At 44.6% G+C, this 143,402-nt stretch overlaps 1 protein-coding gene and 1 long non-coding RNA gene across 3 annotated transcripts; one reads left to right on the top strand and one right to left on the bottom strand.

Annotated features, from left to right (window-relative positions):
* Positions 1-36,438: 36,438 nt before the first annotated feature.
* On the bottom strand, positions 36,439-48,894 carry LOC119698008. 2 transcript variants are annotated; one of them, XR_005256026.1, is made up of 4 exons: positions 43,276-48,894; positions 39,440-39,572; positions 37,648-37,710; positions 36,439-37,403 (listed from the first exon to the last, which is right to left on the bottom strand). It is a non-coding gene; the product is annotated as an uncharacterized LOC119698008 (long non-coding RNA). The 2 variants fall into 2 exon arrangements; XR_005256031.1 differs by having other exon boundaries at positions 43,869-48,894.
* Positions 42,250-128,168, top strand: TSPAN7 (tetraspanin 7). The gene is made up of 8 exons (XM_038129450.1): positions 42,250-42,573; positions 109,946-110,134; positions 112,622-112,696; positions 114,187-114,282; positions 116,061-116,216; positions 120,377-120,460; positions 126,613-126,685; positions 127,025-128,168. Exons 1-7 carry the CDS (start codon positions 42,493-42,495, stop codon positions 126,679-126,681), a joined length of 750 nt encoding a protein of 249 aa, XP_037985378.1. The 5' UTR covers positions 42,250-42,492; the 3' UTR covers positions 126,682-126,685; positions 127,025-128,168.
* Positions 128,169-143,402: the final 15,234 nt, after the last annotated feature.

Raw genomic sequence — 143,402 nt, 5'->3', positions numbered from 1 at the left:
GCTAGTACTAAATCTGGCTCTGATCCCAGCTGGGGCCATGGAGACCACAGGGGCCCAGAGGTACTTTAATGTCATTTTAGACAGCTGGGAGTCTTGGAGACTGCACAGATCCAGCAGATGGGACACAGGACCAGTGGGGCACTGAGGGCAGAAACTGGTGGCCAGCAAGGACATCCTACAGCACCTCAGATGGCCCCAAATCCAGTGCTTTGGCAACCACTCCCTCACTATATTCATGGCCTGTAGAGGATTACTCCTATGCTATGCCTAGAAAGAAAAGTACAGGATTGCTTTTTAGCAGTTCACAGACCCAGTAGATACTTGTTCTGCAGCACATTACCAGCAGTGGGGGGATTCTTTGATTATCTGTGTGTGATCTTCCAAAAGTGAGCTGACATTAACTAGAGATTTAGTAGACAGAGGGGCAGAAACCTTTTTGTAATTTTCTCAAGGATGAAGAACAGCATTTTTTCCTGTGTACTACAAGGAAGAAAGCACGGTAACCACAGCAGGTAAGAGACCTGCGGAAAGAATTTGCAAATGATTAGTGTTACTTAGGAAGGACTGAGTGGGGAGCCTGGACAACCAGGAGAGAACAAAGTAAAAATTCTCAAACATAATTAAATATTTTATTTGACCCAGCTTACATCAGGAATGACGCCACGTACAGCAGATTTACTCATTGTCTGGTAGCGGAAGCAGTCGCCTGTGAAAGCCTGAGCTGCTAAAAGGGAAATACAGGAATAACTAAATAGCAAGGAAGCACCAAGGCTTGGTTGCCTGAAATCCTCTGGAGCTCCTGAATTGATGTTTGCCTCTCACAAGACAGGGCTGTAAGTAATCCATAATTATCTTGCTTCCTTTCAAATTTTGTGAGAGAAGGAACAAGAGCTGCATGAAGGTCTGAGCAGTGCACTGAACTGATCATTCAGTCTGGGGAAAGATTTCATGGCTGAGCTGAGATGTATAAAGTGAGCTTAGTTTTGTTTTCCAGGAGTGTGTAATACTGGTGGAAAGTCTGAAAAACAGATTTCACAAAAAGGGAAAGGTTTCTTCTTTCTTCTGTGTCTCCCATTTCTCAGCTAATCACTTGGTTAATTGAGAAAATAAACGGTGCTTTTTTGATTATTTTGCCATGGCTATTTAGCCAGCTGCCTTTCAAATGCAGAGCCCAGAATTTTTGGGTCTTGCCCAAGGTTATGTGTACAGAGACACTTCATAAGCCACAATCAACATTTAATTCAGCCCAGCATTTGTTCTCGTGACTAATGGGATACAGCTATTTGCAAGGTTATTTGATTCTTACACAATCTTGTTACCAGCTTTTTGAAGAAATCCCAAACCTTTGTGGCCTTTGTAAAGGCTGATGATCTCTTCCATGTGTATGTGTGTAGAGAATTTTTCTCTAGGGACAGGAAATCTGAGGTGCCTCCATTCAGACAACAGATCCTTCACAACCACAGTCAAAGCATTGCCTGCTCTTGCCAAATCCCTTGGAAAGTTCCTTGAGGTCGGCATTATATGCTAGAGGATTAATGAACGCTGTTGCTCTTTAATGGGCCTATTTTCAGGGGATTGGCACTCATGCAAAGTAGGCTCCAACACAAGCATAATATATCTAGAAAGAGGGACAAGCACCAAAATCCTCAGTCTTTGCTGATCAAAGTTTACTTAGTTGAGCCAAAACTCAATTCCAACCGTAAGGAACAGCAGCGATGGCTGGAGAAGCATACTGAAGAGTTGGCAGGGCAAATGTAGGTCATGCCTAGTGATTTAAGTGCAAAGTAATTTTAATTGAAGGGAGAAAAATAAACTACCCGCACAGGTTATAGAATCATAGAGTCACAGAATGGTTTGGGTAGGAAGGGACCTTGAAGATCCTCTTGTTCCAGCCATCCTGCCTCAGGCAGGGACACCTTCCACTAGGCCATGCTGTTCAAGGCCTGATCCAACCTGGCCTTGAACTCTTCCAGGGATAGGGCACCCTCAAGTTCCCTGGACAACCTTTTCCAGTGCCCCACCACCCCTGAAGTTGTGAGACTTCACAGGTCCCTCTCCATCTTACCGTCAGCAAGTCCACTTGACTGACTTCTGTCTGTCCAGCAGCATCACCTGATATGCCCACCCACTATCTGCAGGTGAGGTGAATGTTCTCCCTGGTCCCACTCCTGGCCAGTTTGGACTCCTGGAGGAGGAGCGCTCCATGTCTGCCTTGGTGCTCAGGGTGTGTGGGGTGGGTGTGTCGCAGCCCTGGGAGGTGGGAGCCCCCCATGCCCCCAGGTTTGGCCCATGTGATCCAGAACCCTCTGCAGCCCCAGTGTAGGACACCTGTGTCAGAAGGTGAAGACAAGACTCATCACAGTAATGCCAACTCAGTGGTGTTAAAACACCTGTTTTGGGTGACACTAACCAAATTCTGTCTGTGGCCCAAAATGGAGGCAAACTTTCCCATCCTGTTCCCAATTCTGTGCCCGGGTGAACTTGGCCTGGGTGTTGCTGCACCAAAGGCTTGTGTTTGACAGACTGCCAGCCACTGCTGCCCTGGTTCTGTGCCACACACAGTGCTCGTGGCTGGTTGTTGCTCTCGTTTGGGTGACAAAGAAAGAAAACCTTGAGCACCTGAAATAAGAAACACTAGTGCACACACAGAACTGAGTCCCAGAACAGGCAGCTGCACTGAATCCTTGGCTTAGGATAGAAATGAGGGTGTCAGAGTGCCCTCCTGACACGTCCCTGCTGGCAGGGCAGCCTGCTGTGCTCCCTAGTGGTATAAGGATAGGATCTGCACTGCTCTGGTCTCCTGGGAGAGATCTGCATGTCTGGGGTGTGCTCTCCCCATGGATGGGCTTCAGCCACAGCAGAGCCCTTGGGTTTTCTGCAAGGCACTGTCCCACTGATGGGTGATCACATCCTGTGACCTCCTGCCCTGTTGGGCTGCCCCAAGAGCCCCTGCTGTGTGCCATGGGGCTGAACTGCCACCCCAGGGCAGCCTCAGTGGGGCAGGTTTGTCCCTGCAAACCCCAAGAATGGAGCCCCACAGATGGTGCACTGCTCTTGTCCTGAGGCAGACTGAAATGTTTGTAATTGATATCACTTGAAATATATCTGCTTACTTTGGGAATTGAACTAATTGAAAAGAAATGTCTGCCAGCAGCACAGGATCCCTGCATGATTCACCAGCAGGCTTATGAGACCCACTCCACAGCTCAGATTTCTGACTTCGGTCCCAGAGCAGTTTTGGGGGATTCCTGAGGATAAGGTGCTGGAGGGGAAATGGCACAAGCACATCTCCAGGGAATTTCCCTTGTGGCAGAGCAGCCCCGTGGGCTCCTCTGGGGCGCTGCCACCTGTGACAGGACACAGCCACTTCTGAAGGGAGCAGAGGCAGGATGTCTAACACACTTCAAATTCAGACTGACTTCAAGCAATAAAAGGATTTAATCCCAATCCAGCAATTACAGAACACCCCTCATGTGGTGATCTATGCGTATGCCTTATAGGCATATAATCCTATAATGGAGAGCTATTGATAATATGGTCTACAGAGAAAGAAGAGAGAGCTTTCAGATCCCCCTGTCCTAATCCTCTGTGCTGTGACACAGCTGGGTCTTTCCTAAGTCCATTTGTAACCCTGAATTTCCTGTGTTTTGTGTAATTTCAATGCTCCATGTTTTTCTTTAAATTCCTCACACATTCTTGCAATGGGAGGAACTTTAAAAGTGTAGCCAAATAACTTGATTTTGAGAAGCACTGCGGAGGAGATAGGGGAAGATGTATATAATTTGTCTCCTACAAGCTTTATGAATGTCTCTCTCTCAGGAAAGGTAACAATTCCATCCAGAAATAATTCCATTAGACATGAAATATCAGAGCTGTGAATCACTGGGCATTACAGAGCATCTTCCCAGCAGGAGAGGATCTGAGAACTGCACCAGAGAGAGAAGTTTAATTCCTATTGTAACACTAGGGAGGACAGTGCAATCAAAAACAGCTATAGGAAGTTGCAGTACAGCAGAACTATCTACTTTACTAGCTGTCTTCCTGGGAAAAGGAAACCAGGGGATTATAGTTATTCTCCCAGCAATACTGCTGATTTGCTCAGGGTAGTAACTAGAATTCAAAATACTGCAATTAAAGACTCAGGAAAGCATGTTAAATAAATTCCTCTGAAAGTCTATTGTAGTGACTATGCACAAATTGCTTCTAGGTGTCCCTACAGCAGGAATAACTGGGTCTGCCAAGGAAAAGCTTTTCTGATGTTCTGGGAGGGCAGTACATCCAACCTGTATTAGAGGTTTCTAAAGGCAGGATGGATCCTGAATTGTGGGGGCAGTCAGTTATTGCCGTTTGGAGGGGTTCAGCTCTGACTACAGGAAAAAGTCACCAGTTCCTTGTTCCTGTCCCTGCAGCTTGACAGAACTCCACTTTGCACTGTGGATGACTATGGGAGCATCCCTCCCACAGAGGTGGCCCTCTGAGGTCATCATAATTAGGCAGGGCAATCGTTTCGCCTGTAACTTTTAGGATTTGCCCCACTCTGCAAAGGGTCAAAGCTGTTTCCTAGGGCTCACTGCTGATGCTCAGCGCCACAGTGCATTTTCCCACTCTTCCCCATGCTGAGGTGGACAGAAGAAGGATCACAAGCATGTTTATTCTGAACATTGTATATTGCAAGTAACAATAATCAGGGTCCTGCTGACTTGCAAAGTTAGTTTATAGACACGGGACCTAACCTTTGGGAGAAATAAATTCACAGAAATTGCACAGACCTTAAGCACTCAGTATCTCTGAAAGCAAGCTCATACTGCCTTTCTCAAGATTGCTGCTGCCTGTGAGAAACAGGTGTCAAAGGCACAAAAAATGCACAAAAAACCCTTGTAGGATGTTAGCTAGGCAGCTAAAAAGGTAATCTGCAGAGCATTTGCCTTACATAGCTTAACTGGATTAGCCTCTACATACTGAATGTCTGGACTTTCTCCAAAAGAGGTAGCCAGTGCCTTTCCTTGCAGCAGTCCTCTTTTTCAACCAGTTATTGGAGAGCCATTGCTCACAGGTTGCCTGGTTGCTGATAGCAGGATGGAGATGGAGAACTTGCATTACAGGGGCTGCTTTGCAGAAACAAACCCAGGACATGCTTAAGCAAATGCTTAAGCAGGAGAAAATTCTTTGCAGAAAAACTTCTGCAAAAACTGGGGGCAGTGTTTCCAGCTGCAGTTGTGACAGTATCAAAACACTTTGCCATGCCAGTTTTTCACAGTAGAGCTCAGGTTTTCTCAGGAAATTTTACTTGTCTTTGAGTTTTTTTCACCAGGCTACTGAAGAGAATATGTGTCCTTTAACCCAGGTGTTTACCTGGTGAGAGGACAGAGAGCCAAGTGCCTACCAGCTTTAGGGACCCTCCTATCCCAGTCTCTGAGTTCATGGATGCCTGAAAACCTGGGCTCATGGTCTGAACACCCTGGAGCCACTTCCAGTGTTTAGCACCGAGGTGCTTGTCAGATGACTGTCCTGTAGCCAGGATCTTCATTCTGTTTTTCAGAGACTTTCAGCACAGTCAGAATTTTTCATCTGCCCATTCCCTTCTGTCAGTCCTAGAACCCCCAATGCATCTCCCAGCTTACCAGGACCCAGAAACATATGACAGTGAGGAACAAAGGCCTGAAATAAGAATTTTTTTATAAAGAAAACACCCCTATTCTTAAATAATGAATGCAATGTGATGCTCCATTTATGTCATATACTGTCTGTAACCACAAAAATAAGAGTAAAGCAATCCTACATTTTTCTGAGAGGAAAAATTCTGGAACAGGATGAGAGCTGCCAGAGATGTCTGGATCTGTAGAGAAATGCATGCACAGCAAAGGGGTAGATGTCCAGTGTGGCAGAACACCTTGCTGAAATAATTTATGATGTATTTCCTGCACCTGCCTTGAACAGTTAGGAGGCCTTCAATGTGTCCTTCATAATTTCTCATCCTTCTTCTTCTTAAACTTCACTCTCTGCATGCCAATTGGCATTGTGATCTCCTGAGAAATACAAGGGTAATGTCCTTCTGGGCTCTGAATGCCATTTTGCATTAAACTGGGTGCCGGCCGTGAGCAAGTAACGAGCCACTCCAAACATTGATTTAAACATTCCTGTGCACTAATCCACACGAAGTCATCAGCAGAGTGATTTATCATGTGTGTGCATAAGTGTAGGAAAAAAAAAAAAGGACAATCTTGAAAACTGTGCTGAGGTGATCTATGTCCTGGATAGAAATGTGTTAAGTTGGTAAAGGCTGGGCAAAAATATATAGGAGGGGGATGATTCACTGATTCTCACCTGCCTTCTACCAAATAAATCACAAAGGCTGGCTGTGCCTCCCTTGAGATTCTTTCTTTTTCTGCTCTTCCCCCAGCCACAATGAAAGGGGCTTTTCTTCTGCTTGAACTGACCTTTGACAAACATTTCCCTTCCAATTAATATCTGAAATGTCCTTGTGGACTGCTGCTTCTGGAGACAGCAGGGAGGTGGCTCTGAAGCCACTCACACAAGAGTCAGGGCAGAGAATAATTACCTGAATTCATAAGGTTAATTCCAGTCTAGACGAAGGCAGAGAGAAGTTAACTAGAGGTCTTCTTTGGAGAACAATATGTTTGTTTTTCTGGACTCCCTGGTCTCCCTGTGCTGGCTGCTATCTATATACTGTGATTATTTCTCTTATGGACTGTTGAGCAATTATTGTGTCTGAGCACTGGGCTCACTGTCCTCATGTCATTATCAGTTTTATAGCTCAGTGGGAGCCTCCCAGGAATGAGGCTTTGACTGGGGCTTGACCTGGCTCACTGGGCTAAATGGAAAGACAGCAGGCTGGGCGTAGGTGTTTGGCAGTGGGGAAGATGCTGCCTGACTAAACCAAAGAAATTTTATTAAAAACATTCATCAAAATCTTGCTGCATGCAAATTTGCAGGTAAAGCCTAGAATGACTTAATATACAGTCTCATTAAAAAGGATCAGGATAACTAGAAGAGGTAAAAGAAAAACATCAGATTAATGACTGCAGGAAATTCAAGGGTTGCACTGAACATTTTCTTGTCCAGACCAAGTTCTCTGGATTTTGCAGATTCTTGCTAAGGGGACAGTATTGCAGGCAAATTACTGTCTAGAGACTGGCTGTGTGATATGCTGTGAAACACTTGGCTTTTCATGGTACAGTTATCTGGGTTTCATGGCACTGCCATGTCAAGCCAGTGGTGTTACCAGCGGTGTCACTGTCAGGATGGATGAAGGACATGATGCAAGGTTGGTCAGTGAAAAGAGGTATGATCCTCCAAGAAAAAGTTTTTCCCACATGACTAAAGTTCTCTCCTGTGCTCTTGGGCCAGGATAAGTGAAATGCACTGAACAGTGGTCCACTGCTTGTGCAGTTTTTGGTGGGTGGCACATACACCACTGTTGATCCCTTCTTTCCCAGCTAGTCCATAACTTTAGGTTGTAAGCCTCCTCCTGGCTTTGGTGACATCAGTTTTATCCCGTTGCTGAAACCTTTTCTTTCTGTGGCTTTGGCAGTCCTGTGCCTCCCAAGACTCCTTTTTACTTCTCTGTTTATTCCCTTAATGCTTCTCATCAATGGCTTCCTCTGTTCTCCTCCTTGCTTCCTTTGAAACAAGAACCTCACAGTGCATTGTTCATCCTCTCTGCATTCCAGCCACATACTCTGATGAGCTTATAAGAGCCATTCATTAATCTGGAAGTAATCTTTCTAGGCTGAAACATCAACATCCTTTGCATCTTCCTTCCCTTCTCTTCATCATCACCATTCTTTTTGACCTCAGAGGCCTCTCATTGACCATTCTCCCTGTCTTTCAGGTCCATTGTAAGATGAATTTCCACAGCCTGAATTACTTGCTGTGCCAAACGTGGTATTTGTAATAGTCCACTCTGAGGGGAATATATGAATCCTTCCATTCTTGGCTTTCCCAGTATGAAACCCATTAAATCTAATGCATGTGCATTGATAAAGCAATTTCCTTCCCTGCTCTATCCCTTTCTGCTTCTGTCTTCATTATAAATATATCAAGCACAAACCTTCTCTTTTCCCATTCCAGACTTCTGTCCATTTATTTACTTTGATGCCCTCTTGATTTCCATCCTCTGCAATGCCAGAAATCCCAGCCCCACTTGCCTGGATATCCAGGTTCCCACTGAGTGCACACATGCTTTTCCTCCTTATGGAAGGGGGCCCTTCTCATACCAGTCTTTAAAATCTGCATTTTGCAGGCATTCTCATTGTGCTGCCCACACAGCAGTGCCAATTAAGCATGATGGTACAGGCACCAAGGAGATGAAAAGCCTATTCTGTGTGGTGTTTTGCCCCCACATTTACATGTGTGTGGCTGAGCTATTCATAGGCATTACGTGATCTCTCTAAATGGGAGCCGAGCATGCGAGGAGGAGGCAGTGTGAAAGTGGAGGGCTGGCCTGTGACTGCGGTTCTGATGCCAGCTCTGTCACTGCTTTGGCATGCTCTGACAAGTCACCTGCTCATGCCTCTGTTTCCCCACCTTTGAAACAGGGATAATTTTGCTTACCCTGTTTTCCAAGCTTTGAGACCGAGTGATAAAATATGCTCTGCAATAACCATGCACAGTTGTTTTTCCTGTCCCATTCTTCCTCATTATGTGTCACTCCAACTGGTTTCATCTGTGGCTAAATTAGTTTGTGGGCATCTGAAGGAATCCTACAATTTTCGTTTTTCACAGCGTGATGGCAGAGGCGTTGCAGTGCTCTCTGACTTGCAGGTACTAATGCAGCACAAATAAATACTATAATGAAACCAGCTCTCCAGGAGCTGTGGACAGTGCTACAAAAGGGAATGCTAAGTGTCTGCACTCAATAATGGGGATCTGAAGTGACTTCTTGTGACATTTTATAGTCGGACATCGCCTGACAAAGATCCCATCTGGGATGTAAATTGCATGTGTTGCTACCATATGCTTGGGGAAGCAAGATCTGTTTGTTCTGTTAGGAGAGAGGAGCCTTCTGAATTCAAACCAGAAGTCAGGTACACATCCTGTTCATCCCAGCTTGTGTTAGAGCTGTAGCAGCTTTTTATTCTTTTTCTTTTGAGTGCTGTACAGAGCTCAGTTTGGTGAGGCTGAGCTTCTGTTACAGGGAATTTGTTTCTTATTTGTGAAGGGATGTATCACATCCTGGTTGTAAACTGTATTTTCACTCCAAGGGAAAAAAACCCCCATATGAGCTCCCCCATTTAACACAGGAAGCCAAATTCAGGCATAAGCCTGACTCCATGAATTTCCTGACTTCATGGATGTGCCAATCACGTAAATGAGGGCTGAATTTGGCCTGGGATGCACATTAGGATACTGGATTGCTATTTAAAAACTAAGAAGTTTCTCTTTAATCTTTTCAAGAGTCTTACATTCCAGGAAAGATAGGTAGAATGGGTAGGGACTATTGTCTGAATTTTCTCTATCCTCTATTTCTCTGTTCTGACACCTTATAAAGTTTTAGGGGTTCTTGTTTCTTATTTAAGACCTGTAGCAGTTTTATGGCTATGCATGAATTCAAGAAACAATAACTTGGAAGACACAGAAACTGCCAGACTGAACACCTCCATTAGATGCTGATCTTACCTGTCCCTTGCTGTAATTCTACAAACAAGGCAATTTTTGATTAAGGAATTATGTTTTGAAAGGAACAGCACGATGGTTGAGGCCCTTAACAGTGTCTGTGATTTCCTAATAGAACACTTCTCACTTGGTTTTTTTTTTTTTTTTTTGTTTTGTTTTTTTTTTTTTTTTTTTTTTTTAATTTGGCTCTAACATTCAAGAATCTTGAAGCAGCACGATCCTGAGAAGATATTTCCCTTAGGAAAAAAAAATCCAGGCTCTTAGATTTAATTTTTTTTTCCACAAGATCCATGTACAAGGTCACAAGAAAATGGTTTCGCTTCCAAAACACCTGTTGTACAGGTGTCACCTGAGGTTAGGGGGTTTGCAACCACTCAGCAGCTGCATCAAATAAGATGCTGCAGGGCAGGTGCTGCAGCTTCTCACCTGACTCCAGACCCTGCACTGCTAATAGCTGGGCATGGTGAGCCCTGCTGGCTCCCCGTGTAGGCTGGGGGTAGAAACAGGCATTTCTGAGAGCTGCATTTTGTCCTGGTGCGAGCATCCAAAGCAACCCAAGAGGTAAATTTCTTAAGCCCAGCTAGTGCTTTCTCCTGGCTGTAAGTAGGGGATTTGTGACCAGCCCACATATGGACATCTCCAGTGAGAGAAATTCCTCTCTCACTGTTTCAATTTGGTCTCCTGAAGTTGATGGCTGCCTTGAAAATGTGTAAATTGCTTTCCTTGGGTCACAAAGTAAAGTCTGCACCACATCCCTCCGAGAGGCTTCAGATGACTCATTCCTACACTGGTCACATCCCCACCTCTGCCTCTCTCTGCCATGTTCCCATCTCTTCCTCATTGCTTATTTTTTGATAATGTGTCCAAATGAACTCTTTCACTGTGAATGTTTGAAAGAGACACTCACTGTCTTTCATTTACATGCTGATAAAAGTCATAGGCTGTGAAATAGCTTAGTCATAGATCATCCATGTTTCCACCTTCCTGCAGGGAATCAAGTAAGTCTCCCAGGGAGAAATTTTAGGCAGTTTAGCCACCCCTAGGCAAGGGCAAAGCATCTCTCCTCATTCTTTAACCCACATGCCAACAGAGAGCATCACACTGACCAAACCATTTAAGAGAGAAAAAAGAAAAAGCAAGACAAGACTATGAAAAAAGTCCCTGGAAGAGAAAAAGAGGGGAAAAATAAAAGGAAAAAAGCCTCACCAACAGTAAATAAGAAAAGAAAAAGCAACTAAAATGGGTTAAAAAGAAGTTTTCCAAGGATGCTGCTGAATGAAGCTTTTGTGGCACTTGGATGCCGTGGTACAGAGCAGAGAGCTCAGGCCATGTCGTGTGCTGCACTCCTTCAGTCCCATTTCTTTGCCATGATCAGCCCAAAACTAGGGGCAGTCAGAAACCAGAAATCCCATCCTCAGGAAAGCTGCAGGGTTTCAAAATTTGGTTTCATTCTGAATCAGAAATAAAAATGACTTGCACTGATTTTATTTTTTTTCATGGGGGCAAACATTCAAGCACTAAAGTCAGATAGTTTCCTTTGGGCTCATTAAAGTACACTTCATTTTGCATTTATGTAAAATACCAGCGTAATATAAAAGCTGTAGCAAAAAAGTAAGAATGGAATATTTCAACATAGTTTGCAAATAATTAAATGAAAGCCATATGAACCAGTAAAAAAATTCAGTTTTGTCAAACCAGCATTTCCCGCCTGAAGAATAAGAATCCCTCTGATATATCTCTGCCTTGTCTTTCCAGTGCATTCACCTATTGGTTAAAAGTAAGTGTTAAACAATCAAAAATATGTATCTGTCACCCTCCTCTTTCGATTTCCTTTCTGGAAGGAAGAAGGCTGTCCAGTTATTTATGGAGGCCTATGAACACCAGTGGAATTTTTTTTGATGGAGACCAGCCTGAAGATTTTTCATCTCTGTGTCATACCAGGATTTAGGCTTTAGAGGCAAAAAAAGAAAGTTGGTGGGAGAGGAAGAAGGGAGGGACCATAAAAGAGCTGTGCTGGAGGGTTGCAGATGAGTAAAGGTTGACTCCACTATTTAAAACCAGGCCAAGATAAATGTCAGGTATTTATAACATCATTGCTTGTCATCATTCTCTTATCAATATATTGTGGGACTTAGAGGCCAGGCGTCCCTTGCATTCACACGTGACAGAAGCAGCACCACAGGCAGTAAGCAAGTGAAGTGCCAGATAATTCAGGAATGTAAATATTTTTCTGTCCCTCTATGGGTCATTTTCCTTCTCCTTGGTGGTCTCTTCAGGTCAGTATAGTAGAATAATGCACATGACTGAGCATTATGAAACTCCAATAACTTGCTTAGGCCAGAAAATGAGGTTGTGCATTGTTTGATAATCCAGCAATTACTCATGATCCTGCTAGTTTCCTTTGGGAAGAAACAATAATTTCAGGAGAGTCACTGCATGAACAAAGCATTCAAAATGCATTTATGAAGTGGATAATATTTTATAAGTAGTTCTGTAAAGATATCCCTGGGCAAGGAGATTCAAATCAAGACTTAAACTAGGGAACACCTCCTTTGATGAAAAAAATATGTTCCTGAGAACAGCTGGAGCCATTTGCTGAGATAAATCAGATGCTACACTCCACTTTTATGGGTTGCTAAACCCCAGAAATATATGGTATGTCTAGGATCTGTTGGCTGCATTCTTGTGCTATGAACACAGATATTGTAGTCCACTAACAAAGAAAAATGATGGACCCAGCAGGCAACTGCAAATATCTTCTTTTCTCATTCTTACTGATTAGAGCTGAGAGAAAACTGCTCTGGTGAAACCTCTGGAGATTCTGATTTTTCCTATATTAGGCATGAGCTGAAAGCAGCCTGAGTCTCCTACTGCCACTTTTACCTCTAGGAAGGGAAGAAAATATCACAGACCTTTTTTTTTTGTTTTGTTTTTAAGGTAGTGCATTTTTAAGGCTCACTAGCTGTTACAAATACCTGGAAAGAAAAATTAATTGTTAGGAATGCTGTCTCAAGAGACAGTCTTAGAGACCACTAAGTCCCTCATGTCTCCAGCATCTCCAAGTTTATAATAAACACCCTTTCTATTCTGGACACTGCCAACTTATTAAAGAGAAACTAAACTATTTATATTAACAATGATCAATGGGTTGCAAAAGCAACAATAGAGGAAATATATTGCATTGTCTTTCTTCCCTTCTCCCCTCCCATGCAGGATTGGTTTTCTCCACAAAAGCATTTCTGACAAGCAATTGCACCTGAAGACTTTGAGCCAGCCAAACCAGGGAGCCATGGAGACACAACGTGTTTGTAGGTAGAAATGATCAAGGATGAAGGTCATGTGAGCAAAAAACCACAGGTATAAATTAATAAATACACAAAGCAGATCTCAAAATACATGTGATGAATTTCGAGTCTGCAACGAGGAGGCATCACAAAAGGGCAACAACATCATGACAGCAACAGCTTTGCTGCTTCGCAACATCGGTTCAGGAGACAGAGAAAGGTCCACTTCCAAGCAACCCCAGAAAAGATGGGATGTGAATGATCTGCCCAGTTCACCTCTTGTCTCATTTTCCTGAAGCTTGTGTTTGTGTTTCTTGGCTGAGGTGGCTGCAAAGGTAAGGGACAGACTGTTGTACTCCAGACACTTTAACTGGCTGCCAGAGGGATGTGCAGAGTTTTCTTATGGAGAAGTTGTTTTTTCTCCCTCTATTGTTCTGCTTAGTCTGTGCTGCTATTTATGTTACAGTTGTTCTTCTGCTAATCAGTAAATGGCTTTGAAAATCTCCCAGTTGAATTATTAGCCAAAACTTAAAGTGTTGCTTTTGCTGGCAGCTAAGAGAGACATCACAACATTGCATCGCACTGAAGTGTTCAGCTTTCTATTCTCACTCTTTTTCTTTCCCTTCACTTTTCTTTGGCCTGGATAGAAAGCAATGGTAAATATGTTATTAGCACTTATAGGACAATATTTCCAGTGTGAAGTCTCCAGGACATATTCTATTCAATTTTTAATTTCAATTCTGAATTTTCAGACTAATTCTCTTCGCAATTCCTCTGACTCAGCCTCATATGGAAGGGAATTTATCTGCATTTTTTATAAAGCCATTTTAGCCAGTTGAACTATACACATGTTTAAAAAGATCCTTCCCCTCCCATTCTGCTTCAGCAGTGACACTGATGTAGCCTTCTGCTGTGGAAATGTGCAGTTTCCTGGTCATGGAAGGTACCACAGGGAAGCTCCAACACATGTGCAGTGAGAAAATGTCTTCCTCCATTTTTTGCCTGACATGTAAAAATCATATTTTTAATTAATGACATTTTGGGGTGGCTTAGGGGTGCTTTTAAAAGCAGTGCCAATTAAATTAGACAAAAATCCTGCAGTTATAGAACTGTGTTTGGCAGCTTGTGTTGAAGTCATTAGGGTAATTAAAGTTTCAGAGAGTATTCTAGTGCTAATGGCACCATGTAGGGTAAGTGTGGACCTGCCTATTCCTGTGCAGGCCAAGAGACAGGATGGAATGCATACAACAAACAGCACAAAGAAGATAAATTCACACCTCTCTATTCATATAATTTCTTTCCTCCACCCACTTGACCCCACTTTTACAAACCAGCAGAGATGTATCTTCTTCTACTCCTTTTTACATCTTGCACATTGAGTTATGCTGATAGCTAAGAAAAGCATTTCTAAAGGTCAGAGAAGTGGTGGGTTTTTTCCACCTACTGGAACAAGGAAACTTAAAAACACTGTAGTGATCAATACTAACAACAGCAAAGAGTAATAGGAACAAACTGCATGCTCCAAAAAAAGATCAGGGGTGTGCTTTGAAGTATGTATAAAAGAGAAGAAAAAGAGCATTTTGTTGTGGTCATTACAGAAAAGATATTTTTTCAAAATTCTCAGAAGCCAGGAAAGGGAAGATCTCCAAACTCTTCCCACAGTTCCTCCTTCTAGACTGGAAAGAAAGCAGCATTTGACACAACTCTGAGGAGGAGCTGTGCGCAGTTGTTCTCACATGGGTGAGAACCCCCACCAAAAAGCCTGAAGCAGATGGCAGGCACGTGGGATTGCAGAGTTTCCAGGAGTAACAAGGGAGAACACTGGTTATTAGAACCACAAATGGGCAGGGACGTGGCTTCTCTGGTGTTTAGCCCCCTTTGCTGCACAAGCCCATGAGACACCAACACGCTGGAGGGGTGTCAGCCAGTGGGAGGAGTGTGGTGGATCAACAAAACTCTGAGATGATTAACAGCAGCATGGTGAGAGTTGCCATTTATATTTATTCTTCTCCTCTGTGTCATGAATCATCTGACACACCAGAAATTGGGAACAGATTGTGCAGAGTTTGAAGTGCTCATGACAGGGTGTCCCTCAGGGAACACAGGCCATGCTGGCCCTGTGGTGAGCCCTGCAGGCCTGCCCTCTCTCCTCTTCTTTAAAAAAGAAGGACAGGGAAAGTGTGTCACTGCTCCTTCTCTGGGCAGCTCATGCAGGCTTTTGGAATGTGGAGACAGGGGGCTGACAAATATCCAAGTTGTGATTCAGCCTCAGGAATGGAAGTGGGAAGAAGGCACACACACAGATCTAGAAGCTGGGAAATACCCCTGGATCCCACAGAAGAGGCATGACTCTGAATGTGAAATTAGCAGACAGATTGGTGAAACAGTAGTCCAGACAATTTTTGAAAAACCAGGTTCTTCAGGAGCCTTTTCCACCAGTACCTTCATCAGAAACCTGTAGCACAGATGCTCTATAGAGCCTGCTGGAGAATGATGCATTTGGGGGAAAAAAGTGTCCTGCAACCAGTCTAGAAAAAGGAGCATGGAATTACATTACTGTCTCCTTCTACATTCACATTGTTGAGATATTTTAGCATGAGCAATAAAACAGAAGCATCACACAGAGATCAGGAGTTGTTCCAATGGTGGAACAACTGGCAAGGAGATCAAATTGAGAACCTAATTCCATTTTATCTCCTCATTTTTCTACCCTGGATGTCTAAAGTATCCCATATGGGACAGCAGACAGTGTCAGTGCCATTCTCTGTCACTAGAGCCAGCAGGAGGTAGTCAAAGACCCAGAGAATGGGATCACAGCTCTGCATACAACATTCTTGTTGTTGCACACACCCATGCTCAGATATCCACCCCTGAAAATAACACTGAACATGAAGATGAAGGTTAATCCAGGCATGTGCCAGCTCCCAGTGATGTGAGACCACTCAGGGCCTGGCTTTTCAGCACAGTGGGCTCAGGGTAGGCTACTCTTATCCTGGAGCCCAGAGTCATGGTCTGGAACATGAAATATCTTTTTTTTTTTTTTAACTTGCAGCACTTTTGCTAGATGAACTCCCACTTAGTACTGCAAAGTCCTAACACCAGGAATTTGTCTGTTAACAAGTATTGGAGAAAGGCATCTCTGAGCCCCCACAGGCACACTGCTTCTGATGATGCCATTTCAGAAGATCCAGGGATATGTGCAATATGCAGAACTTTATTCCAGGAATGTCAACAGCATCAGGGCCAAGAGGTCTCTTGAAACATCTTAGCAGAAAACAAAGGCAATCACTCATTTTCTCTCAGTGCTCATACCTAGGTTATATAACATATCCTGGTCACTATTATTTTTGTCTTCCCATCCTATCCCTGTGGCAGATGGTTCACCTTGTGTTAATTTGATTCATAAGATTGCTGGGATAGAGAATGTATCTCGCTGTGCTTGCAGTGTGTACATCTGGCATTTCCTGGCTTTCAAGTGCTTGACTATGCAGCCTAAATAAATACAATGTTTGTACAGATATATTTGTAATACATTTGAATTGCTATATTCATATTAATAATGTATCGTTAAACATAGGAGGAAAGTAATTTGAAATGCAAAATGAAGAGAGAGGTGGATACGAAAAAATTATAATGCTGTAAAATGTGGAAAATTGCAATATATTCACAAGGTAACTGAATTAGGTTTTGCAGAATGGCTTCTGCATACAGAACTTTTAATTTTCACGTGTCTGACTTTGCAACTTGTTTCTTAACATAATTTTTTTTGCATGCTTCTGTTTTTAAATGTAATTCTCCATTTCTTCCCCTGGCATGGAAAATTATGAAGAACAAATTATAAGGAACTGTAGCAACCTGCTGTTGTTGTGAGAGGGACCTGAACTCCAGACACAGACACAGAGGATGGGACTTGCCTCCAGACCCAGACCCCAAAATTTGGGTGTTACTGGAATATCTGTCTACACGTGAAACTCTTACCTGTCCTGCCACTGTAGTCATTGGGGCCTATGGGACTTCCCTAAAATGGGATGTCTGGTGAATTCACAGCTCTCCAGGTCCTACTAAATGGCTCTCCAGTGACACTAACAGAGGCTGAGACATTCACTCCACCTGCAGGTACCTGTGGTGAGCATAGGTGTGTTTAGGTGTCTGAAAGTGGAGATAAAGAGGAGCATCTGAATCTGTTCCCTAATCATGGACTTCTGCTGCTGTATTACACACTCCAGGGAACCCCATTTACTCTCCAGCCACCTCTCCAGAAGCTTGTGGGTCTCCTGCTTTTCCTTCAGCCCCAGAGAGACCTGCAGGAGAGAAGAGGGTGTCTGAAATAGCACAAGGTGTCTTTGGACAGCAGAACTGAGCCCTAAGTGTCCCTTCCAGGCTGGGGAATGGATACACCCAGGAGTCCTTGGTCACCTTCTGGAGACAGGAGGGCCCTGCAGTGTGGGGAGGGAGGAGCTGGAGGGAGGAGGGGGAATTCTGCTGTTTAACATGGTGCCCCAGAAAACAAGGCATTCTGCTGCTGTGTCCAGGCGTTGGCAGTAGTGTCTAATCAGTCTCCTTATTATGGAATGGTGGGATTAGTTGTAGCAGCTGTTGCAGGGTGTGGTTGTTTGATGAGTTTGGGGGTTTCTTTTGTGTCTTTGGTGCTGGTTATGGTTTATTTAGGGGGAATGTTGGTGGTATTTATTTATGTGGTGTAGCTGGCAGCAGATCCTTACCCTGAAGCTTGGACTGATTGAGGGGTTGCTGGTTATAAGTGTGATTGTACAGGGAGAGGGAAGGCCCCTGGCCTGTCTCTCTTCTCATCACTGATTGCTTCAGCAGAGATACTGAGGCCTCCCAAGAGGAGTAAGATCAGTGCTTTTGCTACAGCCACAGCCTATCCTCAGAAAGCTGATGGCTGGCAAGGAAGCAAGTCTTTCCCAAAGATTAAAATTAAGGGTGATATTTTGGGGACAACATACTTCTTCACAAAAACTTAGCAAGAATTTCACTCTTTCAGCCAAAAGGCTTTGATGCTGCTGAAAATCCAGCTCCCCTCACCCCACGGCAAAACACTGAATATATGAAAGTTTCTGGTGAAATGTCATGATGGTCTTTTGTAATGGAAAGCACTAAGCAATGTAAAATGACAGGACCCTTATCCTCTCCTCCTGAATTAATCAGAAAGTGGTTTCAGCTTTTTAGAGAGGATAATGAGGAGAGAGTTGCTTATCACGGACACGATGCCATTTGCATGGTGCCTGACAGGCAAATCATTTTGGAAATGGTGAACATTGCTGTGCCAAGCCCCTGTGCTGGTTTGTGTGATGCTGCCCAAGCCTGGAATGCAAAATCAGCTGCTCTGATGGAAACCACAATGCTGTGAACTATTTCCAGAAGACACTAACGAGATTTTGCTTTTTGTTTATCAGTACAAAATGGAAAGCCCAAAGAAGATAGAAGGGACAATTGCTGTCTTGCAAAAATATTGCTGCATCCACATAAACCAGAAGTTTGGGTTTACCAAGAACTAAAAAATTGGTTACAAATTGTTTTAAATGGGGCATCACATGATTTGATACAAGTCTGGCCCTGTCCTGAATTAGAATGTGCCAAATTTGTCTATTGACATCCCTTCTTAGTCATGCTCCAGGCATGTCTACAGCATCACAGGTTGATGTCCTGTCACGTGTCCTCTCGGCTGACTAAGACCTGCTGCCACATTCCCAAAATGTGCACAGCTGACAGGTGGTCACTTCCACAACTGTGCCATCCAGGAACACATTCTGACACAGAGTCTTGCTTGTGTCCTGTCTAACTGCAGATGACACGCTCACCTAGTTATGTTCAGCCTGGAGATGAGACTTCAGTGAGGTGTCACACCCTCTCTATTAATGGCATCCTCAGCCACATGTCACCCCAGCAGCTGAAAGCCTGACTTGTTCTGAAAGGGGATATTAGAGCACAGGCTTTGCTTTCTCCCAGGGTGCTAGGACGTTATCCCAGCTTCCTGCAATCAGAGGTTTTGTGTTTCCCTATGCTGCTTCCCAACTGCTGCGTTTAAGTGCTGCTAATGATAGCTTTGGGTACCCTTGTTGCTGGGCATTTGCATCAGCAGCTGTGCAGGAGCTGGAACAGGCTCGTGGCTCTGCCATGGCAGTGGCAGAGCAGCCAGAGTCAGAGATCTTGTCTTGCAAACTTCCTCAGCATGCCAGCTATGAATGGCTTCATTTTTCTTCATGTGCAGCCTCTACATGCTCAGGGCTAGAAAGCAGTTCAGAGGTGTCTGGGAAGTGGGCTGGACAGTGTGCTCCAGCTGGAATGACCCATGAATCCATCTCTGTGCGATGCTGAACTCAGCTGGGGCTGAGGCCAAACAGTGACTGAGTCCATTCAGGCACCAGTATGAAGATGAAGCAACAACCACTGCACATTTCTGCCTGAGTTACAAATAATTAATGTCTGACCCCTCAAAAAGTCTCTGGGAAAGTCCCTGCTGTTGTCTACCTTTCTACTTCTCAGCTGCCATATTTCAGACTTTGGAGCCAGATTATAATGGACTAACTTGTTATACTGCCTATTAGCAGAGGCCACTGTGACCTCTGCAGAAAACTATTGGAGTGCTATAAAAAATTCAATAAATTTAACCATAAAATATGAATGGGTTAAAAATTCACAGTTCTTTGTTTAAATATTTTGTTTTCAGCAGAGCACAGAGCTGCCCATAGTGTGCTATTAAAATACAGTTAGGCAGAATATTATATACTGATGGAAAACCATAACAGCAATAGAAGAAGAGCTGTGGTATGGAACCAAATCAAACCATGTATTTTGTAACAGCTCAAATGCACCCTGACTCTAACTGATTACTACATTACTGCTGTAGCTGCTGCATGGGCATGCTGGGAATGTATAAAGAGTTGCTTTCGCTGTTACTCAAACCCTTTTCTCTGTGGAATGACAATTTCCCATTTTTCAATCTCCAGCACTCCTTCTTTTCTGTTCAGATGTGCTGAATTATTCAGACCCATTTAACTATTTGTCCTACTGCAGTGTGATTCATACCTCAAGACTCAACACAGTAACTGTCATACCAAGAAAAAAACATGACGCCATCCAAGACACCCTCTTCTCAACTGGTCGTCCTTTCATTTTCTAGTGGAAAACCCTTCTGCTTGGTTTTGTCTTACCAGAAAGACAGAAACATTACTTCTGTTTCAAAGTATTGGGTTTTTTTCCCCTGTAGCTACTGGGTACAGTATATAGCTATTTTTGTCTCCTATTTAGTTCTTGTCTTTTCCATGCATTTCTCCTAACAAGCTTGGAGCCATACTGGCTGCCCTCAGTTCTCTTCATTTTTGCTCCTATATAGTTGAAGACTTTTCCTCTCCCCAGTCTTGCCATTCTCAGCCTGTTCAGAACCACCCCTCTAGTGGAGAGAAGAAAGCCCTTTCTAGGTATTTTGGCTTTTCTAGAACAAAAAATATTGTCCAATTTTTTTTTTTCCATAGAAAAATAACTGACTTTTGGCTCAGTGCATAAAGCAAGACAAGGGTGGAGCAATGGTCATTTGCCTGGGTCTGCCTCTCTGGCTTCTTCCTCAGGGACTAGGCTAGAGGAACTGGTTGATGGCTCTGTGTTGCTCCCTAGCTTTCTACACTTATATTTTCTTCCTACAGCTCCTCTGGAAAAAAGATACTGCCTGAGGCCATGGCTTTATAACATCCTGAATCGTGCCTCCCCTGAGGCAGGGGGATCTCAGTGGCAACAGCTGGGTTAGGAGAGAATCTGAGGAGACTCCTGGTCCTCCCTCCACTCTGGTATAAACACACTGGCCTCCTTTTCCTCGGATTCATTTGCAGCAGCTATGTTATTTGTCTGGCAGAGGGTGCTCACTGAGCCTTTCAGATATTACCCACTGCTCCCTGAACAGTTAATGGCAGTGCACAGATTTGAGAATTTGAGAAATTATGGGCATTTCTTGAGTTAGCCTCTGTGGACTCACCAAAACTGTCTGTAGAAGAGAAATATCCAGTAGAGAAATTTATTACAACCTTTTGCTATCTGAACATTGATCCTATCAGGTTTTAAAGATGAGCAGCTGAGCATGCAACTCTCATCCATTCCCCTAAATCCCCCCTATGACTTTTGGAGTATGAAGGTTTGTTTTTTTTCTTTTAACTAGCTACAAATATTAAGACCCTGTTGTCCCTGTCTGCTGGAGACATGAGGAATGAGGTCCTTCTGAATTCTTCACAGATAAAAGGCTGCTCTTCTCTAGACTGTGGAAACAACCAGCACACATCAGGCAGAGGAGGTATGAGAATGACAGTGGGGAAGACAGCAAATACAGGTCCCCATGGTCCCTGCAGCACAGGCACTGCTTTTTCTCCATGTTTCTCAGGGAGCAGGACAAAACTGGGAGAAGTGCAGCTCTCTGCCTCTTTCCATGAGCACACACACACAAAATCCATGTCATGGGTTGGTGAAGACAGACACAGACCAAGCAACACTCATTCAGTGCAACCATGACTGACATATCTGACAATATATAAACCCTCTATTTGAGCCCTCCACACAGAGTTCAGCCAAATTCCCCAAGGTTTTCACTCATAAATCATTAAAAAAACAGAGTTTGTTTTTCTTAGCTTGAAAAGAAATTAGGAAATGGTCGAGAGTTTAGAAGACAGGAATTGAATGAATTTTGAAGGTAAGATTGGGGTCAGGTTAATCTTAAGACCAAGCTGTTTCCAGATAGGCAGAACCTGCAGGGAGGTTTAATGTAGCAATGTGGGAAAACCACACCATTCAGTGCAAAGAAAGGAAGGGGGGAGACAGGAAGAAAGAAAGTGCAGTAGTGGGTATAGAAGATGGTGCAAACATTACTCTGTTTTCTAGACATCCAGAAAGTCTCATATTTCTGTTACATCCAGCTTCAAGTAATAGATACCTTTTGCCATTAACACAGACTTTTGCAGACTGAAAGAAATAGATATATTTTCTATATAGACTAAGAAACAAGAGTTAAAATTAACCCATAGAGTCACATAATTCTGAAATTCAATAATTACATGACACGTAGTACTTGCACCATACATTAATTTTAGAGCCTGAACAGTAATTAATAGCCATCACAACAGCTGAAAGACTGTATAAATATTATCCTTTGCTTATAAATTTGAGAAAAAGGGGAGGGACAAGAAATGAAATGTCCAAGGCTACCGAGGATTTATAGGAGAAGCAAGATGAGAAAGTGGCAATCTTTGAACACATCTCCACTGGTGAGCAAAATGAGCTGTTCTTCCTTCCATTGGAAGGTGAGCACAGACTACCACCCGTGGGGAATGGGGGAATATTCCACTACTGCTGGCTGCTTTATACAGCTGCAGGAATGATGGGCAATGACACAGTGGATTCTTTGCCCCCAGTCCCAGGGTCAGATAATAACATCCCCATGCATCACCCCTCTGCAAAGGAAGTATGGTTCAGTTACCAGCAACTCAGGGCAGAGCTGGAATCAATTAGCTCTACATTAAAAACTACTTTTTTTAGAAAAAAAAATCTATGTTAAACATTAATACTGGGAAGTAAGTTAACTATTACTCAAAAGCAGAACATAGTACAAAAGGACTTTATACACACGGGCAAGGTTGTGAACATAAAGTAAAATCCAGGCCCCACTGAAGTCAGTAGGATCAAGATTTCATCTGCTTGGCTTTAATGGATTTAGTAATTTGTCCTCAGATTCTTAGGCTGTAGAGGACACCATATGGTTCACCACTCTAGTTATTAAAGCACAGGGACAAGGAAAATGATGGAGGGTTTCCATTTCCTAGGATAGGTTAGTAATAATACAATACTTCCATCACTCTGCAAGGAGGTGACATAAGTGCTTCACTAGCCATCCCTGCTAAACCACATATTTCTCCTTCAGCAGTGCTCTCAGAACTGTTATGGCAGTATTTATACTCTGCCAGAATCACTTCTCTGTGAGTAAAAAATGGTTATACAAGCAGACAGCCCAGCAGCTACATGTAACTCTGTGCTGCTCTTCATGTGCACTCCCAATATTTTGTTTTCAAGGGCTGGCCATGGGGCATCTCTGGCAGCTTTCTGCCCTCATGTGAACAGGCTGGTGGCCCCAGTCAAAGCAGAAGCTGTGCAGACAGAGCCTGGCTGTAATTGGGTTTTCTAATTTTAAAGCCACGCTACATTACCACTGGTCAAATTCTTCAGGGCGCTGAAATCGATCTCTGCAGTAAAGCTGCACCCACGGATGCTGCCCATGTGATCCTGTTGAAATTGGAGCACCACAGAAAAGACAAACTATTGTGATCTCTTTTATTCTGCTCTCTGCAACAGATATTTTCCAGCCTGGTGGGTTAATAGGAGAGAAAAGCAGAATAATCCTTGACTGTCTTAACTGTGTCAGCAGAAGCCTCTGGTGCAGATCCAGCTACTCCGGCAAGAGTTCGTGTTTTCTGAGATAGTTTGGCTCACTCATAAAATACAGCTTTGGTTTCTTTAGGAGCACAAAGAGCAGAAATGGTGATATGACTACACACCCAATAACAAACTGTGTTGCTCAAATCACTCTGCCTGCACTACTGTGCAAAAGTCCTCCCAGGGCCAGCACAGCTTCCGACTGCCAGGCATCAGCTTTGAGAAACTTGAGCAACTGCTTTAATGTGTGACCAGGTCCAGCTGTCACTCACTCCCAGCTGCAAAGGTTATCACCCCCTTAGCAATGTGAGGTGAAGGAAATGTCACCTCCTCTTTGATGGCTCCAAATTTTGATCCACAGCCTTAGTTGAAGGCTTTAATGTGCAGGATTGGGAATGGGAGCAGATGTAGGTGGGGTGCACATCTCCTTCTGCTGGCTCTTAAAAGGTTGTGACTTTGAACAGAGGGACAGAGCACACAGCTGGAGGCAATAACATAAACTGCTACAGCAAGGGTTACCATCGGAGAATACCCTTTGTAATGAGACTGTATACGTTGACTTGGGAAATACAGATGTTAACATCATCTGCTAAAGCACAAAAAATAGGGAGATATGTGGTAAATTTCCTCTGTGGGCCAGCATTGCCCCTGGACTTCTGTGGCTGAAACCAGGACTCAACCCTGGTGCTTTCTCTTTTGTGCTTTCCCTTTTCAGTCAGTCTCTAGCAAGGGAGGGGTGATGTTTTTTCAAGGTTTCCTGTGCTTGCTGTTAAGGAGATCTGCAGACCTGGGATTCTTCTGGTGCTCACCTGTGTGAGCAGGAACAGTACAACCCTGGGACCTGCTCTGATAGACACCTGAACAGAAAAATAATGTCTCTGATTTCCCTGACCAGTCTCTGGTTGGAAGGTGAGAGTGATGGAGCCAGAAGCAGAAGGAGCAAGAGCAAAATTGTTCCAGTTAAGGGCAGTCAGTGCCTTGTCCCAAAACACCCTGAGTCCTGCTCCGTGACTACTTTTGTTATTACTGACATATTGCAAGGGACAGAGCCTCCTGCTGCTTCCCAGATGAGACTCAGACTCCCTCTTGCTAACTTTCCTGCTGAGCCTAGTGAGCTTTGGGAGCTACAACCCCTTTAAGGATTGCAGAGATCCCCTGCCAACAGGAGGGACAGAGGATTCCTCTCATTCCCTCCCTGGCTCCCCTCCATGCTGAGGTTGGCATGCTCTCATATCAGACAAAACCAGATCTTCTTGGGCTGAGGAAAGCACAGAGCCAAAGCTGTTTTCATTCAAGGCACATTTTCCACCCCCTAGTCTTATTATATGGTGAGATGGAAGATGAAGAAAAAGATGAGCTAATGCCACTGCCTTTTCTTTAAAAAGCTGCTGATCCTCCTCAGAAAAGCAGTACCTCTGGTGGAATGAGTCATCCAGCATTTCCTATTCATTTCTTAAATTTTCAATGGAGAGAGAGAGAGATGCTCAATCAAAGATACTGAATTAATATCTAGAAGCTTCTAGGCATGCCTTCTGCCCTCTCTAAAAGGCAGAGAGAATTTTCTTTAGGAAGGCTGCAATAAATGTTTCAATACCATGGGCTAGAGACCTGAGAAGCAGGCTGGTGCTGACCTAAATTAGTTCATAGAATCATAGAATATTCTGAGTTGGAAGAGACCCACAAGGATCATCAAAATCCAGCTCCTGGCCCCACACAGGACAGCTCCAAGAATCCCACCATGTGCCTGACAGCTCTGTCCAAACACTTCTTGACCTCTGTCAGGCTTGGAGCTTTGACCACTAGTCTGGGGAGCCTGTTCCAGTGCCCAACCAGGCTCTGGATGAAGAGCCTGATATCTGGGTGCTTGTTTATGCTTGGACAATGCCCTCTCTGGAAGTCCCAGTGTAGGAGCACATCTGTGGTGCTCCAGACACTGACTGGACCCCAGCTCATGGGACCAGCCCAGGGCAGACTCAATGTCCTGTGCTAAGGGTGAGGAATTCCAGCTGCCAGAAGACCACCCCTCTCTTTCCAGGTTCTGCCTCTGCTACTACTCCTGTGAGGACAGGCTGATGAGAACAAAGCCTAAATGAGGTGGCATTTACCAGGCAGTTTGCTGCCTCCCCTTGTGGCTCATCCTGCTCCTTTTCTCCCTTCTCTCTTACTCTTTTTCCTTCTTGCACTTTCTTCCACTCAGCAAGCTGCTTGCTTTCCAAGGATAGCTTTGCCCTGAAGGTCAGAGCTGCTGCTAGCAGCTGTTTTATTTCTTATTAGTGTTTGAGGAGTTCCCTCCCTGCCTCCCAGGTCTGCCTGCAATCCCTGCAATGACATATTTATAAAATATCTGTACCTCCAGTCTAACGACATAAATTAGATTTCAAGGCTATTGAACTAACAGGGTATCTTAGCAACAAATATTTATTTTAATAACAGTATTCCCAGCCATGTTAAACAAGCACCTACTTCAATAGTCAGAACACCCTAGGACATTTTATTTTGTACCAGAACCCACCTTCTGTTGGCTCATCTTCACTTTAAAGAGTTACTAAAGTCAATGCCATTGTCCCAGAGAGGTTGTCCTCAGTGACTTCCCAACATTTTAGAACAATACCCAAAAGAAGCAGGTCACTGCCCTCCTGCTAACCACCCACACAGATTTGATGTGGGGGCTTTCCTCTCACTATCTGCTGGAAATTTCTTCTTGTTGCTGGTGTTGATCTGCTCAGAGGAGTTGTTGAACTGATTTCTTGCATTGTTTGTTTACTGCAGATCTGAACTGCAACACTGCAGCCACTCCCCCAGCAAGGACCACCAGGCTGATCCCTGCTCTGGTCACAGTTGAACCTTGGCTCACATCCTCTCCTTGAAGCTGTCAGGAAGCAACAAGTGACATCCCAGCAAACTTCCCTGCTACTGCTCCTTCATGCTGCTCACCCAGCTTGCCATGAGAGGCTTTACCATCCATTTCCTCTGGCCCTTATTAGGATTCCAGGAAGGATTTTTCTTTAAAAGAAATTTCCAATTTCCTCTCGAAAATTAGCTGTAGTGGAAACATTCACACATCAGAAATAATGGCTAACATAACCACCTAGCTTTACTGTTTTATTGTCATTGTACATTTTGCAATTACCTTTTCCTCTCCCCTGCTAGCTAAGCCAAGAGACTGACTGTGACATCAAACCATAATTTGTATGGTCATCGTTATAAATTTATGAAAGCAAGTAATAGTTTGTCTTATGGAATAAAATAACACAGCATGAAATTAGAGTAGCTTATCTTCATATTCCTTGGACAGCACATTGTTGCTCCCTGATGGGTTGAAAGCTCTCGCTTTTGATAAACTCACTAGTATCTGCCTTTGTACTCTCCTAGTGAGATATTTTAGTGATAGAAACATCCAGAAACGTTTTCTCAGCATCGTCCTATGGAGGATAAATCCAGCCCTTCTGGGGCTCACTGGGGTTCAGTTCTGTTTCAGGAAGGGAATACTGTGGTCATCAGAAAACACAGCCTCTGGTAGTGCACATTTACCTGGGGGTTGTTGAGCAATACGCTCTCCAGTTCTCTCTACTTTTCCATATCGCCTCCTGTTAATTTGTGTGGCAGCAGCAGGGAATCAAGTGGCATCTGAGCAGTTCTACTCTAGGGATTTAGCATGATCCAGCCTAGGCCAGTGGGCACTTTCCTGGCTCCTGGAGAGCACAGGAAAAGGCTCCTTTTCCAGCAAAGGTCAGAGTGCACTTGCTCAGCTCCTAGACACAGCTGCACGTCCCTCACTGAATTGTTCCACTTCCAGGTTGACTTTAGTCCATGTATTTTCTCTCTTCCCTCTCTCTCCCTCCTCCCCCAGTTACAAATGAATGTTTGTGTACAGCTCAAGGAGAAACACCTTTCACAGCTCCATAAAAATAAATGATGTCAGCCTGACACTGAGTTAGTCAGAAGTTCTGCTGAGGACAAAAGCTGTTCTAAAGCTGCCATCATGCAGTATTTAGCAATCCCACCTGTGCTAGAGGGTGGACCTACTATCCCACAAACTGTGAGCAAGGACAGGGGAACTGGTAATGACACCCATCTCCCCAAAACAGCCACATGGCTTTAAAAAAATGTTATGGCAAGAATCAGTGTTTACTCCTGGACAGCTGAGCACTACTTGTGTTGCGAGAGGAATATTGTTCACCTCTCTCATTCTTGCCTGGTAAGGGTTGAAGTCCAGACCAAACAGGTGGTGTGACCTGTGCTGCTCCCCAGACAAGTGAAAGGAGTGTTTTGGGTTGGATGCCAGACACTCGTGGTCTGAAAACAACTCTTCTTCTGATTCTCTTAGCATAACTTCATTAGTGACAAGGACTGAGAGTGAAAGTGACAGCCTCATCATTTCATTTGATTGCTTATTGTGTTAATTTGGTATGGAAGCACTTTGAAGCTATTAATCTATTGATTCATTTTTACTTGAGAACATGATTTGATTACTGTATTTTTTGCATTTCTATTAGCTTTGTAAATAAACCAAGTAGCATGCTTGCTTTCAATTTATGTTTGCTCTATTATTCAGTTTGATAAATTATACAATAAAGGCCACTGAGCTGGTTAGGTTACACCATTCCAAAGACAAGCCTGCCTAACACGGCAAAGGCAAGTCTATCCATGTAGCTCTTCCATATTACCCATATGTCTATATTTACAGCTTTACCCTGTCCAGCAGCACTCCCCTATTCATAAAGCACAGCTGGCTCCTCCAAATGCATCACAGTTCTATTTTCTGATGCGTGAGCCACATTTTTTGCAGCTGCATTAACCAACCTTTGCCAATGTCCCTCTAAGCCAGTACCAGCCCAAAAACACACTCCAGTTTTTCTGGGTGGAGTTCTTCTCCCATTCACCCACAGTAGCTTCTCATGTATAACCACATACAGCCTTATAAATTAGGGCAACCTGAATCCATAAAAGCAGGCAAGCTGTTGGGGTTTTGGGCTGTTTTTAGCACTGCTGCTCAGCTGAAGCAGGGAAAATGGATGCAGGCTAGGCATTTCACTTCCTGCTCTCCAAACACAAAGCACTTTTCACCATTGCCAAGGTGTTCGCTTCCAATCTCAGATTCTAAGAGAAGCTGACACCTGTTGTAAGGCAACATCTCATGGAATTAATTTGCTTTTTATGGGTGTCAAAAGAGGAGATGCCATGAAAGCTATAGCGTTGAGTGCTGCTTCATAAACTGGCCTAAATTTAGGTTTTGTTATTTACAGCTAGAGCAGCAATGTATTTCAAAGCACTGGTTGGATTGTAGCTAGGAAATTGATGAGAGATCTGACCTTTAAAAATGTGTCTTCTTTGTCTAATGAAAGATAGCCACCTATTCTTCCTCCCTCCTGTGAAGGCCAACCTTCATCCTCTGGGCTTTGCAACATCATCACCCTCAGTGTGGCCTGGGAGAATGAAATAAACTTGCCTCTAGAGACCATCAGTGTTTCTTGATCATGGACGCTGACAGTGAGTCATCAATTAGATAACCAGTTAAGTATAAAGCTGGAAATTAGCTGGGAAAATGATGGAGAAAAATCCCCTCAAATATTAGTGCCTAAGCAGACAGAGATCCTGCTCAGCCAGGCTTAAATTCATTTGTGTTTAAGCAAACATTTGAGTGGTCACTGTTTGTTCACAGGGAAATGTGGAGAGGGGCTGTTCATCAGTGCTTGTACATGGACAAATCCACACTGCAGGAATTGGTACCGACGTGGTTTAACCCTCACTCTGTGGGCAGGGGGTGTTTGGGAGAGTGTGAGGAAGCACAAAGAGATCAGGGAACAAAGCAGGCAACACTTTCAGTCCAGACCCACGTGATGAATGCCTGGCAGTGGTGAGGAAGAGGAGGAATCCTTGAGAAGTGCTGAAGTCCTTGACCTGAATCAAGGTGCTTGTTGTCCTGAGCAGGAGCACAGGATGCGATGCCTGAGCAGGAGCTGGGAGGGTGCAGCTAAGTAAAATTCTTTATGTGCACTGCCCCACACTAGCTTTGACCTTAAAGATCACTGAGATGGAGTTATTTGGTTGGGAGAGGGAGGCACTGATAACTATTTAGTACATGGTTCAAAGCCTGACTCCTGTCTGAATGAAATGGACAGCTACCAGCCCTGCTGTCCAGAGATAAGTGTGGAAAGAGAATTGGGTATCTTGGCAAGATTTCTGCTGGAGCTGAATTCAAACTGCAAAGTAATTCATCACTTGCAACTCTTCAATCCTTATTACCCTCTTTGCTATCTTGAATCAAAGTCCTCTGTCTTCTGGAGTTCAGTTCTTATTTTAACTGAGATATTTTTCCTGAAGAGCAACTCTCCAATTTAGGGGCAGGCAATAAATTAATAAAAAGATAGGTATAAATCATCACTCGTGACTTGGAATAGCTCTGCAATTATTCGGGTCTATAAGGCTTAGCTAATGTTTCTAATGTAATATTCTGCCATGAGATTTAATTTGCCTCATACGAGTCATTTAGTAACCTAAGCATAGATGTAGAACTGACAAATATCTATTTAACCAGTATGTCCAGGTCCAATGAGGTGGATTTGTCCATCACTAGGTATTATGGCAACACTAAGCAGATGATTTTGGATCGATAGTCTCAGCTGTAAACTCTATTTACATGTTTGTTATTCTCTTATTGTTGTCTGTCTTCCATTGAGCCATGTGCATCAAGAGCTCTCTCACCTGAGATTTCTGGGCACAAACAACTAATTTACATTAAGTGGTTTTCTTAGTCTGTTATGTTCCCATCTGGATATAATTCCACACCATGGACTGGGCCTTTTTCTGTGGATTGGAAGTGGCTTGTCACTCTGGGAGCTCATGACTGAGGCATAAGGTACCACTGAGGTCACAAAATTCACAGAAGGTTATAGCAACAATTACCACACCTCCAGTTATTTTAATTGAATTGTCTCTGACATTCCCGACACACCTTCATGTCCTGTTGTTTGAGCGTGCTAGAAATGATACTGCACTTTTCATAAGACAATAGCAATTAGCAGAACTGTGGTTGGTGGTTATTTTAGGCAGCATTGTCTCTGATGTGAGCCCTCAGTTTTCTTCTCAGCAGTTGTCATGGTGGACCTGAACATGATATTCTCCTTGGTCACAAGGTCCTTGCCTATAAAACTGGTTAAAACTGGCTTCAGTCCAAAGTGACTTGTCCTAAAAAAAAACCTCTTTCAAGCAAAATCTGTGGGAAAGCACCTACTGGTTAAAGAAAAAAATGTTAACAGAATTGAAAAGCAAAAGCTGAGAGGGGAGGATATTCAGTCAAGACCTGACTCTCTCTGTGCCTGATCTGTGCTTTTCTTCACCACCTTTCTCTAGATGGGAAAAAGTGATGCACTTCTTGATGCACCTGCATGTTACCCAGGGAGATAAAATTCCTCAATAAAAAAAAAAAAAAGAAACACGAGGCTGTATGCTTTCAGAGCTAAGCCTCATTTTTTAAATTCAAACTCCTCACATCTTCAGGCAAAATAGCATGCAGCATTTAATCTACAGACTTCTTATTCCCGTGTTTTGAATTAATATTAGCCATGAACAATTCTACTGGAAGAAAAGACTGAACAGCAGTGTTGCAGAATACACTCCTGGATGTGTAAAGGTTTCTAGAGAGATTATCAGCATTTCCTTGTTTTATTGTGCCTAACTAGAGGAAACTCCCAAAAAATCAGATAAGCCTGGCACTATACAGCCCTGAAATTCCCTTGAATCTACCTTCCAGACTTAATTTCTCTCTGCCCTCTTTCTACTTCACTTTGGAATAAAACAGGGCTTTAATAAGTGTTGATTACAAAATGCCCTGATCCCATCCTGCTTACATTGCATGAATGGCCTATTGCTAGACTGTTCCCAACTTGACCCTCATTCTGCATCCAAATTCAATGATACAGCCATTCATCAGCTTGATTTTGGCAGTGTTATACATGCCCTCTGAAACATTATTTTTGGCAGGCTCTCAAAGCACGAGTGACTTCCAGCATACAAATCTCATTTGCTGCATCGTCTCCTTCGTGATCCTTGATCAGCAGGAGCTCAGGACCTCTGCTGACTAGCACAGAGCCAAAAATAGTGTGTTTGTCAGAGCAAGTCTGAGTAACCATGAATATGTAACCTCAGTGACAACAGTTGGGGTGTGCATCTGTGCTGCTGGTTGTTGGTATGTGCTCTGGGACTGCTTTTCTCCACCTGTGCTCATGTGAGCTGGTCAGCAGGAGGAAGGTGCCCTAAAAGCTCTTGCATCTGGTCCCTAAATTAAGCAAACGTTGCAGTAAGTTGATTTGTCCCACCAAGGCCTGTCTGGAGATGGTAACTACAAAGAGCAGGCCCTTAAATCAGGGCCTTTTTTGTGGTTAGAAAAGCAGTTGTAATGACTGTGGGGAAATTTTAGAAGCATTTATATTGTTTTTGATGGCCTGGAGTTCAACATTAGTTACCCCTGTGCTACCAATGGGGAAATGGCAGCACAGGACAAGCCTGGGGATCTCCCTGCCACTCAGATTTTCTTCTTGGAGGGCCAGTTCTCAGGCTTTTTTCTGAGATTGCTGGATCTCACCTCTTTAAGTTCTCAAAGGCTCCCGCAGAAAGCACAAGGTGCCCTGAGATCCCTGTGTGCAAGGTGTGAGTGTCCCTGCAGCAGCTCTTTGGGAAAGCACTAGGAAGGATTGGATTGCTGCAGTGCCTTATATAACCCAGCAATACCCACACCCTGATCCCCCTGAAACTGCAGAAATGTTGTGGCACTCTGCTCAAGTCCACTATGGCACAAGAGACACCACTGCACCCCAAACACCCCTCTTCAGACACTCTTGCAGGGAAAAAGCTGGAGGAGCTGCCTGGACACTGGCACTGTCCTTTACTCCCTCGGAGGGAAACCTCAGGACAAGAAGTGATTCAGCAGAAGATGATGCAGTGCAGGAGTGATTTGCTTGGCAGAGACCCCACTGCAGGTCTAAAGCTGCTGCTCTACAGCACCTCTTTCACTGGAAATGAGTAAAACCAAAACCTTTGCCTCCCACAGAAGGCAGATACTAAACATGAAGCCGCTTTAGGTGCTATCCCAAGCAATATCCTAGTGATATCCTAGCAAGTAGGAGTCAGCCTCCCTGGCTGTAGCCCACAGCTTTGTTCTTTCAGCCAGGCTGGCTGGAGTCCTTGTGCTCCTCAGTGCTCTGAGAGCTGAACCCAGCCCTCGCCAGAGCAGGTCTTTGTGCCCTTTTAATGGCAGAAAAAACAAGCACTCAGACTGCAAGTGTGATTCTTCACTGATTTGTGCATATTTCCTGCCAGTAAATAACCGCAGTAAAACCTGTGTTGTAAGCCAGTAAAATCTATTTTGTGATGATGAGGGATCAGGCTCAGTAAAACGTATCCAGAAATTAAACAAGTAAAACAGAGCAAACAGCTCTGCCATATCAAGGTAATTTATATCCTGTTAACCACGAGGAAAAAAAAAACAACCCATCACAAGAGACATCTGGAAATGAAAATTAACTAAAACCAGACTGATGACATAAACAAGAGAGAAATACAGCCTCCAGATCTGTGTAGCTGAGCCTGATGTATATCACAAACTAGATTGCTTGGGGTTTTTGTTTTTAAAAGAACACAACAAATCAGGGAGGAAATTTTCCATTTAAAGCCATAACTTCTCAATTCAGACATTTGTGAGGGCATAAAAGACAGAAGCACAGAGGAAAAAATCATCTGCTAGGAGTTCTGCATGTATGTTGGTCCCAGAACTGATTGAATAGCAATAACCCTTATTTGAGAATCATTTGTGTTGCCAAAATTCACAAAAATATCATTTACAATCTGGTGTATGACCACCTTCAGATTTAATTGAATTTAAAAACTACATATTAGCACATGCACATCAAAATTTTGAAAAAAGAATTTTAATTTTAATTTAAGAAAGGAGCATTGAGCAAGCACATGGTTTCCCTGTTGCAATATTGTCTTGCACTAAGGGCATTTGCTCCTCATTGTGAAAAAAATTCTGGTTTGGTGCATTTCCTCTAAATGTATGAGAAGGATGTGATGTACATGCCACATAGCTGAAAAAATCTGGGCATGGTTTTCACCTCATCACTGATCTTGACTATTCTCTTGCCTATCTAGCTATGAAATCTTCATCCAAACTGCAGTGGGATCTGCCATCTGTTTGATTCCCCTGCAGATCTGGGCAGAGCAGTTTTATGATCTGTTTCCATGTCTGTAATAGAATTTTTATAAAGGTGGCAAGTGCTACTACTTAAAACACTGAGGAGATGTTGGCTTATTTTTTATTTTCAGTTTTGGAAAAAATATAATTATGGAGCTTTCATTTGCTCATATTACCCCCATGACCCCCCAAAACAAACATTTGCTAAAATAATGGTAAGCTCAGCAAAGCAGAAAGGTTTAGGTTTTGAATTATATACCATTAGATCTTAAACAGTACTGCCTGCCAAATCCAGAGTCCACATCATTTTCAAGCACACACAAGTAATTTTCAAATACCAGGCTAGTTTTGCAGTGCTGACAGACTAAAATGATCTCCTGCTTCACTTAGAAGTTGACCCAATTTGACAGAAAAATCTTCAGGAGAAAGCAAATGCAGAACTTTGTATTTTATTTGATACTACTTTAATGGCTACAGCAAAGCTCTGAAGGTCAGTAACATTATCCAGACACTACACACCAAATCCTGCATCGAAACGCATCCCAGAAAGGTGTGCCTGGTTCTTTTACTCCTTCTTGGAAATGGTGAAGTCTTTCCTTATGGTACCCCTTCCGTGGTGCACCAGCCCTGTGTCTTTATTGTCCTGCTCCTGCACAGAAATGACACCGTGTCAGTGATTCACAAGATCATAGAGGCCCTTGCCGTGCTTGTGAAGTCACCAGAACCCAGTAAAAGGCAGTTCACAATCTAGTTTGGGGTTGTGTGACTGGTGCAGCCCTTGTAGCTCCTTTACTTATGTACATCATGGAACTGCCACACGGCAACCTCCCTAAAGGGGTCTGAGGGATGAAAGATCCTGTGCAGGTCTGCAGGCTGGGTTGGGCTCAGGGAGCACTGTAAAATGCAAGGTGGAAGGAAAACACTGAAATGGAAAAAGAGGACAGTCAGAGGGACTTCATTTCCTAAAGCCTGCAGGTTCTCAGGCACCAAAGTGATGAGTGAGAGACTCACTGAGTTCTTCCCCACAGGGGACATTCCACACAAGTGTCACTGGGATGTCTGCAGTGACCCCCAGAGACTGAGGGCACGCTTTTTGTCCCTCATCCATGAGGCCAGCACGCCAGCAAGGAGTTATGGGATGTTCTGGTACTGCCCTGGGGTTCTTGGGTCAGAAGCTCCAGGGAGAGCTGGACAATGTAGGGGGTTCTTCAGAGATTGTTTCCACAGGGTGTGGTTGTGGTGAGGCTTATGCAGCCACATTTTTATGTTCTCTTTTGCTGTATAAAACTGAGTATTGAATACAAGTGACATCATTACAAATATTTCAAATTAGTCAATAAACTATTTATCTCATTTCCTAATACAAGTATATTTCTGGGGCTGTCCAGAAAAAGAAGAAATTTTAACAAATACCGACAATTTAGGACAAATGTGGACATCCCAGATTTCAAAGGCATAAAATCAATAAAAATTTTATCAGCCTCCACTATGCAGCCTTTAAAAGGAAAGCCCTAGTTGATTCCCTGTTAGTTAAAAATCTGTGTATCTCCAGTCTGAGCCTGGATGCAGCAGCCCAGTGTGACAGGACAGCAATGCCGGAGAGGAGAGGAGAGGAGAGGAGAGGAGAGGAGAGGAGAGGAGAGGAGAGGAGAGGAGAGGAGAGGAGAGGAGAGGAGAGGAGAGGAGAGGAGAGGAGAGGAGAGGAGAGGAGAGGAGAGGAGAGGAGAGGAGAGGAGAGGAGAGGAGAGGAGAGGAGAGGAGAGGAGAGGAGAGAAGGTACCTCTGAGTTATCCACAGGTGCCCATAAGGAGGATAGGAGGAGCAAGAAGCAAGGTGTCCTGGTGCTTTCCCTGTGCACCTCCCTTTGCCCTGGGCTCCTCCTTTCACTCCTGCTGCTGGAGCACACGGTGCTTTGCTCCCAGTGCCAGGGAGGCTTTGTGAACGAGCTGTGTGTGCTTCTTGCATTCCTTGACCTGTGTCCATCTCAGGTGGGTGGCCAGCTGGGGCACAGGCATGGCCACAGGCATGGCTGCAATGTGGCTGCAGCATTGTCAGGAGAGTGCCCAGCCTAAAAGCACCTCCAGAGAGAAGAGCAGCCCTTCCATCTCCACCAAGGCTTCTCACAGCGTTTTCCCAAAGGCTTGATTGAAGAGGGGACACCTGCACCCTTCACTTAAGCTGGCACCAAGCCCAAGCAGTCCAGACCCCAGGAGGAGCAGGAGGGTGTGCTCAGGGTCAGACAGGCTGTGCTTGGCAGACTAACACAAATTGAGACACAACTGTGTCCTAGAGGAGCAGAGCTCCTCCCCCAATGGCTTGGGGAATTGTTGCATGGCTGTGGAGGAAACCAGGGTGCTCACTGAGGGAGCCTGACGGGGACAAGCAGTGGGTGGCTCCAGGGAACAGATTGCTCCTCCAGGAGGAAGGGATGTGGGCACAAAGCAAGAAAATCCTGCACAAGGGAAGAAGAGCTGCTCTTGTCCACCTCCCAGCTCTGCCAAGAAACAAGCAGGGCCTGAGTGAGCAGTTCTGCTCCATTCCCCAGAATCACAGGGAAGAAATCTGCTCCACAATGAGCAGCTGGGCCTCTAAGCTGGAGCCAGAGCTTCTGTGTGCTCATGTAAGGGATACCTGTATGCTACATGCATCAGGCTGTCCTTGAAAAACAAGAACTTTGCCTGCCCTGGCACTGATGTGGGCACAAGATGTGCTCAAAGTATCAGTCTTGTTTCTTAGGTTGTTTTAAGATTTGTTGTCCTACACTTTACCTGTAATTAATTGGTTTTTTAAATGTTATTGCTTGATACAGCATAATTCTATTTACTAAAACATGCTAAAATTTTGTTATCATTTTTTCTCTTTTCATCACTAGCAAATTGTGGTTAGATACATGGCAGCTTTAAAAATCAATCTTGTCCTTTGAGAAAGAGGAAGAAGACAAGAAGAGGAGCCATTGTTTAGAGGAGGAGAAGGAAAACTAGACACCATATAGAGAGAAAACACATTGGATCAAAATCCATGCAGTGTACCTCAAATTCCTTTCACTATGTACATGATATGATTACGATATGTACATGATGTGATTGTGTACTAATTTTACCTTGAGCATGGCTATTTACTAAAGAGCTCTTGGTGTTCCCATAGCCTCTGTGGTGCTTTTCACATTGTCCCTTGGACTATCACATTCCACACCTTGATGTCCCTCAGCAGCACCAATGTTGCCCATGCTCCATCAGCTGGCTCACACCTGAGCTTTCCCCATCCCACTCTCCATATGCTGAGGACAACCAGAATTCCCTTTCTGCTCAAATAGCTGCACAAGACTTAGGTTAATGTTTCCTTTCCTCTGGAACTCGACCTGAGATGCATACAAGGGAAAGCAAGCCTCAGGGGAAAATGGAGTTTTCTCAAACCTGTTTCCAAAGTGGAGTGGTCTCTGCTGAAAGGATGTGAACACTCTTGCTGCAGGGCTCTTATGGCTGATACAAAAAAATCCAGAGTCTGCAGCTGGGGCAACAAGAGTAGGAGCACCCCAGGCAAGAGGTCCATGTGCCACCTGTGATTGCTGTCAGAGACAAGGTCCAGGGCCTGGCAGGTCCTTGCAGGTGCCAGGCTGACCAGTGACTGACCCAGCCCAGAACACACCACACAGCATGCAGCCAGACGTTCCCATGTCAGCCAGGAGCCCGTGTCTGTCCCGTTGGGGGATTGCTGCAGACCAGAAAAGCTGGGATTTGCTCTCCTGCCCCTGTTTCTTATGCAAACTCTCACAGGCCAACCATGACAATGGGTAACTTCTGCCAGCACTGGAGAAGAGGCCGAGTTCTGGCTGCTTTTGCTTCAGGGCAGACAAAAAGAGAAATCTAGTGGAAACAAATCATGGCACAGTCAAGAAAGGAGAAGGAGGAAAATACAAACAGTACTGAATGCTTTGGTGTTCACAGCTTAACCCAGTGCAGCCCAACCACACTCCTTGACAGAAGCTAAAAAACAGAAAAGCATGGAGGAAGGGGACCTCATAGGTGTTTCTTGGCCCCTCAAACTGATTTTTTCCTGAAGAAGAAATTATCTAATTCCTCCTAAGATTATTGTAAATTATCTACTGACCTTAAGAAAATGTCCAGGTATTCCAGGGATACACAAGAGAGAAGCTGGTGTTTTTATTCATAACTACAAAGAAAAGAAAAAACCAGAAAAAATACAGTGTGACAAACCATTTTGAGTGACTTGGCAAATGTGCAGGGTTAATTGTCACTTTACTGCTAAAGATGAAGATAATAAAATTGCATGGCTCCATTCTTCTTGCTGTGTGTCAAAACTCCCATCATTTGGAGATGTAATAATGCTTCTCCTGAAATAACATAGACCTGCTCTTTGTGTATTTATATGCCCTTTGTGTATTTTTCTGCTTTCTGACCTCTTATCTTTTCCAAGTCCTCCACCCTCCCTCTGTAAATGCTGGTGATCTTAATTTATCCTGTTGTGCTGGTTATGCTTAGTCACAAATGTATTTCTGTTCCATTCCCTTCAAGAGGACACTTCACAAAGCTTTGGAGTAGTCAGGAAAGTCTTCACAGGCCATGAGAAGTACCTGCCTACAAAACAGCTATAAACTTCCCTTTTAAATCAAGGCATTTTCTGAGAAATATGAAGAGTTGTGAAAAGCTTATTTGTATCAAAGTCACTGATAAAAGCCAGATATTACATGCCTGCTCTGAAGGGAAACGGGATAAAGGACATCTCTTTTTGGCCTAAGAACATAAACTGAGCATAAATCATAAAGCATGAGATGCTTCCTACAAAGCATCCTAAAGACCTTCTGAGAAGGTTTAAGAAAGTTTCCTAACGTTACTACTTCCTCTGCAAACATGAACTGCTGCCCATCAGGGTCAGCACCACGATCTCAATACTGCAGAGCCATCCCATGAGCTCTTTATGTAGAACCAGTGCTGAGTGTGAATTTCATCCTAATTCATATCTGTTGCCAAACTCTGAAGCTGCTGTCTGTGTGTGCTCTCTTATGCTTGTGCTGCAGGAGACTGGGCCTTTCTTTTGAAGTTGTGATAAATGGAAATACCTTGGTTGACTTTGTCAACTCTACATTCATCTCCTTACAGGATCTTTACTGGCAAATCATTCTCTGGCACTGGTTTTGTAACCCCACATCTCTTCCCTGGGGACCTATAAAGCCTGAGGCATCTTTAGAAAACACATTTTGGGGCCTGAGCCTGGCAGCTTGGTCCCACTGCTGCATCTGCCAAAAGCATGAAGCCACCAGCCATGTGACAAATGCGCCACCAGCCATGTGACAAATGCGCCACCAGCCATGTGACAAATGTAACACCAGCCATGTGACAAATGTAACACCGGCCATGTGACAAACGCGCCACCAGCCATGTGGCTGCTGTGTGAGAGCTCTGCTATTTTAGAGCTGAGTAATGCATGATGCAGAGGTGTCAGTGGGACCTGCACAGAGTTACCTGAACTCACCTGTGACCCACGAGCGCAGCAAAATTATCAGACACTTGTTTTTCCTCCCGCTTCCTGCATTTTGCCACAAAGGTTGTGGTTACTCTGCAATGGAGTGATGCTGGCTCTGCCAGCTGAGGGCAGCCACTGGCAGGCCACATGGAGATAGGGGGAACGAGAAAAGGACAAAAAACCCCTCAAACCTCCGCTCTCCAGGGAGGATGAAGTGAGTGTGGATTATAAACCTGAATGCACAATAAAGGATAGCAGAGGTTGCTGCCTTTACATTCAACAGCACCACAGCAAATCCATGAAAGGCCAGAATGGGCATGAAGAGAAAAAAGCACCACATTTCTCACCTGCTGTAATTGCAGAAGGGTGTGAGACCTTTACATTTTTCCACCATTACCCCCAGAAAGTAGTTATTTACCTGTCAAATAGCCAAGGTCAGCTCCAGGTAAGGATGGAAGTCCTCATTTTCACTTTCAATGCTCTGCCAAGGGATGAAGGAGCTTCTTCTAGACTGATGCTTTGCACGCAGACTTAGTAAGACAGGATATTCCCTGTGCATTATAAAGAAATACAAGCTCACAGATTGTAGAAGAAACCCCTGCAAACTGCCAATGTTTGAAAGAAATATTTTTCAAATGACACAGTTAGGCAAAAATGTCGTGTTTTTTGAGAGAACAAGAATGTTGTCTCTGTGGGGAGATGTGAAGAGCAATTATGTTCCCAACTTTGCAAACGGGGATTACAGAACTGAAAATGTATTTTGCTTTAGAAAGGCTCGCTTTGATTTTGTTCAAGTAATACTTGAGAATCTGCCCTCCCAAATCTGCAAAACTATGATAAAAATATTTTTAAAAGGTAGATGTGTTTCCAAGCCACACATAAAGGCTAGCAATTGTTCAGTAATTCCATTTAAGCCTAAAATGTTTGATGGCTCGGTGCTCTTGTCATATTTTAATGGTATTTGCTGTAATCAGGCAGATTTTTGTTCAGCTCTGCTCAGACATTCTCATTTTAATCCAAAATTTGCATCTACATCCAATAAAGTATATCCTCCTTGACTGCATGCCAAAAAGCAACTCAGAGTTCCTCCAAAGACATCCTCATGAGAAGACTGTAGGCTCAAGTGGAGATATCATGGAGCCTCTGTTTCTCAGTCCTCAGGACATCATCCCCTCCAGGGCCTGACATTTCTAAAGAAAGGAGCTGTATTTCCTGGTGTGGACTTTTCTTCTTGCACCTCTCTTTTCTCTCTGGTTCCCTGGTACAAAATTCTGTGAGTTTTAACAGAACTGTCAAGGGAGACTTTGTGGGCACTCATTCAGTTTAGATCCCCAACACATCCTTCTGAGAAGACTCAGGGGATGTATCCCAAATTAAGCACTATGGGACAGAGTGACCTAAAATCACCTGCTATTGGCAGAAAATGTGAGTCTTTGTCAAAATCAGAATCTACCAAAATATCCATTCTGATTGATATTATAGTTTGTTTCACGCTTTCTTAAAAACACCTGAAGGGGAGGGGAAGTATAACCATAGCTACTGAAATAAATGGCTGCTGTCCCCTGGGCTGTGACAGCAGCATTTATCTTTCCACAGCCCATGAGTGAGAGAAAGGAAGAGAATTCTCCAGCTCGGAGCTATTTTCTGTCAAAAATCTTAGTGTAATTTTTGTACAGTGAATATTTATAACTGCTGTTAGTGTCAATACAATTTTTTGCAGTTAGTGCACTTATTTACATTTTAATGGCCAAGCCAATAAAGATTTATGCACCTGTCATCTGAATTTTCCACAAAAGTGGTGATTGCTTAAAAAACCCCCAGTATCTCCTGCAGAATACTCCCTCTCCAAGTATCTTTTAGATGCCTTCATTGTTTTGGGAGACAGTAGGCTAACAGCTCTAAAAGTCATAAGTTAAACCCAGCAAAATCCTGCATCAGTCTTCACGGCAAAACTTCTGCATATTACAAAAGCACTTGCTCAGAACCCATTTTTTTTCTCACTCTGTTTTTCAAACACTGTCTCTCGAATGGCAAGGGCTGTTTCATCACTTTGATATGTCTCAGCTGCACAAACTACATTACTTTTGTAGCTTGAGGAGGTTCGCCATTTAGTGTTGACCTTTTTTGATTGTAATGCAGTTAAAGGCATGGTTCAGATCCCTGCTTTGTGTGCAGCCACACCAATCAGGAGGGACACAGTGCTCCAGCATCCACTCCCCTGCACACACAACCTCCTCCAAAATGTGAACTACAGAAAAAACCCTGAAGGCATCCCCTCTGTGCCTGCCCACGGTCTTGGCACAGCAGCCTGGGCTGCCAAGGCACATGTGTGCCCTCATTCTGGCCATGCTTCTCCTGGAGGCAGCCGGCCCACAAGCCTGTTTTATTCCCACCCAGAGGAGGCTGGTGAGACCCACAGCACTGCTTTGCTTGCAGGAACAGCTCCTTTTCCATCCTCAGACTAGCTCGGTTATTTCCCTGTCGTCCATCCCTTGCTGGATTCCCCAGTGGTGGCTGCGGTGACAAGGAGGAGGGGCAGGCTCTCTCCGGAGCTGTGTGCCCTCTCCGGGGTGTGTTGTCACTCCAGGCAGAGCTGAGCCAGCTCTGTTCCAGCTGAAACTGAGGGTCTCAAAGACACAGAAGTGTGAGGTTTCTGATCAGTTTAGCTGGGGTTCAATGTCCAGAGTAGTTTTAGCGTAGAGTTCAGATTCGAGGCTGACAAGAAGCCAAGGCCAGGGGCCAGGCTCCAGCAGCACCCCAGCTTCATGACCTGCTCTTGTAAGGCACCGTCCATAGGTCACAGCTCTTACAGCCTGCACAGTCACCTGCACTACAGCTGCACAAGAGGCACGCCACAGGCCGAGAGCTGCAGGAGCCCCTGCCCCTCAAATGGCTTCGGTGCAGAGCTCTCGCTCTCAGGTACAGCCTTGCACAGCCACACTGCGTGGCTGCGACCAGAGCACCGTCAAACCTGTGCTACTTGCCCTTGCTGTGGTCTCCAGACCTCTGAAGCTTGCACAGGAACACACATTTTTATCGTGACACTGAAAGATGTTTTCTTCCGTACGGGCAATTCCCTCTGCAGCTCCGACCACGCAGCGCCTCCATCCCCAAGCCCCTGAGCAGCCCAAGCAACGCCTCCGAGCATCTTCCCGAGAAAACGGGGCGGCCGGGGGGTGCCTTTCACCTCATCATTCAAAACCTCAAGCCCCCCCCCATCCCCGAGATCTCCCAGTAAATGTCACCCCGCGGCCGCCCCCCGGCAGACGATGTTCGAGCGCGGTGTGCGCTGCCCCCGGCGGCCCGGGGCGGGGGTCCCCGGGCGGCAGCAGGAGGCGCGGTGAGCCCGGCCGCGGCAGCCGGGCGCTGAGCTCACCTCCCTCCGCCCCCCCCGCTCCCTTCTCCCTCCCCCTTCCCTCCCTCCTCCTCCGCCTCCTCCCGCGCCCAGCCTGCAGCCGGGATCTCAGTATTATGGCATCGAGGAGAATGGAGACCAAACCCGTGATAACGTGTCTGAAAACCCTCCTCATCATCTACTCCTTCGTGTTCTGGGTGAGTGCGGCGCGGCGCGGCGCGGGCACACGGGGACCGCAGGGCACGGCCCGGCACCCCCCGGCCCCCACCTGCCCGGGGCGGGGGGCACCGGGGGCTCCGCAGCGCGGCTCGGCCGGGGTGGCACCGCCGGGCGAGCGGGGACGGGGCACGTCCGCCGGAGCACAGATCCGCATGCACACAGGCGCATATATGTATGAGCTTACACATATACACACACATTTCCACGTATAAAAAATGATGGGTTTTGCCTCCTCTCGCGGCGAGCACATCCCCCCGAGCCCCCGCGGGGGAAAGTTGCAGGGGTCTCCCTGAAAGCCTCCATAGCCTGCCCCCTCCCCGCCGCCCCCTGGCCGGCCGGACCGTGTCCCCGCGGCCGGACCGTGTCCCCGCTGCCCGCTGCAGCCGCGTCCCTCCGCGGGGCGCGGGGGATGCCGCCCGAGCCCCCCGGTACCTGCGAGCAGCGGGGGCTGCCCGAGCCCCGGCCGCGGTACCCGCGTTTCGTAACCGGGCTCAGGCTCCCGCAAACCATTTTCCTGACCCAGATGCATTAATTGAGTTGCCGCGATTGCCTGACGGGCGGCCCGGCCGCGTTTTTCAGGCGACCCCGGGGGCTGGAGGTTTTCGCAGCGCCCCGGCCTGTTAGTCAGCAGATCCCCGGCAGGAGCCGCGTATCGCGGCGGCGATCGGCAGGTTAAAGACCTTTTAGTGGCCCACGGTGACAGCACACGATAATGGCCCCGCTGTGTGCAGTTAGAGACCTGCTCCGCGCATCATCGACACGGCGCACCGCGGCGCGTTGGTCGCTTCCTAGCCGGGGAGCTGGTTGTGCTCTCTCGGTTTGGTAGCTCTGCGCCGAGGAAACTGTCTGTGAAACACACTGACTCAAATCTTCATCTTTCTGCTTAAAAAGGCATTCTAAACAAAGAATTGCTTATTCATGGCAATAACGTTTGACATCCTTACAATGAACATGGGACTTCAGCTGTTTCAACTTTAACTTCATAGCCTTTCCTTTTTTTTTTTTTTTAAGCATAACCAAACCACATTTTTATTTATTCATACTTATGGCAGCACCTCGGTGTTATTGGCTCCCTTGTACCACACCCCCCCCCCCCCGATATTTAAAATATCCCTCCCCCCGCTTCTTTTCTTTTTTAATAATCTTGGTGGCAGCAGAGGTGCCTGATGACTGAAATGGATAGGAAGGCAGAATACTCTGTTGGGTTTTTTGTTGGCAAGTAGATTCTTCACATTAGTCTCAAGGAGGTAGGTGGCTAAGTTTATATACTTACCACAGTTTCAAGATTCATCCTTTCCAGTCCTCAGTTCTCAGCAGATCTGTAAGAAACCCTCCTCATTCTGTGATGAATGAGCAACTGCAGGAGCTCAGGCGAATTCATGGCATTTTTTTAAATGGTGTCTTTTTTTTTTTTTAAAGTGATCGTTGTATCTGCTGCAGCCCAAATAAACAGAGGACTTAGATCAGCATGCCCATTGAGCTAGCACATTTCACCAACGCTAATCTCATTTAAAAAGAGAGAATTGTACCCTGAGCCAAGCAGCTGGCTGAGGGCATTTGTGCCCTAGGCGGTCAGGATACCAGGCCAGGTTGACAGCTGGGACCTCGTGGGGTAAATGACACAGCTGAGCTCGGGTTTGGGCTCCAGAAATGCGGCTGTGCTGGTGGGATGCTCTGCTGTGAATTCCTTTCCTCTGAACTGTGGGTCAGGCTCCTGTGTCTCCTGATCTTCTCCAAGGGCATGGCCCACTCTTCCAGCTACTAAACATTCGACGGCTGCCAGAGTCTCTGTTTGTCCTCTTCCTTGAGCCTGGAAAAGGAGGAGGAAATCAATGGCTGGAGACAGAATCCTGCAGCCATGATCAAAGGAGAAAGAAGAATCATGCTCGCTGTTGCATCTGGTTTCTCAAGGCAGCAGCCAAGGGACATAGGCAGGTGTCAGTGGGAGAAGACAGCAAAGGATTTGGTAAAGGACCAGAGCCTTTGACAGCAGATTCTAAGTCTTTATCAGTTCTTCCGTGCTAAAAGGAGGAACAAAAACTAATTCACATTTTTGTCCTCTTTCTGGGCTCTGAATCCATTTAGAATAAATTGGAGCAGGATGCCACGAGGAGAGCAAAAACATGGTGTGCTCTGGCTGTATGCTCATTTTCCTTTTTTCAGTCGAGTTTGAGAGCTGAGGGATGTATGGACTTCCCTCAGCTCCCCTGCTCCATTATTTTCTGGGGTGATTTTTGTACTCTTAGAATCTGCTGGCTCCAGAGTCAGTGTAACTCAGCTTGAGTCCTTGTGAATTCTCAGAGCTGAAAATATGGGAAGGATTCTATTGGAGAAACTATTTTAATTTTTTTTTTCTTGGAATGAGCTAAATACCAGAAGGAAACCATGCCAGCACCACAAATGGCTGGTTTGTAAATTTTTATTCTGACGGCTTTCCCACATTTTTTGGAGAGGTTGTAAGCTGATTTCTGAAGGAGAAAGCTCTGTGTTGCTTAGCTGCAGTTTGTATGGGGTTTTTTTTCTAGCTGTGGGAAGGGAGCTGTGATACAACGCAGGGCAGAAACTCATCCTGTGGCAGGGTGGTGTGTGGTGGCAGCCCTTTGCCTGGTGGGTCAGGTGGTTACAGATGTGAGGGAGTGGGGAGAAGATGCTTCTTTGCATCCAGTGAGCTGTTCTGAACCATCGTGAAGGACTCCTGTGTGTTTCACACTGTTTATAAAATAAGAAAGTCTGTGTACGCAGCATGTTCCCCCAACAAGTGATTTTTTTCTCAGGCTTAAATAGAAATTGCATTTGTATTTCTGGGACAGATGTGTATAGGTGAAGGCTTTTAGTATAAGCATTAAATGAGGCTGCACAGATTTCATGGGAGCTGTAGGACCGTAACGGGGAGACACAGTTCATGCAAATTTCATACTGCATAGCTTGTTCCTTTCCAAGTAGGTTTTGTTTAATGTAACTTGTTATTTTGATAGCTTCCTCTCCTCCCTCTCACCATACTTCCCAACTTCTTTCCATAAATGTATCAACGTGTTAAAAAAAAAATCCATAAACAGAGATAACAAGCTTTTTGTGTGCTCATATGTATTGTTATTCATGGAACACATTAAGTGCCTAAGGTTACCGCTTTTGGTCCTTAAGGGATGTAGTAATAAAAATTCAACAGCTATTTTTTTCCTAATCAGAATTATATACTGAATGCATCTGGTTTGGAACTAGCAGATTTAAAAAAGGTGATAAAAGCTCTGCTAGGCTGTTAGCTATTTTTATTTTTTCCTTTTGGGTATCATAAATTGCTTGCATAGAAATCTGAGATAGAGCCTGTCTTGTTTTTAAGAGAAAATGAATTTTGGATTAGAATTCTAAGTGAATTTTTTTATAGGAGAGAGAAACCTTGAAGCACCCCTCAGTACCTTGTATTTGTCTAGTACTTAAGTAACCTTTGGTCTTAAAACATGTGTATAATTAATATTTCACTGTAGCCTTCTAAATATATTTTGTTACCAAATTAACTGCCTGCCTCAATGTGTTTTGGGAGGGAGCTGTAAGGGGGCAGGCACTTGTCCTTAAAGTTATATGGCTGAGGAAAATGGGTTTTGTTGTTGCCCCAAACAGGCACCGTAGCAAAGTGATTACTCTCTGATCCCAGGCCCTGTGAGACACTTGGCGCTCAAATGAGTGCTTTGTGTGTGCTGTCCTGCTGGAACTGGGTTTTCTTGCTGTCAGTTAGTGGAATAAAAGCATGTAAGTAGAGTTTCCATTTCGATAATGTTCCAAGGTAGGTCACTGATCTGAAGAGCATCTTCCAAAGTTTTTGGGGACTACATTAGGTTCTTAGAACTTGGTGCGTCTTTGGCTATGTGACAAAATCAGAACTAAGGTACCTACTCATAGGTAGTGGTAGTTTGGTTTTCCAAGTTTTTATTGCCTTGAAATTAGTCCTGTGCCTCCTGGTGTGACCCCTTGGAAGTTGGCAGGTGGCAGGAGATTTTAAAAAAGGTGAAAATTATGTGTTTTCATATGGTTCCTCTTCTTTTAGCCAGTTCCTCTGGGAATGTGGTGTCACTGGTGTGGAGGTCAGGGGGTCTGGAGATGGCCCCGGGAAGGGTGATGGGCTCAGTGCCACTCTGGCATGGGAGGTGTGGGAAGTCCTGGTGAGTGCTTTGAAGTGCCCCCCCCCCCCCCCCCCATTTTCATCTTCTCAGAATTCCCTCAAAAGGGGGTCACCTGTAGGTGCTGGGAGTGGCTCTGCTGCGGGACAGACACCTCTCACTGTGGCAGGAGGGTGGAGGGGGCATTTCCCTGCCACTCCAGAGCTCACAGAGCTGTTTTCCAGGAAATGACTGAGACAAAGAGCGAGTGTGGCAGCCTGCTTGGGAGCACAGATTTATGGCTCAACTCCTGACCCATCCTCAAATGCAGCCATCTGAGCTCTGCATTACAATGTGGGATTAAATTTGCATGTCCCTTTGAGTTACTAGTGGCATTACTCATCTCCCCTGTAAGTGTCCAGCTGGGTTGCTGAAATAACTAGTTTTCTCCCCAGATCTTCTTTCCAGTGCTTCTGCATTGGTTCCTGCATGTTGCTGGTCTTTTTAATACCTCTTGCCATGCCTATATTTCTTTTCTTTTAATTCTTTTAAAATATATGTTAGCAGATGGTTTTAGAGGAAATGTTTTGGGAAATTTTTAGCTTTCCCATGTGGCTTAGATTGCTCAGTCGCTTGGTGGTTCCATTTGATTGCAAAGTCAACACTGCTATACTTTTAGAAAGAAGTGTTATTACTCATATGTAGTTACCTGAAATCCCAAAAAAACCAAGCTCTCAAAAATGCACAGTATCCCCCCCTCATGACAGATTTGAAGTGCTCCACTGTTCAGGAATAAACCTCATGCAGTTGCCTCCTTAAGTGAGTTGTTTCCTGTTCTGTTCTCATAATGATATACATGAAAGATTAAAGATAATGGTGTTTTCTAGTAAGCATAGCCCAAGGTGAATTCTGTTGGCTAAATAAATAACTGGTTTTTTAAAAACAACAACAACAACAACAAAAGGCTAGATGGTGTTTGAAACGATAACTCCAGAGTCAGCTTTGTAAATTCCTTCTTGGGATGTGTACACAGCTTGGCTTAGTTTAGTGGGGCTTTGACTGGGATTTTTCAGTTCTGAAAATTGTGTGGTTTTGGTAGAAATTAGCATTTTACACCTCATTTAATGGAATAATTGACTTTGCTGTTGGCTAAATGCTCCTTCTTTTCTGTTTGTGGAGTTGTGCTTGCATCTCAGAAATGTGACCCCTTGACCTTGGAGTTTGCATCAGGACAGTTCTGTAGTTTGAGGATGGTGACATTTTCACATTAAGGGGTCAGTTCGGACTGATGAAGGGGATAGTGGGTGACTTGGAAGTTGTTTCAGTTCTGTTTGGGAAGGCACAGGATGCATTCATAACCAAGCAGTGGCAGGAGCCCTTGTTTTTCACAGGGAAGGGCGTGAGGCTGTGGGGGAGTGCCACTGTGTGTGTAGTAAACATTTGGCAGTTTAGTGTTCCCTTGTGCTCTGAGCAACCTGTTGTGTGGTCTAAACAGGGTAAATATAAATTCTAGGGAAAGGTGCTGGGCGGGCCTTTTAGCACTTTTCCCTGAAAACAGCAGTGGAGTCCTTGGATGCTGCTTCATTCCAGCCTTGCTTGTCAAGGAAATGGAGGCAATTATCGTAGGTAAACCAAGGGAATTTAAAATGGATCCAATAATCTGATTTTATCTCTGATTCTGTGACTATTTATCAACTCCCCGTGCTGTCAGGGAGGGAAATTAGGTTACCTGGTACCGTTAGTTGTCCCCATCTCTGGATTTTTATCATCATTTCTTCTGTTGTTGCAACCGTCCTACAAATTTACGTGCCAGTGAGTTAACAGATGAATATCTAGAAAGGCTCTTTGTGCATGTGAGCTTGCAGAAGCATCTCCTTCAATCTTTCACATGCTATTTAAGCCCAGTGACGCTTGTTACAGAGATGCTGGCTTTGCTGTAGTGCTGAGTCCCTTCTGCAGCCACCAGATTTGCACTTTTCAGCCCTGTTGATCTCAGTGCCTTGCGAACCTCGGCGACGGTATCTTTAGAATAAAATGCAGGACTCCAGAATGTGGGGAGCAGATGACAGATATTGTACAGCCATTTTTATTTGCATGATGTTACTTCTTTAGGCTCATTTCTATTAATTAGCTTTTAATCATCTCTCAGAGAAGAGATGCTTCACATGGGCAGAGCAGGCTTGTTTCCATCTTAGCTCTCTCTCATGGTGGTTGAAACGTTCTGTCTCTATCACAGGGCTGGGCTAGGAGAGGGAAGCACTTGAATTTCCCTTGCACTAAAGGGACCCAGAAGCATGGCACACTTGTGTCTTACTGGATTATCGTTACTTCATAGCTGAGCTGGTTCTTTGAGCTCTGGGAGGAGGACACAGGACTTTTAGGAGCTACTGTAATGAAAGAGTGGAAGTAAATGTTGTTAATACTAATTTTGCTGTAATTTCCATGTAGTGTTTTGCAAGATGTTTTTCAGATGTGCTTTTTTCCTCTCTGTGTTTCTGGGGACACTACTAAAATCTTTACAAGAAGCAAGCAGCCCCCCCTTCCCTCTCTGCTTCTTGCTTTTCCCATCTCCCTGAATTGCTGTGCTGAGTTCACTTGGTGGCTGGTCACTGTGTGATGCTGGCAGTGACCCTCTCCCAAAAGCCAGGCAGGATTCACCACATTCACCAACAGCCTGGGCTGAGCACAAGGTTGAAATTTTGTCTTGACATCATTTATTATTGGGAGATATTTGCTGAGAGCTTTGAGGAAAGGTTGGATTTGGTTTGGGCTGAATGTGGATTTGGATGGATCAAACTGAAATGTTATTTTTTTTTGTTACTATATTCAAAAAGGATCTTTTAAAAGAGTTTAATTGCTAGGAGAATGTGATGGGGTGAATAATGACGTGATGGACCTAATCTGCAGAAGCCTCTGGATCTTGGGAGCAGACCTAAGGAAAAGGTTGGCACACTTGTAAGGTTCTGCAGAGAAGTCAGAGAGGAGAAAAGAGAGTGAAACCTTGTAAATATCATGGGAAGAGGAGCACTTACATTTCCCTTTAAATGGGAAGAGAAGGAAGCCTCTGCTGTCTGACCCACATAACCACTGAGTGCCTTAATGCCTCTGAACAGAAATGATCAGCTCAGACCTGCTGCTGCCACAGGATTGAAGCTGCCAGGGAAGCTGACAAGTTCCTCAGGATCTTGTTCCTGAGTGGATTATGGGCACTGCTTCAGAGAATGCAGTAACAGGAACAGCAAATTGCACTGAATGCCACCAGCAAAGCACATCTGCAACTCAGCACACTGGAAACTTTGCCTGTAAGGACCTGAGTACATATTCTGCAACTGAGGATTCAGCTAGGCCATGCTGATTTAGTCATTTGATAAGTTTTAAAAACATTTGTCGTTTGGATGGAGTTTCTCATGGGTTGGCCTCCATCTGGAAGCAACTTTGAAGTGTTTGGAGAGCTCCTTTTAGCATTTTTTGGCAAAGGAATATGAAAAATTGCTCATTTTGTATGTTTCTGAAAGTGAATGGGAGCTATATCAAAACCTGACATTTTTGATGGAGGTAGTCTTCTCAATAATAAAAGCTTAGTGATTCGGATAATTCTAAAACCATGATTTTTTCAAATAAATGAGAATTTCCTGAGTATGCCAGGTAGCACTGAAATTGCTTTTTATTTTTTGTATTTGGACTTGAAACTGAGGCCAGTTTGTGGCATCACAGGTTGTGTCATGGCATGTGTTGCATCAGTCCATTGGGCGGCACCAGGGCTTCAAAGTTGTGTCTGGGGCTTGGAGCCCAGCCACAGATGAAAGTCTGAGGCAGAGCTGGGGACCTGGGGTCAGCAGGCCCCTGCAGCCTGCAAGGACATCCACCTGGACTAGGGTTTTTGTCCATGCTTGAAGATAACACAAAGGTGCATGGCAGCGTGCAGCTTGCTTGGACTGTCGAGATACTCTGCTGTGACCTCAGCCAAAGAAAAGTTGGAGGACATTGTAAACAGATCATGGAAACACATCCAAGTCAATTCCAAAAACTATTTGAGATGGAGGATTGCTGCAGATTTCCTGCAATGGAGAATCCATGATTTTTGTTGTCATCCCTAACAGTCTCCTGCCCAAAGCATTTTTATTACAACTTGCTGTGGCCTTCCCTGCATTAAAAGACAGTCAACACACCAGAAGTGTGTCACACAAGTTGTGCCTTTCATTCTTGGGAGAATAGGTTAAGGTAGAAGAGAAGGTCCTTTCCAGGTGTGCATTAACAGAAGAACAGATAGAAACTCAATCCTCCTGTTTCACTTCAATAGTACTTAACATCTAACTGGCTCTAATTAGGCTTGGAATGGGAACATAATTAAGTGCATGTCTGTTTCCCTTTGAAAACAAAGAAAGGAAACAAGCACAGATAGGTTACCCGTATGGCTGGGTTCATTTTCACTGGTGCAGCTGCCCAGTGCTGGATGTAGCATTTATTGCTCTGTGGTGTGCACTGATTGCAGACAGAGCATGATTCAATTTACCTGCAAAATAATGTCTTAGAGGAAATCAGCAGCTGATATTATTTCATGTTTTTGAGATTTTTTTTTTTAAATTTCCTCTGTTTTCAGGTCAGTGATGCTATGCTAGAGCTCCTTTTTTGTATAGCTGAATCTTTGAGTCAGTTAAAGCTGATCCAGTGTGCAGTTGCTTGTAAATGTTGAGGTCAGCTTGAGTGTCACCTGGAACTGAGTTCCTCTTTCCAGAACACTTCAGGAAAACTGCTGAGTTAAATTGTGTGGGTTTAAATAATCTAGAGGCTTAAATTGATCTCTCTTGTCCCTGAATAACCTGTAGGCCATCTGTGCCTCACCTGCAGTCTTCAGGGTTTTGGGTTTTTTTCTATGCAAGTGTGATCTAAAACCTCCTGAAGAAAGAACCAGGACCTCAAGATGTTGGATAGCTGGCTTTCAGGAATGTTTCCCTATTATTTCCTGGAACATACGAGCCAACCCTGGGCATATTCCTTGCTTCCTGTTCTCACAAAACAGGAGCTGATGCAAAGGGATTGAATCAGGATTTTCCAACAGAAGGTCACACCACTTAAAAAGAAAAAAAAGTAGTTCACAGAGATGACCTTACAGGTTTATTTCTGTCGTGGCAGGTAGGACTGGGTACACATAACAGCCTTTCTGGGAGGCAGTGAGACCTTGCTGCAGTTACTGAATATGTGCAGGATGTCCTGTGCAGCTTTCAGAGCACTCGTGCAAAACTCTCTGGCAAGATGGGGCAACTGCTGGTTTTGCCCGTGGCCTTGAAGATAAATAGTTCCTTATGGAAAAAAACACTCCTTTTGAAACCTTCCCATGTTGGTCTCCAGCTTCAAAGTGATGCTTTCACTGGCCATCCTCCCAGCACGGAAAGGGCATCTGAGTGCCCTCTGTGCCTGCTCAGCGCTGACTTCACCCCTCCTCAGCTGTGTTTACTGGCATTCTCACCAGAGAGAGGTGCAAGACAGGGCCACTGGTGCTTGTCCCATCCAAGGTGGTCCCTGCCAGAGCTAGGGGACAGCCAGCAGCCTCCTGGCCAGCACAAGAGCACTGCCAGGCAGGTGTGGGGTGGGCTCTCCCTCTGTACTCACCAGTGAAGTTACAAACTGCAGGAGATGTGCGGGACCAGCCAGTGTGGTCATAAACAGTATTTCATCCAGCACTTGTGTAATTTTCAACAGAAACCAGCAACAAAAATAAAACCTCCCACTCCCAGGACTATTGTGTTTTGTAAGCAGCAGCTAGTTGCTTTGTGACAAGATGGTTGTACTCAAAATAGGTATGTCTGTGGTAGAGAGAATTTTAAGCTCATGGAATTATCAGAATGATACAGAAAAGTTGCCTGAGTTTCTGTGAGCAGGCATGATATGCATGTAATACTCTTTAACACAAAACAAACTTGGTCCCTGTTGTGCAGAAATCTGAGTATGCTGCACCATAGCTATTTTTTAACAGAAGTATCAGATTTAATGTGTTCCCTTCTGCTCACTGACCTCAAATTGCTGGGGGACCAGACAGGATTAATCCCTGTGCCATGAAGAATATCCAGTATTAAAGCAAGGAGCTTGGTTGTTTCCTAGAGCAATGCAATCCTCAAATGATAAAAAATATAACTGAACCACAACCACTTAGTTGATTTCTACCCTTAATTTCACTTAATTTCCAGTGTCATAACAAGCTTTAGACTAAAATGAATTCCTATTTTTTCCAGCACTATTGAATATGAAAAATATTTAAGATTGAAGACCTCTAAATCTGAAGGATATAAAGAAGAATTTCATGCTAAGTCTTAGCTCTTAGGCAGTCATTCAAGTTATCAATGATATAAGAATAAGAGGCACCTCATCAGTGAGGAGCAGACAATTACCCAGTTTTTCTTCTAGTACCATTAAACCAGCTTATCAGTTGTTAACCAAGCTCAAGTCTGTCTGGCACTAGAATTTCCCTTTTGAAAACATATTTGCTCTACATCATATTTTAGTCTAATACTGGTAAGCAAAAGAATGTGAAATAAAAAGACATTTCAAGAAGACTTACATCAGCTCTGGTTGATGGGCACATGTGGGTGGACTCAGCTTGGTGCATAGGGAAGGTGTAAAATGTCTTACAGCATCATCTTGCTCTGCTTAAATTCAGTGGGAAACAAACATGATCAAACTTATGCAGCCAGGCAATGGTTTTTGAAACTCACCTGTGCTTAATATTAATGTTCAGTGAAACAGACAGTTACTCTGGCTTGGATTCCTCAGAATTCCCACAGACATGTGGTTGGGAGGGCTTATCATTCATTTGTGAGCTGGATATCTCAACAGGATAAACTTTCTTCCCATTCCTCTGTCAAGTTAAATTCTGCCTCTGGTCTCTAGACTTGCTTTGGTTACCCTGTGATTTTGTAGCACAACATCATTTTACAAGAAGATACGCGATTCTCTGGTGTGGTGGTGCCACTGAAGTTTAGATGGACCCTAAAAGAAGTAAAATTGTGTTTAAAATTTTGCAGTTTCTATGAAAACAAAGCTTAAACTAAAAGAATACAAGAGCAAAAGACTTATCTCTGTGTTGATGAGATGGAGTGGTGTGTGACCACAGGAGCCAGCTGGTGGATGAATAAATGTGTATTGTGGCTGGCATCAGAGGGCATGGCAAAGTGCACATTATTTGGATTAAATTCCAAAAAAAATGGACCCTGGCTGCACCCTGTATGTTAATAAGAAGGGATTTTTTTACAACATTGATAGCTGTATGTTGTATTTTCTCTATTCTTAAGAAGCATTGTGTAATTACTTATAGCAACACTAAAGCTTTGGCTTTATTTACCAGTGGTAATACTTAAAAAATAGTAGTTGGCTTGTCCATTTCATAAGACAGAGCCACTGGTGCAAGTCATGCACTACGTCTAGGATGTGGCACAGCTGTTAGTTATTTTAAGTCCCTAACTGTAATAATTATTATGTTGTAGCATTGACTTTGACATCTTACTTCAATTGCAGGAGTAGAAAGCCGAAATAATAATTAGGGTTACCTGATGTTGCTTGTAGAGTATGGGAATGCTTCTGAGAAGTCTAATGAATTCTGCTTGTGAAGACAGATTATGATGGAACAGCTGGCTGTATCTGAGCTATGAAATTCATGCACCGTGATGCTTCTTTATTCTGAAGCTGCATAGACAATGCTCTGAAAAACCTTTCAGGCTGCCCAGCATCTTGGGAGAGGGAGTGGAGCTGCTGCTGCACGAGAGCAACCCCAAGGTGAGTGGGCTTCCACAGCTGGGAATGATCCATGCAACTTTCCTGACTTCACAGATCAGGCAAGCCCTTTTGTGGGGGGAAAAAAAAAATTCCCATCATGCAGGGCGTAGGAGGGAATAGTTTTTCTTCAGGGAAAGAGCTGCACATTTCTGTAGATGGAGCTCCACCTTTATTTTGGGAGATCATCCGACTGGGGCACAAGCATGTTGACACACTTCCCCATGGAGAGGAGACTTGGTGTACCTGCTTAAGAATGTCCTCCTCCTCTTTGTGCTGAGTGCCAGTGATCTGTTATCTCCATGGTGTGTTCCAAGTGTAGCAGGCAGGATCAGGTTTAAGTGGTGACCTCCAGAACAAGGTGGTTTGTTTGCTTTTACCCTGCTGTGGACATGAAGACACAGAGGAAGATTTTGCTAATGTGGAGTTCTGGTTAAAGATCAGTATGCAGAATTTGGTCATTTATGGATTCTGCCAGGTTTTTTGAGTGAGATTGTCAAGTGCTTCTAGGAACTGGACTGACTTACTTGCTGAAGAAGGGTTTCTCTGTAGTTTACTCATGCAGTGGATATTCTGACAGCTGCAAAGAGTTATTAGCAGTTTTGTTTGATAAATTGTAATCAGGCAGCTAAAAAGAACACTCTGTATGGGGATGCAGCTCTTAGGACTCTGCTTTAGCACAGGGAGAGAGCACTAGCACCTGCAGGGGCAGAGGCTGTGCTGGGAAGGACAGTGGGGCTTCCCAAGCTGTCATTTAAGACTAGAACATGTTATAAGGAAAAGGGTATCAGGTAACTTACTGCTTGGAGGAAACTTTTAATTTGGGGATTTCTTCAAGTAGAAGGGAGTTTGTTCATGCTGAGAGCCTATTCTGTAGCTTGTGCTTTCTCCCACACCCCAGTGAGACCTTTCTGGAAGAAATGAATGCTGGCTGCTCTTAGTTTTGTGTCAGAGTTAAATTAAGGCTTTTCACTAGCCTGGATTAAGGTGTATTTTGGTGTTTGGTGGGTGTAGGCGGTGACAGCTCATGGAAAGATGTGATCATTCATCCTAGTGTGCATCTTGAGTCTGAGTGGGTGAATGGCAGGCTGGTTTTCTTCTGATGGCCCTGTGCAGTTCTATCTAAAATCCCTTGTAATGGCTATTGCCCAGCTGGTCAGGCTGGGAGCAGAGCAGAATGGCTTAAAGCAGTCACTGTTTTGTTCTTACCCTCTCCTATGGCTTGGTGAGCAAGAGGGCAAAGGGCTCAGCAGGGACTCAGCAGAAGGTAATTAATTTCTCTGGCATTCCTGGACCATGCTGCTTTCAGGCAGAGAGAATTTTCAGGTTAGCCACAGCATGATTTCTGTTTCCCACTTCTCCTTTTCCCCCTGAGTGGGTATCATGTTGGGGCAGAGATTGCTCTGTGGCTTAGTTGATGCTTTGTTTTCTTTTATCACCTTATGTGGTGCAGTTTAAATTACACTTTTCAAATGGTAAATTGCTTGGGAAAGACTTCTTAATGCCATTTCTCCTGGCAGTTTATTTCATACTTTTCATGCTAGTCGTACCAATCAAGTGTCTGGTGGGGCTGCCTGCTAAGCAGTAACAGATGGCCTATGCTAGTGAGGACAGGAAGGATCACAGGGGTAGGAGCCAGTGTTATCTACATATGTGTTTTGGATTGCATCATGAATGCTTCCCAGGAGGAAGCACAGCTGGCACTGGAATTGCAGAGATCTGATTTTTGGTATTCTCTATTTGAAGTCTTGGCATATGTGAAAATCAAGTTCATGTTGGGCTAGATCAATAATATTGAAATTCTTCTTGGATAAAATCGCTATGCTTGCTAGTTCTCTTTTTTCTTTTTGCTTATCCTGTAATCAAATGTACTATGTGAGAGAAAATACACAGAAGAGAGCAGCCAGGTCCATGATGTAACCTTGCTTCCATGTGTGCTCTACCACAGCATGGCCTGAAAATGGAGTAACCAATCCAAAACTGCAGGAAGAAAACCAGAATTAATTATAGGTGGTTTGACCAGTATTTCCCCCTCTAGCTTGCTCTGGCACTAAAATACTTGAGTACCATGCTAGGCAAAGGGCCAAAGTGGAGAGGGGGATGTTCAGAAAGTGACTGCCTTGCAGAGCTCACGTTCTGGGCAAGTTTCTTCCTAATGCTGGGCTGGCAGCATCCCCTATGCTTCAGCCTGGTTTTCATCTGTAGCAGTGGGCATGTTTCCAAGGGGAGAGGGAAAAAGCATGAATGGAGAAAGCTGTGATCTTAAACACAGTCTGTGAAGGCCAAACTATGATTCTGCTGAGGTGGCCAAGGCTTAGCCACAGCCACCTTTGCTTTGTGTACTGTATTATATTGGATGTTTGTCCAGGTGCCAGCAGGAACAGGCCAAGAGATCCTAGACATGGCCACGTGATTAAGATTTGGCACACCAGGCCTTTCAGAGGGCTCTTGGAGTACGTATTGGTACCTGTCTTCTCTTGACACTAAGACACAACATGAATAAAAATGTGAGAATCTTCTTACTGAAAAAATCACTATCAGAAAATCATGGGAAATTCATTACTTTATGGTTTTTTGGGATTTTTGGTTTTTTTTGGGGGGGAGGTTGGGGTTTATTTGGTTTTTTTCTTTTCTTTTTGTTGTTGTTGCTGCCCTGTAAGCTTTCAGTTTAGAAGATAATGTTTCATTTGGTTCTGACATTTAAATCCTTTCCGTTCCCCTGCATGGACAGGGGCTAAGCAGCCCTTGCTTTGTGTAAGGCCACTAGAGCTTGTGTCAGTCCTGGGATGGTGCAATCATAGAACCACAGAATGGTTTGGGTTGGAAGGATCCTGAAAGATCCTCTGCTTCCAATTCCCTGGCCAAGGGCAGGGATGCCACCTGCTAGACCAGGTTGCTCAAAACTCCACCCAGCCTGGCCTTGAATTCTTCCAGGACTGGGGCAGCCACAGTTTCTCTGGGCAAACTTCCAGAGCCTCACCACCCTCTGCCTTCTATTCTCACCAGCAGAATAATAACCTGTCATAGATAAAACACATTACAACTGCCCAGAGAATGATGTGGAAGATAACCTGAGGCAATCCTGTCAGGATATGCCCTTATCCTTGGGCAGCTGAGCAAAGGGAAGACCCTTCTTGTCAGCCTGGCTTGGAAGGATTTGTCTCACAACTTGCCTTATGAATTTTGCACTTTCCTAGTGCTACCTCACGGTGTTGACTGTGGCTCCTGCTGTCTTGATGTGTGTCTTTTGAACATAAGCAGAAAATGTTGGCAATGTGTCAGGAAAAAATCCACGAGGAATGCCTCTAAAATGTCCTGGGAGGGGAGAGGAAACCAAGTAAGATGATGACAATTCCTCCTCTCCCCCTGGCCCCTGTACACAAACTTGCTTGGGTTTAGGGTACAGCCAGATTCTGCATTCACTTAAAAGCTTTTTCACCAAAAACCTTGTGTGTGGAGACAGGACTAGAAACATTGCTGGTCATTCAAGGGAAGGAAAGGTAAGTTCATCCCCACTTTCTCAGGGAGACATGGAATATCTGGCTCTGCAGAACAGTCAAATGCATTTACCCTTGAGGGAGGTGGCAGCTGGGCAATCCCTGGCTCTCCTGTTCCCTGTTAGCTCTGGAGTGGAGTGCCATAGCATTTCTTCTGGAGAACAGCAAAGGAGGGAGCACCTGCTTTTTTATACAAGGTGCTGAAGGGATCAAAGTATTTAATGATAACTCTCCTTTGCACTTCCCTCCCTTAAGCTCTGCTCTTGAGAAATAGCTTATTAATTTGTTATTGGCTTGATGAGAAAGGAGGGGGTGGAAAGCCACTAACAAATGGCTTTGGTCCAGGTCTGGTCTCTCTATAGCAGGAGGAACCTCCTCTTTCTCCCCTTGTTGCAGTGGGGAGATCAGGAGCTGGAAGGTGAGGAAGTTGCTTCCCCTGTTATTCCATAGATTGGTTTGGCTGCTGCTCAAACACAGGGTGCTATATATAACATTTCTTCTTGATGGACATGACAAGTTACCAAAGAAATGATGTAAGGGCTAACTGCCACATCGCTCCCAAAACTTCACACCAGAGATTAAATGTGGAACCTTCCTCTCCTTTTCAAAGATCTGCGTGTATATCGCAAGTCAACAGGCAAAAAGATCTGTGTCATAATACTTTGACCTGATAAATCGGTCTTATAGACAGACAGAATTTGGTAGGTTCCTTTTGTATGGGTGTGGCGGGCACTGCTGGAGGAAAAGGCAGTTCATCACCTCCTTAGGAAGGAGAATATCCTTGTCATAACACTCTCCATTGCTAGCCTTGTCTCTGACTCACTGTTACAATGAACCATCAGTGTTTTACCTGACTTTGAAACTGGCACCAAAACCACAGGAGGATTGTAAAATGTAAGTGTTTGTACTTGGTTCCTACTTGGTTGTAGGAAGATGTGGATTTTCACATTACATGTTTCAAATTGGTCAGAGGAGGTGAGGAAGCCTGTAGAGACAGGAGATTATATTATGATTTTGTTACATCAAGCAGTATGTGAAAGATGATTCATACAGAAAAGTTGGAAGAATTTAGGTAACTTAATCTGATGATGTAGGTATTTGAACAAAGAAAAACTCTAGCATTGTTTGTTTTGAAACTCTCTTTATGAAGGGACATAGTTGCTCACAAATATCCCTCTACTGAGGTTTTAACATGTCTTTGCTTCTGACATACCTGCCAGTGTTTCTACAATACACCTGGGTTGCACTTTTGGGGCTCCCAGATTTAGGAGTAGTAGAGAAAGGGTGAGGAGTTTGTCTTGAAACACTAAATGATAAAATGGTATTTGTGTATATACCTGACCTAAATACTAACATTAGGAATAATGTTGAACATCCTGGATGTAATCCCAAAGTTCAGAGTTCGCTCTGCTTCTGATGCTTCTAGCAGAAGCAGTTATCCCATTTTCAAGACTTCTCTCTGGCTAACCAGCAGGTTCCCTCTGATTTTATGACCCGCTCCACAGGGAATGCCTCATCCTAAATACCATAAGCTCTTGCACTTCCCCTTTTCATTTTTTTTAAAAAACTGATGAAATCATCTCTCTCTCTTTTTGTTGTTCCCTCCCTCCTCCCCCCAGGTTAAAGGTTTACCTTATGGTTTTGGGTTGGTTCAGAAAAACTTGCCTTCCCCTTTTTGGACTCCCTCTGTTTGAAGCTCTTCCCAGCTTGTCAGAAATCCAGATGCTGGGACTTTTAGGCTGTGGTACGGGCTGGGGATCCCAGCCCTCAGCTGCAGGCTGTTTTCCCTGTGCTTTTGTCCTTTTTCAGTGTTTTGGGAGGGATCTGCCTCCTGGGAACTGCTAAAACAAGAGAGGGGGCAGCTGCACTGCAGTGGCAGGGGATCCAGCTGCAGGGCATGGAGGGTTTACACCAGTGCTGAGTAGCACAACCACACTAAATCCATCCTGTGCCAGCTGTATCTGGGATTTTAATGCCCTCCCAATGAGGCTGCAGTTATTTACTGTGAGTGCTCAGTCTGGCAGACTGCCCTGCCCTCATCAGCACCTGTGCCCTGAGCAGCCTTGCACACCCTGCACACCCTCCTGCTGTGCCCTTCAGCTGTGTTGGTTTGATTTTTTTTTCCTACATTCAGCAGTGTGCAGGGGAAAAAAACAAAAACAAAAACAAAAAGGGGAAAAGGCTGCATTGCATTTAAAAAAGGAGGGGAAAGAGTGAGGAGAGGTGAAAAAATAGAAAATAACAGTGTGAAGGGAGGTGCAGAAGCATACACCTTGGTGCATTGCGTGCTGACACGGGGGAATGGCATCAGGTGAGGCACCAGCACACCCAGAGATGTGCAAACTGGGCTGCACCCCTGACATCTCTGTGCATGCTGGTGCCTCTGCTGTCATGTCATTCACAACTAACCCCCCTGGACAGCACAGTCTCCTGTGCAGAGATGAGCTCTCACTCCCTGTGGGATTATTGGAAGCAGCACCCAGGAATTCCCCAGGGGTGCTGCTGTGGCCAGGCTGCCTGTGGTGTGGCTGCACTGTGCTGTTAGTGGTGTCCAAGTGCCTCCCCCTGTGCCCAGGCAAGGCAAAGCTCATTTTGGAAACAAGTGGAGCCCAGGGCAGCCTCTGTGCTCCTGTGTTGTCCTCCAGCAGCACGCAGTGAATGCTGCTGGCCTCGGGGTGCCACGTGGCTCTGGTGGGGCAGCAGCCCCTTGATCATCCCCAGAGCAAGGCTACATCAGGGATCCCTGCCCCTCAACCCCTAATGCATTGTCAGAGTTTCTCTAAGGCTATAATAGCATGTAATGCTTTCGGGGTAGGAATTCCTCCTGGTTTTCCTTTGGGCTTTTCTTCCTTCAGACAGCTTCACCTGGCTGGAGTGAGGGTGGGTGTCGGTGCTGATGGCTGCCTGTTTCTAGCTGTGTGAAATGTGCTTGTGCAAAGATGCCAAAGAAGAAAGGGTGGGCTAACAGAAAGAGAGAGAAGGAAGTGTGGAGAAGTATGGAGAAGGACAGCAGAAGTTAATGGAGAAGGGCAAAGGGAAACAGGTAATTGAGGCAACCAAGCAGTCAGTTGTTGGCCAGTACAATAAGTGGCTAGGCAGAATAAATCAGGAAGGTGAAAGAGGAGATAAGGCTGGCAGGGCATTCTGTTTTATGGCCCTGTTCATTGCTTTCTGGGACATTTCACTTCTGTATCACTGGGTTTGGTGCTTCACTGTGGGGCCTGTTCCTGCCTCTCTCTGCTCCCTGTGCCTCAGGGTGAGGAGTGCTGCCCCATTCTTTGGTGGGGGGAGGCAAAGGGGAAATGGTGTGGGAGCAGGATAGTTTGTGACATCCATGCATCTCAGGGGTTGTGTTGGGATAGAAGAATCCTGGGAAATTGGTAGGGGAAGACATCCCTGTGCTTCTTTTCAATTTGCCATTGTGGCATAAAACCCCTTTATCTGCAGGTTAGTCTCTGCAGCAGAACCAGAGGGGCTGGTGGGAGGGGAGGCAGCGTGGCACTGAGGGCAGGGAGGGAAATTTTCAGTCGTGCGGATGCAAAACTCCCATCAGTCCCTTTCCCAAACAGCTTTGTCATGTTGTCCCTCTTGGTAGCATCACAATTCACAGAGTTTTCACCAACAAATGAATGGTGCCAATGGCATTGGCCATGAACATTGTCACTACAAAGACACCTGTGCCTTGAATCCAGCCCCACACCTTTGGATATGCCTGTGAGACTGTATTTGAAAGCTTTTTGTGCATGAAAAAGGAGTGCATATCAAGGGTACTTAGGAAACATCTCTGGCTGGAAGAACTTATGTCACCTTCTGGGGGACTTGTCACAAAGCCAGCTGCAGCAACATCTTTGTCATCAGTCATGCTGCTGTTAATGAGTGAGAACACTGAGCCCCCCAAGGAGCCAAGCACTTCACTGGCTCCACCCCATGTGTCTGTTCCATGTGCTGGAGGTGTTTGTGCAGTGGGGCTGGGGCCTTCAGTGCAATCCTAAAGCCAAGGGGTTCCACATGCCCAGTCAGCTCTGCAGGAGAGCAAGCTTCAAGGGTCTTACTTTCCATTCCTATCAAAATTCCATTTTCTCCCACTTCCTTTTCTTCAATTGAATGAAAAAGCCAGTATCACTAATGCTCCTATTTTTAAAAGTAAGTTTCAGAAATTCATGAGCCGCCTGGGTGGGACAGAGCATCTCTTTTGTTTACAAGTGCAAATCATTAGGTCTTTGCCAGACCATGCATGTTGTGGAGTACCTTAAAGAGACTTTTCTGGTGACATTAAGGGACAGAATATGTTGAGACGCCCAACAATAGTGAAGTTGAGCTTATGGTGGGCAAGTCTGTTCTGAGAGAAGAGGACTGCTTCAGAGCATTTGTACTAATGAACTTTCTTTGTGCTCTGCTTGTTTGTCTGCTTTGTTCTCTTAAACGATGGTGCATTTCTGGATAATTTCCTCTGCTGGTGAGCTACCCCCATCAAGTTGAAAGTTGTCTATTTTTAAAATGCCAGCTGCCTCTCGGATAAAAAAGCCAGTGCTGATGTACCGTTGCTTGCAATGCATTATTCAAAGTCCTTTTTAGACTCTCTCAAATAAAGAGCTTCATTAATATTTCAGTGGTCGCTGTGATTCTCTCCAAGGGGGCTCCATTCCTTTTTCTCACTTGACACCCCTGTATTTCTCTGTGTAGTGAAGATGATTGGATTTCCAGTTACCTTTGGTAGAGTGAACTCATTGTTTTCTGCAGGAAGTGGATCTTAAAAAGAAAATCTGACCTTGAGATTGGTGCTCAGCAGATACCTGGCATACCCAGGATCTTATCACAGCCCTCAGCAGTGGGAGTGGTTTGGGAGTGGAGGGGCTATTTTGTGCACCAAACACCAACTGTTGTGCACCATCATTCTGATCATTCTAACTGGCTTTGCTAGCTTAGATGGGAGGTAGGGAGGGGGATTGGAAAGGGAGAATCACAACAGGTTGGATTTCTAGACATAAAGATTTGCTTAATGAGGTTCTCTTATGTAAATATTAACTGCATTTGCACCGATTTCAAAACCACAGTAAGGGCTTTTTTCTTTTTTCTTGCTGTTAGGTACAGAAGCTGTGATAAAGCTGGGGTTTTGAGAAAGAACTGAGTGATTTCCTCACTTGAGGAAAAAACTGGTGGAAAATTGGTAGCAGGCAGGTCTGGAAAAAGTGGGTTTAGGTCTAAAGAAGAAAGGATGAGACAAAAAGTATCAACCATTCTGAACTCACTGCAATATGAGCAGTTTTCCTAATTTATAGGGTTCTTACTTCTTTCCTTGTAATGCCACAAATAAAGATTGCTTTGGCTTGATTGTGCATGACAGGTTTTGGTGCTGGGAGATGGAGATCTGGTGATACAGAGCTGCGTAATAATTTTAAGAGCTAGTTTCTAAATACATCAAGCAATTAAGTGTCTGAAGGGAAGACAAGCATTCAAAGCTGCTGCTCACCCACAAAACAAGAGCAGGAGAGAGAGAATGGTTGCTAAAAATCATTGCTGCATCCCCTGAGTGCACGAGAGATGCAGGCTGGGGTCTCCCCTGTGAGTGGAGGAAGGGATGATGAAAAGGTAGATCTAAGTAGGGTGGGGACCATCAGTTATCAAAGGAAGACCATCAGTTATCAAAGGAATAAAACAACCACAAGCATAGAGGGGATTCACACTGTTGATGCCTGGACAATGTGTTGGCTGCCTACAGCATGGCCGGTTTGCATGTCAGGCAGCTCTTGCACTGTCAGGCCTCTTGTCAGGACACTGTGCAAGGGGAATCCTGTGGCTTTGCTTGCAAAATACTAAAAATGCTGTGAGCTGCAGTTGCTGAGCATCCAGAAACTTAAATTTTGCTTTGCTGTTGAAGAAAATGACTATGACCAGGCTGGTTAAGAATAGCTTGATGTTTCTGCCCTGAGTCAGCAGTAAAGTGATACACTGGACAAGAAATAAGTCTTCAGTTTTGGGGGGTTTTGTGTTTGGGTTTTTTTCTGTGGGTGATGCTGTGCTTTAAAATACGTGTGTTTAGCTACCTTATTCAGTATGAAATTAAATTTCCTTTAGTTTCCTGAGGTGAATGATAGTATCTAAGAGCTGTGATTCTGCTTTCCCAAAATGTGCAGAGGGGTTGCTTGTTCCTTTAGGACCCAAATAACAGCTGCTGTTCTCAGAAAGTAAAGATTCCCCACCCCCCCCCCCTCCCGACACACTTCACTGGAATCATTCATGACATTTCCAGTGTAATTTCTTTAGTATTTTAAAAAGGATCATGGCTCACAAGCTGCTCAGAAGGTACAGGACAGCACATTGCAGGGTGCCGGGGGGACGGAGGGGATGCCAAAGCAACACTGGAACATTTTGACCAAAGTGCTCTGTCTTGCTGGGAAAGGGCTGAGGATGGGGCGTATTGGCAGTGATTCTCCATTGGTGTGGGGTTCATGGTCTGGGGCTGTTGGGGTCTGCCCGGCAGCACCTCCGGGGGCGGCCGTGTCCCTGTGTGCCGTGTCCTGTGTGCCATGACCCTGTGTGCCATGTCCTGTGTGCCGTGTCCTGTGAGCCGTGTCCCTGTGTGCCGTGTCCCTGTGTGCCGTGTCCTGTGTACCGTGTCCCTGAGTGCCAGTCCCTGAGTGCCAGTCCCTGAGTGCCGTGTCCTGTGTACCATGTCCTGTGCCGTGTCCCTGTGTGCCAGTCCCTGTGTGCCGGTCCCTGTGTGCCGTGTCGCTGTGTGCCGTGTCCTGTGCCGTATCGCTGTGTGCCATGTCCTGTGTGCCATGTCCTCTATGCCCTGTCTCTGTGTACCGTGTCCTGTGCCATGTCGCTGTGTGCCGTGTCCCTGTGTACCGTGTCCTGTGCTGTGTCGCTGTGTGCCATGTCCTGTGTGCCGTGTCACTGTGTGCTGTGTCCTGTGTGCCATGTCCCTGTGTACCGTGTCCTGTGCCATGTCGCTGTGTGCCGTGTCCCTGTCACCGCGCCCGCAGCGGATCATCCCGTCACGCGCTCCCGGGTGACCTTAATCCTCCTAATACGGGATCGCCCTCCCTGAGAGGGACAATAAACAGCCCAGGTGTCCCCGCGGGTGGTAACGCTGTAAGCAAGCCCGGAGCTCCGGGCAGGAAGCTTCGCGGGGCACCGAGATGTGGACAGTGGAAAGAGTGCCCTGGGGAAAACCAGGAGAGATGGGATTGCTTCCTCTATTCCCTATTGCTGTGTTGTAATATAGCAATGCTTAATGTGAGCAAAAAAGATGATTTAAGCAAGTAATGAACACATATATTGTACTAAAACTATAAAACACGAAGTAGTTAATAAACAACGTGGTTACAAAGGTTTCTGTTTAGTTAGACCGAGAGGGGCAATTGTGGGAATCGTTAAAATCAGAGGGTTTTGGGAAAGCTGCAAAAAGCAAGCCTCAGAGACAGCAGAACTATGATTAGAGCTAAGCAGTAGCCATAAGATTTGTCAACAGAAAAGTTACAAAAGAAGTAGAACGTAAGGACAAATAGAGCAATAGTCTGTGTATTAACACTTAGAGTAACTCCCTACGCTAAAGAAAAATATATATCTAGCAAGATATTATGGAGTTCTAAGCTTAGTAATAGAGCTCTGTGCGTTGTTTCTTAAGGCTTACAAGCAGATATTGTATTCAAAGTAAGCAAGCATTGTTTTAACCAAAGGTACGTGTGCTTGGTCAAAAGACTTTTGAAGTAAGTTGTAACATAAAGTTCTTTGTCTGCTGCCTGGGATGTGAGCTGCTGGCGTCTTCCCATTGTCATAACCATGTAATGAGAGTGATGCTGGAAAAATAAACAACTTGAGGCATGTTCCTCAGCAGTCCCATCCTGTTTGTGATTTGTACATGGACCCCCAGCCAGCAATACCGACTGTGTGTCCATCAGGGCTTCTGGAATTAGCACTGCCTGCTGGGAAGTTCCTCCTTCTAAGGTTGCTTTTCCTGGCCAGGACACCTTTTCCCCATTACAACAGGGTTCCCCAAGGTACCTGGAGTGTCTGCCGTTTGCTCTCTTAAATCTCTGGAGATCTCTGCTTCTTGTTCCCTGTCCCAGGAAGGAGGGAAAGCATCTCTTCCCTTCATGTCCTGGCCCTGCTACCACTGCCTTTCCTTCAGCAAACTGTTAATTACAATTAAATGCCTGTTACAGTCCCTGTGTAGGTGACTTACCTCTGCAAGGGTTGCAGAAGGGTCCCAGCCCAAGGGACCTGTCTGAATGGTGTCTGGAGCTGATGCTCCCATCTGGTTGTTAAACACTGACACACATTATTTTACCCAAATGGTGGCTGCTGGAGAATTTGGGCCATTGTGTTCGAGGACTGACTGATGTGAGAGCAGGTGCTCAAAGAGAAAAATGGGTGCTTGGGCCTGCCTGACCTTGCAAATGGCTTATCTTGGGAAACAGGAGCCAAATCTCTTCCAAAAGCCCCTTACATTTGCTAATGGTAAATCTTTGTTTTCCAGTGTGGGAAGCGAGGGCTGTGTGCAGGAGTGGGGAAAAGACAGTGATCAAAAAAGAGAACAGGAGTCCAAATTGTCTGGGCAGATTTTTAATCCAGTGTCTTAGGGGATCGGGTTAGCACATAAAAATGCCTTTTTGTAGCTTCAGCCACTTCTTTTAATTTTGTGTTTTCTGGAGATGTGCTACAACAATCAGTATCAGCCCTGGTTGACTCCACACACCACCCAAATTTGGAAGGTTGAGATTTTCATAAAGGAACAAAGGTTTTAAGACTCTTATGGTGACATACGTGGTTCTATCTTTTTCCTGTCCATTTTCCTCTCCTTCTTCCAAGTCAGTTCAGAAAAAGGTCTCCAGGATTTTTTTTTGCTGAGTCCCCCTCCCAATAGGAAGAAGACTTTCTGTAAGGCTCCTGACTCCTATTTGCTCAGAGAGAGACCAGGGGATTTAGTCAGAAAAGCTGGTGTGGTTGGAGGGCAGCCAAGCAAACAGACACTCACACAATTGGTGCTGCTGATAGAGTGAGACTCTGCTAGAAGTGACTCAGAGGAATTGGCTAATATGTCCTGCAGCTACAAAGAAGTGCTCAGAGCAGAATGTTGTTGTCAGCAGAACGTCTGGTGATGCAGTAGGTAAACTTGTTTTTAATGGAAACTGGGAAGTAAGGCTTGGAAAAATGTCAGGGGCAGCCTTGTAGGTAGAAATTGAATGCTGTATTCTTGGATGTTTTCAAGACTGTAATGGTTATTTAAGAGAGTAGAAAGTTAATTTGTTAATTAAATGTTCTGTCATCTTGCTCCTGAGTGCCAGCTTCTCTGAGTCACCACTTATCAGTCCAGCTTTCCTTCCTATAAGTGTCACAAGCTTAAATTTTTACCACAGCTTGATCTGCATGTACTGAAAACTGCACTCTGCTCATTTAAACCTGTGCAAATATAAATGTTGCCTGTAGCGTACCCAGTGTGGTTAAAATTGCCTCTTTTGTGGGAGACATGTCAAAATTGGCTTGGATTTTCTTCTGGAAACAACTGCTATGGTGCTGCAGAAACGCTGTTGGGTTGTACCAATGGACAAGCAGAAAAGGAGAGTGTTGGCAGGGTTTGGTGGGTCTTTGGGAGCACCAGAGAGCCCAATTGCTGCAGTGTGAAGCAGAGAAATGGCACATCACAAGTGCCTGTAGTGCAGTATCTACATTTCCTTCTGGTTTTTGCATCCTTGCCCTGGAGTTGGGGGTTTTGCCAGGCATCAGTGCGGTCCCACGCAGCTGCAGCCTCTTCACAGCCAAGTTTTCAGTGGAGATCCCAGCAGGGAAAGCTTATGTGAGGCTCAAAAATGTAACTCAGAGCAATCAGAAAATCCATGGAGCATCTGTCATGCTGCCTCTTGCCTGGACAAATGTCTGGTTTTAAATCTCTTTGGGAGGATGTCGGTTTGGAGCTGAGCTCTCCCAGGTCTGGGGTGCTTTCGGGAGGGATCTCTGGCTCAAAGTTGCTCCTTGCTGGTGCACCAGACCAGAAAGGAGGCTTTTTGCTTCTGAAGCTGCACGAGCCAAGAGGATTTTGCAGAAGGATGCTGAGCAGAGCCTCCCCTTGCACTGGCCATCACAGTGAGAGCTGGGCACCTTGCTGCCCTCCAAAGATGCCATCGGCACTGTCAGAATGCTCCTGCTTTGCTGCTCTCAGCAGCTCATGGCCTCCTGAAAAAGCAAAATACTGCTTGTTTGCCTCTCTGGTATGAGGGGAGGTGCTGGTTAAGGATGTGCTCTGCTGATTTACAGCCCCTGCAAGAGCATCAACAAAAGAGGGCACATCATTTTGCTCTGTTTGTGCATAGCTACCTCAGGCAAAGGCTCACTGGCTGAAAGTTTCTTCCTGACAAGAAAGTGAGCCTCCTGTCCTGCAGGCTTCTCAGTAATGCCTCCAAGGGCACATTTCACTGGGACAAAATGGCTCTTTGTGATAAGTACAGTGGCAGTGCTATTATTACCACACAGTAAATTAGGTCTTGGGTCTGAAATGAAGCTATTTGGACTTTTTTAACATTATTAATAGGAGAAATTCAAAGGCTTTTCCCCTCTTTTCTTTTTCTGCTATTTTCCCCCTTACTTTCCCATCTTTGCTTTTACATCTGAAATTATTTAAAATTGCCACTGATGGACCTTCTGGGCAGAATTATCCAGATCTGGGCAGCATAAAGGATACCTCCTTGTTCTTGTGCCCATTAGTCTAATGGGATTGAGGAGTGAAACTCTTTGCCAAGCTTTGCAGATGTACCTCTGTGCCTATTTAGTGTCCTGTGGAGTCTTTATCTTCCATGGGTGTGTTCTGCTTATGCAGGGACAGCTCTCTGGCCACCTGCAGTCTTGTGTGTTCATACCTGGCCTGGGGAAGCCACTCTGCCTTGCAGAATCACCAAACCAAGCGTGCAGCAAAGACCTCCTGAAGGAGCTGGGTTGCAGTTTCTTCTCTGCCCATGATGCCCACAGTGAGCCAGCTGGGATGCTGTGCAGGGGAAGGCTGATTTTCTGGGGATGAATCATGGGTTTTCTGGTCATTTCTTTGCTCCCACCCTTCTCTGCATGCGTGACTGCTGCTGATTCCCAGTGTGCACAGGCCATTCTCTAGAGCTTTATTGCCCTCAGTTTATGGAAATGCTTGCTGAAATGTGGAACTTGATGAGATTTGCTTAGTACCCAAAGCACTAAAGTATTAAATTATTCTTAAAATGATGTTTGAATCATTTAAATAAAAGCAGAAAATAACTTCTCCAAAAGACCTATAGGCTAAACAGATGAGAAATTCAATAGTAGAGCTAAGGAGAAGGAAAAAATTAGTTGTTCTGATTTTCCTTATTTTGTAAGAAATTGCTTCATTTTTCAAAAGATGAATTGCTTACTAGCAATTCCTGGTGACCTAGAGAGCCTCAGACAGTGACTGTGCAACTGCTGATGTCTCTGTGCTTTGCTGGTTTGCAGGAGAACCCCTGAATGCAGCAGGTGGTTGTCTCAAGGCATTGAGCTCCTCTGTGGAGGGACACAGCAGTGCCCCTGCACGGGCTCTTGCCCCCAGCATTCAGTGTTTTTTGGAAAATGTAGCTCCTTGATTGTGGTGAGAGGAGGACTGACTGCCTTAGGAAGCTGCACAAATGTCTAGCTGGAATGTACAATTTACTGTCAGTGCACTACTCTGCAAAACCATAGTCCCTGGCATAATTTGTCCTTAAATGACTAGTGCCATTAACTTTAATGGCTTGCATAATCAAGCTCTCAAATTATCCTACCCCACACTGTCTTTTAGTTTGCTTCTCATCCTCCTGCAAGCCTGTGAAGAATGGTGTGTGCTGGATGACACAGATACAAGTGCACGGGCTCCACTCCTCTTGGCCATTTGGACACCTAGGAAGCAAGGATGGCAGGATTATTAATGTGCCCTAGACAACCTCTGGAAGCATGTTTGACTCTAGAAGTAGTGTCAGGCTTCATATTTCTGTTCTCAGGCACTGTCAGCATCAGAAAGAAACAGGGATTGGGATCAGTAGAGGATTTGTGTGGTGTGCACCTAGCACTGGGGAATAATGGGAGTGTTGGCCTTGGTCCAGGAGAAATGTGACCCAGTAAACTCCTTAAAAGACAGTTCAGTCTCCCTCTTTATTATGCTGGAGCATACAGGCTGTGCACAGGATGAATGGCATTTTCATAACTGCTGCCAAAGGAAACATTTTCTGTGCTGTGTAAAGTAATTTTCTCTACTTTGGAGTCTGGGCTGGCAGCAAAAGAGGGCTGCTCCTCACCCCCTCACAAGAGTGGGTGGTAATGGTGCACCTTGAACTGAACCCTTCACCAGTGATACAATTCCATCAAGCCTAAGCACAGCTTCATTGCTCTGTACCTTTGCAGAGGAATCCACTGCCTTTCTGCAGTCATTGAGATCAGGAGCGGAATAATAGAGGAAAAGAAAAGTTCTGTTTGAAGAAAAACAGCACAGACCATGGATATGTGGATGGGAACAGCAGTGTGGTTGCTTGGCTGGAGGTGCAGTGAGATGCCCAGGCACTTGAGAACTGTGGGCTGCTCTTGCAGGAGGGCTGGAGCATAGAGCTCCTGCAGGCTCCTTCCCAAAAAAATCCTCAATAACATCAGAAATAGCACAGTGTCTCCAGGTGGGGTTTTTTTATGCCTCTAGCCTTTTCTCTAGCCTTTGCCCTTCCCTGTGGTTTATTGCTTTCCCAAAATAGGCTTCCTGGGAAAAAAATTTTCCACTAGATTCACTCTGAAGTCAGAGTGACAAGCTGTTTATTTATTTAATTGGTTTTATGTTCCAACCAATAAATTAATCTTCTCTGTGTTTGATTTTTGAGCAAGCAAAGCTAAAAGAAGGGGCAGTGCATACCAGAGATGTGGGGTTCTCTTTTTCATGTTTTATCAGCTCTGTCTTTAAATAAAAAGCTTAATTAAGCCTGTGTTTCTCATTACAGTCTGGGTAAATGTAGCACCTGGAGAACGTGATCTGGGCTTGAGAACAGTTTGCTGTTCCTGTGCAGCTCATCATTTTCTTTATAAGAGCAATTCCTGCCTATAATAATTTTGTTATCCCAGCGTATTTACCTTTTGCATCTTCATACATGTCTCTTGGATGTTTTCCTGGTGTTCTGACAGCCTGAGCTTCCCCAGCACTCAGACTGTTTACTTCTCGTAAGCTTCTGAAACTGCATTAGATTTTTTTTTCTTTATATTTTTTTCTTTTTGAATCTACATTTGTTTTTTTATGCATCATAAGCCACAGTGCTCGCAGTTGTGTGTACAACCCATCTGCGCACAGAACAAGAGTGAAATATGCAGGGTTCATTAGTCAGATGTGGTGAATGGCTTGAAATGTTTAATTAAAGAAAAAACACAAAAGGCCCCGTGAATCAGATGCTCACAGAGTAATAGAGGTGGGGAAAAAAACTTTATGAATTCTCTGCTATTTAAATGTAGGCTCCCTCATTTGCCCACAGTTAGTTCCCACCCATGGTTTTTTTGCAAGGATGATCAGTCAGTAAAATATATGACATCCTCAACTTTTTATTTCTTATGGAAATTCTGCTATGCTAATTCTTTTGCTTTGATGTTAGGTGTTTTGTCCTAAATCTATTTTAAAGCTAAGCATTGCTGGATTCTACAATGTGCCTTTGTTTAAGAATGTAATGCCCATATATTCCCTTGCAATGGCATGCTCATTTTGCCTTAGAACTGAAGCTTTGAAAAAATCTCTTCCCACTTAGGATGAATCTGTTCCCACTTAATTCTTATGAACTAGCTTGCAAAACCAAACTGGTGATATCCTTGCCAATCAGCCCTTGCAAGATTAAAAAAAAAAAAAAAACCAACAAAAAAACCCCAAAAACCAACCAAACAAACACAAAACAAACAAACAAGACACAAAGAAAAAGCAAGTGCTTTATGTCTCTTGTCACTGCTGTTAAATTTGCTTGTATTTTTAAACCTTTCCTGACGATTCATGCTTCTTGTGAGCCTCTCATCAGTGGCGAAGCTGAGCAGAATAGAGGTTATTTCAGCTAATTACAGGGTGATGTGTATTTCACCCCTGAATATTTCAGGGTGATGTTATAGCTTGAAATGGAGGATGAGGAATGAACCAGCACTTTGAGTGCTCTGCCCCTATTCTGTTCTGTGCAGGCATGTTAATAGCTGTATCTGTTAGTATATTTTTAAGGCTGTGTTCAGTCTCAATAGGGTGGTGTTTGTCTGTGGGCCTCGCTCTCAGTCTGTTTGTGCCCAGTGTATTTGGGACAATGCCTGCACTGTGTCTGTGCCCTGAGCCGAATGGGTGGCTTGTGAAGGGGACTGAGATGTTAGACTGGGCTGTCAGAGATGCTCTTCATTTGTATTCTGCTCAGGGGGCCAAGCCACCGAGGAGGAGACGTGCCAGAGTGCTTTCCTTACGAGAGCCCCTGGCCTCTTTAATTTTCCTTTGCACTTTTTTACCCCAGTGAACCTTTCAAGGTGTAACTGTTCCGACAGCACAGAGCTTGGCTTTAGATGATGAAACAGATAGGATGTGCAGTACCTACAAACCAGTGAGTTGTTTGGGGCTGGTTTATTTTTGGCTGTGAAATGTTGAGTTAGGAAACAGAGAGCTGCATTGAGAGCATCTGGTGCCTGCCCTCTTCCAGGCTGAGAGGGGGGTTTCGTGTGGGCAGAGAAATGTGAAGGACATTGTGGGAGTATGGCCTGTGCAGAGCTGCCTCTGAAGCAATAGCCAGCTCAGCTTTTTGGGAATGGCATATGCTCTTGGAAACCCATGAATGAGAAGCTCCCAAAGTGGAATTGTTTTAAACCAAAAATGCTGGGTTTGCCCTAAATCTAAAAGGCTGCTCATTTGAGACCTGACATGCTAATGCAGTGTGTTTCTCCTAAAATGGTGCAGTGATGCATCCTCAGTGCTGAGGGGACGTGCAGACGAGTGCAGTGTACTCACCTGCTCTGCTGGTGAGATGGTGGCAGCCTTTGGGGAGAAGGAAGGATGTTTTAACAATATGAGGTAATTTTGTTACTGAATTCATGAGTACCTTCCTGTTCAAGATCTTCTGAGTTTGCTCTGTGGTTTTCTGGGAAGAGGAGGATGCTGGTTTTACATCCTGTCATTTTGCATCCCTCCTTGCTTTAACTGCAGCAGTTTCCAAGTCTGTTGTGCCATGGTCGTGTTTTTGGGACTGCTGATGCAGCTCATCCCTGTGGCAGGAGAAACCAGCACCCCTGAGCAATTCCTTGTGCTCCACACCGACAGAGCCAGGCTACTCCAGCTCCTCTCCTGGCAGACAGTGACTAATGTAAAGTTCAACGGCACCAACTTTTGTCTTCTGCCACGTGAGTTGTCCCCACCAGCGAGAGAAAGGTCTGACTGTTCTGCTGTGGGCTGCAGTCTGTGTTGCTGTCCACATGCTGGTGTGACTTTTCTCTCCTCCATCATTCCTGCAGTTCCCTTTTGCCCTCTGCCCTTGGAGACTTCTGTGTAGAGGTGAGATCAAACAGTCAGCCTGAAAGGAAAACACAGAACAGAGAAAAGGCAGTTTTGGTGAGGATTACAGGTCATGTGTCAGGTCAAATCAGTCCCTGATGGAGACAGCAAAGAAAATGTAACATTGCAAGAGCAAATGTGGTTTTGCTGAGGAAAGGTTCGTGGCTGGTTTTCATTGCTTCAGGGTCATCTGCATGGCTGCCTACAAACCAAACCCTCTCTGCACTTAAACTCATGGGGTGCCAAACTCTTTCAAGTGAGGAAAATGAAGATCAGGAGGAGGTTGCTGGACCCTGGCCAGGGCGAGTGCCTGACCATTTGTGTGAGCCAAGTCAGGAATAGGACAAAGCAGCTCCTACCTTGGTGTCCCAGGGAGTGCCATGACAGGAATGAAGATGCCCATCTCTTGTACTGTACAATTATTTGCCTCTGAGCTTCCCATTGCCTGCCCTCTTGTCCTGGAAGCCAAAGATCTAATTCTATATTTAGACAGTCCCAGGTAGAATCATGGTCAGTTGCAAACCAGGGGTATATTCCTAAAGAAACCTGTTTTCTGCATCCCACTTCCCTGGTTTTTTTTGTATGTGCTGGAAGCAAAGTCTTGCTTTCTTCTAGAGTTTCACCAGCTTTTGGTTTGGTGGGAACTGCAGGAGACTGGCTATGATGCTGCCAGTATTAGGAAAAGAGGAAATTCTTCTACTTGAAGAACATTTTGGATGAAGGCCTGATAACCAAAAGAACGTTCAGTCAAACTCAGCAAGCACTGTATCCTGCAGCCACGCTAAACCAACACCCATGATGGCCGAGCAAGCCTTTATCTTCCTGTCCTATGAATGAATAAAAATGGCTCCTAATTTCAAAACAAAGAGATAAGTAACAGAAAACCAGTTATTTATTGTATTTTAGTGGGAATGTGGATCCTGTTCACAGAGCTAGAACAACCATGCAGTAAATCCTGTTACCTCTTTTCCTTCATCATGGATGGATGCAGGGAAGCAAACTGAAAGGAAGCCACATCACAGCAAGTGAAGCAAGGCAGAAATAGCAGCTGGGCCTGTTTGGTGCCTAATGGGTTTGGAACTGAGTATCAGAAAGAGAGGTCCCACCATCCTCTGAACAGAGTGGGGTGATCTGCTGAGGTCCCAAAGCACTGTTGTTCCCACGCATTACACATTTGTTCCTGTCACAAGGATCACCATGACAGTGGAATTTTCTTACATAATTAGAAGGAATGTGATCACCTAAAACCCTGGGAGCAAATGAGCTTCTGCAGCAGCAGCTCCCATTCATGTGTGCACTGCATACCAAGGGGAAGAGGAACACAATGGATTTTATGTGTCTAAGCAGAACGCAGTCTGCAACTGGAAATGCCACTTCTTGAGAAGCAATTTTATGTGCTGGTGACTGGACATTTTTCATTTGAAATTAAATTCCTCTTGGCCCTGCTGCATATTGGGGTTTGGATTGATGAGTAATTTCTCACAAATCTGTGCATCATCTCTGTTTTGCATCTTCCCTTTCTGCTGCTCCCAACACTGCAAATTGATGGCAAGAAGAGAGCATGACTCAAATTGTTACTTGTTAAGCCTTCTGGTTTTATCTCATATAGGAATTCTGCTATTTGAAAGTTAATATTTCAACCATAACTAGACCTGTGCAAAATTGATAAACAGATGAAGGAATCACCCTGTCCCAGCAGCAGGCCAACAAATATAGTCTGTGGTACTGCCTGGGCAAAGCCTGTGAATTAACTACATTTTAATCAAGTGAAGTGGGTAGCTTGGGTTTGCTGAGACAAGTGTTTGAGTAAAGGATCAGCTTTCTGTTTCCCAGTATTTTCAGCAATCCTAGGAAGACATTCTGGAATTAAACAGGCAGCCTTCCCCAAAATGCTGTCCTGACTGCAAGCTTTCCAGGTCCTTAAGCGTGATCCCACTGCCTCTTTCTCATACTTCGACTTAAGACTAGACTGAGCCTCAGATGCAGATGTCAGCATGTTCCCAATTATTATGGCAATGTCCTTGAGTGGAGCCATCTCCAGTCAGAAAAATCTGTAGAGTTGAATATAGCGAAGTGCTATTTCAACTCAAGTTTGGCTTTCTTCCAGCTGACATAGCATTTGTTCCCAAAGTCAATTCCAGGACAATTTTTTTTTCAGTTTTCTCTTTTTTCTCCTTTCTCTGTTCCTTTCCTCCAAAACCATTTCAGGGAAGAGAAGTCACATAAGTTGTATAGGCATCTGAAAGATGCAGCTGAATAAAAATTCACGGTTGTTTTTCAGTTGATGTTCTGTGCCATTTTTATTTGAAATCTTTTTTACAGGCTCATCTATGAGAGGAGGGGGGATATCTGAATGCAGTTCATTTGGAATTTTCATATTTAAAAGTTTGCCTTTCTTCCCCCTAAGAGATAGCTGGGTTGTCTGACTGGCTGTAATGTATCTTTTGGCATTACTGCACTGAAAAACAGAAAAATGTCTCTGTTCTTGCCTGATAATGCTCTTTTGCTATGAGGAATTTTTGCCAGAATCAACCCATCTTGTATTGCCGTGTGAAGTTTCCAGAATAATAATGAATGCTGACTTCCAAATATTTAGAATTCCCTAATTAGAAGAAATTATCTCTGTGCTCCACAGTAGGGGAATGGTGTATGCCTTCCTTGCCCTCCCAGCCCCAAGGGGGCTGGAATGAATGCTGGGGTGTAAGAAAGCAACTCCTGCACCCTGCAAAAGGCCCATGAGCTGTGGGACAGCACTGCCCTGGCTTTGTAATGTTTTCCAGAGAGGCCATGCCTCACCAGGAGAGAGCCCAGTGCAAATGGGCAGATCCCAAACCTGAAATGTAATCTGAAGGGTTCTGCTTTTCTTACTTGCAAGCTAAGCCTGATGTTCCAGTCAGGATATTACATGAGCTGTTCCTGTCTGGAAGTTTTCCGAGTTGTGTCTTGGAAAGAAAAAAAAAAAAAAAAAAAAAAAAGGGCTCTGGATCCAGAGCTAATGGTATATCTTTCAAAGAAGTGTTTCTCTTCTCTAAAAATATGCTGATGTCCCATATGGAATAACATCAATGAGAACCCTGAAGCATGTTGGGATGCTCTGCTCCCTTGTGTAGTAAAGGTTACAGCCAAAATCTTTTCAGAAGAAAAATGTAAAATCTGCCTGAGACCTGCCAGTGCTGTGCAGCATCTTCTCTAGCTGCACTGATCAGGAAGTTTCTGGAAGTGTCAGCATGGGCTTCTGGCTGAGGGGCTGGGCACACAGGTGACTGTTTCAGTGCCCACAGACAAATCATTCTGTATTGATTACCTGTACAAGAAATCTCACAATTCCAGCCAAGCCCTGAGCCAGCCCTGAGGGTGCCTGCCCAGCCAGCATAGAGCACAGCCTTTATCCCAAAACAGGGGTTGACCATGGGCAGTTGTCTCTGTTGAATCTGCTGGGGGCTGAGAGTGATATGTGGCTGAAATCTCTCTTCTTCTGCTAATCCTTTTGTAAAAGGCACTTCCCTGTCATCACATTGACCAGACAGCACAAATAATTTGTGATTTAATGGTTGGTATTAATGAGGTTCTCAATGCATGTAAACTTCCCTGAGGTTTGTGGTAGCTCTTATGATTGTAATGCTGTTGTACCTTTTAGAGCTTACAGTTGAACAGCTTGAGATTCATGGAAAACTGGGAAAAAATGGGACTGGGGTAGAATGCCACAGGACTGCCAAGGTCCTCTTCCTGCTCCTGGGTATGATCAGCAGTGCTTCAGTGATGCACCACTGCTGTTAATTTACTCTGTGTTTGGAGAACTCTGAGTAAAATATATTCCTGTGCTTTGTTATCATTATATGTAGTTTTTATAATGTTTGATCTGAGTCATTCTTGCTCCAATTTCAGCCCATTACTCCTTATCTGCTGTGGTTATGGAGAACAGATCGTTCTATTGACTTTTGTAGCACGTTTCTATGTACACAGCAGTCCATTATCACCCTGCTCATAGCATTCTCCTCGCTAGATAAAAACAATGACATTTGCTGTAACGTCTCCTGACAAGTCCTATTTTCTAGATGTTTTTCCTGGTTTTTGTACTCTCTCCCTTTGGTCCCCTTTTATTTACTTAAAGTACTCAGTGTGGGAGGTAATTCTTCATCCGAGGGCTCAGAAAGCTGAACAGAGCAGGAGAATGACTTATATTGTAGGTGATGTGGGCTCCTGTATTTAGTAATCCCAGCTTGTTCAGCTTTCATAACAGTATGACTTCACCAAGGCATGTTCCTCTTATAGCTACACTCCAAATCTTCCTCTGAAGAGCTGGAAGAGCTGTTGTCTGTTTCCCCAACCTCTCTTTGTTGGTTGCTCCTGAGTGACTGTAGTAACTATACTTCTGGCCGTGTTGAATTTCAAAGCATGTCTTCAAGTGATGAAATAATCTCATTTAATCTTGTCCTCTGGTGTAATTGCGTTCCCTCCAGACTTGTGTGCCGCAAATTTTAATAAGCATGTCCTCTACTTCCTCCTCTCCTTCACTAATGTTAGAGGGGAATAGAACCAAGAGCAAGGGGAAAAAAAAAAAAAAAAAAAAAAAAAAAAAGAAGGAAACCAACTTGACATCTCTTTTTGCTTTTACAGTGTCCCGTTAATGACACCCATGTGGGTCCTCCATTTGTTGCTGGTTTCATCAAGACTGTGCTTCCTTGGTTGCTTATTGGAGCACCTGTGAATGCAGCATCCAAGGAAGTGTGGCTATTCATGAAGTAAAAACTGTAGAAATATTTTTGTACAGAGGTATCTGGAGCCTTCCTGCAGAAGTGAAAACTCATGGGCTATTAATATACTCTCTTCCCCTTCAGTTTGGTTATAGTCAAGTTGGAACAGCGAGTGATTGTCCAAAACAATGGGGGTGTAAGTGCAGGTTCCTCACGTGAAAATCTTCATATGAGAAAAAAATCATGCAGAGAAGTGTAAATCAATCATAAACATAAGGATTTTGGATTCTGGGAAGTAGCAGACATTGAAATGGCCATACTCGTGGCTTTATGTTCAAAATGTTCAAAAGCAGGTCACTAGGTGCTGGCATTTAGGAAGACTGGCACTGAAAGCTCCCGTGTTAAAAGGCCTCATAGACTTGAAAGCTAAATTATTTCACAGACTGAAGGCAAATGTAGGTTCAAGTGCTATGTAGGTCCCCAAATCCCTTGCCAGTGTGTGGGTTTTGCAGTAGGTTCTTTTCATAGTACTTTTGCACTTCTCCATGTGTGACAGCTGGGGAGAATGGAGATGGGGTGTGTGGCACCGACAAGTGCTCAAACTGAAATAATCCTGAGAAGAGTCTTCGTGCCACTTTCTCTTTGGGTTTCTGATGAGCACAGCAGATGTCTGCAGGGATGGGAGATGTGGGCTCCTGCTGTGAAAGACTGTAAAAATGAGAAGCATTTGATGAGCTGACTGTGTTTCTTTCTTACTGATGAGTTGATACTTTAAGTATACAAATTATTACAGCAACTTTGTTCAGATTTAGTTTAGGTGCAACTAGAATTGATTCCAAAAGAGGCAGCTTGCGTGGATAGAAAAGTAACTAAGATGTGCTATCTTGTAGGCTTTATTTTTCATTCCTTCCTCATCCCTGTTTCCCCATCTACTTAGCACTGATTTTATGTTAAGTATCTCTTTAGAATTGTCTTGTTCTGCAGTCTTTAATGTTTAAGGTTGTGTGGCATCATTTTGGTTGCCTGGTTATCCTGAGTGTAGCAAAAACAGTCTTCTTGTTAAATATGAGTCTTACAGAGATACTCTGGCAGAGTCAAATTGCAAACTCATGTGTGCCTTGTTGCCTGGCTCTGTATGGAAAGGAAACTGGGAGACCTGTACAGGGTGAGAAATGCAGAGGCTGGGGCTAATGCTGTCCTTCAGAGCAGTCATTGGGGCTGAGGGACTGGAACACTTCCAGGAAAAGGGTACTGATACCAAAGTATCTTCACACATCGCTGCTAATACTGGGAAGGAAAGTGCCTGAGGGAAGGACAAAACTCTGTAAACAACCCTGAGATGGAAATACGTGCAGCAGCCCTTTGGGCTGCTTTGACCGAGGGCAGGCCAGCAGGAAGTCTGTAGCAAGCTGTTGCTTTCTCCAGGTCAAGGAAAACATTTGAGGAATAACCTCCCCACTTTATTTTGCTTCTCATTCTTGGGAAACAGTGGGGGTTGGAGAATAAATGTGCAGCAGTTATTCGTGGCCCAGGGAAGGGGGTGCAGCCTGGTAGCTGTGCTGCTCTCCGGTCACCTGCCTTCCCGTGGAAGCTGCTGCAGGCAGCAGGTGCCCTGCCAGCTCCAACAGCTCCAGCTCCTCTTCCTCCTAAAGATTCCCCAGATCTGGAGTGGCTTGGAATAACTATCCCTTTCTCCATGGCATAACTTGCCCTGAGCTTTCTTACATCAAGGAGGGCCAGGTGCTCCCTGTCACGACGTGGGGCTGAAGGAGCTGCCATGGGCCACTGTGGTATTCACATGCCCTCTGAACAGAGAGAAGCTATGAGAGAAGCAGAGAAAAGAATTATCAAAACAATTCTTATCTCATTTGCTACTCCTAGTGTTTGCACATGTAGAATGTGTTAAAAAAGTTGTTTACCTGAAAGAATTTAGTAATTAGATTCTAGTAGAAATTGTTTATGTTTAATTAACCTATCAGGTCCAAGCTGTGTGGACTGTCAGGCTGGAGACGGTCACGAGTTAGTTAGTGATAGTCCTTGTTAGTGTAATATTTGCTAACGTGGTTATAGTATAATATAGTATAATGAAGTAATTAATTAGCCTTGTGATATCATGGAGTTCTGCACATCATTCTTCCCGCCTGTTGGGCATCTAAGCGCCGATAGGCCACCACCCCAGGGCTGCCGACGGCTCCTGCGCCGCTCCCAGCGCGGTCGCTCGGCAATGAAAGGGGGGCCAGGAGGTGGAAGGGGCAGGAGCAGGGAGCAGATCATTTTTGGAGAGCTGCTGGTGAATGTATCGGGGAGCTGCTGCCTTCACACGGCCCCAGCAGGCCGCAGCAGCCGCCCTCCGTGAGCCCAGCGCTATAATTAGCTGGTGGCAATCAGCCGCCGCTGCTGCTGTCACAGGGGCTCAGGCTGACGGGAGCAGTGAATGCGCAGAGCCACAGTGCTTGTGCTTTAGTGCCTGTGCCTGCCCGGTGCCAAAGCCAGCTGACTTTTCAACCTGGATTTCAGACTGATTTGCGGCTTTATTTTTGTAATTCGGGAGTGGATCGGTCTTTGCTTTCCCCAAGTAAATTCTAGGAGATGTGCTGAAGCATTAATAGGCCTGACAGATATTTCTGTGCAGCCCCTTGAATTTACGGGAAGCTTTCATCAATTAAAAGACCTCGCTGATTGGAATATGTGCAGATCCATTTGTGGAAACAGCCTCAGTACCTTCCTTTCACCCATGTCCTTATCATGTTAGCTCACTCTGCTTGAACCACTTGGGAATACAGGAACCCTTATGGGGTTTGAAGTTCTGTTTTCTGAAGGCATTTCCTCATGTTGGAAGATCCTGGGTCTTTTTTAGCTAAGATTGCTATCAGCACTGATCGACTGGCAAAATGATGTACCCCCCTGACCTTCTGACTTGCATAATCTACCTGAGAAGGAGGATGGAGAAGAGATTGTGACAGTGCACACCACCAAATGTTTCTGTGGGAGCCAAAGCTAGGAAAGGAGGATACCACATTCTGTTCACTCTATTTTTATTTACAACGTGATAAGTCAGGACATCAAGATTTGTACTGGCTTTTAATAGATTTTGGGAGTGCAGTTAACTTCAGTTGTTCTCAGTTAAGGTACCTGCCTGCTCTGGCACACCATCCATTTCCATTATTTTTTTCTGTGGTGGTAGGAAATGTGCTTCCCCCCTCTGAAAATGATCTCTGCACCTAAGGTTTGGGGTTTTTTGGTGATATGTCAACATACAGCATAAGCACTTCTCTGGCAGTTTTTAAGAGCTTGACTGTGGGAAGGGAGAATGAGGTCTCACATCCTGGTGAGCGGGGTAGGATCCAGAAGTCTGCATTACATCAGACTGAGCAAGACTGATTTTGACCTGATTCTATCAAACTCAAGTGCTGGCAGTAGGAACTGGAAACATGAACTCCTTTTGGTGCCTGTAGTTTCAGGGTATGATCAGCCTGAGAGCTGGGCAGTGTCTGGAAATAAACTGGGCACTAACAAACTTGGGGGCTTCTTTTTTAAGGGTGGGTTTTTTCCTCAGTCTATCAAATAAGTTCAAGTTTGCTTATTGAAGGATTTGGGGTGTGCACTGACAACCCTCCTTTGCAGCTGTGATCAGCCCTTGGAGCGCAGCTCTCCAGGCTGTGCCTTGAATCCAAATTACTGGTTTGCGTGGAGTCTCCTCTAATGCCTTCATGCAGCCTCCTGCTCTCCTTTGCAAGGATAAAGCCATTTCTGTGAAAAGCCCCCAGCAAACTCAGCAGGTCTGTGCCTGGATCTCTGTGGTGAGGCTCTGAACCACTAATCTCTCCTGTGGTTGCTGATGTGCATTTGGAAGAGTGAAATGACATCATAAGGCTTTCAGACCACTGTGCAGTCTTATCTTTCAAAGTCAAAAGTTTTTTCTTCAAATCCACACATAAGTTAGAATCCTGGGCACCTTGTTTGTACCTATCTCTTCCCCTTTGTCTGCCCCTTTTATGATTTACTCACTGGTTTATAAATAAGTAAGGATGCAAGTACATATTGGGAGATTTTTCATGAGTTGTTTATAGAATGAATTTGTTTGGTGAAAAAGATAGCTCTGGAAAGCATTTGGCATCAGATAACAAGGCTGCAATCCTGAGGGGCTGCTTCACACTCAAGTTGCCATAACCTGAGGGAATCAGTACTGATTTTAGGAGGCAGTACTGCTTGCAGTGTGTGATACTAGAAGTGTCTGCTGCCTGACGTACTGTGGAACTAATGCACAGCCTCAGTGGCTGTATTTATAGCATGCAACAGCCAGATCCACCACAGCAAGCAGAACTGCTCTTCAGTGTCGTGGGATTTCCTCAGTGTTCTGGCTGAACAGAAGGATGGGGACATCTCCTCACTGAGACATTTGGAACTGGAGCCCTCTGAAGCAGTTTTCATGAGGTTGTGTCATGTGCTGTGTGTACCGAGTGTTTGATGCCCACGCTGGCACAAACCAATTTGTTGCTCTGTTTACCTTGTACTCCACACTGCTCTGTGTTCCAGAGAGGAAGGGAAAGCATTGGGTCTCCTGCTCTCATCACCTGGGAGAGGGATTATGAGGGGAAGCAGAGCATCCACTGGAGCTGGAGCTGCTGCCCATGTATCTGCTGCTCACATAAGTGATAATCTCCTGCGTTCAGCACGAAGCGTCCAGAGCAAAGTGCTGCCCACGCCACTCCCCTGCTGACACTCATCCTTCCACTTCCCATCTGCTCCCAGGTTTCCAGGGCATCAGCTGCATTCCCAGCTGCTGGTCCTCTTCACAGACCACCCAGCTCCTGGGACAAGCTTCCTGAGGAGTTGCTGGCTAACCCAAGCCTTAGGGGCTGGCAGATTACCCTTTCAAAACACAGCTCCTTAGATTTTTTGTACTTGGATGTTGATCTGTATGGATAATCATTGAATGCAGTGTATAAAATCACACATGCGGAGCTCCTACAAAAAAGAATTAATCTGCCTTATGCTATTGGCTACTTTACCAGGCTTCCCTCTCTTCACCTGATCACTTTCAGCCCTGTTTCAGCCTTGAGTGTCTTTAAGTCTTAGAGGTGTTTTTCAGTCACTCAATCTGCCATAGGAACATTTTTCTCCTCTGGATCTCCAAGTTTCTCTGTCTGAAGGGAGTCAAAGGTGTAATTTAAACAGCCATAGCTTTGAGCATGTTCTTGGCCTGCTCCTCAACAAGATGTGTGCTGCAAGAGAAGTGGGAATTTTCCCCTTCCCTTGGGTCTTGTAGCACTTCCATCTTACTTTGGAAAGGACCCAAGATACCCATTTTTAAAATTCTTATTCTCATTACAGGAAAGTGTAAGTGTTCTACATCATGTAACAGACTTCAGCATGCTCCAAGCCTTGTATCCATCATATTGAACGGATACAAAAAACTAGCTGTGGTAGGATTTGAAAAGCATTTCTGGAAAGGTGACATATGGATGATACAGAGTAGCTCTTTTTTAACATTTCTGTCTCACCATCCAAGCCCAATTGTGGCTTCACCACCTGTGAGCAATCCACAGTTTCAATCTCCTGCTGCAGTCACCTTGTGTGCCCTTCCTCCCCATCACATGTTCCAATTCCTGCTCTCAGACTCTGCTACAGAGTGACTTGAAGGGACTCTTCAATTCTGGCAGAAACAGCGTGGCTGCTATAGAGCCTCTAATGCATCCCTCTGCATTTTATTCATCACTGAAACAGGATTTGGAGAGGGTGGGGATTCTGAATAAAATGTGTAAAATTTTGCTGCCAAAAGCATGATAATTAAAGGGAGAAGATAGCAGTACATGTAAAAATATTGTTACATGTGCACAAAGCAGGGCTGATCTCTGTTGGAAGCTGGGTATTTCTGAGCCCTGTGCCTTTAAGACCTACATAATGCTGTTACATTACCTTAGGGTTTTTCTTTTGAATTTCCAGCTTCAGAAAACCAAGCTTGATTTTCCTTTTTTCCTTCCATCCCCTGACGATGCTCTCAAAACCTGGGGCTGTTTATTTGAAAGAAGACTCCCTGCATGTAAGATATTACGGTGTGATAAGACACGTTGCAGTAAATAGGGGTAAAATCATGTGGACATCCCTGTCAGAGCTGCCACTGCCGGGTGACTGTCACCTCCCCTTTACAACGCCAGCTCCGTGATTTAGGGCAGCGCAACTAATTTTTCTCTATTGCTCCCTGACATCTCGTGGCAGCACCAGGTAATGCAGTTAATTGCTTAAAATTTTGCCAACAGAGTAGCTCTGACGTGAGATTTTGAATCTTCAGTAGCTTTACTGGAAAAGAAACTAACTTAGCTGTTGCTATTGTGTTTTGGAAATATTTCCCCCCACCGGGGAAAGAACATTTCTCTAAGGAAGGATTTTGAAGAGCCCAGACCTTCCAATAAATTGTGGGTATATATATATATATATATATATATATGTATGTATGTATGTATGTATATGTGTATATATATGTGTGTGTGTATTATTATACATTAGATTAAAAGCTTAAAAGCTTGCACTAACATAGTGCATTCTGTTTTAAAATGTTTCCAGTGAAATTTCACTAAGAGCTTCTTTGATGCTTGGGGAGGAAGAGGTTGATGATAGCAAATGCTGCAGAAGAGCTGAATGCCGCTGGCTGGCTCTTTGATATCTTCTTGCTCTAACACTTAATTCCCCAAAAGAGTTAGAGTTTTGCTGCTTAGCTTTGAGAAAATGGCCAAGTATGGGAACAAAATTATGCTGCATTCTGAGCTAGAGAGAAACATACTTTTGCTAGAAATAACTGAGTATTTTCTATTTCTTTCCTTTCCTCCCTTTCTTGAGTGCTGAGTAAAGACAAAAATGAGGATAAAACAAGCAGAATGGGCAGCAAATGCACATGTTTGTGTGGCAGGTGCAGCAAAACCTAAGAGTAAGACTCGCTCCTTTTGGATCCCTTCCAAGTCAGGCTATTCTGTGATTTCTTTGGTTTCAGTATATGAGCTCGCTGCAATTCCAGCTTAGGGGCTTGGGGTTTTGTGTGGCTGCTAAGAAGGTGTCAGTGAACCTCCCCCTGGTGCTCAAGTTCTGTGTCACTTAGAAATAACAAGGTTTTCTGTGAAGACCAGCAATGGATGGATAAAGCATTGTTAATAGGAAGGGTGGCTTGCACTGTAATGGTTTGTTTTCTGTTCACAAGTTCCCCTTGTAATACCTGTTATTGCCTCCTCCCTGCATAGGAGCAGTGAGATCTTGGTGGGAATGTGAGCTGATAGTGATTAATTTGGTGTGGCACACTGCAGATTGGACTCCTGTTCCAATTTTAGGTAGAGTGCCTGAAATTCATCTTTCTTTTCCTCTCCAATCTCCAGTCCCAAGGTGAGAAACCAGCCACAGCTTCTTACCTGTGCAGTGAGTAGTGTTGTATTCCAGAATGGGCTTTTCCTCCATCTTCCTGGTTTTGCACTCTGTGCCTTCTTGGCTGTTCTTTTATATGGATGGAATTATCAGCAGCTTGTCCCATCTCCCATCTTTCTCTGTCAGTTTAATGAGGTAACAGCTACAAGTGTCTTCTTTTTATTATCTTCCTTTTTTTTTGGTTTTTTTTTTGTTTGTTTGGGTTTTTTGTTTGTTTGGGTTTTTTGTTTGTTTTTTGTTTTTTGTTTTTTGTTTTTTGTTTATTCTTTGCTCTGTTCCAAAGCTCCTCCATCCTGGATTTTGCCTGAGAGGTTTGCCACCTCAGGCACAGTCGCCATTTGTTTATCTCCATGGCTCCATGGGTAGATGGTCACACATCCCAGCTTTCAGTGTTTGGAGGGAGAGCAGAGCAGGAGCAGCAGCTGCTGGCTGCCCCCAAAGAAAACCTGAGGCAAGTGCCAAGGTTTATGTCCATTGGCATTGCAGGGCTGAACGCTGCACAGGAGAGAGTTCAGAAACCACTGGCTTTGTTCAGCACGTGGGACAGTTCTGTAGCAGCCTGAATTTCACCAGAGACCCAGTGTGTGTCCATGTCCCACTGAAATACCTGTGAAGTCCCTGCCTTACAATGTCACTGAGGATGTTTTGGAGAGAGCAGAAATGCTCCAGCACAGTAGGAGATACAGTGCCTCTGAAGCAAGCATCTAACCCTGAAGGGCAGCCCTTGGAGGGCTCTGGCTGATGGAGCCAGGCTGTGACCAGAAGGAGTGAGAGCTCGAGAGAAAGGTGTCAGGGCAAAAAAAGAGAGCAACATGAGGACACCTTGAGCTTATTATCCCCATCCTTTGCTTTGTAAAGTTTTAACACAAATCATGCCATAGGAAAGTGCCCAAATTAGTGTTTCCTTCCCCCTATGTCCTGTCATTGGTCAGACCATGAGTTTAGTCCATCATTTTGGAATTATTTTCCACAGAGACTTTGGTGATAATACCAGAACCTTGTTCTAACTGGGCTGTTACAGAGTCATTTCATGCTTGTTCATGGTGTCAGTGTGCCATCCCGTGCAGAAAACAAACCCCCTAAAAATGAAAACATGCACTTTACAAGGATGTTCACAGTCTGAATTATACCCAAGTCCATTATAGCTTATCTGGTAAAATATTTCCCATAGGTGTTTTCCCACTGGGAATGACAGCTAGACTTCACTGGATGTTTAAATGCTCAGATGTTTTGAATGAGGAATCCAGGGGAGGCTCTTGGTTGGTGGCAGAGGCAGCATTAAGGGACAATATCAGCCTGTGAACTGCCACAGCATCTCCCAAGCAGTAAAACTGCACTCTGCAATCTTTTGTGTTGAAGATGACTGGATCTTAACCTACATAGCAATAGTTTCCTGCTCACCAGAGAATGAGTGATCGCATGAAAGTCTGCTCAATCCTTTTGTGGGGTAGGAGCGAGTGCAAAGATCTTGGGTTGGCAGTGAACCCAGGGGGACTCTACCTCCTGCCTTGGAGGATGGTGTCTCCTTCTTATCAGCTGCTCTCCTCTGTGTTGCAAAGAGTAGTTTCTCCTCTCCTTTCTGTAGCTGGCTTTTGTGTGAAAGTGAAATAAACTCCTTGTGCTGAAGGTTTTATGCACTGCAGTGGCTCCAAATCCTGCAGTGCAGCCCATGCCTCAGTAGAGGGGTTGTTTCATGGCACTTCAGTATTGTGTAGCACCCCTGGGGTGGTTACACCAGGCACTTCTGCACAAAAGTACTAATTTTGTGTATTTTAGCTGCATTTGCTGCAATTTAGCAATTGCTTCTAAATAGCAGCAGGACAGCTCTGTGCTCGCTGTCACACAGGAGGTATGACTTGGGAGCCAGTAGCTCAGCTTGTTTGTGAAAACATCCCAGCACTGCTGCCTTTCAGCATCACTCTGGGGTAAATGAACTCAGGACCTTGCCACCACGGAGCCAGGAGGGGTTTGCTTCTTCCTTCTGTACAGAAAATGCCTCTGCATTGGAATAGAGGATTTTGATTTAAAACCTTCATTTAGCATTTGAGAGAGAGATTTTTTTTCCTGTCTGGTTATAATTGTTAAAGTAGGTCAAGGTTGAGATCCAGATCACTGTAAATCACTCCCCTTTAAAGGCAAATGTTTTGCTTTGTGGCCCAAGGGACTGAAATTGAGTCTGACAAGGTGCACAGACCTGCATTTTATTCCTGGCTTTTCTGTGCTGCCTCTGTCATTTCTTTCTCCATCTGGAGAGCGGTGCTTACCTTGCTCTGCTGTGGTGGGGATTAATTAATCCCTCTATTTGCACAGAGCTTTGAACATGCCCAAAGGAAACGCTGTTATTTTAATTGCCTCGTGGCTCTGTGCAGCCTCCTGTGACAGCAGAGGCTGGGGGATGAAGGGATGGGCAGAGCGAGGCCCCTGGGCCACCCCAAGTGCTGATTTCTGAGCTCTGCCTGCCACCTCCCAGCCAGCCCAGATGGAGGGGACACCAGGTGTGACAGACCTCTAGGCTGGGCAGAGGTTTGTGCAGATTCCTGTTTTCTGTGCCCTGTGGCTGGACCAGCTGGCGAGGAGGCTTCAGCAAGACTGGCTTGCAGGTTACAGGTTGCTGTGCATTGCCTGCTGGGAATTTGGACATAAATTTAAGAGCCAAGTGGCTGTCTTAAGTTATCTGTTGGTGTTTGGAATCCATGAGGGGACCTGACCTCTGCTTAGGAGATGTCAAACCACCACAGGATGACAGTGTAAGCATCATGTGCAAGTGTCTAAGGATGAAATGGTCACTTAGCCATCCTAAATGTACATTATCGATTGTAGGCGTTTAAGGCATTTAAGGCCATAAATCAGATTAGTATTTTTAGAGGGTCACAGGCTGTGTGTATTTTTTTGGCAGAGGGCTCTTTGATACACTTGTGATCTCACCCCCTAAAGTTTTCTTTGTTTTACTGGTTTACAGTAAAAAGGGGACCAGTTAAAGCTGTAACAAGGATATTACCCAGTTGTAGTTACAGCAGCAAGCATTTGCATACCAGAGATTGATTTTTTCCTAGCATCTCCTTCTACAAAAGAGATGCACTAGCAAAGCATGTAGGGCTTCACAGATGGGCTGTAAAAGAACAATAGGAACATTGTAGCTGTGTCTGCTGTGTCATTTCCTTCCATCTTTTCATTTGCTGTCTTTCTCCATCACTCTTCCTTTTTTTCTTTTTTCCTCTGTCTTGTCATTCCCTATTTACTTTGCTCTTTGCTGGCAGAGTTATTTTGAGTGGAAGTGGATGGTTCACATCACATGGTGATGCTCATGCAGTGGTGCCCTCACCAGCCCAGCCAGCCTGGCTGTCTGAGAGCTGCAGAAAATGCAGTCCCCAACAAGGGATGGGAGCCCAGAGTTCACTTTGCTGTCATCGTGACAGTGGATCCTTTTCCAGTGATGGATTCAGGACACTTGGATGCCAGTGGGAGGAAACAGAGAATAAAAGAAAACACACAGGAAAAGAAAAACTCCAGAAAAACATTTGAGTTACTAATTATATTCTTGGAAATAAATTTGGGATGACAATGCTGCATGGACAGGGTTGTCTCTGGTCAGCCCATGGTGACCTGCTGGAGCAGTGGTGTGGGTTTTTCCTTGCAAGGAGGAGGAGTATGGAAAGGACGCTTCTCTTAAGGATGCTTTTCTTAAGTTTCCTGAGCAGAAGAGATGCTGCATAGGTGTAGCTTTCAGAAAATTCAGTTCAGGCATGAAAGAGGAGCTTGCGGAGGAAGCTTGAGTTACTCTACTCCATTGAAGAAGAAAAACAAAACTTGATCATAGCTACAAAACTCCATACAGGAAAACCACATTGTGTCACCATGTTTCTGTGACAAAATGCAAATGCCATTCTGGCCATGAACATGCTTACTGCATTGTCTGAAAAGATGCATTTTGATCCAGTAACAACTGAATTGCACCCACCTTATTTTGTCAAGTTATGCTGCATTACTCATTCCTGCTAACTGGAAGTTTTGGTGGCCATGGGAGCTGTGGTGTGAAACCTGGATGTTTGCTGGGAAATCAGAGCTTGGAGCTGACAGACTCAGCCCATGCCCCACTTTGGAGTGATACCAGTGTGTTGTGAGGTATGGATTGCTGTTGTTTCCATCTTTCTTCACGTGCTTTGCCGCAATTTAAAGGACTTAATGATGGTATTTGATATAAAGTAGCACCTGTAAGAGGGATAATTGATTGCCAGTACAGATGGTTGTCCATGTGTGTGTCACTGCAACATGTACTGACTTGCCTTCTTCATTTAAAGCCCTTTAAAGTTCCTTCTGTTTTCTTTCTGCTATGGGCTGCATTTCACAGAATAACCCAAAGCCTTCTTGGGGGCATTCTCTTAGTCATCAGCTTCCTGTTGGCCATCCCTGGAGCTGCTTTATACCTTCTTGCCAGCATCCCTCATGCTAGCTGCTCTGATGTGAGCTCCTCCTCCTGAAAAAAAAAAAAAAAAAAAAAAAAAGCAAACTAACCCAGTTGCCTTGGGTAATGTTCATTCTACTAATGCACATTGCTACGATAAGAGGAATGACTGTCACTTGAGATAGCTGGAAAAGGAAATGAGGAATTTATTCAGCAGAGTGCAAATTGTATTGGTTTCTCTTCCAGGGAGCCAGCAGGTACCAGTGGTTGGTGTGAGGGGGAGAATTGTTTGGCATTGGATCCATGACTGTGGTCCTCACCCTGCACATGCTGTGCCCTTGTCATTCATTTCCTGCTTCTGTCTCCTTCTTTCCCCAAAAAGTGGAGGGATAGAGGCTGCTGTCTTTTATTCCCTGACTGATGGAAGAGCAGCCTTTACAATTCTCTTCCTATGCATTGTGTCTTGCTGTTAAAACCTCATGTGAGGACCTTTCTGCTGCCCTTCCTGCTTGGCCCAGCCGGGGACCAGGGCTCCTTTCCATCATCCCTGTCTGGGCTGGCAATCATGTCCTCACTACACCAGACCTTGTGCTCTGGGTGGTGGGAGGCTGAGCCTTCATATGGGTTCTGCCACCTCCATCTGGGGGAAACCAGTATTCCTGTCAGCTGGGGCCCCTGGGGTGGGGAGGCAAAGTTTACACCTTGGCTTTCAGCAGAAATGCTCAGGCACTCCCACACAGCTTTGGCTGCTGGCTCAGTTCTCACTGCCCTGGGTTTGGTTTGGTTTGGTTTGGTTTGGTTTGGTTTGGTTTGGTTTGGTTTGGTTTGAATGGGATGGGAAGGAGGAGTTTGGATGGAGTGATCCCTGTGGCCCCTTCCTTTGGCTTTACTCTTCCACAGAATGCTTTTCCTTGCCTTTCTCAGCCTCACCTGCCCATGCAGCTGGTGGTGTGGGAGCTGTGAGTAATGCTTGGCCGAGTGGAGGTGTCACTGAAGCCTTGCCATGGTCTGCAGTTCCACCTGGGACTCAAGCAAGGCTGCACCATCACTTTCTTACCTTCTGTCACCTCGTGTTGCTCTACACCTGCCGGGTCTGTCATGTGCTCACTCGACCCACCAAAGTCTGGCTTTAGTCTCCACTTTCCAGCCTGAGAGGTCTTGGCCAGATGTGTTTGGACCAGGAACCATGCATGACCTGAGGAAGGCAATTCCTTCCAGCAGGGTCTGCCTTTGTGTCCCTGGTTGTTCTGGCCCTCCCCTGGGTCTCATCTCTCTGCTGCCCTGGGCAGCTCTGGGCTGTGACACGGGAAACACCCTCTTGGTTTTCAGACTGAGGTCCACAACCAAGACAGGACCTTAAGCCTTGAATATACTGAAGTGGGGTTTTGTAGAAAGCCATTTGAGCAAAACACACCAGGTTTATTTGTGAGTTTGTATGGGGTGAAGGGAGTGGCTTCATGTTCAGTTTTGATCAAAATATTTTTAGAAGCAGGTCAATTACATACAGCATTCCTCAGCTTTCATTTCCCTGTCAGTCATTAGAAATGTTGCATTTTTGTTGTCTTTCACCTCTAAATTGAAATAAAGGAAATAAATTTTATTTGAGTGTCTCTATCCCTTAAATGCTTAAAGTTGGTTCAGAACCAAGTATTAATAATTGCATTGTATTCATTTATTTTTTAACTTGACTCTAAGCCTGAAAGCAACCAAGCAGAAAAAGTATTTAATAACCAACAAACTTAGAGGAGCAGAACACATAGCCCAGTGCTGTTAACATCCTTCAGCAAAAAAAAGATTAAGTACTGCTGTCGTCATTTAAGCTTTGGGGGGTGGGAGGGAGCGGGAGAAGGGAGAGAGGAGATGTCTGATCCACTTAATGCAAAGTATAAATTGATGTCATTTTAATTTTCTTCTTATAAGATTTACCACTTTAGATGTAAATACCAGGCAGCGCTGTGGCTATGCTGGATTTCTGATTCATATGGAGAATGTGTTCATCTGCTGGAACTTAACTGATCACACTGAGTTAAGGGGAGGATAATAAAAAGCTATGGAGTGAATAATGGAAGGATTTAAAAATGAGGCATGGGGGGCAGAAGATAGGATACAGAGTAATTTTGGAGGTAAAACTACAGTTGAGATTAACAATGTATTTCTGGACATCTGGCTGATCTAAAGTCTGTCTGATGATTGTCTTGTAATTGTTAAACCTGCTGCCTTTATGTGTGGGATTAGGCCTTTTTAAATATGCATGCAAAAGGCAGAATGGTTATTGATTCTGTGCAGCATAATTTGTGTGGATCTTAGTTGGGAGTCAAATGGAGTTTATTTCTACTTTAGTTCACACATACTTGGATCTTGTTTGGCTTTTTTCTCAAATGCAATGTCAAAATAAGCAGCTGGGAGAAGCTTAATGGTAGGGACAGAGTTTAAAATAAAAGTTAGCATTTTTAGAGGGATTGATTTATAAAGGAAAAATGAGCATCTTTTTAGTTACTAAAAGTGTATCTTCTGAACAATTGTATTAAATTTAGCATCTAAGAATCCTGCATCTGTATTTAATCCCTTTCACTGCCACAGATCTTTAATTAAAGACTCTTCTATCTTTATGCCAATTATTTTGAGATCTTAACCTTTGTGCTTAACAGAAATGGTTTCAGGAGCTCTGCTGACATCCTCAGTGCTGTTTGTAAAGAAAGAAAACTCCAGGAAAAACACATCAATATCAGCCCCCATGGAAACAGCCGAGCATTTCATTAGCGACTGTAAGCTGGAGCAGCAATAAGCTGGAGGGAAGGCTTTATTAGGCCAGAGGTGGTAAATGGAAAATTGGTAGCAGAAAATCAAAGTTTGATCATGAACAGCCCCTCACAACTGCCAACAGCATCTTATTGTTCGTGGGTTTGCATTTCCACCATGCCCTGATCACAACCGTGTCAGGCCACGTAATAAATAAATAACCAACCTTCACGAGCAGGAAAAAACAATATGATGGCTCAGAGCCAGCAAAAGCTGCTCTGCAGCCATCTGCTCAGCATCAGCCCAGCACCAGCCTGCACGCTGTGAGCAGGGAGTACAGATCATTCCCCAAGGCCTGATGGTCAAAATGTCACTGATTTTATGTTCTTTGCCGAGGATATTTAATGTGATACTAAATTCCTTGCAGCAACCATCTCCACTGGTGCTTTAGTTACATGTCTATATTAGAAATCCACTGTGAATATGTTGTGTCCATATTAACAGGCTGAGGGCAGGGAGGATACTTTGATTTGCTGTTCTAAGACGGTTTGAATGGAAGAAATGAACACAATTCAAGGGATGTAAGAGAAGGGACAGATTAATGCTGGCATGAGAGTGGTCAGAAAAGATGATGTTTATGTAGTGTCACATTTCCATTTAGGTACCTAAAAGTGCTGATAGGCCCTGTGGTTTTCAGATGGTCAGACTGCTGGACCTCTGTGCTGTGGAAGGCAGCCTTTGGAAACTGGGTGTCTGGTTTCTGCTGCATTGTCTCTTCTGAGTATCTTGGTGCTTTTGAAATGTCCTTATTTACATGCTAGGCTTTTTACATCTCTGCAGTCTGGTTTAAATAGGTGTGGAAGCTGCAGCCTCTGTATTTTATGTTCTGCCCTGTGATGCCCATTCTTGGGTGCAGTCTTCATGCTTTAGCAGTGTTGACAACCAAAGTTAACACTGGGTTTGTGGACAAGAGATGGAAGAAGGAAATAGAGGACATGGGAGCTCACAACTCTGGTTTAGGGTTTAGATACCTAAAATCTGTTAATAAAAGTGACTTGTAATCTACAAAGTGTTTTCATGGATGGAGAATTCTAAGCCTTTATTTCAGTTCTGCTGTCAGTTAAAGCAGTATTTTGAGGGTGTAGATGCTCTTTGTCCTTGGGGGAGTGAAACACTTTTAGGTGTTAAAAAAGTAAAAGTGACACCTGAGAACTCTTGTTCAATTAATGCTGGGTGGATTTAGAGATTTAGAGAGATGGAGATTGAAAGTGTAGCAAAAATTGTCAAGTGTAGCAGGAATTGTCAATTTGGAACATAAAAGCTGTAAATGAGATCTAACTTTATTCTTTTTTTTCCCAGCCAGCTCTAATTTAAACTGGATGGGTAACCAATTTTACATGTGATCCACAGAGTCGCGTAGGCCACGCGAGCTTGCAAAAAGAAAAGAGTTAAGAGCATGACTGAAAACTGCCAATAAAGCTGCCCTTAGACCTTGCACTGTCATGAGCTGAAGGAACCCCCTGAGCAGCCCAGAAAACTCTGGTTTCTGCAGCAGTCATGGTGCCTTCCACACTCATGGTGTAGCAATCTGAGCGTGGACAGCTCGAATCATGCTCTGCTCCAGAGGAGATTTCATCAGGGCTCAGTTCTGTAGTACCCATATTTCCCTGTGCTGCAAGTACACAGTTTGCACGAGCATTTTTATGCCTGCTTTGCCCCTAATACTCACCTTTTGAGCAGCTGGTGCAGGCCTTTTATCTGGAATTCCTGAGCTCTGAGACCAGGCTATGCCAGAGGTCTGTATACCCATGCTCAGGACATTACACTGTTACTCAAGTTCCTTCTGTTTTGGTGTGAAATGCCTCCATTTCCTCCAGGGTCCTCTGTGTGACAGTGCTGGCCATTTTCATCCTCAATAAACTTTCCTTAGGATGTCCCTCATTTTTTGTGGCACTCATAAAAGCAAGTCAGCTCCAATGCTTGCAGAATTTCTCTATAATTCCTGCTGGCACAGGTGATTGCAGCTTCCCCTGTGTTGGCAGCTCCTTTGTCATCAGGCTGTTTCAGTACAGCTTTTTTGTGTTTTCCACGTGGTGCTCTGTCAGCAGGTTTCCTGCAGGGAGCTCAGATGGTTCCTGTGGTATTTCTGCTGTACAAAAAGTGAGTCAGCTTTTCAGAAGGGGTTATTTGGGTTAATTTGCAATAACCAAGCTTCAGTGAGCCTTGCTTTCTGCATGGTTTTATCCCACTTCCTACTTACCTCTGTGCCTTCATTTAACAAAGCAAGTAAGACAAACTAGAAAAAATAACTTTTATGTTATTTTTTTTTGTGGTCAAAGTAGGACATCTGTTTAAACTAATAAAACATTGGGGTTTTGCTTCATTTAGCTGCAGTAATGCAGGCAATGCTGCTAAAGATGTACGCTGATCATCTGGATGTGAAAATTAATGCTGGTTTTTAGTTTTGAAATGAATATTTTCATAATATTGTTGCATTTTGATGGGACATTGAGAGTTTAAGAAATAACAGTGAAGATAATACCTTGCTGATGGCTTGCTTCCAGGTGCCACCCATTCCAAGGAGTGGAGGCAGTGGCTCATACCCAGTGGTATGACCATGCCTGATGGTAGATGTTGCAAGAATATTATTTTATTTTCAAAAGGTGGGCCCTAATTTCCCATTTATATTGACACTTTATCAGCTTGTACAATGAAAACTATATCTACATTTACTTGACTTTTTTCCTAATATTTCTAATATAATTTTTTACTTTCTTCTTGTATTTGCATTCCTAAACAGTGCAGTTGCTGTAATGATGCATCGGGGTGTATTTACTTGTGCTGACATTAAAATATCCATTTGAATGAGAAAATATTTTCCTCAACAGAAATGTAAATGTGTTTTAGAAGCCCTTACATTTCTATATTGATCAGCAAATTTGACTAAAGTAAATTCAGCTTACTTTGTCATATTGGCATAAAGCATTTGGCTCTGTTTGACCAATTCCATTGGGGAAGAGGGCAGAGTACATAGAAAGAACAATTTTCCATTATAGTTTAAGCATTGCTTTGCTTTGAGGCATCTCCTGGGGTGCACTTACCTAAGCTTTGTTTTGTAAGGCAGCTTGATCTCACGGAAGCATCATTTATCCCACGTGGAGTATTCCTGGGATGTGTTCTCATCAGGACACCCATTTATGCATTTGTGCCTTAGCATCCAGCCATAGCTTTTTGCCTCTGGGAATAACATTCATCTAAACCTTTAACTCCAGGTTGCTCTGCTGACCAAAGCGTTCAGCCCCACTCCCTGAGCCAGAGCGACCATCCAATCATCCCTCTCCTGTCTCTGGCAACACCACCCTGCTCTTGGAAGAGATGCACCAAGTCCCCTTTCTGTGTCCAGGACATGGATGTGGTTGGTTGGATGTTTCTCCTATAATTTCTCTAGAAAGACACAAAGTGGGAACCTGGAAGATGGATGGTAAGAACCTGGTGGCCTGAGAGACAAAGGTTTTTGCCTGATCTCTAGAAATAGTGTAATGGTAGAAGGGGTTGGTTCTAAGCCATTTGCATTTTGCAAAGAACTTTGTAAGTCAGATTGTTTGTCTTTCTTGCTGTGTTACAGAGTGGTACTTTAATTGACAAGGCATTCATCTGGTGTTTCATTCATGGTGTTTGGGTGACTTACAGGTCAGTGAGCTTCAGCTCTGCTGTGCTTAATTCACAGTGTATCTGGAATATCTTTTGAAAATATGCCCCTATTGGCACAAACAGAAGAAGAATAATTTTTGTTAATTTTAGATATTCACAGTTCTTGATGTAGCATGTTTGGGGATGCTTTGTACCGATCTTGATTCTGGGTTTCTACAGCTGCAGTGCAGCCAAATGCACTGCAAAATGCATCAAGACTTTGCAGTGTAGAAACTTGCAACTGAAGTACCAAGATGAGTCTAAGGGAAGAGGGAATGGAAATGCCCATGTGGGAAACTGCCAGAAAAAACAGCAGGATAAGGGTTAAAGGAACAGCATGTTTTGCTATAGAGGATCCTTTGTGTGAAGTTCAATCAAGGAACCAAACAGCAAGAAAATAAAAAACTATATTAGACTTTTTCAGAGAAGTTCCTGTCACTTGTTGGGCTGTGTCTTCTCCAGACGTTGATTTTGGAGCATTCCCTGTCACTAACACTTGGATGGGAACAGCCAAGCTTTGACCTCCACAAGATTCAGGCAGGAGAGCTCCCCAACAGCCTGGCAAGCTTGGAAACCATAGGGTCCCCTTTTAATATAATCCATATCAAAATGCAGGTCTAAATAATCTTGTATGTTAATTAAGTAGGCAGATGTGATCCTTTTGTATGTGCCTGGAGTTTGGAAGAGAACACTACTGTGAGTTAACAGTGTGCTTGGCAACATGAGGTAGAAAAGCTGTGTCTGGTCTTTTCCCATACTGTTTGGTGCCAAGGTTTTTAATTTTTTCTTTAATTACTATTGTTATATATGGATGAGTGTAGCAATTTGATTTTTGTTTCCTTCCTTGCTGGTACTGCTGCTCTGTCATTGCTCCCAGGCTCTGACATCCTGGGCTTAGGGAAGCCTGTTTGGTAAACCACCGTGGTGCTGGTGTGTCATCCTGGATGAACAATGGGCATCAGCTACGGCCAGCTAGGATGGCAAATTTGGGAGCCTCATCCCTGCCTGGAGCCACTCACAGTACACTCCCAGGGACAGCTGCTGGCAGGGCGTAGTAAGAGCTGGTGAAGTAAAAGAGGAAAGCTTGGTAATCAACTATGAATTTTTATGGCTCGTGCTCAGCCTTTTAAAGTTTTCTATTTTCTGTTGTTAGTAGGTGGTTCCCCAAATTGGAACCTATAAAGAGCATAGATGAGGCTTGAATAAGATCAACTGCCAACAGTGCAAACATTAATTTTACAACAACCAGTCAAATGAAATAAAACAGAATGATGTGTATAATGATGGTAACATTAGCTTGTCTTACTGCTCATATGAATGCTAGTAAGATAAATATTGAATATCTGTAAATAAACTAGCATTATACCAGCATGAAATCCCCCTCCAAACTGTAATTCTTCTTGAGAAAGATGCAGTGGTTTTCTCTAATCTTTTCAACAGGGGCTCTGCAGTGAATCATTTCCTTTAATTGCTGTTCTGAAACACATAACAGGTTTTTTAATGCCTACTTTTTATATTTGTCTTTTTTTCTTTCCGTTAATTGCAGTACTTCCATTCAAGCTTGAAAATGAAATTGCTTCCTCAACATATTTCTTCTCTGCTTTATGTAAACATAGGGGGGTTTATTAGCCCAATTTCCAGGGAAGATGGAAGTGCACTAACGCCGAGCACACAGAGAGGCTTTAGGCAGCTGTTGCACTCACAGGCACTTTAAAGGAAACTCAGAAGAGTTGCCAGGCAGAACAAACCTCATCCCCTTCTCTCATTCTGTGGAATTTATCTCTTGCCTGGGGGGACTGAAGAGCAGCACCAAAATCCAGTGGGATGGTTGCTCACCTCTGCCTCTCCAGTGCCTGCTCCAAGAGGCTCAGAAAGGCTTTGCAAGTTGCACTCTGGAACTGTGTGCACCAGAGCCAAGGATCAGATAAAATTCTTCCCTTCCTTTCCTTTAAACAACCCACTTGCTTAATTTATTTGCACTGATTGCAGATTTGGTTGGCAAGTATGTTAACTGAATATCAAAACCTGATTACAGCTGATGAGATGAACAGGAATAAAGAAGCCTGAAAGTATTTAAAAATTAATCATCTTTCATAGCAATAAGATATGCAAAATCCCATAAAGTTTGGTCCATCTGTCATTTAGGACATCATTGAAGCTCTTTCAGGGAAAGAAAACTTGAAGGATTAAGCAGCAAGTGAGCCCCAAGTAAGAGATGTAGAAATCTAAGAGTTTTATTTAAAACTCATGAGTAATCCATCCCTTCTGCAAATCTTACACTGCATCTCAAATAGCAGGAGCAGTTCTGCTCAGTTTTGGGGTATTTTGGTGGTTTTGCCAGAGGACATTTCACAGGCCAGGTGGAGGCTCATGCAGGGATGAGGGGTCTGCAGATGGAAGCAGCAGCCTTTGCCTCCCAGGGCTCTTCTGAAGGGGACTGGCAGCAGCCCAGCCACAAATGGCACAGACATTTGTCCCTGTGCTCCCACAGGAGCTGTGGCAAAGCTTCAGGGTGGGATGAGGGAATCCTGCATGGTGGCATCCCACAGCTGCTGGACCCATGCCGAAGAATAAGTTTCAGTTAGTGGGAAACCTATGGTTCAAAGGCTTTCCTGGTGGCATCACTGTCCTGGTGGGGAACAGAGTTGCAGATTACTTGTGTCTTTGGTATTGTAATTATCTGGTATTTTTTTACTGTTTTGCTGCTGTGGTGGTGGTGGTGGCTTTTGGGGTTTTGTTGTTCTCCTTTTTGTTGCTCAGGTTCTTTTGTGTTGCTTTGGTTTGATTTTTTGGTTTCATTTGCTTTTGCTTGGGTTTGTTGTTTTGGTTTTTTTGGGGGGTTTTTTTTGGTTTTTTTTGTTTGTTTTTTTTTTTTTTCTTGTAGTGTTGTCTTGGTTTTCTTATTAACCAAACATCTGGGTTGAAATTTTTAAAGTTTTGTTTCTGCTCTGGCTGACATTTTTTTGGTTTTGTTTCAGCTGGAATTGAGCAGTTCAGGTGCAGGCTACACAGAAACTTTTTTTTTTCCCATTCAAGCACATACAGTGATACACACTCAAAGGTGTCAGTATTTAAATTAGGCAGCTCTGACATGTAGCAAAACCCAACTAATATATGAGGAATATGCCTTTGTTTTCAGACACATACTCAAGTGAATCCCCACAAACAGGATTCCAGTGTCTCAACCATTTAGGCACCAGTATATGTGTATGTATAGGAATATAAAACACAATTCAGTTGTTTCTTTTCATTTTATCCAGAGAGTTTTGGTGATTAGTAACAGGTCCTAAACTATTTTGAAATCATATTTATAATCCATGGTGTGAAATTTTGATTCTGCAATCCTCTTGGGATTTGGGGCAGATATTTCCTTCCTCTCTCTAAAAAAAAAAATTGAAGTATTAAAAGCAGTTTCTAGCTTTGGCTTTGGCTCCTGTAGCAGGAGCAGCACACGAAAACCAGAGCTGCCCACAAATGAACAACAGAGCAGTGTGAAAACTGTTGGGTAGATGCAGAACCAGAGTGCTGGACCTTGGCTGGGGAATACTGGATTGTTTTACAGTAGAACAAACCTTATTTTTGCCATCCTTAGCCTTGTTTAGTTACCTTTTTCACTTCCTTGCCTGTGTTGCTGCTTGTGTTTGGGAGGACAGGCAGTAACTGAGGTGTGGGTGAGAGCAAATGCAGATGGACATGGAGAACATGGTTGGTTTTGAAGGACTGACCTGGGTATGCTGAACTGAAAACATTTTATTTCTCTTGTGAGCTGTACAGCAGCATGGTGGGGATCCATCCTGTGTGCACTGCCTCCAAAAGCAGATCTCCAGAAAACACTGGAGCATGGTGCCTGAAGAACATGAGAGGAGAACATGGCTCATGTGAAAGGAGAAAGGGAAAGAACCAGAAATCTTAATGATGGAATAAATGTGGCCTTGCTGGGGAAAAAAAATAAAACAGCCCCTCGGTGGGAATGGCAGTCCTCAGCTCATTCTGAGTATGATTAGGACAATGTAAATAACCAGTGATTTTCCCTAAAATGGCATCAGGACATGAGGAGGTTGGTTGCAATAATAAAATCCTTTTTCAACTTTAAACAAAACCTTATCATTACTTGTGCCCTCAAGCTGATTTTTGGATGGACTGAACTGAAATTAATGCTGCAGCTGGTGTCCTTCTTGCCAGAGGCAGCCTGGCTCTGCAGGGGTGGAGGCTGAGACCCCAGTGTCCCCCCTTCCTCTTCACAGCTCCAGCCTTTTAGGCATTCAGTGGGACGCCCCAGCTCTCCATTGGTGCAGCCCCATCCCACGGTGAGGGGATGAAAGCTGACACCCTTTGCAGGCTCTGATTGTGTTGCTGTTTTCCCCCCTTTCCCTCACCCAGAGGAGGAGGCTGCTCCCACCTTCACCAACCTGATTTGCACCCTCCATGAGCTCATGGCCAGCGTGGGCTCACTGTGTTCCCAGCTGGGCTGTCCTGGGCTTCACCAGCTCCCTCTTGTCCTTGGAGTGTAATCCCCCCACTGCAGGTTCATATCCCCTCACCCCTCCTCATCCTCACACATCTCAACTCCTGCCCAAGGGACTCTCCAGCACCTCCTCATCCCAGGAGTCCTGCCCTGGAGCTGCTGCAGCATCACCTCAGCTTCCTGAAACAGCCTCCTCTGGGAATTCCTCACCTTTGGAAATGCACCACTGGCTTGGGTGTGCTGTATGTGTGTGCCATGAGTGGTTCCTCATCCACACCGTGGTCAGCTGGCATTCAGAAATCCTTTTCCTCCACTATTATTTGCAAATTCAGGGACTTGAAACTGCTGGAATTGGTCCCAGCACCATGACCTTGCATTTGTTACTACTGAATTTATCATCTCACACCTCAATGCCATATTCTGCTTTTTCTGAAGGTTATTAGGACTGTAGTTGCTTAAATAAAAAATTATTCTGAAAGAGTTTCACACCATTGCTGTTGTGTGCAGTGACTAATGAGCTTGTACATTTCTTTTTAATTCTTTTCAAGTTTTCTCACTGCTAAATCCAAAGTTTTTAAGGATTTTATTACTTGTGCAGGGAGGAATTTCAGTGCTGATTGATCCACTGAAATTACCAAAACTCCTTGACTGGGGTCTCTCTCAAAATCCTCCCTGGTCAGTCCTGAGGAACTAGGGAGTGTTTCCCCTGAAGCCTGACTCAGCCTGGGCTTTGGACACAGTGTGAGTCTCATGGGCATGGACAGCACTAGAGGCTATTTTTCACAGTGTTTCATTTTATTCCTTTGCTTTGTCCACATAGGGATTATAGAAGTTTTGATTTTGCCTTGATTTATTAGGAGGTAAGCAAACAGCAAGAGCACTTAAGAAACAAAGTATTTAAGTAGGGGTAGTCTTGTTTCAAAACATTTCATTTTCTTGCTTTTTTTTTTTGTAATTTCAAATCTTATGTCTCAGTAAAATAGGTGAACTGTTTTAAAATTTGAGGCTGAGCCATGTCATGCTATGTAAACAGTATTTCTGTCACCTCTGTGAAGGCATTTTAAAGTGTCAGTATGAGGGACAGCTGCTGCATTTAAGCTTCCAAAAACTTTCAGGCCCCACAGGTTAATACTCTCTGGCTGTAACACTTTGCTGATGATCAGTTAGTTCCTTCTGTTCTGTGTACTACCAGACCTCCAAAACAACCCCAATTCCTCAGGCTAGGAGTGTGCCTTAGCCTTGCAGAGTGGGATGCTGCTTTTGAAGTCTCCACTCTCCAAGTTCTTTTCCCTGAGATGTTCAGTCATGCATATTTAAAGCTACATTTCAAGAAATTAGGTCTGAAAATTCCCAGCAGAAATGTATTTTTGCTTTTTATTTTTATCCGGAGATGACCACATTTTTGTCTGCAAGCTGGCTTAAAAGATACATCAATTAATAGAGCCACTGGTGATTAAACTGTAAAGCAGAATATCTTCTCTCATATAATGAAGTGCCTTACATAAAAATAAGTATAATTCTCATGATAAAGAACTTAATTTTACTGAGATTTCCAACTTCTTTTCTGAAAGTGCAAGGTGTAATAAAGCTACATCTTCAGCATAAGAATATGGCTGTTTATTATAACTAGTCATCATGGGCATGATATTAGTATAGAGATCAGGTCCCAAATGTCCTCATTCTTCCTGAATCTTCCTACAAGTGGCATGTAATCAATTGTTTCCTTACAGAAAAATTCTCTAAAAATAGGTATTTGCACAGTATTAGCAAGAAATCCTTAGTTTGGAGCAATGCTTCAAGGTTGTTTTCAAGTTCTTGCCTCCCCACTGCAGTCCTTGTTAGTGCTCCTAGGACTTCTTGGGCCATGTCCAATTTTTTATCCTGCAGCAAACAAAATTGCTGTGATGTTTTCTTCCCTGCTGTTCATTAAATGATCATTGGCCTCTTCTGGTTGCAAGGAGAAGGTTGCACTCACCTCTACTGATTTTTAATCTGTTTTCCATACAGAGTAAGTGATACAGTCCTGGTTGTCATTTCTGCCCCAGCCTGCAAGGAAAGCACCATTAGAGCTTGGTGTGTGGTTGGTATGTGGATATGTTGGGGTGCTGGGAAACACCTGGGTTGTTTATAAAATATCCACTTCCTTTCAGAGGTCATTTAACTATGTAGTTGATAGAGGCACTATTCACTATTAAAGTTAGGGGTTAGTACACACACTGTTGTCCGCAGAGTTGGTGGTGAGAAGCCAGATCAGCTCTGTGATAATTTGGTATTCACTTTGTCATCTGTGTGAGAGCCAGTATTTTAATCTCCTTTTTTTTTCATTTTTTTACCAGCACTACAGTTTCACCTCTGGGGACCTTAATCTGATGTCAGCTCACCTGGGACAACTATTCATGCTCTTGTAATAGTGTCCCAGCTAGGACAAGCACTGAAAATTAAAAATATTATTGAAAAGGAAATAGGATAGTAGTCAGCTCACAGAAAGGAGCTGTGCCAGAACAGGTTGTTAAGCTTGATATCAGTGTGTCCAATCACAATCTCCTCCACTGTATTTCAGGGCAGATTCAGTGCTTGTCCCCTGACTTGAGTGCCCTGGATGCTCAGCTCTGACCCAGTGGTAACATGAGAGCAGAGGCAGCATCCCCCTTGCTGTGGCTGGCATGTGCTGGTATCCCTGAGGATGGTTTCCACAGGGAGGATGTGCATCAGTCATTTTAATACACAGGAGTCTCAGTTGTGCACTGAGAAACAGCAAGGGCTGTGGTAGATAATAAATGTTAGGACAGCAGCTAGCTCTAGACGGATGCTGAGCAGCAGGGATCATAACTCAAACAGATTCCTGAAGTGAAGGGATGGAGCAAGATTCCTTGTGCTGGACATTCCACACATGCAACAGGGAACGAAAACCCTGAGCCCGAAGCGTGGCAGCCTGCCCAGGTGAGACAGGCAAGGCATCTCAGAGAGGAATGTGAATCAATCTTAGGGCATTTTTCCTTTAAATCCTTTTGGCTGTGTCTTTTTAGGATGGAATTATTTACATGGAAAACTGTAGGGAACAAAGAAGAAGGAGAGGGACAGGCCTGAGTTACAAGAGCAGAGGGACAAAGTAATTATGTTAGGCACTGAGGAAATGCGTTAAGAAATGGTGAAGTCAGGAACTAGAAGACACTCGAGCTCTTACATACAAGAATGGCCACTGCAGGTGTTTTTCCCTAACACAGTGACCTTTACAGGCTGTCTCTCAGTTTGCAAAGGGGCCAGAAATGATGATTTAGTGGCTTGAAACCTGTTGCCTTCTTCCAAAGGGACAGTTGGTGGCATCTTCATTTCCTGTTCGCTCCAGCAGAGATCAGTCCCGTGCAAAGGTGACCCAAGTTGGGTTTGCAGGTGTAGTCAAGATCAGCAGATGTGAGGACAGAGAATTCAGGTGTGGTGCTGGCTCACAGGCATTTCCATGTTCTGTTGTATCTTGGCTGAATGCTTTGCCCCTGCCTGTGAAGAGCTGACATTGAAGCTCAAAGGAAGATTTACATCACTTTTAGTCACCTGCCCGCCTGAAGAGGGCCCAGGGGCTGAGGAAGGAGAAGACTCAAAGCCAGCCACTCCAAGTGCTTGACAAGCTGTAAAGCAAGAACATTGTGAATGTGATCCTTTGCCTATTTTGGGAAAGTTATAAAATTTTCAGAGGTAGGCCAGTTATTTTTAAGTCTCTCTGGACATGCTTTTAACGCAGGATTTGTTCTGGATGTTGTCAAGGTCGGACGTCTTCTTCATGAAAAAGTTTCCCTCCTTTGGGGAGATGTCTGGAAGAGCTAATTAGCTGTGTGCCTTGGTCCTCTCTCACTTCCTCACAGCCTGCTAAACTTAATGCTGGACCTTTCAGCTTCAGCCAAGATGGATTGAGATAGTTCTTGTCTGCCTTCCCCTGGCTTCATCCTTTTTATGCACATTATCCATTTTCTCTGGCCTGTTTGAGGAGAAGGTTGCAGGACAGCTGTGCAGAGACAGCATGCCTCTACCAAAATGCAGGGAGGCTGGTGTTTGAGAAGGAAGTATTTGGCATTGAGAAACTGAAAATGCCAACCACATGGTTATTTTCCTTGTACCTGATTCTTTGCTGCTGCTTTGAATTTCTTTTTAGGTTGCCCACGTTTTACATTAATTTAGTGAGGTTGAAAATATGAAATGAAATAGAGGAATTATACCTACAGTGAGATAGATCCTCACTAATGAAGTTGCCCTCCTGCATCTCAGTTCTGCAGATAAAGAGCTGGTCCAGAGAAATGCTGAGCTCTTCCTGCTGCTTTTGGGAGTAGAAGGAATTGCTGTGTGCTCTGCAGCAATCAGGATTGGCTTCCAAGTTTTATTTTGACAGACCTTAGGAATCAAAATTGCTCACATCAGTAATCAACAGGAGGACATTAATTATGTGGACCAATAAACCAGCAATTCCTGCTGCACATTTATCTTCAGCTCTGTAATTAATAAACTTTAAATATTCCATATGGCAGTCCTGAGTATAAATAAGGGTTTGAATTAGAGTCTTGAATCTCTGTGGATGTGAGGTGTAGAACCTTTCATGCCTCCTGTATCAGCAGCAGCAGCCTTCTGATCGTGCCACCAGTGCTCTGTGGGTTTTGGGGTGTGAAGGCAGCAGACTGTTTTAGGAGTGGTGTGCATCCAGTTGAGAGGAGTGCACAGTGTTTTCCTGCCTAATTCTGACAGAACTAAAGACAGTGCACTTTCAGAAGTTATTTTCTGAATACTCCTCTCTGCAGACTTTGCTGCTGTTGCCTAGAAGAAGGGGATTGATCGTTTAATCTTTGTTTTGGCACTATTAAAAGAAGGAGTTCTCAAACATTTTTCTTTGCCTTTTATTGAGGAACTGCGTGTGTTTAGTATTAGTTCTGATTTCAGCAATGCCCAGCCAGGTCATCACTCTCCCTATGTAAAGCTGTGGCACACACCCTTGTGTCAGTGCTGTTGGCCACACCTTTGTGTGTGTGCCTCCAAGAAGCAGTTGGTTTATTGGACAAGTGGAGTTAGAGCTGGCAGTCAGTTCTGCTGTATTTCTGCCTGCCTGTTGCACGGTAGCTTTTCCACCACATCCAGACCTGGGAGCAGTACTGCAGGTAGCACTGGAAACATCTGTATTGATGCTGAAGGAAGGTAAAAGGACTAGAAAGCCTGTCTGACTGAAATCAGTGGCTGGTGGGATGTGCCTGTGATACCATGCTTGAGGAGAGACAAGAGGCAGAGTTAGGGGAAAGGTTGGTTCAAAATTTCTTTTTTTTTAAGCCAGAACAATCCAATTCATCTAGATTAAAACATTCTGTGGGAACATCTTGATTTCAGTGGTGTTTTTGTTAGAAAACGTCCAGGTGGCCCACCTGCTTCATTTCCTGCCATCTCATCAGTCAAGAGCTTCTGGGGTGTGTTTGCTGAGCCTGAGCTCAGAGGCACTGAAATGTGAGACCTGCTAGGGCTAAACAATGTGATTTCTACTTGTGTGTAGCCTTTACAATCCTTGCCCTAGTTGGATATCTCCTGTGTTTTGGATTTTTTTTCCTTTTAACCTTTAAAATTTTGACCTAAACGAAGGGCAGGACTAATAATGTTTTATGGAAAGTTACATCTCTGGTTTCCTGGCTGAGGACACATGAGTGCAGGGGCTTCCACTGCAGTGAACTTTTGTAAGGAAGATATCATCTATCTTTGATGAAATCCAGGAGGAAATAGCTTTCTAATAATGTTTCAAACTAGAGAAAGAGCACAGAAAAGAAACAGAAGGTGCAGGGGAAATCCATCAAAACAGTGTGGGGGGCAGGACAGGGTGAAAACATGAAAAAGAGACACCCAAAACCAGCACAAACCACTTGCAAGCCCATTTGTGGGCACAAAACCTGTCTGAGTTTCTGGGGCTTGTTGTGATCATAGGGACAGTCCCAAGCATGGACAAATCAGGCCAGCCCTGGCTGCTGGCAGGAATCTCTCTAGTGATGCTGTCTAGTTGGGCGTGGATGTGAGCTTTGCCTGTGTTGTCCAGGGAGGGCTATTTCTGCTTAAACCAAGGCTTGTATAAAGTCCAAGGAAAACTTTGGAATTTTTTTCTGAATCAAAAGCATTTGGTAAGTTTGTGACAAGCCTTGAAATCTGGGATTTTGGGTAGGTGTAATCTTTTCCTTTCCCTTTAAAACACCAAAAGACAGGATCCCACATGTCTTTACATTTAGGTAGGAGTGTCTGGCAGTTGCTTTTTAGAAGGAAATGTCTTCCTTTCTTTTTTTTTTTTTTTTTTTTTTTTGGGGGGAGGGGGTTCCTTTGCAAATGCTTGTTTTTCTGTACCACTCCAGATGTCACATCATGAGCTGTGCAGCTGCCAGTTCATTTCTTCTGTGTCTGCTGAGGATCTGGAGTAGGGTTATGACACTTTCCTCACAGGCTGTAGCTGTCATAGCATCTCCAGGACAAATCCTAAAATCCTTGCTGGGCCATATGAAGACCAGGTTTTGCTGTAGGAGTCCACTGGTGGAATTTTACTGCTGCTCTCATGCTCCATGTGCGCTGGCTCTTCCAGGTGTTTGTAAATAAACAAAGGTGTTTGGTTTAGACGTTTGGATGCTGAATGCTCAGAGGGTCTCTAAAGGTCAAAGGGCTGGTAATCACTCTCCTCTGACTGCCAGGATATCCAAAATACTTTGTACATCTCCTGCACGATCACTGTCTGAATTGAAACCTTACAGTGGAAAGGGAGTTTGTTCTGAGTTTCTTTTTAGACCTTTCAGGTGTAAAGGGACACAGAGCACCCTGCTTTTGCAACTCTTGAGCCTGGTCACAGGTCACAGAATTATGCTGGTGGGGAGATTTTGGGTCAAAGGAATGAGATAAAGGGAAGATGTGTGTACTGATGGTAAGTGTCCAGAGCAGTGTCTAGTCCTGCTGCCTTGTTCTCAGGCCAGAGCTGTCCTGGTCTTCTATCTGCCCATGTCTCTCCTGCTTTTAAAGAAAAATCTAAAAACCAAACCAGAAACCAGTACATTGATTGTTCCCTAACTGTGGTGGCACAGAGAGATAGTGATAAAAAGCGTGTCTTGGAAATGAGGAAATGAGGCTTGCCTTGGGCTGGAGGTAGGCATTAGTCATACCACTGCTTGTACTCTGCTCAATAAAGGTCATGGAAAGGTTTGTAGGGAAGTCTTATGGGTTTTTTTGTCTTCATAAGCAAAATTCCAGCCAGCACTGCTGCAACCTGAGGTGCATCTTCAGCGTGTCTTTGTGGAAACATCCCATCCCCTCTGCACCGTGCCAAGCTTCCTAGGGGCTTAGACCTCCCAACAAACTCAGGGATTTCCTTAAATCCCTGTAAATCAGAGCTCTATTAAAAAGCAGAAGGGGAATAAACCACCAAGAGGCTTTCCTCCTTTTTTTCCAAACTCTGTGTGTGCCATAAATTGAATAGCCCCCCCCGAGACTTGGGGAAACCAAACTCTTAAAATGCATAGTAAAGGTTAGTAATTGTTTCAAACAGCCAACTAAAAATGCTTTTTATTAGGAGGCTTGAGCTCTCTTTCATATGTGAAGCTGCCTGTTCATTTTGGCAGCAAAGGCTGCTTTTATCCCTCCCTGGGGATGGTGGTAAAACTTTCAGCAGCTAAGGCACAGAAACCAGCCCTTTGTGGAACTGGAGGCGAGAAAACAGAAGTTGTTCTACAGATTTCCCAGTCCCCTGCAGCTTGCTTTCAGATTTTGCTGATTAATCCACTTTTCTTCAGGACAAGGAGAGGTGAAGATGGTGCTGTGCAGGGATGGGACAGAGTTGGCAAGGGCAGTTGCTGTCTGTGGGTTGGTGGGCTCCTCGGTGATGTTTTCTGACATTCGGCTGTTGGGTGCAGTAACAAGGATTCAGCACTTTTCACTCAGTTGCACCAAAAGATGGACAAGAGCTGGATTTATTCTTATTGCCACTGTGAGCAGGAGAGCAGAAGTCTCTGCTAATCCTGTCCCAAAGTGGCAGCAGAAATGCCAGCACCTGCCGAGGCTGATCAAGGGGAGCAGGGGACACTCAGGCAGGGGGACACGTTGAGCTGGCCGTGTCTCCCAGCGGGCTGCAGGAGCAGAGAGCTGTTCCTGCAGGTGCTACGCCGCCTCCTCCCTTGGCAGAGATCACTCTTAGATGTTTGTCCTTCAGTGGCAGCCTCACTGCAACAGATGCTGGAGTTGAATTTCGTCTGTCTGTCCCTCTGGAGTTCGTAGAAGTCTTGAGGCTCCCTTTGCCAGCAGCACAGCACCAACACATCCCTTCAGGATCACTGTGTGCTTTGGAGGGCTCTGGATGCCATCCCCAGTGGCTCCTGGTTGGAACTCTGGCTGCTGAGAATTTTAGGCTTTCTGTGCTGGCAAACACTGACCCCCAAGAGAGCACTGCATTTGACCTGAGTTTGTGGAGAAGGCTTCCAAAATTGGATGATAAAACTGAGATTACAAGTGTGTAGTTTAAATAGAAGTGTATAATATCACATAGTAGAAAACTTAAAGTTTTAGAATATAGTGACATATATAAAGAAATAAAAATTTTAAAACAAAAGCTAGTCCTTCTTCTTCATAGGTTTAAGTAGTATTGTATAATTAAATTCAAAAATCCACATTACAAACCAAAAGTAGTTAGTTATTAAGTTAAAAGTAAAAATAATTTAAATATCTTTTCTTAATTAGACAGTTTATCCTTAAAAAGCCTTTTAAAGAAAAAAAATGCAACTCCATTTTTATTATATTAAAGTACTATAAAACCCACAACTTATAAATTTATAATAATTCATAATAATTATTATTTATATAATAATTAATAAATATTTGTTCCTAATTATAAATTACTATTATTTTAATTAATTAATAATTAATTATTCTAATAGTTTATAATTATTATAATTTATATAATTTGTAATATATAAATAAAAGGTGATAAACACCTAAATCCAAACAAAAGATACCATCTCACACATTTAATCTCAACCTTAACCAAAAAAAAAAAAAATTAAAAAAGAAACAAAACAAAAAATCCACAGTTCCTGACAGGTTTGTGTCCTTGCTTTGCAGATCACCGGCGTTATCCTGCTGGCAGTGGGTGTCTGGGGCAAGCTGACCCTTGGCACCTACATCTCCCTCATTGCTGAGAACTCCACCAATGCCCCCTACGTGCTCATCGGGACGGGCACCACCATCATCGTCTTCGGCCTCTTCGGCTGCTTCGCCACCTGCCGTGGCAGCCCATGGATGCTGAAGCTGGTGAGCAAAGCCAAGTGCCTGAGGAGGGGAGGAGGGGTTTGGATCACTTGGGATTCCCCCCACTGTCACTGCACCGAGCGATAATTAGCACTGACTCCATGATTCACAGCAGGCTGATCAATCTCTTTATTATTATTACCATTGTTAAGAAACCCAGTGCTTTTGTAGACAGTTACAATACAGCTGGACCTAATAATTGTTCCTCTAATTAAAACACCATCACCACTGGCTAATTGAGAGCCCACCCTTTGGTAAACAAATCTCCATAACACATCCCACATGTTCACAATAACAGGTGCAGCAGGTTAAGATAAGAATTGTTTCTCATTCTTTTCTCCAATCTTCTCACAGCCTTTCCCAGGATGATGCCTGGGAAAGTTGTGCCTGTTGCTCTCTGTGACCAGGGAGTTACTGCCACACCCTGACAGATGTTGGTAAAACTTTTTAGGCACATAAACTAGGTTTTATTAATCGTTATTTTCAACATTTGTGCCTTTTGGACAAAGGGGTGGGGTGGGGGAAACCTTCACCAAAAGCACTTTTTGATTGACTGACTGAATTTTGCTACACATGGCATATAGGCCCAAGTGTTTGGAGCAGGGTGGTGCTGCTGAATTGCTCTGTGAGTCATTCTACAATCATTCTGGTTTTCCTGAGCCAGAGAGATAAATACATTTACAATCTGAAAGATGCCCAAAGCATCATGAATGTGAAATTCTTTTAAACTGTGTTTTAAGAGGTCAGTTTAATGCCCTGATGTGAAATTATGGAATGAATAGTTAGTACCTTATAAAAGCATGCCAGCCCTTCTTTTTCTCCTAACATTCACTAGGATAGAACAATTCAACCCAGAAAGCAGAGCATTTATGGTGTGTTTGGCCTCACCTCAAAAGCAGCAGGGGCTCGAGGTGCACTGAGCAGAGGGGAAGCTGCTGTCCCTCTATATGAGTTTCTCTGTTCTAAGTTTTCCAGCCTACCTTAAAATTTAAAATAACTACAGGTTACACAAACTTACATGATAAACTGTGTTTCTAGGCATATTGAGGAGCAAAATGCTGTATGTGCAATGGTTTGAAGGGTGGAAACAGCACTTGTGAAGCACTGAACTAGTGAGACAGGTCTTGACAGTACAATGCATCTCCTGCTGCAGTATTTTGGGACTGGTTTTCTAAGGAGATGGGATTATTTTTTTTTTCCAGTTTTAACTGCATTTTTAAAAAGCAAGGACATGTTAAAGGGAGTTAATTTCCTCAAATGATGGCAGGGAGGGGGAGAGGTAGCAGCTGCAATTCCATCAGCTGGTGGCCAGCTGGCAAGAACCTCACTGCTGTCTCTTGCTGGTGATGGGCTGTCAGGGCATGTGCAGAGGCTTGCTGGAGTCACTGCAGTCCAGATGGGAAAGGGATAAAGGTGAATGATGGTATAAATCCATAGGAAATCAGGCTCTGCTAGCTGCTCCATAACTTTCTTAAAGCTATGCCACTAACACTAGCACATGCTGTTCCAAGCTCATGGGTTTATTTTCATTTTATGTCTAAGAAATATTTCTAAACATCTTTTCTCTCCTGAACAGACAGTGTTTTGACAGCTGCATTAATTGGACACTTTTTTTTTCTAGTTCTGCTTTCACTGTTGTGCTCCTTTCCCAATAACCTTTCATGAAAACTAAGTTTTCTTTTCTCCACTAAATCCTACTAGGACTGAATTTAATTTAAAATATTTCCTTTCTTAATTAACTGTTACTTAGCAGGTGGAGTAAAAAGGTAATTTTTCCTCCAGAAGATTAAGCCCCAACTTCAAATTTTACTATCCCACTTTGCAATTTTTCTTTACCTTCTTTATTTCTGCCTAAATATATTTTTAGTACTTGGTGAGTACCTACACTGAAAGCACTGTTTTCAAGGTTTATTTAGCTCCTGATCCAAATGCTGCACCTAAAGCCAAATATGGACCTTGGCTCAGCAAAGTATTTGGAGCGTATGTCTAGTGTTACTGTGAGAATATTTCCAGTGAAGGCAATGCTTCAGTTCATTCATTGGAGAAACTTCAGGAACCAGGCAGCAAATCCCAATCTGGCAGTGAGCTAGATAAACACAAACCAAAACACCTGGGGAAGCCTATTGACCTTAGCAGAGCACCATGCAAACAGGAAGGGTCTGTTTGTGTTCCTTATTGCAAGATCAAAAGCTGAGTGACTTGGATTCACCTCTGGCATGTGAGTGTATTTTAATTTATATAAGAATGCTGAGAAACGTGGGAACAGAAATGTCAGAAAAGCCAGTAATTAAGCAATATATATCAGTTGTGAGTTGTATAAACACATGTATTACATTCAGGTCATAACCTGTGGATCTCCTCCAAAAGACCTTTGGTTTCTTAACATCTTTGAAGGGTGCCTAGAGGGGAAAGTTCCATTTCATGTGATAATATCTGTGCTGAGACAAAAGCCTGTCATGCTCTGACTTCTCTTGCCTCCTGCCTTTTCAGTATGCCATGTTCTTGTCCCTGGTGTTCCTGGCTGAGCTAGTGGCTGGCATTTCAGGGTTTGTCTTTCGCCATGAGGTAGGTGGAAATGTGCTGAGCTGGAAGGTGGTAGGTGGAAATGTTTGCAGCTGGGCAGGAGCTCCTGAGCAGTTCCCTGGAGCATGGAGAACATGCAGGGTGCTGGGCTCGGCGGCTCCAGCACATCTCCAGGCATGGGGCTGGTGTGCAACAACAACTTGTACAGCTCCTAAAAACCAGTGCCATTCCAAATGAAGGGATTTAGCCAAAGCTCTTGCCCTCAGCTGCCTGGTGATTTACTCTGGAGCTATCAGGTTTTGTGTGTCCACCGTGGAAGATCTTCTTTACTCTTTTGCATATGCTGAGGGCTGCAAAATAGATTAAATGCTTTTCTTAAACGCAGCTTTTTCAGCCAGGCAAGCGCTGGTTTGTGTAAGGCAGAGAAAATTTCTGCATCATACCAGACTTGCTGTTTTGTAAATCTTTTTTTTCTTGTGGGGGAGGGGGGAGAGAGGGGGTGGGGAGGGAGTGGGATGGGATTTCATTTCTATCTTGAGAATAAGGAGAGATTAGAAGTAGAGTGAGGGAGCAAACTGGGACAGGAAGAAGCTTTAAAAAAGCGTGATGGTCTAGATTTGTAGTAACACTCCTGCTTTATCCACTGTAATCAGGTCTATCTCTGGCTGTAAGTCCATGGACCTACATGCCACTGGTGCTGAACCAGAGCAGCCCCAGAGACCCTCCTTGTCTCTTCTTTTTGTATGAGCTGGTTTTCCAGTCTCCTCTTTTGACATGACATTTCCATTGCTATAGAGTTTTCTGCTGCTCACCCTTACAAGCAGTAGATAGTTTTTAATGAGGTCCTGAGGTGCCTGTCCACTGGCTGAGGATTCCCATTTCATCCCATCTACCCTGCAGCAGCCCCAGTGTCAGACTGCTCCCTTTTGAGAGAGGCAGTCTCTTGTGAAGGCCACAGCCATGTGGGTTGCTCACATCGTCTGCTTCCCAGCCCCTTTCCCACCCAGAGTGCCGTTCCTGATGATGAGCCTGGCATTTTCCTGCTGAGGGACCTCTTGTTCCTTACCCAAATCCTTTTGGTGCTGGGGGTGCCTGGTCAGGAGATTCATGTCTTTGGTGCCATTGGCTTGTGTCCCCAGGGTGTTTGCACAAGCTTTGGCTCCCACCTGGCATCCAGGAGCAGGGAGAAGCATGCAGTCTCCTTCAGACTTAGTGCTGGAACAAAGTGTTTTGGGGGAAAAGCATAAAACCATACCTTTTTGATAGGTTAAGTCATTTTACAGTATTTTTTGTAAACATATCAGTTTGCTGGGGTAGTCTTGTTTCTGTGTCTGATATCCCAATGCAAAAATGGCATAAATTATTCCTGACAGTTAAGAGGGAGCTTAGCCAGCTCTAAAAACACCCTTAAAAACAACTGGGAAGGGCTAGTTTGGGTGTCTTGTTAGGAAATTTGCATCCTGCAAAAACTGCTTCAGATGTTGTGCTTCTTGTTGCTCATGTGGGCTGTTTTTTTCCCCTCACCCTCACAGATCAAGGATACTTTCCTTAGGACATACACTGAAGCAATCCAGAACTACAACAAGAACGATGAGCGGAGCCATGCAGTGGATAACGTACAGGAAAGTGTAAGTCTAAAACTGGGTACCAAAAATCAGTCAATAGGGAAAGCACGGATTTAATCCCAGAGTGTGAAGTTTTGATGGCTCAATCTGCAAGCTGTAATTTGCAAGCAAAATAGAGGCTGGCAAACTGATCTAAAGGAAAAGTATTTCAGCTGAAATGCTTGCCCAGGATTCCTAAATTTTAGTGAAAAAGCTGTCTGATAAAGGCAAGGCCTCTCCCGCTGGCTTGTTGTTGGTCCCAGATCTTGAACTAGGTTTATGGGGCAGGTCTATTCCTAAAGAACACACCTTGTTCCTAAGGGAAATTGCCAATAAGATCATAGATTGATTTAAATTTGAGCTGGATGAGACAGGGTTTTATAATCTTGTGTCCTGCATCACTGATAAACTGCAGCAGATCTCTTCACAAGTACAGTGAGAGGCTGGCAAAGGAGACCTGGTGAGTTAAGGAGAAAAACTGGGTATCTTTTCCCCAGAGGAAAATGGAGGGGAGAACTGCTGAGATTGGCAGTGAAAGCTGTGCTGGAGGGATGGAGTAGGAGCTTGGTGCAGAAGAGCCTCTCTGACCTTCAGGGGTGGTAGCAGGGCAGTGGGGAATTGCTTTGCATTCCAGCAGGACACAGGGCAGGAGCGAATGCCACAGCACAGCCAAACCAGTTGTGAATCCCACCCACAAGAGACCAAGTCCACCTGCTACAACACAGAGTGATAAAATTCACGTTTAAATTCCCCCTGGAAGCTCTGCCATAGCAAGAAGCTGTTCCTTCAGTTTGCAATACATTCCATGAGCCAATTTCCTTTCCATATGATTGTGACTCAATGAGTGGCTGAAATGTCAGTGTAATTGTACTGATGACTTCCAGACCTTTAGAAATTACAGCTCTTGTGTTGGACCCTTCAGCATGGTTGTAACTGTACTCTAACCTGGCTTCTCCTGGTTAGCAGATTACTGCAGTGCTCCAAACTGGGTATATCCTGCTGTCAAATTGTCAGTTTGCATAATGTTAACCTGTATTTTAAATTTTTGATTCCTTGGAGTTGACCAGATGAAATAGTTCTGAGTAGTTTTTCGGTGTTTCTGTTGTAGAATGTACAGAATGTAAATTTCATTCATAGTTCTCTCTTTACAGGAACTGCATTTATTAGCCCTTTCCATGCAGAAAAATGAGCACATACTCCATACTTTAGAGTCTCTGACTTCTAGCTTAGGATCTAAATCAGAACATCCTTCCCAATTTAGGGTTTTCTAGCTGACTTCCTAGATACACCCTGTGAACATATGGTCTCTTTCTATTCATAGCTTAGTAAATTGTCCTAGAAATTATTTTGGTGAGTTAGAGAGGCTTCACTTTATTGATTTGTACTAGTTTGAACCTCTATGTGTTACATGTAATTCTGTGTAATGCTTTGAGGTCTTCAATTTACAGGGTCATCTTTAATCAAATAAAAAAGTAAAAAAAATAAACCAAAAAAAACCTCCAACAGACTGTCAACTAAGAAAAATGGGTTTATGGCTGGACCTTTGTGAAATGTTACAAATAATAGTTATGTTCATAGTAGAATAGTTCTTTTGGTAGGTCATGTGCTCCCATGTTCTGTAAGTTACATCCCTGGTACTTTTGTAATTAATGGGGCAGGGGTGGTATCTGCTTTTCAAAACTTGAGGTGCCCTGTCATTATTTTGATTATGAGCTTATGAAGTGGGCTGAGATGATTCTGTTCTAGTTTTAATTCTGTTTTGTTTGCTTGTGTGTTTTAAACCTGCCTCTCGTCCCTCCCAGCTGAGCTGCTGTGGCATTCAGAGCTACACCAACTGGAGCACCAGCCCTTACTTCTTCAAGCACGGCATCCCTACGAGCTGTTGCATGAACTCCAGTGACTGCAACACTCAGGATCTGCGCAACATGACCGTGGCTGCCACTAAAGTAAACCAGAAGGTACCAGTAACCCTGTGCCAGAGGCACTTGTGACACCACCCAGCACCCCGGTGGAGTGTGTGCCTGCTTGCAGTTGCATTTCATTGCAAAGGGTTGGTTGATAATGTGCAAGTAAGGCTGGAGTGATGGTAAGGATGGGCTTGGTCCTGCACTTGCTTCATTTTCTTTGAGCTGGCCTTTCTGAAATCCAATCCCAGACACAGCAGTTCTGAGGAAACACAGGTGATTGACAGTAAATGTTGTGGTTGGTGGGTACATTTATTGCGAGTTAAAATCTTTGAAGATGTAGGGCTGCAAGCACAGCCCAGCCAAAGTGACCCTTTCCCTGGGGTCACCTGGAGGAGAGGGCTGGGAAGACAGAAATAGGGTTCAGAAAGCAAGTAGGGAGAACAGGAAGAAAATTAATAATTAGAAAATAAAAATACAGAAAATGCTAAGAACGGGAAGAATAAAGAAAAAACAATGCAGCATCTATGCATTAGACATTGTGCTGAAGAAGTGCTACTCAAGTTATTGCTTCAAGTGCCAGTGTTTCATCAATTCTTTCTCACTTGAGATTTGCAAGAGAGGGAATCGTTTGTTGGTAAGAGGAATGATATTGTGGCTGAATCACCATTCTAAGTAGCAGCACAGCTTAGTCAGACATAAGGATTATTTTCTTTTCTGTTTTTATTTTCAGAGATCTATTTTAAAAATAAATAGAAGTCCTGAGGACAACAGGGGAAATATGGAAATGCCTCTGTCTCTTCTGTTTCTGTCTTTTTCACCTCAGTCACCTGTGACTCAGAAGGTTGGACTGGTGGCTGAGCACAGCCTGAAACATCTTTGAAAACCAGTCAAGTAGACAACATTTTCTGGCATGTATTGTAAAAGGGATGCTAGAGGATTATTTTCCACTAAGCCTTTCTCTCTTTTTTTGCAATGGCTTAATGAGAGCCGCTTGTTGCAGATGTGTGGAACGTTGGAGGTGTCCATTGGTTGAGTAACTCACAGTCACCCCCAGCAGAGTAACCTTGCGTGAGCATGGAGGGTGAACCACTCTGTTCAGTTGCTCCTCGTGAACTTGTACTGACTTGATGTTTTTGTACAAGGGAAGGTGAGAGGCAGGGTGGACATAGGGCATGTGCAGTCCAGCTAGCACCCCCAGCAGGAGTGGTGCCTCCTGGGCAGCCCACCCTGAGCCTCTGCTTCTGCTCCCCTTCCCAGCAGGAGAGCTTTCTGTGGCTGGTGTTGCACCAGCTTTGCAGTTCAGCACAGCCATGCACTCCAAACCTTTCCTGGCTGCATTTAGGTACCATGGGCACTCCCAGCACTGATCTGTGTTTCCCCCGAGTGCCAGGCTTGCTCTGCCTGCTCAGGGAAATCCCTGTCCACTTTGGAGTTCCTTGTGGCACGGGATGCCTGCTGAATTGTAGGAAGTGACTGAGGGATCAGTGGGTGCTAGGCCAGGGCTAGTAACACATTTCCAGCCATTCTTGCTCCTTGCTCTCCTGTCAAATGCACAAGTCACCTAACAGAAAAGGACTGCTGATTCCTCAGGAAATAGCTGAAGTAATTACTTGATTTAATTACCTAGAGGAAATGTAGATGTTTGGAAGTTCATGTGGTTTTGTCTCATTTTCTGACATGGCCATTGAAAATCAAAAGTTACAGATTTCTGTTCAGCAGTTGTGAGATCTTGGAGTTGTCCCAGACATTTGAGCGAAGTGAGATGCTTCTGAAATGTGCATGGGAATAAAAAGCAAGAAGGAGAAAATGTTGTTTGGCCCCATTCTTTCACTTCAGATAGAACCAAACATCATTGCCTCCGACCCAAGCCCCTTGCTCGACTTTGAAACAGGCCCTTTGCTCTCTGAGTGTAGGAGAAAAAGGAAAATATTTATTCCCTGTGTTGTGGAAGACCCTTCTCACCATGCCTGTGGACAACTATATTTGGATTACATCTTTTGGTGGATCTTGCAAAACTATCAGAAAAACGAGTTCACTATGAGCTTATCAAATTACTAGCAGTTTCTGAGGACTAATGATGAATTAACCAAAGAGGATTAAACTAATAATATAATTACAGGCCTAAAAGACAGCATTCCTGGATTTTCTTTGCCAGTTCTGACCCTAGCTTGCTTAGTGACCTTGGGTTAATTATTTAGGCTCTCTGTTTCTTCATCTCAGACAGCACTAATACCTAACTTTAAGGGCTGTCATTAGGATTAGCTAATTAATGTTCATCTAGTGCTTTTAATCACAGTTCTTTACCAAGAAACCTCAAGAGCTATTTCTCACTAAAATCTTAAGAAAGGAACAGATGCATGGAGTCAAGAAAGATCAGGTCCTTTGTAAACTGTCCCTTCTGTGCTCTGGATCTCTGATCAGCACCCAGAGGTGCTCACACAGGGCTTCACACACTTCTGTCCTGTAATGCACCAGTGGGTGCTGCTTGCACTCTCAGCCCATGCACAGTAAGAAGTGAGCCATACGTAAGCCATGTTCTTCAGAAAACAGATTATTGTGGCTTGGGAAAACAGATTCTTCAAGTGAGAAGGGTGATCAAAACTCTGCCATTGCATGTTTTGTTGACAAGATCTTCTTGTCAAATTACCACTGTGCTTCGGTGTTGCATCTCTTGAAGGCTCTTCAACAGAATTGGCTTCAGAAGAGCTGGGAGAGCATTAAGCCATGTCAGACAGAATGAAAATGCTGCTTGAGAAATCTAATCTCATTGTGTAACATGTAAGACACGCAAACTATAGTTGCTTGATGGGTTAAATAAACAAGCTTGAATCAGACTTACTGTCTGTGGTAAAACATAGTTGATATGTACACATAAACATTTCAGAAATTAATCAGGACCAGCTGTGCTGGTCCTCAGCTACTATTAGGTTCAGCACTTCATTACTCTCAGGATTAAATGTCTTGTGATGTTATAAAAGAAGTTAAAGAAATGGTACAATTTATTTAATGAATGGCCTGTCTGAAATAAAGAACATTGTTTGTCCTTCTCACTGTTATTTTTTACAAGCACCTGATGCTGTGAGGCCATCAAGAGTTCCTACAGTGCTTACAGAATGAGGGGCATGTGGATGTGGGTGAAATGTGGAGACACTTCTCTCTTATGGGACAGGAGTCCAAGCTGGGAAAGGCAACTCACTATTATTTCTGAGTTTTCCAATTTCTGATCAAGTAGATAAAGCTATAATGTATAAAACTCCTCAAGACTGGCCTTAAGCCAGAGTGTTGGTCATTTGAGGAAGGTGGCAAAAGGGGCTGAGAAGTGACTTTGGATTGTGGAGACAGATGGGTTAACAATGAAAGAAAAAACAGATGTGTAGTGGTTTTGGTGCCATCTTTTTTTCTTCACATATCAAGTCACATGTTTAGATTAAATTAGGCACCACAAAGTAGGAGATAACTTAAAATGCTTTTTTGGGGGGTCAAATAGGTGAGGGGAGAAACTTGGCAAACCTTATAATACTGAGGGGGAACATCTCAAAAAAGTCTATCCAAGAGAAGGGCAGATATTGTACATGAATCCTCTGGCCCCAGGCTCAGCTGTGAATTGAGGCCTGAGAAAGAAATTCAGCAGAGAGAAAATTCAGTTTGGGGAGCAGGACAGGGAATTTTATGTCCAAGGGCAAATAAACCAAGAAAATTCATACAAAACCCTTGGTAACTTTGTTACATGGTCTAAAGTTACATGCTGTTCAGTGCCTTGCCTGGTGTCCTTTGATGGGTAAAGGCAAGCAGAATGCCTCAAGGGACACTTTATTAAACATCTAGAGTATTAGGAAATCAGCATCATTTATTCATTTTTGACATCTGTACTGTATTATAACATCAGTGTATTGTTACTGGTTTGGTTTCAGGTCAAAGCTATATTGTTTTTCAACTGACTTTCTTTAAAAAGACCCATAAAAATGAGTGCAACATCACATTTAGATTTTAAAGGTTGAAATGCATTGAAATGCGTTTGTTTCTAAAAGTAATTGGTTTTGCCACAACTCCACATCATTCACTCAGAATTGCTATTTTTAAAAAAAGGTGACACTGTTGGAAATTACAGCAGAAATATTGTCTGGCCAGAGTTCATTCTAAATGAGAAATTTGTATGTGTGCATTCATGGCAGGGAAGGTCAGTACAAAGAATGATGATGTTTGTTTTCCAGGGCTGTTATGACTTGGTGACCAGTTTTATGGAGACAAATATGGGAATCATAGCTGGAGTGGCTTTTGGGATCGCATTCTCACAGGTAAGTGCATAAACACTCCCCTTCCCCCCTTTTCTTTTCCCCTCTTTTTCTTTACCTGGACTTCAAGGAAGGAAGGATTATGGAAAGGGACTGAACTCAGCATGCTCATTAGTCCTGAGGTCATCTGTTCATTGATTTTCTTTTTTTCAACTTAAATGAAGTTTCTCCTTGGGAATATCAGTTACGGTTGAGCTAATGACTAGCTCAAGGAAAACAACTTGTCCCTGCACTGGGTCAAATAGAGGTTAACCCAATAAAACATTGGCTTAAATGGAGCATAAACGCTAAGAAGACAAATAGCTTATCCATTGTTTGGGTAGGCTTCTATCTTCTAAGCACTCTTATTTGTTCTTAAAGGACTCAAGAATTCAAAGGAGTGCACCCTCAGGCCTCCCCATTCTGGACCTGGAGCCTGGAGAGGACACTTTGTGACCAATTCTATTTCTTTTCCCTTTAGCACTGAACAGTGAGAAATGTTAAGTCTACCAAAATCAGATTGTTAAACCAACTCCTTGTCTGCACCAAAAGCAGTGTGGCACGAGAGCGACAAGAGGACAGCTAGGCAGGGGTTTTCTGCTGCATGATATCAAAACTGCATTTATATAGATAGGAACTGGGGAAAGTATAGCTCTGGTCAGATTGTTCTGATCAAGAAGGGGCAGGAAAACACCTGCATCTTTCAACAAGATGCTCCTTTATACCAGTCACTTCGTGTGTCACAGCAAGGACTCTACTGGAAACGTGCAAAACTTAGAGAAGGGGAAATATGCACAATTCAAAACTGTCCCCAAGCCATGTGGGAAATGTCCCCACATCCTCTCCATCAGCATGCACACAGCCTGAGGGAGCCCTAAAATTGTCTGGGCTCAGACTGGCTGACTGCCCTGCCTTGGGCATGTCTGGGAGCCTGATGCCCTGTAGCCAAGGTGTTGGATGTGAGCAGCCTGTGGTTTGGGGTGGGTGGAAATGTTGGTTCATCACAACAGCAGCTGCCCAGGGCATGTCCCTGCATGTCAGGGATCCAGAAAAGGTGAACAATCTGGAGCTGTTTGTGCAGGGCAAGGGGAGGTCAGGGTTTTTTGTAATAGGCTATTCTAATTCTTGCTGAATTGACAGCATTGATATTCTTCTCCAGCCTTGATTATGGCTTGATTGCTGCTATAGGACTCAAGGCTCGGGTTCTAGATAGCCAGAAGGCTGTAAAGCATCTTTTTAAATGCCTCCTGTAAAGCTATCCAAAAGAAAAATGAGACTTGTCTAATTGTAAAATATGCTGCTGGGGGAAAAAGTCAGGACCAATACTGCCTGAAAGCATTTAATGGGTGTTTCATGGCAGGCTGCAAGGCACTTTGTCCCTGTGACTGAGGGGAAAAATGAGATGTGTTTTGGTGTGGAGTTGGCATCTCACACTGCTGGTGGCACCAGGAGCCCTGCTGCCAGGTGGGGATGTCACTCCCCAGAGCAGGCACTAGGCTCTGGCACTGTGAGGACATACCCAGCTGCTTGGGGTGTTAGCAGACTTCCAAAAAAGAGGAGAGAGGCTGCAGAGGGGAAAAACGCAGCTCTCCCAGGCTCTGAAGAATAGAAGGTGGCCAGTTGTAATTTACTGAGTAATCTGTTTTGCTGGGCCCAATTAGGGACAGTGTTTACAAATTGATTTCAGGTCAAGGTGGCTGGCAGTAATGCCAGGCAGGGCTCCAGCTGCAGGTGAGGTTTTGTTGTTCCTATTGAGAATAGGTTTAATGTAAATAAAAGACAAATTAAATCATGTTGCTCTTCTATGGTAAAGCATGCTCAAGGGCCTTTCCTTCATGTGATTTGTTAGGTGTTGACTAGCGTGGGGAATGTGCTGATGCCCAGAAACAGGGAAAGTTGGTGTAATGGCATTGCAAATCTTACAGGCCTGGCACAGACCTCCCCATCAGAGTCAAGAGTTCTTATAAAAAACACTGTGTTGCTGACCTTGTCTGATCTGCTCCTCGGGTTTGAAATAATAACAATAAAATAAAACTTGATGGTTTTTGGACTTGGATGCCAATGTTCACTTCCAGCTGGAATAATTTCCATTTAGCAGGTGCTCTTCAGAGCAGAAAAATTATTGCTGTGTTGTGCCCAACAGAGAATAAAATTATGCAAACTGCACAGATGATGGAGAGCTGTGCCTAGATAAAACTACAGTGCAGGCATTGGCTTAAGGAATGCAAGAGGCACTGTCTGGAGGGGTTTATAGATTGTGAGTAGGGGAGGCTCATTGCAATGTTCTCATTATTCCCTTTGTGCTGAAGGGCTGAAAACCAGGTGCTCTCCACCTGCTCCAAACCAGTTGTTGGGCAGACACAGGTCCCATCATTCTGAGATAAATTCCCATGCAGCCATGGACCCTCTCTGCTGTGCAACACCCACCTGCCCTCTTTACTGCCAGCATTAGTGTGGGCAGCTCTGCCTGGGGGTGGATGTGGGTCTGGAGCAGACATCACCCACCTTGTCTGCTCCAGCTCCTCCCTGAGCACAGGGAGGCTGGGACCGGCTCAGGGGTGAGGGAGTGGGATCCACATCAGCATCCAGTATGTGACTGGAAATCTGGTCTAAGACTGGGCTGTTTCTGAAGGCTAATCACAGTGGATTCAGTGTGGAGGCAGGGCCTGTGGCAGAGGCACAGCACAGGAGGCTGACTTAAATAAGTGACATGTGACACAGAAAATTCTCTCTTTTAAAATAGAGCCAGAGAACTTGCGTGTTTGCGCGTTTGGAGATTTGCATTTTGAGAATATGACAAGGTATTGAGCTAAAAAATTATTCCTGATGGGTTAAACCCTCCCCCAGTTTTGGGCTTACCTGATGTGTTGATGAATCCCAAGTTAGTTCAGCACATTTCTATTTATAGAAATTCTCCCAAAGAATGAAAAATGGTGATAATACCAAAACCAAAATAAAATGGAAATTCTAATTGCAATTCAGTTTCTTTCTCTTCAGTATAATAAGGTGTAATAAATATGTCACGCAGAACAGTTTCCAGTCAGTGGTAACTCCTACAGAATAAGTGTATTAAAAAGTCAGTTATTATGTGTACAGGAGGGAGAAGACTGCTACAAAACATGCTGGGGATGGTTTTCAATGGCCAGAACTAAGATGTGCCTGAGATTGCTCCTAGAAACCATGAGAAATTCACTGCATTCTGCTTGCTGGAATGACCTGTGGCCAACAGGATGGTAGTCCAGGAGACACACCTGAGGGGTGTGGGTTTCCCATTTGTCTAAACCAAAGAATTTGTCAGCATTTTCGAGTTTCCTGTGGCAGAAACATGGTATGGAAAACTCTCTGCTTGCTATATAATAGCTCAGAAGACCAAGATAATCTTAGGGAAAAAGGGGAAGAAAAGAAAAAAGTAAGAGAGAAGACAAATGCAGAACCAAGTCTGACAACTTAGCACTCAAAAATCAAGAGACTAAAATCAAATAAATGAATAAGTGGATGAAAGTTGAGATGGGGCATTTGAGAGGCAATGGGAGTGCAGGGAAATGAATGCAGCTCCCAGCAGCAGTTTCTTTGTGGGAATCCTTTAACGCCAATTCTTCTGGTTTTTCAAAGGAGCTGCAGGAACCTGGTGCACAATGGGATAAGGAGCTTCCTCCTGCCTGAAGAGCAGAGGAGGCAAGTGATGGAACAAATGCAGAGAGCAAGGCAGGGTGCAGAGTGCTGATTTGTGCTGCAGTCTGGGAGCCTTTAGCCTGACTGAAAAGCAGAGGACTCCAGTTCTGCCTGTAATGAAGGAGCACCGTGAAGAAAATTGAGTAGCTCAGTACAATATTGCCTCTTTTTGGCTACAGGGGGAACAGTGCTCTTGTGGTTAAATGTGGAAGTCAACACATCAAAAAGCACATGTTTTTATATGCATTCAAAGTATTTCTAGGATATTCATTATAGCTCTGTTATGTCCTGGTAATACTTAGAAATGCTGATTAAAATGTGTGTGCAATGGCTTGACATGCATGCCATTATTTTTGAAATACAGAGTTAGACATTATGTCACTATGACCACTTAAATGCCTAAACCAGCCTAAGGTCAGAGCCAAGAATCAATAAGTGGGCCAAAGATCATGGAGATAGATTCATGAGTAACCTGCCACTTGTCTTAGGAGTGAGCTGAGTAAAACAAAACACCATTAAATGCCTGCAGATGCTACAAAGTTTAGACACGCTGATTATTAGAGTCACAGCCTACACAGAACAGGAGAATCCCTAATTAAAGGTATCTGGGGAAGTCTGCTCCAGTTGAAGGGGGAAAGAAAAGCCTGTGGTTTCCTATTTCTAGAGTCCACAGCATCTTTCCCCTTGGAAACCTGATCCAAGCAGCAGATTGTGGTCGAGAAGAACACTGGCTGTAATCTGGGTGCTTGTGGTGGGGAAAAATAAACAACTGCAATGTACATTCTTGGCCATAGTAGAGAGGAATTGATTTGGGTCTGGGCTGGAATTTGCTCAGGGAAAATAATTTGGATCAAGTACACTCCAAAGTTCGTCTTACTTAAAAATGCAGTAAGGCAAAGAAGTAACTTCTGAGTCCAGCCAAGGAAGGTGAAGAAAGACTGAAAGTCACCAGAAACACAGAAAAGTGACAGTGAAGGAGGTGGGACAGGGCCACACAGAGGCACTCAATCTGTTCAGCCTGTCAAGAGCATGGAGAAATACACAGCACTGTCCAAACCAGAAATATCATTCTCCAAAATTCAACTGAGCTAAAGAAACAGTGCATGAGTCAGCTGCAGGAGTGTCATGTAACCTGTAGAATGTGGTTGGTTTTCAGCAACACCTTCAGAAATTGATTAAATCATCCTCCCAGTGATGAGTAGAAAAGCCAACAAAGTGGCTAAAATGTCTTCTTGGTATCAACTGAGATTTTTAAGAGCTGAGGAGAGTTTTCACTGTGCACATGTCATTTTGGCAACTGAAAACACAGCCCCTGGACCCTGGTAGCTTTGGGTTTTGTTGGAAGTTTGTCAGGAATAGATACCAGTGCCCCACATCTAGTTCTAACCAAGGCAGGGTCATCCTTGGTGCCAAAATCAGGGAGTGCATGTGGGGAACAGGAGGGTTCAACCTGCTTTTAAATGTGACTCAGTGCCCTTTTGAAATTCCCAGAAGAGCTCTGGTGGACACTGAAACAGGAAACTGAACAAATTTCTGACAAAAGAAGGATGGCCCGACAAGGACTGTGACATCTTAGAGACAGGAAACAGTTCATCCAGGTTTGAGTTAACCCTGGCTTGGCCTTGCTCTGGGCTGGTGCCAGCCCAAATCAAGCAGTTGCCTGGTACACAGGATGTGTGTTTTGATGATGATTGTGGCAACAACGAGCACTGCCTGATCTAGGGGAAGGGACACAAAATCCTGGGGAGTGAAATAGGAGGATCCAGTCTGGATGAGCAGCCAGCCAGTCATACCTAGGCATGTTCTGGATATGCTCAGGAGTTAATTCATTGACCAACCCCAGTGAGAAAAGTGAGGTTGAATTATTTACAGCATATTAACACTGTTGGCACATGAAGGAAGCACTAAGAAACTGCAGTAGACAAAACACTGAAAAGACTGAGTGCTTATTGATGAGTGGAAACCTGGGATCTGTTTTCAATAATCTGAGTGACAGCGAAGGGAATAGTGAATGACTTTTTAAAAAGTTATTTCCAGATTTACAGAGCTCATTTCTACAAGTGCTGCATCACTTGTAAAGGAAGCATAACCACTGTGGGACATCAGGAAGTTTTTCCCTGGCACAGTGATAAAGAAGTTAAAGGCACCAGCTCTCAGGGCTGATGGGTGGTGGTGAGGGATCCACGTGGAGCAAGTGAAACACGGCCTGCAACAAGCTGATACCCCCAGTAGTTTATTCATCCACATCTGGCTTGGCCAGACATTGACAACGGGATTAAAAAATCCCAAAAAGGCATGCTGTCTGTCAAATAAATGTCAAAAATCAGAGGAAGATCTGAAAGACAACAGATTTAAATGCTGTTTTTCTAATTAGAGCAGTCCTTAAAATAGGGCATAAATACATTGTGCATAATAACTCCAGAACATGAGCTACATGTTTACCAATGCTGTGCATTGATGTATTTAACTTAAATTCTGTTCTGCCTCTGTCTTGTCTGGAACAGTTGATCGGGATGCTGCTGGCATGCTGTCTGTCCCGGTTTATTACTGCTAACCAGTATGAGATGGTGTAACAAGGTGAGCTTTTCCCATTTTCCAGGTGGTAAAACTGTAAAAGCCTTGCTGTGTTGTTGTGGCTGTGCTGCTTCTGCTGAAGACAGCAAGCAAGTTATACATCCTGAGCGTGTTCATTGAGAATTAAGCCTTCCCATGGGCTTCTTTGCTTTGGGATTTTCATGCCAATTTTGTGTGTGGTGGGGAAGAAATAAAAGGGGTGGGGAAATGCAGAGTTGAATTTCGTCATTTCAGTTTTCTTGGGAAGAGAAAGCAAAGCACCTGCTGTGAATGCCGATATCAACCAAAGCAACCCACTTGTTGGTTTGTTGTTTTGTTCTTTTTGGGTTTTTTCATCTCCAGTCTTTCAAGAAGTGTGAAGTCCAGAGCCTGTGTGAAGACCAGGAGCTGCAGAATTGGAGAAAGACTGCCATGAATGTTATAGCACACACTGTCTCTCGCACGCACGCACGCACGCACGCACACCCCCACGAGCAAGCCCGTGCGCGCGCACACTCGCACCCCACTCCCCAACTGTCCCATGCGTAGTGTCCCATTCTGTGAAGTTCCGCGGTGCCACCCGCAGTGGCCGGGTCCCCTCGGCCCCCAGAGGCAGCCCCCGTCCCCGCGGCGCGGCCCAGGGCGGCACCGTCTGTATGTTCTTGGTCACACAGTAGTTGCATCGTAAGTTAACAAAGGTAACTCATTAACAGCATTGATCGGGCTGTGCATGTAGTGACTGGAGGGCATAATTAGCCTTTCACCATGGTTAATAAGTGTTGCACACGTTCATATAAACCGGTATATGAAATATATATTCTTTTGGTTTTATCTTAATTTCTTGTTTTGTTTATTGCTTTACTAAGGTTTCCATCCTTTCCCCCCTTCCCCTGCGCCTGTCCCCCTCTCCCCAAAAACAAAGGAATCAGTAACATAACGTAAAGATACTTGAAAATGATGTTAAAATGTTGTGCTTGAAGGGAACTGTTATTCCTGATGTTCTTCTACATCTTTGATTCTTACTCAGTGTTGTATGCCTAGTGCGTATCCCAGTAGGCTTTGTCTAGTGCATTTTGCCTCGGAACCTGATCCTGTGTAATACTGTTATTAAGCTGTGTTGTTGCTTACTGTGAAGGCAGAAATTTTTGCTCCCTTTATTTTTATTACGTAGCTATGAACTAATTGAACTGTGCTGTACTGCGGCCTTCATACTTTTTTCCTGTTCTTTCTTTTTTTTCCTTTCTTTTTTGCATCGAGGTTGCAGCCACCAAGTACATTGTTGAATCAAATCGAAATAAAAACACACACACAGACACAAAAAAAAAAAATCGCAAAAAAAAATAAACAGGCATATGAAATATTTTTGGGGGAAAGCAAAAGTTTAAAACCTTTTTAAAAAAAATAGGACTTTTTTAATAATGCCTCTGTCTAGCATGCCAACGAGAATGCATTGATATTGTGAGTATTTGTGATATACGTATTAATAAATGGAACCATTACAGATTTCTAGCTGCTTCTGTCTCATTCTTTAGTTATAAGAAAACTCTTTTTGGGAGGGGGGGAAGTGAACGTGAAACACCCGGGCACAACTTGGCATGTTTTTATTATTATTATTTTATTGGCATGTCTTCATGTGTTTTTTAACAACTAGATTGCTTGTAAAAGAGAAATGTTACTACCCTGGGAAAAAAAAAAAAAAAAGAGAAGGAGCTGGAATTGTTTCAAAACTCTTTCTAGAGCTGGTTTCACCACGTGACAAATACATACCCTCTGCTTTGCAAGTTTTCCTCTTCCAATTGTTAAAAATCTGCAGTGTTTAAATTTCCCGTCCTAAGTGCTGTGAGTGATTTTGGTGTTAAGCATTTCTCTCTTGATTTTGATGAGAAAAGAGAGAAGAGAGATTTGGGGTTGAGGGGTAGGCTCGTGGAAAGGCAGGCAGTTCTCTCTCACTTGAATAAGTGAAATGTCACAGATGTGACAGAAAACCCATGGAAGTTTAAACCTGGGAGTTTTGGGCCAAGCCTTTAGTTTGGCAGTGTGGACAGAGAGGAAGTCTTGAGAAGTCCTGGAGCCTTCTGGCTGTGGGAGCTGTGCAGCTGCTGGAGTCCCAGTAATTCCTCTGTCTGTCTGTCCATCCATCAGTGCCACTGTGACCCCTGCCCGTGGGGCTGCCCTGCCTGGTGTCTCCAGCATCAGATCCTGTTGGGTGGTGCTGGCATGGGCACTCCCACCCACAGCTCTGGAAGGGTTCACAGCCATAGGCAGAAACCTGCCAGCATGTCTTAAAAACCCCAGCAGCATCCTCTTCAGCTTTATTCAGAGAGCCCTTCCAGAGCAGGAAAGAGAAAAAGAGCTTTACAAAGAGAGGAGGAATCTGGTCCCCAGATTTAAATCTGCCCTCAATAAAACATCTGCCATGAGGGAGCCAGACATCTTTGAAAGTGGAGATGCCAGTACAGGTCCTGCATCTATGCTGGGCAGCCAAGCAGGACGGTGCTGGGGACAAAGCCACTCGGCAGGTCACAGTGCTCACATTCGCAGTCTCTTCTGGGGGCTTAGGAACAGCCGCAGCCGCTCGCTGGTTGCTGGGGCTACGCTGTGCTGGAGCGATGCCCTTCTCCTGGAGGCACAGGATGTTCACAGAGCGATGTTTTTCCATACCAGAAAGAACTGGCCCATCAGCTGCCCCAGTTTCCCTCCTCCATTCACTGCTGGGCAGGTCTCCCCTTGCCCCTCGAAGGGGAGGGGGGTGGGTGAGGCTGCCACCACCTCCTTCAGGAGTCACCAGTGACCTTCCGGAGCACTAAAGCACCAGCCTCTCCTTGGTTTTCTTTCCTTTTTTGTGGTTTTTTTTTTTTCCCCTTTTAATTTTCCTGAAAGAAAGAGCTGTTTGTGCCAAGAGCTGTTCCTTTTGAAGATGCTGATGTTGGGTGACAGGTCAGCAGGCCCCCAAACGTGCCTGTCCCCATTCAGGAAAGCTGAGCTGCGCTCAGCTTTAAGGCGTAAGCGCTGAATTAAATCCATTCAGCAAAGCCCTTCAGTGCGTGGTCGATTGTTTCCCTCAGCGCAGCACCATTCCTGCCTTTATGGGGAAGGTGTGTTAATTGGGCTCTTGGCAGCTTCCCTGAAGAGGATCCGGCTGCTGGAGGAACTGCCAGGGGCTTCCCTGGCCAAATCCCCCTGGCTCGGGCTGGGACCACACAGGCTGCGCTGCCTGGCACCGCGGCATCTCCTGCCGCGGGTGGAGCTGGAGCTTCCCCGCGCTCCCTTCCCTTCCTCCCTCCGGCGGGGAGAACGGGGGTGGGTGATGCAGGAAGCACAGCCGGAGCTGCAGAGAACGGGTCGGTGTCTGCCGGGCACAAACGCGCGGGATTTTCAGCGGTAAAGCTGCCGCAGGTCGCAGAGGTGTTTGCCCCGGGGTCCCTCTGCTATGAACAGAATGAGCAGCAGAGGAATCAGGCTCCTGCTGTGCGGGCTGGCTCCGGCTGCCTCATCCCTCCCTGAGGAAATTGTGTTCTGTGCAATTGGTGAGCCAGCTGGGCCAAGGAAGGGTGGGCAGGTGTGGGAGTGAGAGCTGATGATGGGGCAAGAAGACAAGCCCCGGGAGGGGTGGGAGGAATGGGGCATGGCTGGGGGTTGAGGAGAGTGGGGTATCATAGAATCATTTAGGATGTAAAGCACCTCTAAGATCGGTCCAGCTGTTACCCCAGCACTGCCAAATCCACCACAAAATCATGACAACAGACGAAGTGGGACTCTGGGAGGAGGAAGAAGAGGCACCTCCTTGCTCTGGTCCCAGTGAGCTGTCAGCTTGGTTTGGCTGATGTGTGTGCTGTCCTGAGCAGCCTTAGCTGATGTGTGTGCTGTCCTGAGCAGCCTCCCAGGGCTGGTTTCTGCTGAGAGGACAGCATGTTGCTGTGAAGGTGATTTTTCACTGTGTCAGTGAACTGTGGTAGCTCTTGGAGGCCTTGCTGCTGCTGCTGCTGCTGCCATCCTTGGGCGAGCATCGCTGCAGAAGAGACTGGCTTTGCTTACAGGACTTCAGGCTGCTGCTCGTTGGAGGACCCAGTGTAGCCCCTAAGATGATTTTGTCTTCTGTGATTCTTCCCTTGACTTCAATGGCTCATTAATATTGAAGACAATTTTAAAGCTAGGAAGTTAATTTACTGCCAGCCAAGCTCCTTGCATAAAACACCTGGCGTCCCTCTGGAGGGGAAGGATTGATCAGGATGTCAGACTTCCACCAGGGCTGAGTGAGGCCTGCTTCACTAGGACCCTCTGTCACAAAAATAAAGATCCTCCTAAAGATCCTGTATCCAAAAATAAAGATTTGACATAGAAATGACACTTCTCTATTTTGTAAGTAAAAGTGTTTTTCTCTCAAAACATGTAAAGTATGGTCAGCTTTCTGCAAGCTGTTTCTGCCAGCTTGGCCTGGTTTTGAAGTAAAAAGCTGTTGCTTTTGCCTTTTTCTTGTCACTGCACCTGTTCTGTTGCAACCAGAAAACATTTTATTCAAAAGTCATTTCAGTTTTGTCCAGCATGACTGGAGATATCTGGTGTGTGCAAGCTCACGAAAAGCAAGCTGTGCTGAGGCAGCAAGTCCTCAAGCTCTGGAGCCTGTTCTGCTCCGTGGTTATTTTTGGTGTCTGGAGCTGTCTGTAGGTGGCACCGAGGACTTATTTTAGATTGTGGTCCTCCCGTGTGATCAATAACTGGGGAGTGTATATTACAGACCCAAAATATCCAGGCCAGCTTGGATGGGGCCCTGTGCAGCCTCACCCAAGGTGGGGGGATGGAACAAGATGAACTTTAAGGTCCTTTCCAATCCAAACCATTCTGTAATTCTGTGATTCTATCCCTGGTGCACTGTGCAACAGTGCAACTCCAAACATTCCCAGAGCAACTACTAAATCACCTGAATGCTATTTTTTATTCACCATACTTGGCCAAGACTTGCAGAAGCAGTAGATTCCAGGCAACCCCGGAGGTATTTCCAGAATGCTTTCAGAAAGTGCCAAATGACCAACTTTTGTTAATCTGGCCCTCTCAAAACCTCTCAGGGCACTGGAAAAAGTCATTTCTGAAAGCCCTATCTGTTCTTAAAATGGAGATGGTTCAACCAAGTTAAAAAACACTAATATTTTTTTAACTGTGATTGCCAGGGGGAAAGACAGCTTTCTGCCTTGCATATGGAGGAGTTTGTGTGCTTTGTCTTTTTGAGCAGAGAATCAGAAAGTATGATGTGAGAGAAGACTGATGCCCTGTAAAACTGCTGGGGTGACACAGGAGAAGGAAAAAGAGGGAAAAAAAAACTTCTCCAGACAGAGGGGTTGGAATTGGGAAGTTGCTCATTCTGACGGTGCATCTGACAGTAGCTCCAAGGTAAGTAGGCTCAGCAGCTCAGCTCTGCAGCCACAGAGTCTGAGGTCTGGTCTAGAGGGGACTGTTGCCTGCCTGGACACCTCTTACATCCCCTGGGTGGTGAGAGCAGTCTTTTGTGGGAGTCTTAGGTGTCAGACAGCTAGAAACTACTGCAGTGCACATCTGTGGTATTTTCTGAGACCTCTGTTGAAGGGAGGAAATGATGAATCTGACTACATGTTCTTAGAAGGCTAATTCATTATTTTATTATCTATATTATATTAAAGAATACTATATTAAATTATACTGAAGAATAGAGCAAGGATACAGACAGAAGGCTAAAAAGATACTAAAGAAAACTCGCGACTCCTTCCAGAGTCCCGATGCAGCCTGACCGTGATTGGTCATTAAGTCAAAATGATTTACATGTTGGATAAACAATCTCCAACCGCATTCCAAAGCAGCAAAACACAGGAGAAGCAAATGAGAGAATATTGTTTTCCTTTTTCTCTGAGGCTTCTCAGTTTCCCAGGAGAAAATCCTGGGCAAAGAGATTTTTCAGAAAGTATGACGGTGACACACATCCAGTGAAACTGACAGCCAGCATCAGCCCATGGCACCTCCTGAGGCTTTGCAGGAGCCTTTGGACCCTGGTGGTTTCCTACTCTGCCTCCCACAGGCTGACTGTACTTCTGTGGGGTCTGCTTTTAATGTAGTGTTTGTAAGTCATTGCTTCCTCAATAGAACTGAAAGGACTTGGTCAGTGCTTGTGTTGATTTTCTTGTATCTTCAGCCCTGTAGTTATCTGTAAATAAAAGCAAACAAATGATTATGCGGAATTTTCTTCATCTTGGAGGGCAGTGTGACCCAAAGATCAGGTGAATGAGTCTTCCTCCTAAGTACGGCAGTGGGGACACTGGCCCCAGGGGTTGTTGCTGTGTGCTACTCCTTTTGCCCTCATGCTGTCCTGGTGCTCGCAGGGCCAGGGATTGCCTTGTTCCTGCAGGAGAGGTGGAATTCAGCTCTGGAGGGAACCTGCCTGAGCCTCGTGCATTCCCTCTGCTCTGCCAGAGCAGAATTCTCCAAGGCCTGCCAGAATCAAAGCTGTGCCTTGGGGGAGTGCAGAAAACAGGTCTCCACCTGCTTGGTGGAAGCAGGAAGGTGAAAGACCCAGAAAATCCTGGCCAGGACCACAGCAGGCTCGAGCACTGAACTGAGCATAGACTGGCATGGTCCACTGGTCTTTGTAATGGTGGGGTTTCCTCCCCATGCCCTAGCTGTTCCCAGCTCCTCTGGACTATGCATTAAGCATTACAATATGAGAGGGAAATCAAACACAGTCAAAATTATCTCTCTGAGACCCATTCAATAAAATAGTTATTGGCAATTAGCACGGATTTTTTGTAAAGAAGTAATTAGCCCTCCTGCCCTGAGCATTAATGAATGCTTTTCATTACACCCAAAGGGGTAGTCAACCCCATAATAATCCGCTTCAACATGAATGTTGTTATAAAACAACATTGTTTGACAACAGAGGCAGCAGGACAGTCACAAACAGGAGGCGAGCCTGCTCTAGTGAGCAGTGGAGCTGGTTGCATAAAAATGAAAGATCATTAATAATTTGCTTGGATTGGTGCTGTAGACTTGTCTTCTTACCTGTGAAGGAGATGAAGCAACTGATACAAAAACAGGGTCTCGTTTCCCTGGGTCAGAGCTGGGAAAGCCAATGGAGATGCAGCAGTGCTGGCCACAACCTTCTGTTGATGGTGCCTGCAGAGCTTGGCAGGGTGGAACAGGACTCGTCTGTGTGGTGGTCTGGAGGTGGTGATTTCATGCTCTGGAGGGGTTTGGCAGCCAAATGGCAGAGGGTGGTGTGCCCCTGCAGTCTCCACTGCTGAACTCTGGTGCTACAGGGAATGAGCACTTGGTGACAGCGCCCCTGCTGTCCCCCTGATCCTGTTTGATTGTTGGCATTTTCTAGTGAGGTATATGTTAGTGCAGATGCCAAAATCACATTGGCTTCCCAATTCAGTGGCTTTCCTGCTCTGACAACCCATCACAGCCACCTCGTTCTGCTCAGGGTGGTGAGCAGAGCATGGGCAAGGCTCTCTGTCAGAAGAAAACCCTCACAGAGTGAACAGATGAGCCAACCCCTGCTCTGGGAACATCCTTGCTGCTCCCCTCTGACCACTGCGCAGCCCTTGGGTCTGGTGGGAACCCCAGCTGCCACTGCTGACCGGGGACTGCTGGCACAGCCAGGCTGTAAAAGCATCCCTGTTACATTTACAAACCTGAGGTGAACAGCTGAATCCTCTCCTCCAAGCTGGGCTGTCAAGCTAGGAAGTGGTCCAGGATGACACTGGGGAGCTCAGCCCCAGGGCTTTTCCCTGTGGAAGGACAGTGGGGAATGGGAGGTCTAATCAAGGAGGCCAACAGCACATTTGCATGCTGCTGGAAAAACCTTCCTTGCCCACACCTCCCTCTGCTATTGCACACTTATTTTCTAGGGAGCCCCTTCTCACTCCAGAGCAAAGAGATGCCTCCAGCCTCTTCTCCTTTCCAGCTGTCCCTGTGCTCTCATGGGAAGCAATGACAGCCCATCCCACGGTGTGGATGAGGAGTGCTTGGAGATGGTGCCACAGCCCCGGGGACAGCGTGGGACACTGGAGCCAGGGGTGGCACTGGAGCCAGGAGTGACACTGGAGCCAGGAGTGACACTGGAACCAGGGGTGACACTGGAACCAGGGGTGACACTGGAGCTAGGGGTGACACTGGAGCCAGGGTTGACACTGGAGTCAGGTGTGATGCTGGAGCCAGGGGTGACACTGGAGCCAGGAGTGACTCTGGAACCAGGGGTTACACTGGAGTCAGGTGTTACGCTGGAGCCAGGGGTGGCACTGGAGCCAGGGGTGACACTAGAGCCAGGGGTGGCACTGGAGCCAGGAGTGACACTGGAGTCAGGAGTGACACTGGAGCCAGGGGTGGCAGCTGTCTCTGCAGCCAACCCAGGCTGCAGCTGGTAACTTTGCCAAACTCCTCTGTGGTGGGCACGTCTTGGCTGCTGCTCCACACTCCGTGCAGAGAGAGGAGCCCCTCGGGTGAGCAGGAATTGTGAGCATTGCTCATCCTGGAGCTGCCTGCAGCCATGGGGAGGGATCAGAGCACCTCTCCCTGGATTTGTCAGGGGAATTCAGTCATGCCAGGCAGCTAAGGCTGTAGGTGTGAGGGTAGGAACAAACAAGGGCAGAGGACTCGACAATCTTTGTGGGTGCCTTCCAGCTAGGAATATTCCATGGGAAAAAAAAAAAAAAGATAAGATTTCTAGGCAGTGTGGAGGCTGCTGGGATCAGTGCAATGAGCACAGAGCTGCATTAGGCTTGCTTTAGGCAATCTCCATTTTGGCATTTCATAGATTATGGGTGCCTAATTTCACAGCTGTAAGCTTCTTTGAGTACACATTTGTTTTGACGTAATTACTTCACTTCAAAAACAAAGTACATGGGGGGAAATATTTTTTTCATGTGGAACCATAACCATCCTCTGAGGTACCTTTAGCAGGGCTGCAATCCCTACATCAGCCCTTCAGTGTCTGTCTCACCAGCTCTTTATGGGGTGGGACATGGGACTGTTCAGCTCCTGGCCCAAAGGAAAAGCTGCCTGAGCTACGGAGTCAAGGGGATTAAGGGAATGCTCCCACAGAGCATGGGGCTCCCTGGGGAGGCTGATTTCCATGCTGTGTCACGATTTTAGTATAAGGAGAAAAAAAAAAGGTCCCTCAGTTTAATACTCACTAGAGTTTTATTCTCTGTTATTGCTGGAAAGGTTGGCAGATGTCTAGGGAAAGTTTTACAAGTGGGAAAAACTGATTTTTTCCAATGTAGAAGTTTCCAGAACTTCAACAAGCTGCAATTAGCTTTGAAACGTGAACTAGGAATCACTTAACTGCTACATTTAAAGTATCTGGGGTCCAGGATTACAGTTTTTGGTAATATAATGATATTTTAAATGAAAATGACTGTATTTGCAGTTTTTGCTTTTTAGAGATTTGTCCCTTTTTTGGGCTGTTTTTTTCTCTTTTTTTCAACTAACAGGTGAAGACTTGATCTTACTAGAGAACCAAGGAAGCCCAGGGCCAGGTCTCCTATGGTGAGACAGTGCTGGAGTCCCTATTTTCCCTCATCCATTTTCCTGCAACACCAGGAAGGGAAATTTTTGCAGAAATAGCTGAAGCTTGAAAAAGAAATCATCCTTTAATGCCACCACAGTAACAGTGCCAAGAAATACCAACTGCTTGTATCTCCAGCCAGGACAGGTCAGGCTCTGAGACATAAATGCTGCTACAAGCTCAAAACCAGGGGGAATGACAGGGTGAGTGTGTTTTGTGTCAGTGGGAGCTGTGACCTGGTACACAGGGGCACTTATTGGAGTGGGAGATGCTCACCAACCCTCCCTAGAGATTACCTGCTCCACAAACTCCCATTCATGCAGCACCTAAGGAGCCTATCCCACCGCAAAAGCAAAGCCTGGGTGGCTGTTACCCACAGGCTGCACTGACCAGCCCCTGGGCCAGGGCTCTCAGCCCCTGGCAGCCTGCAGGGGAATCATTGTCCTGCCCAGGAAGCTGCCACAGTCCTGGGCTCACACATCCAGCACCTCCTTTTCCCCTGGTTCCCTGTCTGGATGGCTTTGCTGGGCTTTGGGAGCACAGTTGTGCACAGCAGCAGGTCGAGAGCAAAGGCTGACATGGACAAGAGCACAGAAGGAGGATGTGGACAGATTTGCTCTTTTATTTGCATTTTATCCTGCATTAGAGGTTGCATATAGCTGCCTGTCTATCCTGGCTTCAGCTGAAATAGAGTTAATTTTCTCTACAGTAGCTGCACATGTCTGTATTCTGGATTTAGGATGACAATAATATGGATAACACACTGATGTTTTAAGTTTTTGTTAAGTAGTACTTACATTAAGTCAAGGACTTTGTATTATGTATACCTTGTCTTTCTTGGGTTTTCTCTCTTTCTGCTTTTCCTTTTAATTACAGTTATTATTAATAGTAGTATCATTTTAATTGTTTTTTTTTTTATTTTACCTTGCTTTAATCATTAATCCATCTTGACCCACAGTTAAGTTTTGCTTTTCTTTCCTGATTCTTCACTCCATCCCCCTGGGGTGGGTGGGGAGTGAGTGAGTGAGTGAGTGGTTGTTTGGGACTCAATTGCCAGCTGGGTAAAACCAAAACTATCCCAGGAGGGTTTCAAATGCTGGACACCCTGCACAGTTACAACAGCCAGGAGGCAAATTCTGCCTGGGGGACAAATGGGCTGTTGTGTTTGTCACTGACTTTTTTCCAAACTGGAAAATCTATGGCTGTGGCTGTTCCTCAGCCTTCCTAATTCTCTCTTACCAACCAGTGTCTTGTATTTGAGAATAATTGGACTCTCTTTTTTATTAAGTAGGATACATTTTTCAAGGCCATGCTAGTCCTCTGCTTGTGGTCAAACAAGTCATGCTGTGTGTACAGGTACCCAAAAAGTCACAGCAAACTCTGTCATCTCTCAGGAAAAAAAAAAATAAGCTGCTTTTAAGACATGGATTGCAACCAAGCACTACATGGAGTGGGGCTCTGAGCAACCTCCTTTAGTTTGGAGATGTCCCTGCTCATTGCAGGGGGGCTGAACGAGAGGATCTTTGTGGTCCCTTCCAACCCAAACCATTCTGTGACTATAGTTCTATAATTCCATGATTCCTGCTGCCTGAAGAAGAGCATATTTAGGAGGTGAAACAGGGGGCCTTTCCATCCCTAGAGCCTCATTTATCTCATGATGGGCTGCATCCCTCCAAAGGGTGGCTGTGCAAGGGCAGGTGCAATACCCACAATCTGCTCCTGCCTGTGATGCTCACCTCGCCACCAGCACACCAGGAAGCAGCTGATAAATGGCCAGGGAAGGCTCATATCTCCCCTCTCACAGGAGTTTTGATCCCTTCCCTGGCTAGTGGAGAGCACAGTTTCACCTGGTGGTGTTATGGGGTCCCAGCAAACAAAAGGCATTGGAAATTCATCCCTTCTGCAGCATGTCCACCAAAATGCCAGGGGGGGAATAGGGACTGGCCTGGCTTTTCTGCAGTGCTGCAGGCAGTCCAATCCACATGGCTAGACCCGAGTCCTGCTGGGGAGGACACAGCCCAGAGGCCCAGCTGGCAAGGTCTACAAGAGCTGCATTTCCCATTTCTAGAAGTCCAGTCCCATGCTGGTACTGACAGTGCAATTTTCAGCACTGCATTCCAGGACCAAGCTTTTTGTAATTTCTCCACCAATGAATGTTTTCAACGTTTTGATTTCTTGACAAATTTGTGTGTCTGTGCCACCTGGGAAGGGTACTAGTGAAGGTGCACATCTCTGCATCTAAGGCACAGTTTCAAGACAGCTCAATAACCCATGGCTGATTGATTTAAATAATAAAATGAATGTATTAGTGGTAGCCTAATGAAATGACCTGTGCCATCTTGAAAGTGGGAGATGGACACGATATACTAGCCCTTTATGTGAACAATACCTTCTTTGTCTTGTGCAGGTTATTGAGCAGATCCCATGGAAAACCCTATAAACACTTTCCAATTTATCAATGTTCATTATTTTTACCAATTACCCTTCAGAGTAAAAATATGATCAGACAAACCATGCTTAGGTGATAGTTCATATACTGAATATTTTCTATAATGTAAGCATGTGGTGGCACTCACATCTGTGTATGTGTAAAAAAGACAGCTATTATGCCATTTATCATCATCATCATTATCATCATCATCATTGTATAATATACCTGTATAACTTATACTCTGATTGAAATTGAATACATTTTTGCCTTATGGGAAGGAAGAGAATGTGGCAAGGGAAGGACAAGTTAAAAGTGTCTGGGTGCTTTTGAAGCTGCTCTCTGAGACACAGCTCTCTAGGGCAGCAGAGATTTGGTAGGTCACCCCAGTGGTCCCAAGCATGGGGACAGACCAGGCACTTTGTTTGAGATATTCCCATCCAAAACACTCTTCTACTTATTCTGGACTGTAAACAAGGTCAGTGCTGAGTTTCACAAGCTCAGGGTTGTTGCATCCTTGGATGTCACCATGGAGCCACAAGGCAGAGGAGCCCTCAGTGCAATCTAACATTGCACCTCCCGCACACCCACGCAGGAGATGGAGAGGTCACATTTCAGGTCTGCAAGCCGTGACAGTGTTCCTTTCAGCACTATTGCAATGACACCTGTTACACCACCTCTCCTCATTGCCACTCTAATGCATTGTGGCACTGGCGGTGGTGTTGCAATGACAGCTGACAGATTCCCTGCCTCTGCAGATCCGCTCCTGTCGCGTTGCAGGCGCTCGCTAATCGGATAATGCTGTTGTTCTGGTGGCGCTCGTGTTCGTCTGTGCTAAATGACAAGCAGGAGCTTGTGTTCTGCTTTCTGCTGCTTCCCTTTCAAGCTTCACAGTTGTACTTGCCACTTCACCTTGTGCGTGAATCAAAGTTGTTCTCGCCTCTTTGTGAGACGGCGGCGGCTCCATCGGGGGAAGGATGCGCTGGCATCCCTGGCAGCGCCGAGCCCAGCACCCCCACCAGCCCTTCAGAGAAACAGCTCAGAAATCCATGGCCAAGTCCCCTGAAACTGGTCCCAGTTTGGTTTCTGCTGATTGATCTGGCAGCTCCACCAGGGAAAACAAGTTATGCTGGATGTCAATTATTTGTACGTCCACTCCCTTCACCTCAGGAGTGCTTTTAGTGAGGGTCCAGGGAGATAAATGAAGGAAGAGAGGAGCCCTGTCTCCCCAGCAGTGGCTGTTCCTGTAAATCAGCTCTTACTAATGAGACCAGGTGTAAATGAGGTACTGCTGAAATGCACAATTAGACACGCTGATCATCAAGGGAACTTGATACGAAGATTTCTGCATCAAACCCACAAGGTTAAAAAATATTTCTCTTTATATAGCTCGAACCACGGGTGCAAAACTGAGGATGTAGATATTTGTTGTACAGATATTCTTCTGTTAAACAAGTTTGTTCACCAGCATCTGAAGCCCAGAGCAGCTCCAGCCCCTCCCAGGCAGGGTTCTGCCCCTCGTACCAGGTAGCCAGGGCTTGCTCAGGGCTCTTGTGGCAGGGCCTGAACTTCCATGCAGCTCAGGTGCTTGGGAGAAGACTGTCTAATCAAGGAAGGGTGCAATTAATAGATTGCCTTTGTGCATGGGATCAGAGCAACAAATATAGAACTTAATAATACAATTCCCCACCTTATAATGTCTCATTTAGTGCAAGTTGGAAGAGCCTCTGTAGGGAAGGCTCAGTCTCTGCCCAGAGCAGAAGATCCCTGGGTTATATCCAGGGAAGTGTTAAGCCCAGTGGCAATTCTGGGCCACTGTATCTCCTTGTGGGGCACTGTGGGGCACCGGGTTTCCAGCTGACTTTGGTAGTGCTTTGAACACAGAGCTGGGAAGCAGCTCCAAAATACACCCAACCTAGAGCACAGTGCTGTTGTAGGGCTGTATGAATTTACTTTATTTACTTCAGAAATCTTACTACAGATCAGCCACTGAGTGTAAAAGATTAAATATAGGAACATGGAAGCATGCCATGAAAAATAAATCAGATAAAGGCCTGCTTCTTGGTAGGCGAATGGGAAAGAGCAAAGTCAGTGTCACTTTTTGTTGGTTTTAGTGGTGGGAGTTGAGAGCTGAGAGTGAGGGTAAGAAGGGAAGAGCATTACTTCAGAAATTATACATTTTACATAAACGATCTACCAAAGATCAATGTTCTGCATAAGAAGTCAGAGATTTAAAAAAAAAAATCCTACATATTTAAAACAGACTTAAAAGAAATAATTAGCCTTGTTAGTCTGGCACATTAAAGAAACCCCATAACTTCAAACTGATCAGCTCTTGACACATTTTGTTTGGCATCCTACAGGCGTGCAGAATGTCTCCTGTTGGGCTATAGAAAATAAAGATACATGGCAGCCTCTGCGTGGGTGCCGAGATCACACTGGGCAAAGCAGAAGTGAATGGACACATCTGTAACGTGGTGTCTAGAAAGCATCAAAAAGCATGTGGCTGGAAACACCAGAGTAAAGCAAACAGAGGAAAGTACATGAAAAACCCAGGGAAAGGGGGAATCCTTTCCTACAAGGAGTGATAACAAAACAGATTGGATGAATACTTTGAAGAGCTTCCAACCAGAAAGAATCACAAGAAGCTCAAAGCGGGAAAAACTGGGAGGTGAAGGTTGAATGTGGAGGGTCTTTACAGGAAAGATAGGAGCAACTTCAAGCACAGTGAGAAGATCATCTGTCAACTTTTAAGGTTCTCACTTGTGAAAACATCTAGTGGCAGTCATAGCTGACCATGGCCAAGCAAGCAAGCACGGGATCACAAAATTCAGGAAATTTAGTATGAAGATTAAAACTGGCCATGCCAAACTCTTCCATGAGTGACATCTCTAGATTGGGTGCTGTCATTTAATCCACTAAAGCCAATGAACTTGACAAGGAAAAGCTGTAGGCTGTCAGATTGCATATACCTGAGCTGTTAGGCCCCAGACCAAGAGGGTGCAGATCACCAAAAGCTACGACAACAAAAAGCAAAACTTCTTCCCAGGAGCAAGGGGCCAACTGCATCCATTGGAAAGGCACAGAGCTGTTCAGCAGAAACACAAGAGTATGTCATGGAAAAGATGAGCCCTGTTCTTGTCACCACCTGCAATGTTTCACAAACCTGAAATTAAGGGATTAAAAGAAGCATTGCAGATGACGAGTGTAGATAGCACAGTTTGTAACATACGAAATAAGAGAAAGCTCTGTTTGGGCTGGGGTAGGGTTAAATTTCTTTACAGTGGCTGGTATGGGGCTGTGTTTTGGATTTTCTGAGAACATGTTTATAAGATAGAGGTGTTTTTGTCACTGATCTGCAGCTCTTGCACAGTATCAAGGCCTTTTTTGCTTCTGTACTGACACACTGGAGAGGGGGCTGCAGGTCCATGTGACACTGGGAGGAGACTCAGCAGGGAAAGCTGATGTCAAGTGACCAGAGGGATGTCCTATGCCATATGGCATCATGATCAGCCTACGGAGCTGAGGAAGAAGGAAGGGGGAGATGTTAGAAGTGATGTTGTTTGTCTCCTCAAGTCACAGTTACGTGTGATGGAGCTCTGCTGTCCTGGGGATGGCTGAACACCTACCCAACCATGGGAAGTGGTGCATGAATTCCTTGGTTTGCTTTGCTGGCACAGAAGGCTTTTGCTATTAAACTGTCTGCATCTCAATCCATGAGTCTCCTAACTTTTACTCCTCTGATTCTCTCCCCCACCCCACTGGGGGTAGAGTGAGTGAGGGGCTGCCCGGGGCTCAGTTGTCAGTTTGGGTTAAGCCATAAGAAACAGCAGAGCAGAGAAGGGGCACAGGAGAGGTACCAGGTCTTGCTTTGACCCTTTGGCAAGATCACGGACAGCAGGAAGAAACCAAATTCTTCCATGAATCAGTTTTTTGTCAGAATTTTATCAGCCACTGAAGGACCAAGGGACACTCCAAATGAGATCTCTGGCTGGGTGTGAAGGTGAATACATCAGCCCTAGAGAGCTCACAGTCCTCCTGCAAAGGAATGGGGACCCTTAGAGATTCCTATAGCTCGATGCAGTCCTGCTGGGGGCTCCAGCATGCACCACAGGCACAACAGCTGAGGCTGTCTTGAAATAACCTTCCGGAGAGCTGTGAGAGCCAGAAACACTTCACTGCCTTATTGTAGGCACAAGGGAGTCCTCAGGAATGAAAGCTCCCATTGATGATGTGCCATGCCTGGGCAGGCAGTGATCAGAATCCCAAATCAAGGAGGACATTGAGGCAGCCAAGAAGATGCCACCCAAACCTCAGCAGAGCCAGATGTCAATCGCAGACGATTTAATTGTGTCTGGAGAAACCAACCACAAAGGCAGTAAAGCCTGCTGATTACAAGCAACAGTGAACAAGCTGACAATGAAAGGGGTAAACAGGGAAATTCAGGAATTGCAAAGGAGGTTGAAGAAGGTCACACCCAGCCACGCAACTCAAACCACTTGCTAAAGAAAGTGCATCGCTCAGATGGAGAGCAATTATCACAGCTAGAGCAGTGGACATGGTCCCTTCCAACCTCACCCATTGTGTGATTCTGAGACAGCAAGGACCTGAAGCATTCACAAGCATCATCAGTATTCCTCCTCCTTCACCCTCCTACCACTACAATCAGGCTCATGCTACAGGGCAAAATGCAGCTGTAAATAAATAATAGGACTTTGCCAAGCTGTGTCAATGACTACAAAATGTTCCATGGTCTGTAGTTCCCACCTTCACAAGGGTCTCTT

This window comes from Motacilla alba, chromosome 1 (genome assembly GCF_015832195.1).
Source record: "Motacilla alba alba isolate MOTALB_02 chromosome 1, Motacilla_alba_V1.0_pri, whole genome shotgun sequence".
NCBI classification, from domain to species: Eukaryota; Metazoa; Chordata; class Aves; order Passeriformes; family Motacillidae; genus Motacilla; species Motacilla alba.
This window is presented reverse-complemented; position numbering and strand designations above follow the sequence as displayed.

What these genes read in the sequence shown, in the direction of transcription:
- TSPAN7 (XM_038129450.1), top strand. Translation starts at nt 42,493, where the DNA reads ATGGCATCGAGGAGAATGGAGACCAAACCCGTGATAACGTGTCTGAAA. An exon ending in GGTTTGTCTTTCGCCATGAG is followed by an intron (nt 112,697 to 114,186) that starts GTAGGTGGAAAT and finishes TCACCCTCACAG; the next exon opens with ATCAAGGATACTTTCCTTAG. An exon ending in TGGATAACGTACAGGAAAGT is followed by an intron (nt 114,283 to 116,060) that starts GTAAGTCTAAAA and finishes CGTCCCTCCCAG; the next exon opens with CTGAGCTGCTGTGGCATTCA.